General features: G+C 41.7%; 5 protein-coding genes across 7 annotated transcripts in view; 3 read left to right on the plus strand and 2 right to left on the minus strand.

Annotated features, from left to right (window-relative positions):
* Nucleotides 1-1606: 1606 nt before the first annotated feature.
* Nucleotides 1607-16704, minus strand: ARV1 (ARV1 homolog, fatty acid homeostasis modulator). Its single transcript, XM_030945234.1, is given in 5 exon segments — nucleotides 1607-3427; nucleotides 3913-4137; nucleotides 5329-5482; nucleotides 7156-7275; nucleotides 16366-16704. Coding segments are annotated over 5 exon segments (945 nt in total). The 3' UTR covers nucleotides 1607-3320.
* On the plus strand, nucleotides 16703-56202 carry TTC13 (tetratricopeptide repeat domain 13). Of its 2 annotated transcripts, none has more exons than XM_030945231.1 (23): nucleotides 16703-16901; nucleotides 20588-20682; nucleotides 23417-23492; nucleotides 26274-26344; nucleotides 28615-28680; nucleotides 30179-30271; nucleotides 31334-31450; nucleotides 32259-32369; nucleotides 34756-34838; nucleotides 35944-36085; nucleotides 37326-37500; nucleotides 37922-38078; nucleotides 38348-38478; nucleotides 38810-38942; nucleotides 39436-39528; nucleotides 43683-43766; nucleotides 45202-45286; nucleotides 47538-47647; nucleotides 49005-49140; nucleotides 49804-49883; nucleotides 51012-51090; nucleotides 52602-52681; nucleotides 56058-56202. In XM_030945231.1, the coding sequence occupies exons 1-23, from the start codon at nucleotides 16703-16705 to the stop codon at nucleotides 56179-56181; spliced, it is 2520 nt and encodes an 839-aa protein (XP_030801091.1). In that variant the 3' UTR covers nucleotides 56182-56202. The 2 variants fall into 2 exon arrangements, with proteins under 2 accessions (XP_030801091.1, XP_030801092.1); XM_030945232.1 differs by having other exon boundaries at nucleotides 16704-16901; nucleotides 47541-47647.
* A 2724-nt stretch (nucleotides 56203-58926) lies between these two features.
* On the plus strand, nucleotides 58927-80496 carry C3H1orf198 (chromosome 3 C1orf198 homolog). The gene is made up of 4 exons (XM_030945500.1): nucleotides 58927-59370; nucleotides 66841-66891; nucleotides 75610-76161; nucleotides 78059-80496. Exons 1-4 carry the CDS (start codon nucleotides 59023-59025, stop codon nucleotides 78113-78115), a joined length of 1008 nt encoding a protein of 335 aa, XP_030801360.1. The 5' UTR covers nucleotides 58927-59022; the 3' UTR covers nucleotides 78116-80496.
* An 18224-nt stretch (nucleotides 80497-98720) lies between these two features.
* On the minus strand, nucleotides 98721-122220 carry CAPN9 (calpain 9). Its single transcript, XM_030945143.1, has 20 exons — nucleotides 122008-122220; nucleotides 117095-117164; nucleotides 116558-116676; nucleotides 115852-115985; nucleotides 115332-115500; nucleotides 114745-114828; nucleotides 114414-114499; nucleotides 112597-112674; nucleotides 110094-110254; nucleotides 109133-109290; nucleotides 108293-108501; nucleotides 107603-107639; nucleotides 106419-106499; nucleotides 105865-105922; nucleotides 105223-105287; nucleotides 102821-102889; nucleotides 101361-101439; nucleotides 100630-100746; nucleotides 99544-99602; nucleotides 98721-98747 (listed from the first exon to the last, which is right to left on the minus strand). Exons 1-20 carry the CDS (start codon nucleotides 122218-122220, stop codon nucleotides 98721-98723), a joined length of 2073 nt encoding a protein of 690 aa, XP_030801003.1.
* Nucleotides 122221-132945: 10725 nt separating this feature from the next.
* AGT (angiotensinogen) overlaps nucleotides 132946-143178 on the plus strand; it is an 11559-nt gene continuing 1326 nt past the window's right edge. Inside the window, exons 1-5 of one of the 2 annotated variants that reach the window (XM_030945164.1) lie at nucleotides 132946-132992; nucleotides 138581-139397; nucleotides 141676-141940; nucleotides 142377-142521; nucleotides 142975-143178. The exon at nucleotides 142975-143178 is cut by the window's right edge and continues 1326 nt beyond it. In XM_030945164.1, coding sequence (XP_030801024.1) covers nucleotides 138608-139397; nucleotides 141676-141940; nucleotides 142377-142521; nucleotides 142975-143166 — 1392 coding nt within the window. In that variant the 5' untranslated portion in view covers nucleotides 132946-132992; nucleotides 138581-138607 and the 3' untranslated portion in view covers nucleotides 143167-143178. Of the gene's footprint in view, nucleotides 132993-133639; nucleotides 133764-138580; nucleotides 139398-141675; nucleotides 141941-142376; nucleotides 142522-142974 lie in introns of those variants that run through there. The other variant, XM_030945166.1, reaches the window with a different exon arrangement.

A 143178-nucleotide genomic window follows, 5' to 3' on the forward strand; every position in this document is an offset into this window, starting at 1 on the left:
ACTCCAGATTGGCACTGCAGTGCTTAACACCACTCGGCTGGGGAGTGCTCAAGGAATGCAAAAGCAGGCAAGCCCCTGAGAAACAAGGGCCTCCTTGTTTTATGAGAAATCAGCTAATAGTTTTCCAGTACAGATGTCCCGCTTTACTTTCAGTTTGGTGAAGACTGGGGTAACAAATGGCAGCTTATATGCCTCTGAGATAGGGCTTGTGTGGAAGAAAGGGCTCCCTTGTCTGTATGTGCAGGAAGGCACAAGGGTGGTAGCCCTTGCACCAGCAAAGCCTAATGCAGCACGCACTAATGCAGAATGGAGGGAGAAGCTCTGCTGTTGCACAGCTCTTCCTGTTCACTGACTAATTCTAGCACTGTACAATTGCTAATTCTGCCTTATAAAAGTGTATTTTCAAGGCTGTAGTGCAAACCATTGAAATAATGAGGTTACTGGTATATTTTCTAGGGAAACCCACAGACTTTACTGCTTGGAAAACATCTTTTGCTATGTCATGTTGTCACTCAGACTATTACAAAAATGTCTGCAATTAATACTACTCTTCTTTCATGTTCATAATTTTTAAACTCGGTAGTAGGATGTTTTTATATTTGCTTCATGATACCCATAAACATCTATACCGCATATTTTCTTACATATTTTTCTTGAGATGCTATCTCCTTAGTTTCTACTGCCATCTTAATTTTGTATAAGTCTGCTACCTTCTCTTTTAACCCTCCTTAGCTTTTACTCTAATTCTCCAATTTTGCATATGCTAATTTCTAAATACTTGCTACATGGCCTGTGGACCTACAGGAGTTCCCAGCTCCCACTGCGCAATCACTGAGCCATTGCTCAACCCAAGTCTCAGTAACAGCCCTGGTTTTTCTGTGCATTTCATGCAACACAGTTCTGAATTTGCTCCATAGGCCACAATACCCCTTCTCATTCCAAGCAAAACTCAAAAGAGTTTCTATAGGTTCACTTCCAGGCTGCTGTTTTTTTAACTCAAATAAATCCTCTCCTATAACTTAATGAAACAGATTATGATACATAGAAAGAGCTATTTGCCATCCATATTCCAGCACAAATAACTGTTTCATTACAAAAAGTTGACAAAAAAGAGTAAAAGCAAGAGAGACGTGACAGTTTTAAACAGGCAGAAACTTAAAGTAGTCTTGCTTCTCTCTGAAGCACTCTATGCTTTCAAAAGCATAAAAAATGCACTCATCTGCCTCCCCCTCCCCCCCCCTCAGTGGGTGTCCTTAAGCTCCCCCTAGATTTATGAAATATTAGTGTATTTGTCATGTTAGTTTTGGTAAAGGAGTAACTTTAACACCAAATAATGCTGAATGCCCTACATTACTAATGATGCCTCTGAAGACTGAGAACCTGTACCACACCTGCTTTTGTTCCACAGCTCTGTAGCTTTTAATTGCCCTCTCTTGCTTCGAAGTTGTGTAAGGGCAATGGTGGCTCCTGGCAGCATTACAGAGTGCATAACTGATACATTATCAGTGTATGTGACAAAATAAGTAAACACTGTTTCTTTCAGAATGTGTTCATGTCCATTCTAGGTGTTCTGGAAAAAACCTCAGAAAATACCTGAAATCAGTTTTTAAAAATTCGAAATCAAGTTTAATTTAAGAAGACTGTTCTCAAACAAAATTTATTTACATTGTATTTACAATTTTTCTGCTGACAGCATCATGTTTACATATAACAACCCGCATTAGTTACACTGAAATGGGCTCCACTCAGCCTCTAGACTGAATCCAGTGCCAGTCTGGATGTCAGATGCTCACCAAAGCTGCTCTGTCACTCCCCAGCTAGGCACTGGAGAGAAAACAAAAGGAAGGGCTCATGGGCTGAGATCAGGATGGGGAGAGTTTAGTCACCAGTTACTGTCATGGACAAAACAGACTCAATTTGGGGAAATTAATTCATTACCAATTGAGTCAAGAGTCTCCCCTATTTAAAAATGTTGCAATTGGGGTTTCTTGCTTTCTCTGACATGCTCAGGAAGTTGTGAAGTGTAACACAAACAACAAAAGTGCTATCAGCCTTTGATTTAATAAAAGAGAATCAGCAACCATTTGCTTTTCTGATCAAATAACTTGCATAGCATGGGAAGTTCCATCAGACAAACATGTTTGATGTCTTTTGTGGTCATAATCTAGACTTACTCTAAACCTGTTGGGAATTAACTTGAAGATGTTGCAAAATGTTTTTTGATTCATTCTGGAAAACACAGACATGAGACAGCATCTGAGGAAAACAAAGAATGGAAGTAATCCCTATAGACAGTACAGCCTTCCAGAACTCAAGCAGGAGAGTCAAATATTGGATGGGATGAATAGAAACTGGCCTGCACAAAAGTGGGTTTGTGCCCTTTTTACTCTCTTGTGGAAACTGATTCTGTCAGTTCCTTTGTGGGCCACTTAGTTCTCCTTTTCTCTTGCTGAGGAAGAAGGTGCAGAACTACTATAAATGTTTCTTCATTAATTTAGGCCTAAACATTTTTGTTTGTTTATTTTTAAACTACTACTCTATTGCTGAATGGCCTCATGTTTCAATTTTTGCTTCCACTAAAAGTGCAGCCAGACGAGGACTGGGTGTGGGGGATGTGACTTAAATGCAGAAGAAGCAGTACCCTGAACATCCCTGCATGTTGGGGGTCAGTCCTTTCACTCTCTCTTCAGCTTTCAGAAGAAAGCAGCATTTATGAGATCACACAACATTTCAAGTATTTATGAGATCACCTAAAATGTCAAGCGAGTTTAATACTGTCATTCCTAGAGACTACTCTAGAACTAGATATTTTTTTAGATTGTTAACACAAACATTCCAGAGAATGCAGCTTGGCTTTCCCACTGTAGTTTCACTCTGGAATACTTGCCTTTTCTCTAATAAACTATTTGCAAATGTTCACTTTTCTCTTTAAAAATCTGGTTTTGCGGAAATATAAATTTTGGCTTTTACATTTTTCCACTGACTCCCTTCCTCTTAAGGGAACAATTCATCCTCCTCTGTCTGCCAAAATGCACTGATTGGTAGCAGGGCTGGGTTTTTTTAGTGTACCTTTCTTCTTAGAGCCACAGCTATGGAGCCAGATTTATAAAACTGTCAGGATAGTGAGACATTCATATTTTTAATGGGAAAATAAACAACTTAAGGCTGAAGTTTTATGGCTCAGCACAGAAAATAGCCAATTTTTGTTATCTATTACCTTCTTTATCCCTATGAAAACAGTGCTTTTGGAGCCTGCTGGCAGAGATCATTCTTAGAAAATTATCATCATGTTGTTGGTATTTCTTCACTGGGCTGACACTTCAAACATCCCATCCCATTTTCTGGAACAAGCAGACCACACCATTTTCCAAAATTAATCCAAAGAAGATGGCAAACCAAGGGAGTATTCGGTTCAAGTTCAATGTAACTGCAAAAAAACCCAGAACAAATTTATCATGTACCATTTAAGGAGATCACAGAAATCATATGAGAATTCATGTTCATTTGTGTGTATTAGAAATCACACAAATTTGTTAAAAGTCTGCATTCCAAAAACATGAAAAAAATTAATATGAAATTTTCATTTTTAAGAAACTCAAAAAAAATCTATTTTATGTTTCAATGATCCATGAGTTGCCTCAAATTGTGACAGATGGATCTGGTGCATATAATACCATATATACAAAGAGATGATGGTGAGATAAGAGATACTTTTTTTCTTCCTTTTAAATTTTTTTTTTGTTTCAATCACTTTCTATTAAAGTTTAAGGAACACAGCTTTAAACTAGAGCTATTTCAGTCATGTATCTGGTATAGATTAAAATGATAACAATAATAGTGACTTCTGTAACATCAGCAGTCTCTCACATGTATTCTGTACAGATAATGCAGTATAAAAATGCAAAAATGTACCTCTAATTGCCTGAGAGTTTGATATCAAGACAAACACTTTTATAAATGCAAGGCACAAAGGTGTGTAGTCGTGCTCCCAAATAACAGCTGGAATTAGCAGAAGCTTTCCATAGGTGGACAACAGCAGTGCTTTGAGAAGTAAGATGAAGTCAGACTTTCTTTTCAGCATGTCAGGTGTCATCCACCACAAGGTAATGAAAATACCAATGAAAAATGAAGTTTGTTCTGAAAGGAAATAAGAGGCGTTGGAAAGAGAGAACAAAGTGCCAAAAATCAAGTCCAGATCTGAATGAATTTCAGTAAAATGACATGTCCCAAATGCAGTAGAATCACTTCTTAAAAGCCACAGGCAAATACAAATGTTCTTTATCTCCTGCATTCATTTTAATAGCCAAATATTCCTTAAACCAATTCAGTATCATGACATTCAGAATAATTCTATCACAGGATTCCATCTGTAGGATTATCATATTTGTAATTTCTGACTCCATATAGGGCAGGAAGTTAAGAACAAGAACCTCTTCACTTTCACTTTTTAGCAATGAGAGGTTTTTTTTTCAACTGTCTGTTAGGCTGTAAAACAAAATCAATCCTTTGCCAAGGTCACCAGCGATGAACCCTTCTCATACAGCATGAGAAAGAACACCAAGGTGAAAATACCTTTGAGCTACCAGACTTTTTTTGACACCACTCCTGTGATATGCTGGCATTAATGCAGATGTCAAAGAAACTCTCACAATAATTGTAATAGATGAGTCACTACTGAAAAATCAGTTCAATATTTTTACTGACATATTATAAAAACCTACTTAAAACAACATTAGACAATAGAGGATTTAAATTAAGCTCTGAATGTGTAAGAAAAATACTAGTTTTAGTATGCAAGTTTGACTTAAACACTATAATCTGAAAAAGTATGAGAAAAAATGTTTTAACCAGCATAGAACAAAACCACTTCCTTGCCTTCAAGTGCAGTCTTAGAATACACTGGTCTTAGAATACACTGCTCTGTATTTTAGTTTATTTGTTTAAAAAAACAACCCCAAACAGATACAACTTTTCCCAATTTTTTACTTTAGTAATGTTGTATCACCTTAATGAATAATAAACCTTGAAATCAACATGAAACGTGGAATAAGGCTGAGCTTTACACTGATCTTCAAACTATGTCAAAAGATATCAGGCAAAGATTTCTAAATATTGCCACTTTTCAGTCTCTTCATATCTAATGCTGACCATATCAGTCTGAACTGTAATCAGGACAGCTTTTTCCATTAAATGCAGGCAAATTAGAGAGTATGTGTATAATTGTGTAACCATACTCGGTTGGACATCACATCCATTCTCTATTTTTGCAGTATGGGCTTGAAGTTCTTCAATGCTTAAAGAGTACATAATACAAATCACCAATCTTACCTAAAGAAGCTATGCCAAACATTCTATAAAAATCCCATTCTTTGGCATATCTGATTAAGTCATCAGGATCTGTATTTTGGCTTGAATCCTGTAGTTGCAACCACCTGATATAAGCTTCACAGAGCAAACAAAATACGCAGAGCTTCCCATGAATCTGGTAAAGGCAAGAATAATAAAAGGAGTACTATTAAATCAGCATAAATTAAATAATTAGTAAGAAATTAGCATTTAAAAAACATTTAAACACCTCCACACAAACTCTGTGGGTGTATTACTTTTCTTTAGCATATAAGCAAAATTACTTCTGCTGAGCCACTAATTTATCACATCATCCTTTTAACATCTGCTAACATGACAGTCAAATTACAACATGCACAAAACTGCATCAACAGTTCTGTACAGAAGAAGATATGTAACTGTGGTTAAGGCCTGATCCATACTATTTAAAATTGGGAAGGTATTCAGCTAGGAATGAAAAACCAAAATTGTGCCATTGCTAGCATGGAACTATACTATCTAAAATTTCTGTTTAAGGGTAACTACTCCATTCAGCAAACTGATTTAAGTAGCCTTGTTTCTCTTTTTCCCTGGTACAATCTCCATTAGAAGAAACTAGCAGTGTAGTTATACCAAAATATTTCTTAGCTCATATAAGGGTGAGGCACCAAATATAAAGAGAGCAATATAACCAAACAAAACTATTTAAAATATCTTCTGAAGTTACATCAAAAATTATGTTGTGAGGGCCAACAGTTAGCATGTTTCCACATTACACAGTCTATAAGCCAGCGCATATATGAGGTGATTTCTGGTTTTATACAGATTTAAACATAACAATTTCTGTGCTGGATTCTACTTTTTCTGTTGGAGGCAAGTTATGCCAACTGCACATACATGAACCGGCTTTGCCAGTTTAAAATTCAACTAAATTAATTTCAATAGATGAACTTTTCACAGACAGTCCTTGCAGAAGCCGCACAGGAAACATCATTACCAGTCTCCAGAAGCACCGAATTAATTAAAAATATTTAGATAGATTTATGTTTGAAAGATGAAGTGAGTGTATTTATCTACACTGCTTAAACTGAACCTGCTAAGAGGTACCAACATGAACACAGCACATACTTATGCTTAGAGATTTCGCTCTAGATTAGCTTCCCTCTCCAGGGAAATCAGTCCTTACAGTAAAAATATGCAAAACTAAAACACTACACCTCTACACTCCAGACTGGACAGCCTAACTATGTAATTCCGCACCAACCACAATTCAAGTGAAAGCCACCATCTTTTGCTCTGGCTTTGAGGGCATGGTTAATTACACAGGGAGACACTTGTCAGAAATTAGTACAGTAGGTTTAACTGGCACAGTATTGTTAATTTGGTATGTTATACTCCTATTGCTCATTTGAAAAAGAATTGTTTCCAACAGAAATTCAATTTGAAAATTAATCTGCAATTAGGTCTTTCTCTTACAGTGGCATTTAGCACAACATCCTTTTAGCATCAATTAACATGATAGGCAGGTTAGAGGTTAGGTAGAAAACTGCATGAACAGTTCTTTGCAGTTCCTCTCTTTAACATGTAAGATGACTTTGTATTTGCTGGTACTGCAGCATCACTGCTGTGAAGACAGAAGCTGTCCTAGTAACAGTGAGAGTATGAGATTCCATGTGTTCTATTCATCATATAACTGGTTCAGCTTGCTGAAATCTGTGGAGGGGCAGGAGATGAACAGTCTTTAAAGTTTTATAACTAATACAACAGATTTACCAAACCTAAATATATTTTTAACAAAAAAAGCCACAAGGCAGGGGCATAGCAACTTACATTTATCTTTGTATTGAAAAGAATGTGCCTGTATGCTTGTGCTTTGCATAAAACAGCATTAATCAAGATGATAACAGGATCATACTCAATGTATTTATCCACAGGTTTCTGGCAGGATTTCTGAAAATCACAAAATAAGAAGAATTAGGGGGAAAAAAGGAAAGGAACAGTTTATAAAATTTTCCTCTGATCTTAGTACAACTGGATAAACACAAATTAGCAATTCAATTATAAGTAGTTTTTCCCTAATGTCATCTTCATTTTCAATACAGTTTTAATCCATCCAGAAAAATTGCTTCTTCTCCCTTGACACAACACTTGACATGCAGAGTTTCCTTATAAAATAGAAAGATTTATTACTGATTTTTACAGGCTTTGGATTAAGATCAATAATGAAATATGCAGGAATAGACTTAGTTATCATTTTGTGCTGCACAGATGCAAAAAACTAAACTACTTTCCTAAGACTCAAGAAATGCACCACTATCATGCTAAAGGTTAGCTGATCATGGCTCATCTGCAGATTTGGTGTTATTTTGGGTATTTTTTAGAAAGAAAAATAATTTCTTCTATCACTTCTTTATTTTCAGAGATGCTTTATCCTCCTATCCTACCCTTTTCTTCCTTTCAAGGAGACAGTAAATGTTTTTTGCTGTTGCATTGCTCTTCCATACTGTTAAATTGTCTTGATGTTTCAACCCATTTTCCATCATTAAGCAAACACCAACACATTCAGAATACTGATAATGTAGTTTTCACACAGATCCACAGCCAAAGAGTCAGTTGCCACTAAACAGTGGTAGGACACTAAACCATCACTTCTCCAACACATCTGCTGTTCTGCTGGAGAGGTTATTTCACCCAGACCACTGGGAACTGCTTGTCATCAATCCCCTCCAGCTTTATTGACTTACCTGCCTGGCTGATCACTCCTTGATTTGAGCTAGGACTACTAAAAGGCTGTTATACTGTGAGCAAGGGGGTTAAATAATCTCACAAAAGGCCCATCTAGCAGACCTAAGGGGCAAGTAACTTCTAGCAGAGAGCTGAGGAGCAGCATAGGAGCAGCAGCCATCACTTCAGTTCAAACAATTGCACTTGCAGCAGAGTGCTCTCCTGCAGGCCAGCTTTCTCCTGCTGCTAATCCTCCAGTCTGGTTCCTCCAAGCTGTCCTCAGCTAATCTTGGTCTCCCAGGCCTTCACGTTAGCTGCCATGCTGAGAACACAACAGTCACAGAAATTATCTTTATTTCCATTTTAATGAGTGCATGGTGGTGCACTGCCAGAAGAGAAATGTCGGCACACCACTTTCTGAAATGCTGGAACAGTTAAAAATGCAGCATCACACAACACACACCTACAGACAAACTCCCAGGAGAGAACATACAGGTTTTTCAATTTTCATTTTTCTGTCATACAAAGACCAACTAAGTACCACACTGCTGCTCACTCACCCTGCAATAGGATGAGGAGGAGACTCAGAAGAAGGTAAAAACCATGGGCGGTTAAAAGAATAGTTGAAATAAAGCAACATATAATAATAACAATATCAATAACAACAACAACAACAACAATAATAATAATGAAATGGAAGATAATAAGAGGGAGATAACGCCCAGGAGAAACAAGAGCTGCACAACATGATTTCTCACCAGCCACTGACCAATGTCTATTCCATCCCTGAGCAGTGATCAGCCCCTCCTGGCCAACTCTCCCAGTTCATTTACTGGGCAGGACACTCTGTGGGCTATGGAGTATCCCAGTTTGGGTCAGCTGTCCTGTGCTTCCTCCCAGCTCCTTGTGCACCTGCTGCCTGGCAGAGCATGGGAAACTGAAAAGTCCTTGGCTTGGGGTGAGCACTAATAGCCACAACTAAAACATCAGTATGTTATCAACATTATTCTCATTCTGAATCCAAAACACCGCACTCTACCAGCTACTAGGCATAAAACAAAACCAGCCAAAACTAGGAAGGTGTCCAAAGTTAACACTGCCTTGCTATTTAACAGAATTACTTTTGTAGAATCTGAGAATGCAGAATTTCACCAGCAAATTGACTCAGAAGTCCAACATCAATGTCAAGGAAAGCATCTGAACAAATGCATAAATTGAATAGAGTGTCTAGGCAACCTCCAATCAGTGTTTCTTTGTCCAGCTTAAGGAAAAAACTCATTTCAATAAGACAACACTGTGTATGACAGTACACAGGTTAGATGTAATGAATTAAAAAACTCCCTCAACTAACCAAGAGTTTGAGAAATCTAAAAATAAAGTTAATTAGATGGAAAAAGGACATAACACAAGACCACAGTTATAAGATTTAATAGAGTGAAAAAGAAATTGCTACTTTAATTAGAGGCAGTGTCTTGCTTCATTTCTTTCTACTGGGAAATCATAAACAGATATTCTTATAGGTGGTGATTTGCATATGTCAAATCTCTGGGTTGATGTAGCATCGGACAAGTGCAATTTTTTTAATAGGTTTATTAACACAAGCACAGGACAAGTCCACTCAAAGTAAGATTATTCAACACAATGGGCGTCATAAAGGTTAGATGAAGGGTATCCTACGCACACCCAGTTTTATTATGCTCTCAAATTCTCCTACAACAGAACATTTTCTGACCAGGACCAAAAATCTTTCTGAGTAAAGAATGGTATTTTCAACTGGAAGATCCAAATCAAACATTGATCAAAAAATTTTCAGTTAAGAGGTATTGAAAAATTTTCACTGACAGCTGACATGAATTTTAGACAATGAAAATTTATCAGACCAACCATCCAGGCAAAACCAACAATTCAGAAATTTACTGCAGATATATACGGAGACTGCTACAAATGAATACACAAATAGCGGTGTCTTCTGCCCCACAGCTTCTGGCAGCCAAATACCAAACCTTCTCTGCAGCTGTGAAAATTAGGTTAAATTTAGTATTTCTGTCTTCTAGAGTTAGATGAGAGCCCCATTCTTAATATATATTATATTCCTAAGATACTTTATTTCTATCTGAGTCTCTGCTGCAAGAAGGAAAAGTCCTCTGTGCTTACCCAGCCAGTGACCTAGACAGTGTGAGTTCACCCAGGGATTTGTGAGACCTACAAACCACCTTTACTGCAAAACACTTGTGTGTGCACTGCTACAGACTAACTGGATGATGGCTGACGTACCATCAGTACACTACAGAACTAATATTCCCTGTAGGAAGAATTTTTTCCATACCCAGCTATTTCATTATTTTTTCCAGCTACACAACTAAAACATCTGACACCAACCTCAAATAACTAGGAAGGAAACCTGTGAGTAAAGCCTGACTTCAGCAAAATCAGTGCAAGCAAGGACTGATGCAGTTTAAGTACACATATGTTTCACTGGATAGCTTCAGCTAGTAACTTTGGGGACACTGATAATCACTAACACTTTGAGAGAAGATTGGTACAAGCAGCTCAGCTATGGAGAACTGCTTGCACACTTACTTTTAAGATTCTAGTCAGGCAGTATAACTCCAATCCTGGTGCTCATGTCTTGGTCCCCACTGCTGTTCTGCAGTGGCCTGGGCAGCATGAGTGAAGAAGGCACATCTTTAACTTACTGAACTTTTTCATGTTCTTTGGACTTTCTCATAGATGTGCCTCAGTTATCACAAAAGCAGTAAAAAGAGGTAACTGGATTTCTCTGCGCTTTTAGCTATTTTTCAACTTCTACCTTAAATATGTAATTGGCATCAGAAACAAGTAACTGGCATTTTTTTCTTGAAAAAATAGACACTACTTTGATTAAAAGGTACTTTCAAATTACGTGTCAGAAGAAAAGTAAAGCTTCACACCATAAATTCTATTTACACACCTTCTGATTTGTTACATTTAAGGAACATTATGAGTATTTGATACTGACATACAAAAGTCCACAGATACTGTGCTCCCCTAAAAAAGGATGTTAAAAGTATAGCAATATTCTAGCAAATTTAAATGGCTATTACTTTAAGAACTGTTTGACTAGTCAAATATTTAGGAAGATTATGGATAAATATTTAGGAAGACTATGCTTGTTTGTTGTTTAAAAAAAATCTTCCATTTTCATAACTTAGAAGTTTGCTTAGTTATCTTAAAAAAAATTAAAACCAATTAGCAAAGGCAAATTAAAGAAAAAACAAAACTTCAAAAGCGAGTACAACCATCTTCTTCATAGTGTAGTATATGAGATTCTTTTTGATCAAAGCAATCCAAAACATTTAAGGAAAGCGACATATATTTTAAAGTCTCAGTTGTATTAAATATGACCAAAAAAAAAGTACTGATATGTTAATTCAAACTTCATGTTTATCAGCCTTTTATAAATCACTACTCAAAAGACAAAACTCTTGCTTTGTTCATCAAAGATACTCAGCTTGGAAACAGTGTTCACAAATGTGTGCCCAATACAATACAGTATACAAATATTTGAGAAAATAACTTCTGTCTCTGAAGGATGAAGTTTCTAAAGTATATGAACATGACTTTTTTTGATTCATCTCTCTAATTTTAAAACATTACTTATTTTTAAATAAAAATATTTTGGGATGGGGTTTGTGGAAAGTAAAAAAATTCTTGAAGAGGAAGCCATAGGACATGATATAAAGTAAAAATATACACTGAAGAACAAAGCTTCATCCTGATCTAAAGCTACCATGAAAACCACACCAGGAATGCATTTGCAAATCTCTGGGCATTAGAAATATCAATGAAACAGTCTTATTATAGTATTCCTTTCTCCAGGGTTTGGACTTTGGCAAAATTAAGCTACAATTTTTTGCTGGACTACACATACAGCAAATTGTAACAACATTTACATAGCTTCCACATGAACAGGGGTCCATTTGCATAGGTTCATAGGCAAATTAAAGACTCTTGTGAGAGTGCCCTTAATCCCAATTGCACCCTTAAATAATAAAACACATTAGCTGTGCTGCTTTCAGGAATGGATTCTTTATTAGGGACGCAGCCAAATGTCACAGTAGACTGAAAAACAAAACAGCCCGGTTTCAGATGCACTCTCTTTCAGAAAACCAATTAAAAATATTGTTTTTCCAGTAGTGAGCTGGTCTGTAAACAGAGTTATGTACAATTAGCATATGTTATTTTCCAGGATGATCTTTGTACTCTTGACAGATTCTTTACCATGCCACATAAAGGCTTTGCATTCAAGGCAAGGTCTCTCTGCCTTGCAAAAAAAAAAAAAAAAGAAAAGAGCTTTTCAATTATTTTTTAATTGCAGAAAAGCTACATGAAGTGTGCACTGCTCAGGCAATTTGGCTTTCTTATTACAAAACACAAGGGGGATCCTGACTGTGCTCTATATATTGCAATAAGTAATTTATTTTCCTTTGTTATGGTCTGGAACATTTTTGACATTTTATTTTTAAACATAACAACATATATGAAATTGAAAACCAAATTTTAAAAACGTTTGCATGCTTCTCCTTCCATTTCTGAATAAGTGAAGTTTGCTAATTTCTTTCTGTATTCATTGCACTTCAGAGTTTATTTCAGGTTAGCCAATCATGTTCCCACCCCACACCCCAGAATTATTACTGTAGTAGCAGTGTTATTTGAACAGTATTTTTTCCTTACTGTTCTTAATGGCTGGTTTGTAACACATTCAGTGAAGATTTGCTGTATTATTTACAGATCAATTAAATTTTAAGGATCTCAGTATAATTACCAAAATCCTTCTCTAGAAGGAGCCACCTAAGCTTACCTTCACCATAGCCTCTGGCTGAGAATAAGGAACACATCTGTAATTCACAGAGTAGGACTAAACCCAGACCCAGGAGATGCAAAGTGAGTGCCAAACCTCACCTCCACTGGAGGCAATCCTAACATGCCCACATCCTCTCCTGTCAGTCCTCAGTTATCACACTGAACAAAAACCACATTGAAGAGGTCCATCTGTCTCTTGTAATGCTACTTCCACAGCGAAGTACATGCAGGATGACAAAATGGTTCATCCACTAAATGTGCAATCCCAGAGGTCTGGGCTAGGCTTCAGCTGAAAATGGTCTTAATTAAACAAAACAGACTTAAAAAGAAGTTACAGAACTTGAGGAATTTGTGGCAGTTACCCACCTTGCAGAGTTATTAAGAAAAGACACGACCTTTCCAACCCAAGTGCACTGTGTGGACTTCTGTGTTTTATAGAAGAAAGTTTCTTTAGTTCCTCCAGCATCTATTACAAATTTATTCCCAGAGTGGATAATAACACTTGTGAGGTCTTTAATGCTTGCCCACATTAAAATTACAATATGGAGTTCAAAGAAACTTTTAATTATATTAAGAGCAGTAACTAAACTAAAACAACATTAGGCTGAATTTCCAAAATTGTACTCTAATATTGTGGGCTGGAAACACATGTTCCTTAATGGAAGCTTTTATTATTTGCCTCTGGAAAAAATTCATTCTTCTCTTCAACAAATTAATAACAGAATACAAAATCATGGTATTTTGCTTAGGCATTCAAATTTAAATCTTCCACCTCAAAGTCACATCCAGATTAGGTTAAACACATCCTGAAATAAATGTAGGGCTAGATAGAAGTTGCTGTTGGGAGAACTTAGCGCCTTCAACCTTGAGATAATGTTCCAAAAAGTGCTGAAAGACAGGGTTGTCCTGAGAATGGCAAAGACCTTTAGATGCAGATTTCTTAATGTATCAAGGATGACTTTAAAATAGCATGGGGGAAAGTCTGTAGGTCAGTATGAAACATGATGATCTTGACAATGTTCTGCTTGTTCCCAATTTTCTGGGGCCCTCTATTTTATTTACCATATAGAACAAATGTTGGGTTGTTGTCTGGCTTTTTCCTTAAGGTGTCAGTATTTCCAGGTACTACTTGAAAATGGGAATGAAACACAAGCGCTTTTAACAAAAAAAATTATCTAGATGATGCCCATTAGCCTCACTTTGAGTATCAACATACAATCTTTCTATGAATTTTTCACTTCTCCCTTAATGCTACAGTGGAGTAGCAGTACTCAATGCTCTCTCTCTATGAAAATAGATGAAAAATGTTCTCAGGTTGAGTGATCATGCCTTCTATTCTCACCTCAGAACTTCAAATTTTCTTAAATACCTTCGCCTTTTCTTAAGTTTTGAGAGGCCTACACTCTGAGTTTTATATGTAACTGATATAAATGATGTTTCCCACTGAAAAGTGGGGTCTTCATATATCTTTAAGTGAAGACTTCTAAGCTATCATTATTTTCAGGTTTGATCATCAATAAGATTCATAACATTGACACACTCCTATCGCTACTCATGAAAGTCTGTGAAGGGTATCAAAGGACATTCAGTGCTTGACTATTTTTCATTGTCAAGCAGCAAGATGATGAACAACTTCCCAGGTCTCTGGCCAGAGCACAGCCTTGCCTGCATGGAACAGAATGCCTGCAGAGAGTTGGTACAGTGACAAAACTATCCTTGCAGATTAAAAAGAAAAAGTAAACCAAGCACTGCTCTATTGAAAACCATGGGGCCTTGGTAGCTGGGGGGCTTTCCTGCCTGAAGTCACATCAGTTCAACTGAAAGAATCTTTTGATCTTGGCAATCTTTCAACATTCTCATCTCCACGTTATGTGCCATGAGCTAACATGTCTCCTGCTCTCAGCACTGCCTGGGTGGCCAGAAATTGAGAAATTGAGGGAAAGCTTTGTGATGATATGACATGTGCCACATAAGAGCAACTAGAACTGAACCTGAACCATGATGACTCACAACATGGCCAGAGGAAACAGACTGGTACGAGTCAGTGAAAAATGGTACAGATCTGGGGCTGCATGGAAAAGTAGGACAGAATTCCAAATTGCTTTGCTCTTTCCTTTGCTCAGTTCTTTACTCTTTTTATGAGTTTAGCATTTGTAATGCATATAGCAACTGGGACTTAAGTCTTTGATTCTATGCGGCATGCCAAGAGACCAAGATCTTTGGTCCACAAATGGTTAAATGCCAAGCGGAATGAGTGCCATCTACTGGCTCCCAGGCTGCCTTAAATCTGTTTATCAGCACCAGATTAATAAGCAAGAGGAAGTTGTAGATTTCAATGAGGTATCCCCTCAGCCTCCTCTTCTCCAGGCTGGATACACCAAGCAACCTCAGCTGCTCCTCATATAGCTTCCCCTCTACATCCTCCATCAGCTTTACAGTCCTCCTTTAGATGCTCTGCAACAGCTTTAAATCGTTCTTACTCTGCTTTGCCCAGAACTGCCCCCAGCACTCGAGGTGAGGCTGTCCCAGTGCAGAGCAGAGCAGGACAATTCCCTCCCTTGCCTGGCTGCTGATGCTGTGCCTGACGCCCCCCAGGACAGGGTTGGCCCTGCTGGCTCATGTTCACCTTGTAACTGACCAGGACCCCCAGGTCCCTTTAAATAATCATCACTCAGACCCTGACATTCAGGTCCAGTGGCACGGGAGCTGTGTTCAGCCATGGAGCCACACTCAGATCTGCCCTCCTGCAAGAGCCAGGCCGGGCACACAGCAGCAGATGCACTGCAGTGCCAGTCGGGACAGCTCCGGCACACAGGTGCACTCAAGGAACAGGAGGAAATGACATTGGGAAGCAAAGCAGACAGAAAAGCTGCAGAATCACAGAATGGGTCAGGTTGAAAAGGACCACATGGGGTCACCTGGTCCAACCTCCCTGCTCAAGCAGGGCCATCCATCCAACAGCACACGGCATAGGATTGTGTCCAGATGGTTCTTGAACACTTCCAGTGAGGGAGACTCCACAACCTCTCAGAACAATCTGTTCCAGTGCTCAGTCACCTGGACAGTGAAGAAGTTCTTCCTTATATCCAGATGGAACTTCCTGTGCATCAGTATCTGCCCATTGCCTCTTGTCTATTGCTTGGCACCACTGAGAAGAGCCTGGCTCCATCCTCATGACACCCTCCCTTTAGATATTTATACACATGGATGATCCCCCTCTCAGCCGTCTCTCCTCGAGGCTGAACAGGCCCAGCTCTCTCAGCCTTTCCTCACAAGACACCAGGATCCAGGGAAAGCGGCCGCAACGCGCGGGCACGGCTTCAGCCCGGCAGCAGGGGGCGCTCCAAGGGGCTTAGCCTCCCGCGTGCCACCGGGCCCACTACCACGTGCCGCGCGCCACCGCCTGCTGACGTCAGAGCTTCCCACGTGCATTCCTGGCCTCTCCCACCCACTACTCGCCGCCTCGTTACTCACGCAGATGGAGATACGGAGCACCCCACGCTGATAGTCCCGGTATAGCTCCGTCGCCTCCCCGTTGCACTCGATACAGCGGTAGGCGCCGAGCGCCGCCATGGCGCGCGGAAGCACGCCCAGCCCTGTCAGCGCTTCCACACCGCCTCCTCGTTTCCGCGTTCGGGAGCGCGGCCGAGCCAGACCGCGCCGCGCTGCATCCCGGGAGCTGTGGTTTTCCTGCCGCTGCCACACGCCCGACTACGCCTGGGAAGAACTCCATGTCCCAGGGGGCAGTGCGACAGCGGCCCCGTGGGAGGGGCGGTGGGGACACCCCGTGTTCCCGGCCGAGGCGGCGCACATGCGCGCCGTGAAGATGGCACCTGCCGGCGGGCTGGCGCGGGGTCCGTGGGTGCCGCTGGCCCTGCTGGCCCTGCTGGCCCCGGCCGCGCTCGCTCTCACCGAGCGCTACCCGGCGCTGTCCCTGTTCCAGCAAGAGCGGCATCGGCAGCGCCACGGCCCGGCGGGGGAGTGGGCGGAGCAGTACTCGGCCGAGTGCGGTGAGTCAGGGGCGTCGCCGCGGTGACCGCCCGCAGCCCGGGGCGGCCGTGCCGAGGCCGCGGCGGTGCCGGTGGGGGCTCGGGGCGGTGCGGGGTGCCGGCGGCCCCCCGGCCGCGCCACCGCTACTCTCGGGTGGCTCACAGCGAGGCTGCCCGAGGGTGAGCGGCAGCGCCGAGCCCGCCGCGCCGGTGTGTGCCGCCGAGCCACAGGGGCTGTGGCAGCGAGCCCAGGAAAACCTCTCACCCTTGGGCGGGCAAGCCTTAGGTACCACACGGCAGGATCCCTGCTGCCCATTCTCCTCCCGAGCCCAGCAGCTGGACTGCTGCTTTTTCATTCGTGCGCTCAGTAATATGGGGATATGCCTGTACTCCGTGCTTGTATTACTGAGTTTCTCAATACAAGGAGCTGCCGGAGAGGGTCCAGGGGTCTGGAGCGTTTCTCACGAAGAGAGACTGTCGGAGCTGGGTCTGTTTAGTCTAAAGGAAGGAAGACTGAGAGGGAATCTCATTAAGGTGTCAAGAGTATGGTGCCAGACTTTTTAGTGATGCCCAGAGACAGGATGAGGAGCAGTGACCACAAACTAAAATACGACAAGTTCCAGTTCAGCTTGGGGAAGAACCACTTTGTATGAAGGTGTCAGAGCACTTGGAACAGGCTGCCCAAGGAACTTGTAGATTTTCCCTATCTGGAGACATTCAAAACCCACCTGGGTGTGTTCTTGTGTCACCTGCTCCAGGTGATGCTGCAGGCGGGTTGGCCTAGATGGTCTCCGTAGGTCTCTTCCAATCATATCAGTTCCGTGTTTCAGTGAGTGAGATGTGGCTCGATTTCATTTCAGCTACAGTCATGTCTATTTACTGGTGACCTGGATGCTTCTCTTATGAGTGCCAAGTTTGGGTAGCAGATCTTCTGCTATTTTTGAAGTTAATTGATGTCTTGTAATACAGGCATAGTTAAAACTATTTCTATCTGCTTGAGTATCTTTTGTATCTGGATCATGTGGTTTAATGTGTTACAATTATTCATCTTGAGCATGGTGTGAATGAGCCATACAAAGATGCCAGTCTGAATCGCAGTATGCATGCAATATAGATGAAGAAAAAGATCTGTCAATTGCTTGGAATGTGATGCTAAATTATGTATAAGGGAATAACCAGTGATGTGTCATGACATCCTAATGTCAGCATGGTGTTGTGATTTTTTTTCCTGCCCTTTATTTCATAAAGCCTGTACTCATATCAGCAATTCCCGTGGTCCCTAACAACTAATATAAAACTAATGTAATCCACTTGAATAACAGACTTTGTGGAAATAACTTCTTATGAGTTTCCTGCACCTGGGTTTTTGCTTTCTCCCCTCCCTTCTGTATGTGCTTTTGTCTTCGCATTATAAAGTTCTTTGGTTAGTTTTTATCACCTTTTTGTGTGTGTGTGTGTGTGTGTGGCTACAGTGGCTGAGAGCCGTAGAACCTAAAGGTGAAACCAGATCTTGAAAGTTATCTCAGGTAACCGTTGCTACAAATTATTCAAGCTTAAGCATAAAACAAGAAGACTTTCACCCAGTGTTGAGATAAAAATCTGTATACCCTACAAGTTAATAAATGGCAAAGCACTTGATTACGTCTGTTACTAGACCTGACATGAATGATTGACTCAAGGCACTCCTTCAGAGGTGGAATTGGAAGATTAGATTTTGATTTAACAGCGGATGTTGTTTTAAAGAAAACGGTGTAACTAGGATTGGTACAAAGAGTTCTACTCGAATCATCAGGTATCTCAGGTACCTTGCATGCACTGGGAGTAAGATAGGCCTTACTTACAGAACAACTTACTTACCTTCAAATAGCTCTATGCCAATTCACTCCTTGTTGTTTAAGTGCTAGGACTAAATGAATTGCCAATTGAAAAATTCCCTTAAGCTCTCGATCTTTGTTTTAGTGCAACTTGCACAGAAGCTGAGATTTTTTTGGTCTCAAATAGTTTTACCTATAGCCTGCTACAAGGTCCAAAGTACTTTCTCTGGTTGGTGTTTCTGAAAATGAAGAAAACTTCATTTTCATGAAGTTGTTCATGTGGTTCAGTTTTCATCGTGTCTGACTTGCAGACAAAGGCAGATCCATTTCTCCATATGAGTAAAGCAGTTTGTTGCCCCAAGAACTGCAAGATTTGAGGGAGCCTTTCCCTGCTGTAGCTTGTATCAAGCTTGTGGTTTAGCTGTCTTATTCCCTACCACCCTACAAAAAATTATTTCAGTAAATCTTTGCTGTTGTGAAGAAAATTATTCCAGAGGTAGGCCATGCCTGCACCTCTTTGTTTTGATGTCTGAAGCAAAAGTTTCTTGTTGAGTCTGCAGCCAAAACTCTAAAGTTACTGAATCACAAGGACCAACAGGAACAAGTAGCGTGTTAATAATGCTGGCGTAGCACACAAGTGTTTGACCAATGTGAAGAACAAAGGGCGGTGATGAAAACTCATGCTGGCGGCGCTCTTTTTGGAAACTATGAGTGGTTTGCCACTGTTCTCACAGGACTGACTTTAAACTTTGAACTTCTGCTTTTTACCACCCTTGCTTTGGTTGTAAAACTTCTCCCACTGGTTATCATTTATGGCTCAATGTAGATCCAAGTTCCTATTTACAGGGAATGATTTTAGATGCTTCCTTTATTTCTCTTTACAAGAAGACTGTTTCTTTTTCTTTTTTAGCTCCGTGCTTATGAGAGCTAGAGAATTAATTAACTGCAATCCTTAAGTCAAAATATAAGAGCACACCCTGCCCCCCAGCCTTTCAAACTTAGCATCAAGTTTAGATTTACAAAGATCAAGGGAGATGATAAAATTAGATATTTGTGACATGGTTTCAAGGAGATAATGCTGTATATTTGCTTTTTCTTGTTTATTCTTGAAATATTTAAAGATGATAGAAGCTCTAGGTTCCAAAGATTTGAAAGTTAACAATTCTATTGGAATAGCAATTAAAAGCATCATGTAGAGGAAGTAGTGGTTTCTGTAGTCAATCTGAGGGAGTTGTTGATTATTATTGTTACTTCTTTATTTGTTTGATGTCTTAAACTTTTTCTCTGCTATGCCAACAAGCTGTGTTTGACTTTTCGGAGAAATGAATCAGCCTTACGCTTTTTGAAATTATATTCTTAGTAGCTTACCTTTCTATATGTTCGGTCAATTACAGTTCATTATTCTGACTGCTTTTTACAGTCTTTGTACCTCTGTTTTCTGCAGCTTTTCCCCTACGTCTTTGTGGTCCATTCCATTTATTTCCCTCGCTGGGATTGGAATGAATTTTATATGCTACTTTTTGGATGAGAGAATGGAATCATAATGCTGAAAGAAGACATGCCTACCCCAAGCCCTTGTTATTTGCTTCCAGCTTCCTCCTTTTTCACCTCTGCCTCATTTTTTTCGCACCTCTTTTTATTAATCTATTTATAACCAGAAGCATAAACATAAGTAGGGATAAAACTAATTAGATGAAGCTTTCATGTCAGCTATTGCTTCCCTGGCTGTGCGGGTGTAGTGCTATGGGCAGAGAGCACTTCATGAAAGTTCTGCCCTGTGGGATGCCCTGTGGGGAAGCTGTTCAGCCAAACATGAGGAAATGTGAGATGTGATAATAGAACATATACGTAACTCTATGAGTTCCTAAAAGTATTTTCTCTCTCTTCTCCCAGATTCATCATTTTTGCACTTCCATGAATCGGATTGTGACATAGGAGGATCGTCGTCCTGTGAATCTATACTTTCCTTGAATACAGAAAAAATTCTGGTATGTTATCAAGAATATAGCGTTCAAAATAATTTTACTAGATTGTTGAAGGGGCAGATCACTTCAGCTGCATAACCAGTTAGAATGAAGTTCAGGTAAATAAATGCAAATAGATCTGTTAATCAGTAGGCATTGCTGCCCAAAAGGCTTAAGTATGAATAAACTCAAGTTGCTCATAAAAGTATTACTTTGTAGTAATCTGTCATGAGTCTTTAGGGCTGTCAACTAATTGAAGCAGATGTTGGCACTGAGAGCTAACCTTCACCTCAATTAATCAACCAATTAATTTTTTGGTTTTGGGGGTGCAGGGACTATGCCTGAAAAAGGGGGAGGTGCATTAGCTTTTACCCAGATTAGCTTCCTGAGGTTTACTACAAAACACGTGTAAAAGTAAGAGTAATGACTTTAGTCTCTACAGAAGTAACATTGTGCAAAGACGAGAGTTAGAGGCTTCAGACTGTGTTTCACTAAATGTGATACTGACCTGGCATGTGAAGAATATTCTGACAAAAGAAGAGTATTTTTTGGTAGAGAGACCTCAAGAGGACTAGTTTGGAATTTGGGTTTTCTTGCAACACCACTCTTAGCCTTTTGAGAACAAAGGTTTGATGTTACATCTTCAGTCCAGTAGAATACAGGTGTTGAAAATCTTCAAATTATTTCTATGTGAATAAACAAAGTAGCTTTGGCAAATTTTTAGAAATTATTGGCTGAGAGAGTGTGTAAGCAATATTTTAACTGGAAGCAACTTCTCCAAAGGTGGCACTTGGAATTAAAACTACTATACAGCAAATCCACTAAGCCAATTGTTTAGCTTGAATATTCTCCTTAGACTTCATCATATATTGGTCAGATCTTTCCAATCTAGTCCAACAGTACCAGCAATTCTTTCTAACAGTGAAATGTGTATTTGTTAGAAAGAAATTTCCCTGTTAAAAAACCCCAAAAGAGTTGTTTTAAAGAGAGTGAGAATTAAACCTGTTGGGATATGGTGCTATGATGAAAATTCTCCTGTTTCTTGAAGACAGAATGACTGACTTTTTTTTGCGTGTAGCGTTGCAGGATGTTTAACCTGTACCTGAATTCAGAGTTTGTTGAGGAAGTGTGAAACCACTTTCTCTGCCACTACAACAGTTCTGTTACTCTGTAATGTCAAAACAGATGAGGTAGTGGTACTTCTCTTGCTGCCACATGCAGCTCAGCAATCCATAGGAAATTATTCTAATGTATTTTGAGATTCTTCTGCTTGGGGCTTATTTTCCAATACCAGTGTGGAATCTGGCTATATCTTTGTCTGCAGACAAAGACGTGTAGATCTGTTTTTGTAAATCCTCCAAAGAAGAGATTGTCCTTCAGTAAAAATGTTGTGCTGTTTTTCCGAATATTAAGATGATTATAGAAGAATAATGTTTTGTAGAGTTAAGTGTTAAGGGTCATTTTCTGAACATTGCATGAAGGCCATTGGTTATATGAAAGTGTTGTGTTTGTGAATGCATATGGATTGCAATGTAGATTTAGTTTTCTTGTTGTTGTATCTGTTGAACCCTGCTCATTTTTGTGCTGTTTTATTAATGTTTTTTCTCTATAAGGGAAATAACTGCCACACACTGTTAGTGTAGAGGTGCGGATATAGGCAGAGTAACAATTTGCAGTGTTACAGTGTAATGTAGAGCTCATACATCGCCTTTAATTGCAACAGAAAATAAAAAAATTGTAAAATCCATTTGCTAATCATTCTTGCCTTCCAAAACACTCAAGTTCTTAGAGCAGACCAAACATTCTCCTCATCATTAGACACACAGGGCAAAAACTCTGCAATGGAATTTGGCCATTTAGCTTTTGCAGTTTTTCGATAAATGAAATGTCTGTGTTGTGGACACAGTTAATGTGACTACTTTTGATTGGACAGGCAAAACAACGTTAAAGGAGGGCAGTAGTGGGAATGAGCTGTTGAGTTGAATTGAAAGAAGATAACTGAATGGAGAGAGATGTTATTTCCCCCTTCTCGTTTCCTAAAGCAGTTTGAAAGACCTATTGATTTAAATGAGTATTATGTATTTTTCTAACATAAACTACTCTGGTAGGCTTACAGCTGTCTGTAAAAAGTACTTGTGGAAATAAACAGAGCTGAATATTTCTGTATTTCTGAGGGGCTTGTCTTTGACACTATTGGTTTCTATAGGTGCATTATTTAGGGAACAGACATCCTAGATAAGACTACAGTTTGAACAAAGTGTAGAACTGATAGAATGTCATTGTTGAAAGGACAGCCTCTTTAGTATTGTGAAGTTTAGCTTTTCTATATTGATGGAGTGATGTTCTTTTCAGTGTTTATTTTCAGTGTTTTGCTCTTCTGCAGTACTCTTCCCTTGCAGGAGACAAAGGAATAGGGCAAACAGTACAAACTTTCATAAGAAGTAAGGTGTCTTAAAAAGGCCGGAAAACTTGAGCTTAAGCAAATGCAATTCAGAAACATCAGTCCCAGGTAGAATGCTGACAATGTTCTTTCTGAGGTTTGGTTAGCCTTATGTTAGAGCAGAAAACAGCAGCATCTGACTGAAGAGAAACTTTTCTCCCTGTGGAAGACTAGGAATGAACTTGATTTCAGTTACCTTAGTGAAATCACATTAGTTTTAACTTTGTTTTAAGGCATTCTCTTAAGGATTTAAGACATGGATTTGCTGTTAAATTGTGTTGTTGTTTGCTGAACATTTGAAAATATGATGTTTTACAGAGTCAAGCGAAGTTGCTTGCCGAGCAGAAACGATTTCCATTTGCTACTGATAATGACAACACAAATGAAGAACTGGGTAAGATGTTTTATATAAAGTTTGTGTGGGTGAAGGATGTGCTAAATATTAGCACTAAATGTTTTGAAAATTGATGATTGAAGTGATGCATTAACTTCAAATTGATCTTAATAAGTCTGGAAATACAGCAAGTTTTCTCTGGTCATATAAAGCAAATACTTATCTCTGTTGCTAAAAACCTTTCCTGCTTTCTTCACTAGAATTTTCTACCATATCTGCTTAAGCAGATGTTCAAAAAGAATTCTGATTAAGTCCTTTTTAATATGCTCAGCTACTTCCTGTTTCCATTTTTCTGTGATCATTGATGACTAAAACTGTTCAAACATGCAGAAAATGCTACCAATGCAATATGCTTTCTATGAAGCACAGATCTTGGATCTGTTTCCTGTCTCCACACTCCTCCCATCAAAACTTCTATGGAGCAGGAAGACTTTCTGAATTCTGTCCTAGACTGCTACTTGAAGTTTTTTCAAAGCACACTTGGCACAAGAAAATGGAGCATTTCTAATAAATGAACAGGAAGTATTTTCCTCAAGGGACTCAAAAACGGAGTTGCACTGCTTCTTCAAATAGAGGTATTACGAGACAGCAAAGAGATTTTTGAGGGTGTGTGTCAAGGAAGACCGCAGACCATCTTTTGTATAAGAGCAAAGAGATTTTAATCCCCTCTAATGAACTTAAAACAATTAAGAAATTTTTTGTGGACATAGTTTCTACCTTCATGAATTTACCCAGGAAAATTTGGGCCCTTAATCTTTTTTTATATTCTTAGACTAGCTAGCTGTGTTCATAGGATCCTGCAAAGAATACCAAACTCCTATTCAGATGAAAAGATCTGATACTTCTAGTATCTGTTCTGTAGACTTGGAATACTATGCTAGAAGGTCTCTTTCCTCATGTTTGGCATGTAGGCTGGCACCTATCTACCCACTTTAGTCTAAGGATGTTGTGGTGTGAGGAGCCTGGTTTGGTCTCTTTTTTTGTGCATGTTACTTTTAACTGCTCTGAGGAGAAGTAACACAGAGTGTATGGGGCCTTCTGAAGGAATGTTGGGACTGAAATGCTTTGGCTAATGGCCCATTGTTAACCATTAGATTTTTTCATAATGAAGTACTTGTAGTTTTGTAATATTAAAGATTAAAAAATCAAAAACATACTGTTTAAAAAGAAGTTGGTACTGTATCAGGTCCTAGCTGTCAGCCACTTGCCAGAGTTTTGCAGACAGTTCACAGTTCAGTTTGGCATTTTGCCAGGTGTCTTGTATAAACTAAATCCAGTTGTTATCAGTAAGACAAATGAGTGGCAATATAAGTCTTGGTTATCTTGCATCCTCCAAATTTTTTCTTAACACTGGAATGGTTGACTTGACTTTATTTTATGTTCCACTTTTTCTTTGTTCTGGGATTGGAAGCCTAAAGATGGTAGGAATAACTGTATAGTCTTGAAGAATAATGGAATGAGGAAAATTCAAGAGCTCTTCATCCCATCCTTCCCCCTGGCCATTTTTTCCCCTTTTTTGGTAATACTATGTATTTGTGCCAAGTGAAGCTTTTTATGTATTGAGGAGAAAGCTTATATTGCACACAAATATTTCCTTCTTTATAATATAAGTGCTCTGAGTATGAAACAAGCTCTGGATTAAATACACTTCTTATTTCTTTTTCATTTAACTGTTTTCCTTTTTTAATGGACTGTGCTTAGCAGCACTGCCAAAACAATGTGGCCTGCCTGAAAGATAAGTGTCTGTGTCCTATTAATAATGCCTTTGCTTTAAATGACTTACTTGTCTCTTCTCATGTTTGAATAAATAATTTAGCTAAGAGGTGCCTCTTCTGTTGCTAAATTCAATGGAAGTGGGGAAAGGTGAAATCTGCTTGTAGTTCCACTCCAGGTGTTTGAACAAACCGCCTGGGGAAAAGTTCTCTCTAATTTTCATAGCTATGGTCTTCAAGGTTTTGTTGGCAGTGTAGACAGAGCTTAGTTCAGAATTAAGAATTGTGAGAGATTAAAACATGCAAAATGAAACACTCTTGAGATATTCTGCTATCAGAACTGAACTTCAATCATGCAAGCAAAACTACTGCTTTCCAGTCTTGTGATTTGAATGTATTTTTATATCTTGTGGAGATTACGGGAATGTATTTCTAATGGCCTGTTTCTTTTTCGAACACTTGGCTTCTACTTCAAAATGGGGCATGCACAAGAACTTGAAACCTTTTTATAATTATAACATAGCTGAAGATTCAGTTGTTTTTCAGTTTCAGTTTTACAAATGATGAAATCAGTTTACTTGAGGTATTTCTAGGTAATTCAAATGAAGGAAAACTTTATTGTGAACTAATGAAGTTTATCAATATGTGTACAAACAAGTAGAAGTTCCCTAATCAACTTGTCAAAAAAAGTTAGCCAAGTGGCACTTATAACTGAGAAAGCATCCAGGACTATTGTATTGGGATCACAGGACCTTTTCTGATCCTAAGTATTTGAGAAGCAGACATGGGCCCTTTCCTAAATGACTTGTAAAAAGGAGAGAAAAAGCCTACAAGCAGATCACAAAACCCCAGAGGAGCTCTGAAGAGCACAGTATGAATGGAGTAATTAATGAATACTAGGTAATGGCTGAGGGAAGTCTTGTCATTTTGGTGGTCATTCAGGAATCCTCTGATTAAAATAATCGTCACTGCAATGTAGAAACTTAAGCATTTTATAATTTGGTAGTATTCAATAGCTTTAAAAAGTCAGATTTTTTCTGTTTTATTGACATTGTTAATGTTTTCATAGCAATTGCTTACGTGTTGATTGGCAACGGCTTGTATGATGAAGCTATACGACATTTTTCAACAATGCTGCAGGTAAGTTTTCTGCTTGGACCCCCAAAAATAACTTAAAGAAAATATCCATTACCACATGTGGCTTTTAATAAAGCAAATATTAAATTAAGGATTTTTAAATGAGAGTAATTATTCTACTGTTTGTTCACTTTCTTTTCCATCCAAACATAAGCATACTGTTAGAAGTGGGTGATCAGTATCTTGGTTATTTGGTGAGTATTTTTCTCATCTGTAGGCATAAAGTTTTTATGGCACTTTGACCAAAAAAGCACGTGTTTTAAGTAGGCCTGACCTCTGCAGAGCTGCAGTTTCTTAGATTGTCTGCTTGTTGTGTAGGATGAGATATTTTAAAGTAGACTTTTTTGGGTGACAGCATGGTGCCAATAACATCAGAAAAAAAGCCCTGACAGAGATAATATATTGCTAGTGGCAAGTAACACACTGCTTTCACAGTGATAAATGATTTTGTATGCTGCCTTTGTCCTTTTTCAATAGTAAGAATTTAATTAGTTTAATATATAAATAAAACATAACTAATACTTATATTATGAGTATTTTTCCTGACCAAAATAAAGAATTCAGAATCTTCTGCAGTTAAGTAGGAGGTAGTCACATTTGAAACAAAATCAACCCCAACAATTTATATGCTTCAACTAAAGATGATTTAAAAATACTGCATTTTTATGGCTAAAAATCTGGAACATCCAGAAGCATGGACATACTTTTTATTTTAAACTCTTTAAAGTACACAAATGCAAGCTGAAAGCAATACTGCAAATAATGGCATGTATTTCTTTTAAGTGTCATATGGCTTGTTCTTAAATTGAGTGGAAGTGTGGCAATTTAATGGAATTATTCCAGGGAATTTATCTGAGGACAAGAACGTTTGGGGTTTTTGTGTGCTTTTATTTTTATTTGGTTGATACAGGTTTTTAGTGATGTCTGTCTTTGATTTGTTTTAATGTGAGGATTTTTTTACCCTAATGAGAAATCCTGCTTTCAAAACCACTGGATTTACATATTGTTTCCTGGCTTTATTTAGAAGGAAACTTAATACAGGTGAAGATAAGCAAGATACACCAACTGTAGAAAGATACTGGGAGAGGCGTTTATGTGCTAGAGTACTTCTGCAGTGCCCACATCTCAGTTTAAAGTATACTTTAATATCATGCTTATGGTATGCCTGAAAGGCTGTGAAGTAATCATGATTGTTCACTCAGTTTTCCATAAGGCAATTTTAAATACATATAAAGTGAGCATGAAAACATTTAACTGCATAAAACAGCCTTGCTTAGCCATAGTATTAAGAGTAGGAAGCTACCTACTGTTGATGTAGCCAAGCGTAAACTTGGAATCAGCTGGAGTATGGCAAGCTGCCAGCACTGATATGCCACTTATTCTGTTGTTTTATCCACAGCAGAGTTTGTTTCTTAGGAGACAGTTTGTTTCTTGGCAGATGTCCTAATTATAAAAGACCAGGCCTGTGCTACAAACTTTTGTAGGACAGCCGTGTTCCTTGCAGGTGTGAAGATGGTGATTCCTGACTGGTTTTCAGGGAAACTTCGCTGTATAGGCATTGTTGTGTTGACAAAACAGTTTTGCTGTATAGTTATTGACATTTGTATGGGAAACTGTGGTTGGAGTAAATGACATCAAGCAAGAAGTAGATTTACTATGTAGGGTGCATCCTGTCTAAGTGCCTAAGTGTCTAAGTAGGAAAGTCACAAAATTAAATCTAACTCAAGGAAAGTTGGTTTGAATTTTACAGAACTATTTCAGTAGAATACCTCTGGTTTTGGTTGCTGTCTGAATATAAATTTCATCAGGATGTCGTAATATCTTGCTCCCAAATTTTAAATCTCAAATTTAAATTGCATGCAAAATAAGCTTTGAGTGGCCAATTGTATGCTTCTTACCAGTTCAGTAACATGAGACAGAAGAAGTTACATAATTACCAATAAGGTTACAACTAATGCATTGGGTAACAGAGTATTCTAATGAATACTGTGTATTGTAATCTAGTCTAATGTACGCAGGATAATAGCTTCTGGTAGGTGGCACAGTAACTGCTTTCTGTTTGGCTTTTTTATCAGACAAATACTCCAGAACAATTCCATTAAATTGAATTGGAAGCTGTGAGCATATGAAAGTATGGACTGTAATACAATAAATTTCTTTGCCTGGCAGCTGTGATTGTTCATTGCTTACTACTTTAGATCAGCTAAAATTAAATACATATTGAAGAAACCAAAAACCCCACACCACAAATTAATATTTTATTTGTTTAACAGGAAGAACCAGAGCTGGTTAGTGCAATTTATGGACGAGGGATAGCATACGGAAAAAAAGGACTGCATGTGAGTAGATAATTTTTTAAATTAATACCTAACTGAATTATTCGAGTCTGAACTATAAGAAAGCCTGTAACAGGAATAACTAGATTGGTTAGAACGTGTTAAGTACACCCTAAAGTCTTTGTGCTGCTCTACTTCCATGAGGAGTCTGTCCCTCGGCTAGTGCACTGTGTAACATAGAGGGATCTAGCAGATCATACTGCTCAAGCCATGGGTACGTTTGCTTTGTGAGACTGTGGAAGTAAAGCTGCACAACGTAAGTGTGCCAAAGGAGAAGATTAGGCGCTGTTGTGAGTGGTAGATAGTAAGGCTGCAAGCCACAGCTTCTTGAAAGAGTTGCCTATTAAGATAACAGGCAGTGTTTTGCCTCTGAGAGACAGGTTTATGAAGTCCCGCTGAAATTAATCTCCATATCTCAGCTGTATTTGGAAATGAAAAAGTCTTTTGCAGCCTGGGAACATTGTCAGCTCTTCAAATGCAGTGGACTTTACACTGCTTTTTGATTGTTTATGCCTCTTGATTAGTATACCACTTTGAATTTGTTAAAAAAAAAATCAAAGTTAAATTACTTGCTTGCAATACTTACTGCTTGAATAACTTGAGCAGAGAGAAATTTATGAGTAGACTGTGGTCCTTGTAGGACTTTGTGGCCAGTTGAATCATGGTTGAATAGTTGCCAGAGTTCTAGAAGAATGAATAATTTAGTAACTCCTTGAGATTTTTCTTTATACAGAGTGTTTAATTATATGGGGTCCTGACAAGTCCTGACAAGGTCCCTCATATTTGCTTGTTTTTAACATCAGCGTGAGTTTGTTTTCCGAGATTAGCTAGGTGTTGATACTGCTTCACTTTGCGAAAGTTTTTGAGTGACACCTTCAAGACACAAAGATGATATTAAGCACAAAATTTCTTTGCTTTGAGAAAGAAGGAAAAGATCGATGATTTCAAATACAGAATGTGCTGTATAATTACTTCAAATTTTTTTTCTAATGAAGTAACTATTTCCATCCTATTAACTACTTAATTGAGGACAATTTAAAATTTTAGGTAGGCAGGATGCTGTTGGCATCACCTCATTTATCAGTACTACTTGGCTTAAGTTGCAGACAGTGCTGATGACAACACTGGTGGGTGTGAGTGTTCATGTGTGCTGGAGTTCATGTGGGAGCTTGAACCAGCTTTGCTGCCAGGCAAAGTACCTCTGGAGCTATAAATCTAATATTTATTCATAGAGTTATATTAATAAATTATTAGAGGTACAACACAAAGATGATATGTACAAAGTTTAGTTTTGTTGTTTGTAGCACACGTGTTTTTTCCAGCTGTTTGCAGAAGAATGCATCTTGATGTTTTTAGCAAAGGTGTGAAGAGCTTTTAGTGTAAACTTTCAGACTTAATATACACTTTCAGACGCTTAGCCAATCTAGTTGTCCTTCATCGTGAGAGTATATTAGTCTAAGTATGCACAGTTGTTCACCTTGTTTATTTTTCTCCTTTTTAGGATATGAAAAATGCTGAACTTGCTCTGTTTGAGCTCAGTAGGGTGATTAGTCTGGAACCAGATCATCCTGAAGTATTTGAGCAGCGAGCAGAAGTGAGCATCTTTTGTGTCATTTCAGACTTTTGGAGAAGTTGCAATTATACCATGTTTCCAGTTATACCTTAACTGATTTAATGGCTAAAGCTTGGTGTTCTGTTCTCCTTTCTTTTAAAATATACGCATTTCCTCTCAGACAGTGTAATTTGTGGAATATTTACTTTTAAAATAAGACTTAGACCATATAGAGTTACTCTAGCCAATGGAATGGCATGTATTATGTGTAAGTGTTCAGTTTTTGACATACTATATAACAAGATCATTTGTGTTTAAGGTTTTTTTATAAAAATAATCAAAATATCACTTGAACCTTACTGTTTGCGCCTTTTGTCACCTTACTAAAGCTACTGTGAACACTAGTTGTTAAAATACCAAATTTTTAAAAAATATGAAATGTTTTGGGTTTATATTTGTGTGTGTAATTTAAAAATCATTCCAACCCACATATATTTTTTATTTTAAAAATCAAGTTTTATTTTTCTAACTGCATTACAGAAAATGTTAAGATGTTAAGAAGCAGCGTTGTAGACAAACCAAAAGTATAAATATTAAAGTCAGCATACTGTATAATGATAGCTGCCATAATATTCAGAGTTTTCATGTTTTTAGTGATCTCTTAGCACATTTGTGAACCTTGATCTAGGAATGTGAAGGGCATTCGAATAATTGGAAATGGACCGTTTTCCATTGGGGGAATGTATTTTTCAGATTAGGCTTAGGAGGATACTTTAATCACATTTTCATGTGAATATGTTGAAATGGCTTGAAATTGAGTATTTTGCTTTGATCGACTTGTTTTTAGTTTGGAATACAGAGTTTCTGTGAATGTGGTGATGTTCACATACACTGATAGTTTTGAGAAAAAATCTTTCAGATTTACTCTTTCATAGGGATTTAAAAGCCATAATTACTGAAATTTATAGTGGAACTTTCCAGCCTATTCTAGCAAACACAATTACTCTGTTAGAGCTGAACATGGAAAAGAATAATCTTCATATTTCTAAAACAAATCCATTCACTCTGTTTGCTCTAAACTGTGTTTTGGTTTTGTACTCTTAGATATTGTCCCCACTAGGACGAATCAGTGAAGCATTATCAGATCTCACCAAAGCTATTCAGCTACAACCATCAGCAAGGCTCTACAGGCACAGAGGTACCCTTTACTTCATATCTGAGGTTAGTGGAGTTTGGGGATTCTCTTTGGCTTTGGTTGTTTGGGATGTTGTTCATGATTTTGTTGACTTCTGTGCTAGCTGTTACTTTTGTTCTAGAACTTCTTTCCTATTTAGTTAAAAAAACCAAACCAATAGAATAACAAAAGCCCTGATTGTCCTGTAGCTGCCTTTCTGAGAGTTCAGAGGTATTCTTTAAGTATTTCATTTGTAAATCTATTTAATGCTGAGAATCAGAGGACAAGTACCTTGCATGCACACCTCGGTTTCTTTTGTGTTTGAGAGGTAGGAAGTAGATAAAGACTGACTTGATTTATAACCTGCAATTAATTAGTATTGATAAACACCAGTCTAAAAATGAAAAAACTTACGGCCAAGGCAGCAAGTCTTATATATACTTCAGAAAAAACACTTCTCACAATAAACAAAAAACCCCTACAAAAATGCTAACATCCCATTTTGCTATGTGATCTATATGTGGTGTTCTTAAAGCTTTAATGTAGAACAAGTAACTTTATCTTCAAAGATTGTGTGAATACTAGATAGCTGATTTCCTACTTGGTTCTTCCGATTTCACTGTTTGCTTCCAGCTATTTTTCCATTTGCTTTAGCATGTTTTATATAGCACTTCCTGTAAAAGTTGGAAGTGTATTGTGCAGTCTTTGATGGTAGTTGATAATGGTTGCTGCTTAGCCCTGAGACTGACTTCATATGTTAAACAAAACTTTCAAGCTTATTTTTGTGGAAATAAAAGAACGTATTCTTTATTTGTATGGTGTTTTCTGTGTCATCTGAAATCTTCTTTATCATAGGATTATGCAACAGCCCATGAAGATTTTCAGCGCTCACTGGAACTGAACAAAAATCAGCCTATAGCTATGCTTTATAAAGGCTTAACCTTCTTTCACAGAGGACTTCTGAAGGTAAAGCTATATTAAACAATAGTTCATGTAGAACAATACCCTTTATTTGAAGTTATTCCCATAAAACAGTAGAAATATCATTGGTGTTGATGTATGTATTTTCTCTCACATGAGGAAGATTTTTAAGGTAAAAAGAGTGCAAGCAAAACAAAAAGATTCCATGATATGATATGTAAATACTGCAGGTCTTGTTGAATCTCATTAGGTCAGTGATGACAGACATGTTTAAGGATAATGCTTTGAAAGATATTTGTATTTAGCACCTCTGCTAGTATTTGTATGATTATGTTCAAAAATTTCAAAATGAAGTAGAGATTTCCTAAGTTTTAGGAAGGGAAGAGGGATGAAGAAGAAATTAATTTTAAACTCTTCCTTGAATGAGCTAGGGAGTAATAAAGGAAAGTGCTGGTAGAGCCTTGCATTTATGCATGTTTATTTCAATTCTATGTTGTTTCTGGAAGGCTGATATCTAACTTGAGGGAACATACTTGTTCCTTCAGTTTCTGAAATCAGCAGGGAAGTAAGTTCATCCCATGTCTTTTTTAAGTTTTCACCATTTTTTAACTCAAAACTTCTCTCTGTTTTAGGTGAAGTAATATTGCCCCTGTTTCTTGTTTGTAGAGTATTTACAGGTACTGCTGCCATTTTCCAGAGGAGAGAGTAATCAGACAAGTTATCTGAAATCCTCAGTTTGAAAAATTAAGATGCAATGGTGTGATTCCTGAATTCAACAGTAGAAGCTGTCTTTTTTTTTAACCTGTGATAACAGCTTGGGGTTCATTAAGGGTTGTATGCAGAATCTGGAGGCAAGCCAGAACTCCTGAGTTTCAGCCCACTATCATGGGCAAGCACTATTTTTATCTCTATTTTGTTTTGCAGTCCACTTCCTCACTTTTTTAGTACCCAAGCAGGTATTTTTTCCACAGTCTCACTGTATGCTGTGGGAACATCAGACTGTCACTGAACTTTTATTGTCTGTGTCTTCTTGCAGGAAGAAGAGATACTTGCAAATAATAGTCTAGATTTCTGATTTTTGTTGTAGGCAACAGAGACCCCAAAAACTGGTGGTGAAAATAAAAGGCTGACTGGAAAGTTGACAAAAATAAGTGCTGTCTCAGTTAGCAGAATAGAAGCAAAGTTTTCTCCCTTCTGATACACAGGTCAACACATTTCTGTACTACCACATCCTTCCCCCCCTGTTTTTCTCAAAGGAAGCATTTTCCCTCTCTGATATTCATGTTCAGAGACATTGTCACTGAGTGGTTTTTCATCCCCAGGTACACCTTAGCTTCCAGTCAGATTCAGGCTGCCTTTTAAAGGAAAGCTATGCCATCTGTTAGGTTTTTTAAGGCTTGCTGAAAATGGAAGATTTGGGTTGAGGGTGAATGTGTTCATTTTTGAGTGAAAAGAGATTTGTTTGAATCACTGCTTTTGGGGATAATAATCTTGATTTTAAAACTTATCCATAGCCTATGAGCCTATCCATAGTTGTAGGTGATTGTCCTACATTTTTGTTCAGTGGGTATTTTTGTGCATATTGTAGTGCTCAGAATATATTTGATAGTGTTTCTAAATAAAACTTTCTAAATTGACTAAAGATACCAGTAATTCTTTACTTACAGCATCTAATTTATTGCGTCAAAGACTTCAGGCATTCCTTAGTAATATAAAGTAGTTGATTATTCCATCCTTAATTCTAAGTCTCAGTATTGAATATTCCAGTTTGTGTAGCCGCTCTAGTTTGAAAGGCTGAGTTCTTAATCAGATTCTTTGAAGAGGAGTATTTCTTTAACCACGTGCTTATTTTGTTAGCTTTTGTTTGTATTACATTGTATTCCTTACAACATCAATAGCAGTGATAGCAGCAGTACACGCTGTTGTGTGAAGATGATCACTTACTCTGTAATCCCTAAAGAGAATGTTTCCAACTGAGACAGTAACAAAGGATGCAATGAGACAATTAAAGGCACAGTGCAGATTTGAAGGAGTCTTTTGGCCTCCAAAACTTAAGAGGTGTATTATGAATGAAGAAGGAAGACTGTAAAAGACTGCTTTGCCTTTGGGAGCAGACTGTGCTTTGAAAGCAAACTCTGAAGGGATTTCATCTCTGAACACTATTAAAATACTAAAAGAATTGCTCATTCCCACTGCATATTAGACAAAGGAACTCCAGCTAAATCTGTCAGTACTGTAAAGGATATTTTGGTATTTCATTTATTATGTAATAATTTTTACTCTATAGATTTTGTAATAAATTTGTGCCTCGTTTGTTCCTTCCAAAGCTTTTGATATATAACCATAAATTCCATAGCTAATAACTACTGAGGATGCTGAAATTTAATGAATGTAGTAAGTTACAGATTTTTCTGTTGTTTGCTTTCTGTAGGAAGCCATTGAATCCTTCAAAGAAGCTCTGAAACAGAAAGGAGACTTCATAGATGCATATAAAAGCCTGGGACAAGCCTACAGGTACTCATATTCAGAAGTAGTTTTTTAAAGTCATTTTTTCATCTGGTTGTGTTCTTTAGAATGCACTCTAAGTTTTACACATTTGTTACAAAATTGTGCAGAACCAAATGTGATATTTGGTAGCTCCAGCAGCTGATATGGCTATGTCAGGATATGGTCAATATAAATAATTTCTGTGTTTGCTTTGTATTTTTAATTTAGTCTCTGGTATCTCTTTGAGTCTCCCAGACTCAGTGGTTAGTTAAGTGGCAGTTTTCAGTAAGATGTGTTTTAGGTATGCTAAATGATTTTAAATTGATAGAAGGGGTTAATACAGCAAAAGCTCTAGCTGATTAAATCCTTAATGTAGTGGCTTCAGTGTTCATGCTTTCATTTGAAACTAAAGAGCTGTGGTTAATCACTATTCTGCTAAAAATTCTTTTTGGCAAATGTATTTAAAACTAGTAAATCTTGTTTGTTTTTCTTGAGTTGCTCTTGTTTGAATTACTGAACTAAAAACCTATGATAAATTAAATTGTATACTATTTCTATTTTAATTTTCTCATTACAGTTTCCCTGTGACTGTTTTTACTGTCTGCTTACATGTACAGCTGTCCTGCACATGGAGTAATTCCAGTCAATAAATTTTTAGTTAGTTTCAGTTTTCAAACATCATATGCTTTCTTTTTACTCAGCATTTAAGTAGTTGGTAAAATTTTAAGAACGTGTTTTGTTCTTAAAAGTTAAAAAATCCCCTCAAAGATAATTTTTTCCAAAAATGCTTTGTGTGGAAGTTTTATTTACTTTAGTTTCTGAAGAAATACCTAAGGTATGTGTTTTTGTAGTTTTAATGTCTGCTGAGGATTGTGAAGATCTGTGCCCTTGCGGGGTTGTATTTCAGAGTACATATTTCTGGAAGTAACAAACTCAGTGCAGCTGTTCTTTTACTACCACAGGAGAATGGTTGCAAAATTACTGCTTTTGTTATAGAAATTTTCCTTTAGTACTTTGTTTCTCTTCAATGATATCCCCTTTGGACACCTTAAAATCACCTTTAACAATTTTTTTTTTTTTTGTCACCGTTGTCTTCTGTATTTTTCACTTTCCTTCATCTGGAATCACCTAGAGAGCTTGGCAACTTTGATGCTGCTACAGAGAGCTTCCAGAAGGCTTTGCTGCTGAATCAAAATCATGTTCAGACATTACAGCTCAAGGGAATGATGCTTTATCATCATGGTAGCTTAGATGAAGCACTAAAGAATTTTAAGGTAAGCAGGCCCTAAGTAAACACAAAATTTAAATGTTTAACAAGGTCTTGTGTTCAACAAGTGCAATAAAATGGACAAATTTCAAAGTTTTTTTATTCTGAGTGTGTGCGCTTTTGAACTAGAAATATTCTGTTCTGTAGTCTGTCTTAAAAGGTAAAACTTAACAGTTTGTAATTAAAAATGTAATCTTGCTAAAACTAAGGTGGCTTCTTTGACTGTTTTATGTGTTTGTAAAGCCAGACACTAACTGAAATATTTTATTTTTCTTTTCTTTTTAAACTGGTAATTGTGTTCTTGCTGATACTTTGACTTGAAACTTAAAGTTTTTTCATATTGGGTGAAAAGTAAAATGTACTAGTCTGTAATTTTCAGCTGAAAATAAGTTACAATGTTTATCTAATTTTTCTAGAGTATTTTCTTCTGAAAAATTCAGCGTATGTTGTGATTCATTGTGCTTGCAAAAATTTTCATGTTGCCAAAATCTTGCCTATCTCTGCTGGCATTAAATAATTGCCTTATTTTGGAGATGGAGTGAAAAAAGGCAGATGTTATTTGTATGCCCATATTCTTAAACCAAGGAATTAAATAAGATCCCTTTCCAAATGAGTCTGTGCTTATCCCAAGGAGAACATTTTATGTGCATTATTACATATTCACCTTCCATAACCCAGTTTGTAGATACTGATGTAATTGAACAGGTACTTCAACTTCTGAGATGGAGATGTTCTTCTAAAGACATGTAATTACTGGAAGAATTGGAGCATTCATTTCTGAATCATAAACAGGAATTTGCTGTGTGTTTAACAGTAAATAGCTGACTAACATAAAAGTGTACTAATGCATGAAGTAGTGAAGAGATTAATAGGGGAAATGACAGAAAATATATATATCTACATTCTTAACCCAAAATGATTTGCAATATTGTCAGGAGTATATTTTGCGTAATTTCATGCAGCTAACATTGAACTAATATTGTTAGAGCAAAGTATGCAAAAGCATATTTGCATTGGCAAGGTTTGGGTTTTCAGGTTTTTTTCCCCTTAAATAAAGTGGAAAATATTTTTTTCTTACATTTGCTAGCAGTTTAAGTGCTCAGCAGCATTTGAAAGAAAATTATGATGGAGGTGGGTCTTAATCATCAATAAATCTTTTCACGTCTTCTGGCCAGACAGGTTGGATTATTTGAAGATATTCTTTCTGTCTCTTGATTTATGGGTGCTTTGTTCCTTTAATCTCCTAGAGATGTCTTCAGCTAGAACCATACAATGAAGTGTGCCAGTACATGAAGGGTCTCAGTCATGTTGCAATGGGACAGTTTTATGAAGGCATAAAAGCTCAGACCAAAGTTATGTTAAATGATCCTCTACCAGGACAGAAGGCCAGTCCAGAATATCTGAAAGTGAAATACCTCCGAGGTAAGTTGGAATTATTTGGGGTTTTTAAAAACTTTCTTTAATGCTTCAAGGACCCTAAAAGTGCAAGCTTGCTTGTAGTTATGGTCATTCTAGAGAAAGCAGTGTACATTCTCATGAACACTGTTGACTATGTATGTTAAGAAGAAAAGACACTGATTCTTATTATTCATACAGTTAAAAACCAGGTCCAGAAATGGAATATACATTTCTATATAAACATAAACTGTTGTGATACTTAGTTGAAAAAGACTTATTTCTGTCTTGGAAATTGGCATATGGAAAAATGATATTATCTAAAAATAATGACTTATTTAAGTCTTGTTGTTTAACTGCCAAGCATATAACCTGGTTACTGTTTTTGTGTAATGGCATAAGTAAACTGATTATGCAAACAGTATTTAATTTTATTTTTTTCCTCCAGAGTATTCTAGATATTTGCATGCACATTTGGATACCCCTCTTACAGAGTATAATACTGATACAGATCTTCCTGGAAATTTCAAGGATCACTGGGCCAAAAATCTTCCTTTTCTTATAGAAAATTATGAAGAACAGCCAGGGTTACAGCCACATATAAAGTGAGAATTTTTATTTTTAAAGCCTATTTTAAATGGTTGGGGGCAGGTCTGCCATTGAATTCAGTAAGACTGAATTAATTTGATATATTGATGTAACTGCAACATACTATGTATGTTCAGTGGACTGGAGGAGGAATTAGTGTTCTTTATCTTTTAAATGTTTCTCACACAAATGGTATTGATTTATAAAACACAGATTTGTTTGCCAAATGCTTTCAGGATTTTTTATAGCCAAGCTATGTCTGATGCATGTTTTTCTCCTCTATAAGAGATGTGTTATTTCAGAATTTTGAAAGCTATAAGCCTGATGTGCAAGAGCTCATATGTGTAGCTGATCATCTGGGTTCCATGATGCAGTATGAGACACCAGGATTTCTTCCAAATAAAAGGATACATAGAGGTATACTGAAAATGTTCTGTAAATTTGAGAGGGGGCAGGGGAATCAATGTGATAACTGAATGCTGTATCTTTTCTATCTGCAAATTGGGTTTATGCTCTGTTTCTTTCAAATCAGATAGAAAGTTTAAAATAATCATTATGTCAGCATTTTCTTGACCTAGCTGAGCATTGGAAATCAGGATCTCCCAGATTTTTCGATGTTGTCTGTTCTATTCCTGTAAATGCATTGCTTTCCCACTTCAGTTTTCCTGTCTGTGCAACACTGAGTATTTGGCTCTAATTGGTTTTCTGTTTCTGTTGTTGGTACCTCTGTCCTTGGGCCTCACCTCAGCAATGGGATTGGCTACTCTAGAAGTAATGCAAGCTGTGCAGCGGACTTGGGCAAACTCCAAAGTTCGGATGAATGGGAAGACCAGGCTGATGCAGTGGAGAGATATGTTTGATATTGCTGTGAAGTGGCGAAGGTAATGGTCACAGAAGGCAAGCCTGGATTGGTTGTCATAATGATGAGTGCTCCAGATAACCAAAGGGCTGCAGTCATGGACGAGAAAATGAACACTAGCTGCCATTCTGTAACTAGAAAAGTTCTGATAAAAGAAAAGGATGTTGTAGTTCTGATAAAAGAAAAGGAGTGCACTTCTGAAAATACTCCATTTTTCTTCTGTAAAGGAGGGAAAAATCGGAATAGCATTTTCCAATTGAAGCAAAGCTGTGAGAGACCATAGTATCCATTGCAGCTAAGGCAAATAAAAACTAACAGTTTCAACTCCAGAAACATCAAATGTTTGAGTTGTATGGTTTTTATAAGAAAAAAACCTGAGTTTCAGGAAAAGTTCTTTCCTGTAATCTCTGAATTCTAATTTTTGCCTAAAATTGTTTTGTCTGTGAGTAAAGCTCCATTAGAAGTATTACATGGATTGAAATGTGTGCCAATGTTGATGTCCTTTGTCTTTGTAGGATAGCTGACCCTGACCAGCCTGTGCTTTGGTTGGACCAAATGCCTGCCCGGAGCCTTAGCAGAGGTTTCAATAATCACATTAACTTAATCAGGTATGAGAGTTTTACCAAACAGTATTCCCATGCACGCTAAGGGGTTGCACCAGAATTACCAGCTCTTTGTGAAACAGCATTTTACAACATTGAATGTATATGTGCTTATTGTTTTACTTTAATATTTATTTTATGATTTCTGATGGAACATTTGGGATTTGTGCACAGTCTTCCCTTATGGCATTTCCTCTTTTTCCTGAATTTCAGTTGTATTACTGAGTTGTAGCAGTATCTAAAAAGGATCCAGAATATACATATTTTCACATGCTGCTTTTATTTCCCAAGTAACCTTAAGTATAAAAATTTTATTAAGTTTATGATAGTTGTAATTTTTGTCAATGCTGCCTCTCAAAGGCAGTGGTACTGAAACAATGCTGTTCTATTAGTTTTAATACTGATTTACAGTGAAGAGGAAAAACAGTTCTCATACTTGTTTTCAAGGCAGGCCAAAGTAAAGCAAAAATGACAAAATAAGTAACCTGTGAAATGTAACAGTTGTACTTCCAAATAAAGGTAAAATTTAAAAGATTTAACCACTGTTGTACGTTCCATCTTCTCCCATGCTGCAAAACTTTGTATTTGTAGTCATGACAGTGCTACCCCCTTGAAGTGGTACAAGTGTGATAGACTCGATGTGGCAACATCACTGTCAATCACAGGAGCAGAGTGTGTTTGTGTAAGTAAATATCTAGCCAGGTTTCATCTTAATCCACCCCCTCCTAGGGAATACTGAATCTTTGGTCTGTCATTCTGCTTTTATGTGTGTGTATCTCTTTGTTCTTTGAGAAGCTGTACTGAAAAAGGAGAATAAGGGAAACAAAGCCTTCTCAAGAATTATTTCAGGCAGAGAAAAATAGCGATGCTCTGATGTTCATGTGCAGAGGCTATTGAGGATTTGTTGTCACTCTTCCTTCCAGACTGTGGAATGGACCCTAGCAAGCTCTCCTTTACTTGGAGTGGTTAATGAAGCATTCAATTCCAGTGCAGGTCATTTAGTTTGCAAGATGTGCTGCACAGTCTTGTGCTCAGGCTTCTCTCTTCACTCAAGCCAAGGGTTACATTTAGGCTCCAAGCTGTGTCCATCTTTGCTGCATTTCTCTCTTGTGGTATGTACAATGCAGCAGCAACTGCAGCCATCTGTACTTGGAGACAGAGATGCATTCCATACTTCACCTGTTTCTTCATGGATTTATTTTTAAATGGGCGAGTAAAAGCCTAACTTCTAGGTGATCTGTGTTGGCAGAAAGGCATTCATGTAACAACACTTAATAACGTCCTGAAACTAATACTGAACATTTAATCTGCAGAAATATGTCCTTGTACAGAATCTCTGTGTCAGGAGCTCTGGTTTTGCAGTGGCCAGGGTACTTGTTGTCCTTTCATCAGAGAATGCTGGCAAAACTGAAGGTGTACTGTTACAGCTGTTTTGGTCATTTTATACAAGTCTGAAGTAGCTTCATGAACATTCAGAATTGTAAGCCCACTGTGAACCTAATTCTAACATTTTTGGTTTGGCTCAGCCTTGGCTTTTGGGGATTTCATCAGCATTTTGGTTGTGCTTGTTTGATAGCTAAGTAGTGGTTCTCTGGAAAGTGCTGGTTGGCTGCCTTTTTTGAAGAAACAGTAGATTTGAAGCAGCCTAAATACCACTGTCTTAGGAATTGCTTGTGCTTTAGTACTGGATGGTAATTGCATTCTTTTTGACTCTAGAAACCTGTTCTGGTTTGGTCATTCTCCAGCCTTAACTAATAACCACTTTCTTTGATCAGCTTTCTATTATTTGTTTCTGCTTTTGGCTCCATCCTGATGATTTCACATGATATGAGGGATAAAATAAGTGAACATATTAAGTGGTAATAGGTTTTTTTACAGTTTTGAAGCATCTTCTAGTTCACAGATTTCTAAATGACAATTTCTTCTTAAAGACTTATGCAGATTTGTATAATTTCCTTTTTACATTACTCAGTGTGTAAAATGGCTGCTGATTGAAGAGATTGATAGGACACAGAGCTAATACCCTTTTCTTGATAACTGAGATGGATTTATGGTCTTTTGACTGTCTTCCAGGAAGATAGACTTTGTTTTATAGTTAGGTTATGGTTTGAAAGTTATTCTCATACCCATATGACTAAGGCTGAATTCTTTCTAAAACAGCAAGGCTACCTGACAGCCAGGTGTGACAGTAGATTTAGGCTGACAAATAGCAGTTTGCATGGTTATTATGTATATTAAGATAAAAGCTGTTCAGTCAAACAAGAAATGTAGCAACAGCAGTTGGGTGTTCTTCTAGCATTTGTAAAAGATCTAGTCATGCTGAGCTCAAGCTATCTCTAGGTTTTATTTCATCTGAATTGTACACCAGGAATTTATGTGGGGAGAAATACTTAGATTACTTGTCTTTTTCTTTACTCCAATTCTTTCCATTGGAAGTCCAGTATTGTTCAGTGATTCCTGTCAAATGAGTCTTGTCATGGAGGCATTAGCATTCAGTGTCTGCTGAATTAATTTTTTTTCTTTTCCAGAATGGCAAAATGTTTGGAGTGTGTCAGAAAATAAAAACCTTTTTTGTTTGTTTTGTGTCAATTTGGGGACCTTTTTAAAAAGATATATAAGAAACATCTTGCATTTCACAATTTTTGATAGGATTTCAGATCTTAATGTTCTCAAGATACACGTGTGTCAGCTGTCTCTTTGTTGGTCCATAGACAAGGGTGAATTTGGCTTATCTCATTTCTGGCTTAAATGATCAAAGCTAGTAAGTTTGATTTAAAGTAGCAAAAATGTTTTGGAAAGCTTTAGCTGTTTTCATAGACAAAGCAAGGATTTGTGATCAGCTAAACATTAATGATATGCTTAATGTTCTTATGGGAAAAAGAGATGCTCTGGAACACTGCAACTTTTGAATTCTTGGTGGTAGTGTTTACTGAACAAGAAGAAAGAGTGAGAATAAATCACACAAATCACTTCTGACCACCCACCAAAATTCTTTCTTGGTACAACAGCTTCTTGATGGCCTTACAGAGGATAGGTCTGCTTTGGATGTATTTTCCAAGATGACACTAAAGGAGAACCCACTTCCTTATATTGACACACTACTGCCTGTTGTACAGATATTTTTTAATACAGATGGAAAAGGATGGGACGTACAACAAGGGCAAATTCTATATATTAGTTTTGTCTTCATCCTTCTGCTTTCCCTGCCTCCCTTCCCTATGTGCAGATATGTGTATGTGTTCTAATTCTGTTCAGTTTTTGAGGACTGATTCTGCTGGTTTTCTGAGACTAGGCCTCCTAAGGTGAGAGACTGTCAAGTGAGACATTAGACAGGGACTTTAGCTGACACAAATCCCTTAAAGTGGAAAGAAAAAGCTAGGTGTACACGGCTTCCTGTGATTGACAGTGGCTTTGCTTCCTCAGAGAGCGATAATGCTTGCTTTATAAAATCTTGTTTTGTAGACTGGGAGAAGAGGAAGGACACCTACAAATGCAGTAATGGTATGTAATTTTTCCTCTCAGAGTGGTTATAATCCCAACAGGTTTCTACCACATCTTAATATTGATTTTTATTTTTTTTACTTAGTAGTCCAAGGGAAAAAGCAACACCTTTTAATGTTTTTGTTTTTCAGTTACTACTTGTAATTCTTGGGATTAAAAGCAAAATAGTTCAATATAGAGGAACATAGGTGAATAAAGAAAAATATATGTGGACGGTCAGAGCAGATCAACATGTATATTGCCAAATATGTGAACTGGAGCATATTGTTATCTAGATGTGCAAATTGAGAATTCTTTTCTAGTTATGTTGTATCTATGAGTCTAGGGAAGATTATATCTTGTACAAATTGATAATTATTATATATAGATAAGATTTCCTGGAGTCAGGCACGCTAAAAATGGAGAAATATGCATGGAATTTAGTTTATCAGAGAGCACCAATTTTAATGATACATGAGTTTGAGCAAGTTCACTATGTAATCTATATTTAAAATGGGAGATTGGCAATTCACCGTGTAGATAAATCCTATGTGGTTCATTCCTTTAATTTACAGAGCAACTGTGAATAAAATTTTGGCAAATATTAATGAGTAATATTTGTGTCCTGGAATGTTGGGCTGAGAAACAAGACTTCAAAAAACCCTTTCTTTTCTTTGTAGGGGACAGGTCATTAACATGCGGTACCTGGAATACTTTGAGAAAATTCTTCATTTTATCAAAGACAGGATCCTTGTTTATCATGGGTAAATTACAACTTTTTTACCCCCTGCTTTGATACCCTGGTAATAGTGATCTGAATTTTACAAAATATTCATTTCACAAAGTCTGAAAGATTTTTTTCTCAGTTTAGTAAGTTCTAGTTTCCTTGGCATATGTAATTGTTTTAATTTCTGCTGGAAATAGAAAATTGTATTCATTGCCACATAAAGAAACTTAAATTAATAGGAAAAACCTCCTGTGAATTATAGTATACCTAGAAACTAATAACTGTTTTAAATTTGTAGCCATGGTTCTGTCATGATAGGATCTCTATACTTTCTAAAGATGATTTATTAAAGATGATGGGTTTTCCTCCTGGTAGAATCAAGTACAGTTACTCTGACTATTGAGATGAATTTATTAAGAAGTGAGGAAAAATAGATAAATGAAGATAGGGAAGATAATTTTCATTGAAACAGGTGTTTGACAAGGAGTTTTAAATGAGCAGGGAATCTTCACTATGTGTGACATAGATGGGTTGGTAGATGAAGAGAGTTGTAGACTCTTGAATTAGACAATACAGCTAAAGGTGATATGAAAATTGATGCTGGCATCTGTACTGAATACTGTACAGTATTCTGATAACATAAAAAACTAAATACTCTTTTAGCTTTAAAAAACTCTTTTAGCTTTTTTATTTGGCCTGGTAACTTTTATTAAATACTGAATTCTGTTTTTCAATCTCATTGTGCTACTTAAATATAAAAAAATGAAAGGTCAGAAAATCCTTGTAACAGTTGAAAATGTTCGAGTTTTAGAAATTTATGATAGTTGCTGAAAATATGTAAGTTCTGTAGTAGCTGGCAGTCTGTCCTCTGTTGCCAGGAAGTTTGTTCAGAGTAAGCCCAGTAGCATTTGACCTTAAACCAGAACAATTTGTGGTGTGATTTCTAAAAGAATTCTGTTCTAAAAATCTCATATAGTGCAATTAATAATGATTAGAGCAGTAATTCAACAATTTTCTTCATGATCCCACTGTGCCTGCATCTGAAGTATTCACTTGCCTTTGAGGCTACCCAGATGAGTATTTTTTGTGAAGAATACTTGTAATTTTAACTCTCTTCTACTTACATTTTTCCTTACCTGGAACCCCCTGCCCACACATACTCATGCAAACACTGATGTTTTAGAGTGGTCAATAGCAAGAGTAAGACAGAGTAGTTGATTAGAGTAAGATAAATCTGAATACTGAAATTGAGGTTTGAAGCTGAAAAAAATAAGCTCAGCTGATATAGGAGAAAATTGAATTTTGAAATATAGGAGAGCATGTAGACAAGTATAAGGGAACTTATTTTCAGAAAATAAATAATTAACTTTCAATAACTTACTTAACTATGGCTGGTTAGGCTAAAGGTGTGTGAATTTCCAGAAATGCTATATGTGTTCAACTGTTGTATTTCATATTTAATTTTTTTCCAGTGCTAATAATCCAAAAGGACTGCTAGAGGTTCGAGAAGCTTTGGAAAAGGTACATAAAGTAGAAGATCTTCTTCCCATAATGAAGGTAAATTACAGAAAAACTTTAATATATGGTAAAAAACATGAAATGTGTTCTGGGAGATACTCAGTTCCTCAAAATAAAACCATTGTATATAAACTTAAAATGAGTAACTGGAAATTCTAGCTCAGGTTACTCCAAATCTGGATATATAGGGTTGGACCTTCCCTTTGATATGTGTGAATGGGTGATGTATATTTGAAATCCTCGGCCTAACTGGGAACTGGTAACAAAATAATGGGAAACCAAAATGTTAAATGTAATTCTTTGAAGCCAACCTCCTCAACCCAAGAGGGTCAGATCTGCCATAGTGGGCTCACTCTGTGCCTGTATAATAGGAAGGAAAAATTGACTGTTGTGCATGTAAGATTAGGAATATGGAAGCTCTTTTTACTTTTAGGTTCATTGGTGCAGCTCAGTATGTGGTGGGGCTGGCATGGGGAAGTGGGGGAATAGTTGTTCTTTGTGACTGACAGCTAAAATGAAATCCTGGATAACATTTTTGAGCTTAGGAAGACTTGCCAAAAAAGGAGTAGCAAACCTGCAGGTTTTATTCCTCTTGCTGGTGGTCTTTGTAGAAAGGCTTTGGATATATGACCTGCAAAATGATTTATATTCTTATCTTGAGTAGTAAGGCTTGAGCTGGGTTTAAGTGAAAGTTGTTCCCGGTTTCCCCCCATTCCTCCACATTAATCTGTGGTGAGCAGTGTGTAAGTATTTAGGTTTGGGGAAACAAAGTTCCAATGTCTTTTTAAAGGATTGTACAGGATTTTAATCAGAGCAGAATAAAATTTGGGAAGAAACCATTATGCTAAATAGAAACAAATTCTTTACTTTCTTATCTTGTATGTCCACATTGGAATTTTGTATCTAAGCAAAGCAGCTGGGTTGCCATAGAGCAGAAATCTCTGAAGCTGCCTTGCTGCTACTCCTGACAGATTGTCTGGGTTTGGATGTGTTCTTGATACTAGTGCTCACTCATGCACTGCAATTATCTTTGCAGGAGCTGCGTGGTTTAAGCACTACATTTTTCTCCGGGTTTTAAAATATGTTGTGAATATATGTTCTTTGAAGACACCTCAATTTAAGACATCCTTTTTATATTACTGTCTTGTTCTTGGCTTTGAAAGATGAAGCCAAATGGATACAAACTGAACCTTAACAAAAGATGCTGGGGTGGATGGGCAGCTAAGTGTTCCCTCCTGACACACAAATGTGCAATCTGGTTACTTTTTAATTGTAGGCCAGAAAAAAATGCTACCAGTGGATTTTAAAAATAGCAGTTACTCCAAGAAAATGATGAAAATATATAAGCATAGTGGACTGTACATTATTGTTTCAACGTAAATGTCTCAACTGGCAGCAAATATTCTTCCCAGTTTCCATGTCTGTACATTTTGGTCTGGTTTGAGTCTCATGCATCCCATTCCAGACTGTATCAAAGTGGAATGCTTTCTCATTAGAGACTTTTTGTTCCTTTGAAATAAATGCAGATTCTCTTGAAACAAAACACAGATTACAGATTTTGGGTTAATATAAATGACTGTGTGAGTAAACACTACTGCATACTAGTCTTTATTAGTGCCTATATAAAATGAATGTCTTTCTGATAGTGATGTAATTTGGTTATTTGGGTAGCTGGCAAATGCTGTATATGGAAAGCTGGGCTTTTGGCTTTACTTAAATGCAGTTCTGCCTGGTTTATACAACTCTGTGGCTACAATGTTACTCTTAGATAATGTAGCTTTGTAAAATTCTAAAACCTAGAGATATTTTCCTTCTGATGAGAATAAACATCAGTTGAAACTGGATCACAGTTAAGAAACTGTTGCTTTGAGTTGTATTCTGGAATTCACACTTGGATTAATGCAGCCAATTCTTAGTGTAAACATAAAATGGGGTCTCAAATTCCTGTTTTTCCATTTACGTTGTTGCACCAAAAGGTTACCAAAAACATGCGACCCGGGGACAATCTGTACAACTTGAACTGCTTTGTACAGTGGCTTTTCATAAACAGCTCATTTTATTCACTATGTAGTTATAAAGTTGAATGCCACTGTGCCTCATTCAGAATTTATGGTTTCCATTCAGAAGGAAATAAAGGATGAATGAAATAATGTCATGACAGTAACTTTGTTCTCTTCTGTAAGTTTGTCCACATTCATTTCTATTCCATGTATTTTATATGCTTCAAAGCAATAGGTAGGCAACCTCTGCCTCTTCTACCTCTAATATTACTTTTTTTTTCTTTTGAAAGCAGTTTAACAGTAAAACCAGAGATGGGTTCACTGTGAACACAAAAGTCCCCAGCCTGAAGGATCAAGGGAAAGAATATGATGGATTCACAATTACAATAACAGGAGATAAGTATGTTCACTGTTTTCAAGGGTTAGGGTACATTAAGCAGTGATGAACTATTAGCAATTAATTGTCTGAAATGCCATTTCTGTTCACATAAAGTGGGTTTTGTTTTTCACTAGTGGCATTTTTGTAAATAATTAAAGTTTATTCATTTGAGGACTTGATTCCTGTTGTGTTTTCAACAAGAAGGGAATTTGGATAACACTGATGGAACTCAGCTGATTCTCAAACATATAGCACAAAAGTGAAAAGAGACCTTGTTTTTCAGCTTAGACTATAAAATGCCTAAAGGGGAAAAATATCAATACCTCAGTCTTTATGCATATCAAAATGCATTTCTTCTTGTGAGCCCTTGTCTTTCGTGTTGACTGGGGAGTCCTGAATGGAATGGAAATTTCTGTGATCTAAGAATAGAAGACACTGTCTTCTATTTGAGATTTTTACTTGATGTTTGAGATGCTTGCAGACCTTCTATATGCAAGTGAAAATTTAAATAGTACCTGAATGTGTGAGAATACAATCAGGAGGCTTTGGGTCACTCTCTGGGTGAGATAGTAAATGTCTCACTTTATGGATTCTGATTCCTTGTCTTTCTGAAAACTCAGCAAGTCTGAAGCTCAGAAGTACTGTCAAACTATTAAATAAAAACTTTAAATTTAAAAAAGTTAAAATTCTATGCATTGAGATTGTTCCCAAAATTTGTATGCTTTCAATGAGTGGCATGGAATCCAAACTTCCCTGCTAAAATATTAATGTATCTCTTGGTTTTTTATTTTACATTCTAAATCACAGGTTTATATATGGCGAAAGGGCATTAAATAAATGGGCTCACTATTTTGAGGAAAACATTTTGGTGTCAGTAAATAGCCTTTGTTCTGGACAAACTTTGTTCAGTGCCATTCAATCTGTTTTGATCCATAGTTTGTAACTGCTTTATACCAAAACAATCCCATTTTGGTAGTTTAGAAATGAAGAAAACTACACTCTACATGCTATACAAAATTGCTAAGTCTGTGAAGATATTTTAAAATTTCATTTTAAATTTAATTTCTTATTTTTTTCCTGCAATTTGAGTGAAACACTAATGCTTGTCAGGTATTCTTCAATGGTAATACTTTGTCTGTGATTAGTTGGCAGCCTTTATATATTCTTTCAAACTTAGGATTTGATGTAGCATTTTTAATTCAGTGATTTTCGGGGATTTTTAATTAAATGGGAAGTAATGCACATAATCTCCTGCTTAAGGAAGATGATAGGAAAATGGTGATGTGTAACTGTAGTAGGTTTGTAATTTACCCTGGATATGCATCAAGTTCAGTTCAAAAAATGTCTTACCTCCATTTCTTTTTCATTTGCTTAACAGAGTGGGGAACATACTGTTTTCAGTAGAAACTCAGACGACAGAAGAGAGAACACAGCTGTATCATGCAGAAATAGATGCACTATATAAGGATCTAACAGCTAAAGGAAAAATTCTAATTCTGTCTGCAGAGCTGGGGGTAAGGCTGTTCAAGCAATTATTAATTCCTTAAAAAAGCCTTTTATGTTTTTATACTCTCTGTTTAATAGTCCCAGTTCTAACACTTTTTGACAGAGTTCATGGGTGATGAAGTTACTTAAACCCAGTTATGACAAGTACCATAAGAAGTTGCTATAATTCTGTCTGTTACTTTAAAATTTGTTGGGCTTTGCCTGCAGTACTAGAGAGTGTCCAGGCAAGGTCTCAGTATTGCAGTGTGTTCTGGTTTTATCTTATTTTTCTCATGGGTCTTTGTTCACCTTTGTCATCATCCCTATAAGTACTGTTCAGGGTTTGGCTCATGGTGGTTACATGAGATGAGTAACAGGAATTTGTAAGAAGCACTAGACTTGTGTTTGTGTTGATTTGATGTGCTAGGACAGTCTGACTACATTTGAGCTTTCTTTTTCATCTTTTAATAGGTTTATAGATGAGCTGTGTTTCACCTAAGTGTTAAAGATACAACAAAGTAGTTTGTTCAAACTTCTGTTAATCAGACGTCAATTTCATAATTTGACATTTTCACATTTGAAATGGTTCTTAAAAAATACTTGTGGTAATGTAAGACTTTGCAATGTGTACCTTTGTAAGGTATTACCTGGCTATTAAATTATCTTTAATTCATGCTTTTTTCTTCTCTTAGGAAGTAGATGCTGTTTGCAACTTGATCCTGTCACTAGTTTATTACTTCTATAATTTAATGCCACTTTCAAGAGGATCTAGGTTAGTGTTGGTATTCATCATCTCGGTTACCTTTGTTACCTGCTGTACGATGTCCATGCCTTGCAGTATCTTAATGTATTTTTAATATTAATATTATTTTTAATAGATCTGTGTGCCCTGCACAGCTTTTCCTTTTGTGCTGCTGTGACAATGAGAACTGACTTGGTACTGTTTTAAATGCTAGTTTGTAATTGCTAATGGTAGCTATTCATAGCTGCATGTATATTTAAAATGATAAGTAGTCTCAGCTCACACATTGAGAAGTGTTATTTTTAAATTTTAATGCTTGGTTTTCTAATCCATATTGTGTTACACCACTGTAATTTCACTTAGGAAGTTTTTCTGAAATGTGTATTTAAGATGAAATATACTTTGGCATAACTTACTTTAATGAAGTAGACTAAAATATTATTTTAGTAAATTGTTGCAACTGTTAAGGTCACCAGATGAAACTGTAGGATAGAGTTGCATATATCACAGAACTCTTCAACTGGAATTCTAGTTTAATGCAAACCTGCTTACATGTAAGATTATTCTGAATCTCTGTTCCACAAAGCACTTAAGCACTTAACATCTTTAATCTTACTTCTAGATACAGTTCAGTATGAAAAAAACCCTGAGATTTTGGGATTTTATAATCAGATTTTGCATTTATCTTACAGAATGTAAAAATTAGGAGACATTCTGTCTCAGATTCACAGTTCAAAAAAAAAATTAAGTTAAAAATGAAATAACTGAATAGCTTTACAATGCCTCTAGCTCTATTGGAGTAGAGTTAATAAACTCTTCTGGGCTACAGCTGATCTACTTGGGAACAGGAGTCCGCTTTGTTTTCAGCCCTGTAGAGTCTTAAGAGCTCCAAAGTCTGAAAATATAGTTCTGACTAATATAGAGACAGTAGTAAACCTCCATAGGTTCCTAACTTTCATTCTAGTGATGTTGGATAGTTATAGGGGTTTCACTTTTTAAGTGTTGTGTGCTTGGTTTTTTTTCCTTCTAAAATAACTGGCACAGTAATCTTTACTAGCCTTCTATGAAACAATACTATGTTCCATTTCTTTTGTAGTCTGAAATAGCATTATGGAAAGACTTCTACTCCATTTGTTGCTTTTAATTTTATTTTTTTAGTGTGATAGCCTATTCAGTGATCATGGGAGCACTAATGGCAAGTGGAAAAGAAGTATCAGGAAAAATCCCTAAAGGAAAGGCAAGTATCAAAATATCAAAGCGCATTAGCTCAGTCTTGATGGAGGAGGTAATACTTGTAAATGTAGAGAAAGAGCTGGAAGAATGAACAGAGTTGCGTGCTTATTTGCTGGAGATGGGTCAACTGCATGCCATGATGTCTTGCAGCCTGAGAGAGTATTGAAAATTCCATTGCTGTTCTGACAGCTGGTGAATTTGGAGATGGCATGTGCAGTAATGTGGATTAGTCAAATTGTAGCAGTTTGGTCCAACGGGAATTACAAATCTGTTACTGAAGCATTTCCAGTGTGCTGAACTGCTCTTTTCAGCTTGGTTTGAGAAGGGTTCTGAGAATACTGGAGCAGAATTAGTGATTCTTCTGGTGCACAGCAGAAATTTTATGTCTGTACTCTCAGTGTATTGTAGAGTTTTAGGTCTTGGTTAGTAGGAATGGATTTGCAACTTCTCTTGATTTCTTCTCCCCTTCTGTATTCCTCTGAAGTCAAACGAAGTCCTAGTTTTTCAGTGACTCCATTTGAGTATTATACCACCTTGTTTAATAAAGGATTTCCTTTTCTTTGACAGTTGGGGGTTGTTAACTGTATTACCTTTTCAGCATGAAAGGGGTGAGAACACCTCTGTCTCCTTAATGTATTGTCAAAAGAATCAGTAAAATTCCAGTAAGAATCCAAGTTGTTGAAGAAAATACCCTGCATGGATAACTGAAGAACGGGTGATTTTCTCTTTTGTTCTAGAAAGCTCTGAAAACAATGTACTCCTTTGAGTGCAATGAACTCTAGTAGCTTTTAAGAGCAAACAGCATTTGCTTAGCAGCAAGAAAGCTTCTTTTCAGTACATCATTAAGCTGGTATCTTCCCTATTCTGTGGGAGTTCAAGCTAAGGTAAAACACTTCTGTGGGGTTTCTTAAGTATTTTCTTAGGACTTGATAGAGTAGTATTTTGCTGACTGATTTTATGCAGGCAAACAGTTTCAGGATTACTACTAAGCAGGATTTCTGACTTACAGGATCACTGGGGACATCTTTACATTTGAGGGTTTTTCCTCAAACAGTGTGCCTGAATACAAATAAATTTGTTTTTTAGAAAAGCTTTCATGACATGGAAGAAATTGTGGAATGAAACTGGAGTTTGTTTTTTGTTTGAGTTGTTAGAAGGGCTAAGCTGGTCCCAGACTCATGATAACATGCATTTTCAGGCTGCTCTGAAGTCAAAGGTGCACAGTAGCCAAGAGTCCTGTTGGTGCCTGGCAAGTCATTCAGTAGCCATGGCCAGTGTAGCTCCCAGTATTGGTTGTGTTGGGGTGTGCAAACTCCACAGAGAATTTTAGTGTCTGTCTTGAATGTTTCAAACGGATGGTGAGGGACAAAGTAGTGAGGGCACAGACTGGTTTGTAAGCATGCTCCTGTCTTGCCAAGAATATAGGTAGCAGAGCCCTCAAAGCCCTTCCTGAAGTTAGAGAACTTTAAAATTCTGTAATTTCTTAATATTTCTTTTGTTTTCTTGAATTTTCAGCTGGTTGATTTTGAAGCCATGACAGCACCAGGGTCTGAAGCATTTACCAAAATAGCAAGGAGCTGGATGAATCTAAAAAGGTAAATCCTTTTGTTCAGATGAGGAATGGGGAAATAAAATATGAAAGACGATATGTAAAATTCAAGCCTATACTAAGAAATGTTACTTAGAAATTACGAGTTTAGTAAAGGATTCGGTGTATATTTTAATACTGTTTAGGAATTGATGAGCAAATTTGCATTTACAGACACAGTAGTGTATTTCTCGTCTAAAGGAGTAGTTAGTAGTCTAGACATCCAGTTATGTGAGTAAACTCTCTGAGGAAGTTGTTTAGGTTAATATTTTCTTCTTTTATCTAGTGGGTTATATTTGTCTTTTTATATTACGGTTTATCACTGGCAATGAGTGAACAAAGCAAGGGGAAATTTTTGACCCTTTTTTAAAATTCCTACGGGTCTCTTCAAATTATATATCCAAAGTAATTTGCTTATCCTTTAGTTCTGTTTTGATTTGGAGATTGTGTTTTCAAATCAGGTAGACATTTTAAATATGGAGAATTACATTACTTAGTATAGGCGCATGACTTTTGTGCAATGCTTCAAATTTTTGATTTTCATATGAATTTATTATTTAATACTGCATACATTGACAAGGGATTAATATTATGAATTGGGTGTATTTGATTGGTCCCCTAGTTGTTATTCCCCATACAAAATCTAAAAATCAGGCCAGACACAACACCAGTTCTAGTATGCTTCAAGTCAGGGTCAAGACACTTAAAGGGTTCTGAGAGAATTGGCCAAGGTCCTTACAGGGCCATCTGTAATCTTGGAAACATGGTGCACATCAGGGACATTCTTGGTTACTGCAGGAAAGGAAATCTTGAGTTCCTCTTCAGGAAGGTCAAAAGGAAACCCAGAGAAACTGTAGGCTGGTCAGCCTCAGTTTGATCCCTGGGGAAGTCATGAAGTGAGTCCTCTAGGAAAGCATTTCAGTTGATATGAAGGAAAAAGTCACAGAAAATAATCAACGTGAGCTTACCAAACATGCTGTGACCCAATGATGGTTCTCTGTGGTAATAACTGACTTTTGGGGATGATGAGAACAATCAACATTGTTTATTTTTACTTCAGCAAGGGTCCCACAGTACTCTCATATCAAGATAGCACATCATAGTCTAGACAAAAGGACAGCTAGATGGATTAAGATGATGATTGGATAACCAGATTTAGGTGGTGTTAAAATACTGCATTCAGCTGCAGTAAAGACCATAATAAACCAGAACAAATTTGGTGTAGAGCCACCAATATAGCCAGTAGTCCGGAGCACATGCTGTAACCAGGAGAGAGTTGGGCTTGTTCAGCCTGGAGAAGATCAGGCTTTGATCTAAGAGCAGCTCTGCAGGACCTGTGTTTGGTGAGAAGACAAAAGGCCATGTGCATGAGTTGAAACAACATTTAGACTTGGCCTAATCTTTTCATCAGCAGACTGCCCAAAGAGGCTGTGCAGTCTCCACCCTTGGAGATTTTCTAGACTTGGCAGGATAAAGCCCTGACACCCTGATTTGACTTCTCAGTTGACCTTGCTTTGAACAGGATCTTAGATCCCATACCTCCTGAGGTCTGGTCCAACTTCCTAGAGTCTGTGGAACTCTGCAGCTGCTCTTAGTGCCAGACATCTCACATTGATGTGTGTTACTTAACTTTATTATCAGGGGTTCTGAGCCTGGTAAATTTCACTAGACTATCCCTTTTCACTAGAAAATCCCTTCCTAAAGGAAGAAGGCTAATAAGATTCAAGGACATCTTTGTCAAACTCAGGCTAAAAATCTACTTGTAAATGAGTAAAATTCAGTATTCATTAAGGGGTGACATTTCTAAACTACAGGTGTAGCAAGTTGTGAATTTTATTAGAAGTAGTCTGCACAAATATTGAGACATGCTTGTCTTGGAAGTACAAAATTATTTATGGTTCCCACAAATTTTTTCAGTAATTCTCTCAGTTATATACTCTTCTTTATTAATCCTCTGTTCATGCTGGTTTTGATTTTGTGGGTTTGGTTTGGTTTTTTTTAAAGACTTCCTTCTTGGGAGTAAAGTCAGCTTAAGACATTTCAGTGCTACCCACGTGGTTCTGACTCCCTCAGCTGTACTGTTGAAACTTATGGGAATCCATGTCAAACCAGATCAGGGAAGTCATTTGTGTTAAAAATAACCTTGCCAAAACAATTTCTTTTTAACCAATACCATTTTGTAGTATAGTACAACCTAGGAAGTTGCTGGGTCAAATTAGAGATGTATAATAGGTGAGGAAATGAGCCAGAGTGGAGAAAATGCTAAAGTTGCCTTTGCTGAGGAAAAAAAAAAAAGAAATCTGAAGAACTACAGCCCAAAGGACTTGATGTAATAACATGAAGGTAATTAGCCTGAGTGGCTTATTTGTCTGTGGTAGACAAATAATAGTGGATGTGGTAAGTATGGCTGGAAGACTTAAAGCAATACATTTTTCCTTTAAATTCTGCTGCTTTGCAAAGCTCTTCTATGTAGACATTGTTTTCATTCTGTATGGTGATGGAGTAGTCATGAAAAGCAAGAGCTGTTTGTGAACTGCAGATTCTGAGAATCATTGAATCATTAAGGTTGGGAAACAACTTTAAGATCATTGAGTCCAACTGCTCATCCACCACTGTGTTCACCACTAAACCATGTCCTCAATGTGCTGCATCCACACACTTTTGATGACTTCCAGGAGTGGTGGTTGCACCATTTCCCCAGGCAGCTTATTCCAATGTCTTCATCCTTCCCATGAAGAAATATTTCCTAATATCCAATCGAAACGTTCTCTGGCACAACTTGAGTCAATTTCCTCTGGTCTTGTCCCTTGTTAACCTAAGAGAGGAGACCAACCCCCATGTGGCTACACCCTCCTTGGTGAGTGGTTGCAGAGAATAATAAGGTCATCCCTGAGCCTCCTTTTCTTCGGGCTAAACAACTCCAGCTCCTTCAGCTGCTTCTCCTTAGACTTGTGCTCCAGACCCTTCACCAGCTCCAGTGCCCTTCTCTGGACTCACTCCAGCACCTCAGTGTCCTTTTTGCAAAGATGAGGTGTCTAAAACTGGGCACAGGACTTGAGGTGTGGCCTCACCAGTGCCAAGTACAGGGGGACAATCACTGCCCTTGTCCTGCTGGCCACACTATTGCTGACAGAGGCCAGGATGCCACTGGCCCCATTGCTGGCTCATGTTCAGCTGCTGTCAGCCAGCACCCACAGGTCCTTCTCTGCCCAGCAGCTTTCAAAGCCACTCTGCCCCAAGTCTGCATGGAGTTAATTCTTGACACAGGTCCCACATTTGTTGGAGAAGGTGATGAGGAAAAGCCTAAGTTTACTAAGTTAATGTGCTAACTTGCAGATAAATTATAAAACTCATTAAAAAATAACTTTTTTTTTCTCTTTCAGTATTTCACCTTCTTACAAGAGCCTACCATCAGTATCAGAGACTTTTCCAACCCTGAGAACGATGATTGAAGTACTAAATACAGACTCATCTCATTGTCTAAAAAAAACTATAGTTGTTGTATAATTTATACAAATAAAAGGCCAAGAGGTACTGCTTTGTGAATTATTTTGAATGACAAATTATGGTGAAAATGGTTTGATTTTATTTTTGTTTTTTTAATAGAACAAACTTAATTGACTATTTATCACCAGTAAAAGAAATGTTCCTGTGACCAATAATATTAAAGAGGAAAAAAGAAGTAGAACAACTACTTTTTCATATTAAGACACACTCTAACAGAAACAGTTATTCAGGGGCCAAACTGAAGAGCAGTAAGAAACTCAATCAGTTACAAACTGAACAGACTGCAGGTGAAAATTTATTTAATGAAAAAAAGAAAAATAATCTTTATTAGAAATAACGCTATACTACTTCTCATTGTTTTTTTCCAAAGCCTCTGCACAGAAAACTTAGAGCTCTACCACGAGTGAGTAACTGGATTATACACAGGCATTTCATGTAGTGCAGCCCAGTGAAGGAACAGATGTCAGCTTAAAAGAATGGGGTTCAGGGATACATCATTAGGAAACAAAACCAAACCAATTACTTATTTGGAGTTAGGCTCTTGGTGAGCAATTGTCAGAAACACAACAATCTCCCTTTCCAAGTACCCATTGATGGTGGTGGTTGGCAGAAATTATTACCAGATTGACAGGATTGAAGTATATTGGGAGCGCTAGCTAATGTTCCTTGAGTTGTTTTTTGTTGGACAGACTTGGCAGCATTCTGGAAAGGCAGGTTTCCTTAACCAAATCATAAAAAAGGTAAATTTGACCACCTGTCTGTTTAGAACTAATGAATATGAATTCTAAACTTTATTGATCAGAATTTCTGTAAAGGGCAAAAGTAGGTATTTTTTTGCAAGTAAGGATAAGGAAGGCATGGAAGTTTTCATTAAAGGAATTGGGGTGCTGTCCATTTGTGACACAGGTATTCCCAACATTCTGTTCCTAAGTACCTTCTTCTGTCCCACTAGAAATAAGCTCTGTTTGCTTCTTCTGTTTAAAAGTCTAGAAGTTTAAGAAGCCTCTATTACATTTCATTAAGGAGGAAAGGAATTGTTATTTTCCTGGAAAAACAGCAGCCTGGAAAATATGCCTAACTTTTTGCCTTGATTGTGTTCTAATGTGATCTTCTAAGCCTCTTCTAAGTTTTGTTATGCTCTATATTATTCATTGAGAAAGGGGAATTATATTGGCATGTGACCAGACAGTCTTGGGAACTAAAAAAAGGAGGGGTTTTGTTTCGGGGTTTAGACCAGAGGGAGTGGAGAAGGGGTGGTGGGGAAGGAAAAAAACTACCTGGACAAACAAACCATGTACAATTGTCTGGGTTTCCTTGTCCTCATTTCTTACTCCTGTGACTGACTTCGTCCCCACCCGCTGGTGGCAGACAAAAGAGATTAATGGGAGATCGCGGGAGGGTTGGGGTAATGTCTGTTACACCTCTTAGGAGTGTGTGTGTGTGCCTGCAAACGTGTTTCAAAGGCTTCTTTCTCTGGGCGTGAGGCAGATGACTAAGAAAGAAAGCGAGCTGAAGTCAAGTGCTCTCAAACAAGTTTAACAAACAAAACAGGATTATATAACTGGGCTGGTATGTGATGACTTGGGGAACTGTAATTACCTCCAAAGAACCAAGTATGTGGAGAAATCTAATTATCATTTTCCATCCTCTTCTGTGTCATCTTACACAGCTGGTCTAGCGATACCATTTGAACTCTTAAATGGAACATTAATGTATTGCAGCCCCAGTCATTTATCTATTAAGAATGATACTAAAGAAAGCAGACTGAGGAAAAAAAATAGGCTAAGCAATGAAAAACCATTAATCTGAACCTCAATATTTGTGCTACTTTGAAATATATTTTGAAGATAATAAAAATTCCTTGTAACTACCTAGGCCAAAAGTCAAAATAGATTTAGTCTCACATAAATCTTCTGACATAGTTGCCTATGTTAGGTAAGCTTGGGTTGTTTTTTGTTGTTGTTGTTTGTTTGTTTTGAGGAAAGGAACTATGCTTCCTCCACCCCACCCCAGGAGACTGGTCATCTTTTGGGAATTTGTGTGTGGGACCTCAGTGAATCTTTTGCCAAAATAAGGACTTGTTACCGGAAAGGAGCATTTGTACAGCAAATGAAGAGACCAGAAAGCCTAATTATTTCAGCCTTTAGAAATGTTTTACTAATGTAACTAATGCCTACTGCACAGATTTGTTACACTTAGGCTGCAGCTGTACTATCAAATAAATACGGAGGCTTCAGACAATCTTGCTCCCTAGTCCGTGGAGTTGTACAGAAGCGCCTGTGCCAGGCATCCTCTCTCTTCTGACAGCAGCTGCTGGACCTTCTATCGTGTTAAGAAACACGTAGGACTTATTTAGGGAGTGAGAAAAGGCAGGTTCTTGGGCACGGTGCTCCACTGCCAGCTGAGGCAAGTCCCTTCCTGGTGCTCCTGGCCCCGGCAGCGTGGGAATACTACAGTTTACCTCCTCGGCCAAAGGGGAAGGGCTGTGGGAGACGAGCGCTACGGGCAGGAGCGCTTGAGGACGCCGGGCCGCGCTCAGCCCCACGCTATCGACGGTACCGAGACCGAAGCAAGCCCGGGAGGCGGCGTCCCCGCTTCCCTCCCTGTCGCCGGCCCGAGGCGGCGGGAGAAAGGCCGGCTCCGTGCAGCGGGAGCGGGCGGCGCCGCGGGGGAGGCGGGCAGGGCGTGCGGGGGGCGGGCAGCGCGGGGCGGTGGCCGCCCGGCTTTATAGGGAGCGAGGGAGGCGGCGTCTGCCGGAGGGGAGCGGAGGAGGCGGTTCTCTTGCCGGTGCCATCCCCAATCCCGCCGTGCGAGTGCGGGGCTGGCGGCGGCGGGGTGGCCATGGCCTCCATGGCGGCGGCTATCGCCGCTTCCCGCACGGCGGTGATGAACGGGAACCGGCCGCTGGACGAGCGGGAGCGCAAGCGGTTTAGCTACTTCTCCTCGCTGAGCCCCATGGCGCGCAAGATCATGGCGGAGAAGGAGCGGATCCGCGAGCGCTACGGGCCCGAGTGGGAGCGGCTGCCGCCCCGGCAGCAGGACGAGATCATCGACAAGTGCCTGGTGGAGCCGCACGTCCAGGCCCGCTACGCCGCGCACCGCGGCACCACCCGCCCGCCCGCGCCGCCCGCCTCCTACCCCAGCCTGCGCCTCAACACCGGGCAGAAGGTGGTGCGCTTCGGAGACGAGGTACCGGCCGCGGGGGAAGGGAAAGGGGAAGGGGCGCCGGGGGTCCGGGCGGGAGCGGCGCTGCCCAGCCCCGGCACGGGCGGGGCGCGGCGGCCGCCACCTCCCCGGGCTGCGGTGCGGCCGCGCTGGGCTGGCCGGGGTCGCGGGCGCTCCGCACCGTCGGCAGCCGGGCGAGTTGCCCCGGTGATGAGCTCGGTTCCTTTCCCCGCTGCCTGGCTGTGCGGGAGGGCGGGATGTTCACCGCCCGTAAAGGCAGGGAAGGCGCCGGCAACGATAGCGCTGAAGAGGATTTTGCAAGAAAGACTTGGACGGTCCCAGTTCCCCCGACGGCGGGGCATGGCGCTGGACGTAGTCTCTTGCTGAAAATGGGCTGTAGGGAATGTTTACACTGAATTAAATCTCTTCCTTTTCGTTTCTAGTTTTAGACACGGTTAAAAATACAACGCTGAAAACATTCCAGCTCTTGGCATGTTTGACACCTTAAAAAAAATACAGCCTGTTCCATGTCACATGCCAGGAAAAACAAGGGTGTGGAAAGATAGATGGCAAAAAGTATGGATTTTGAACCTTCTGAGAGGCATCTATCCAGTGGTGAAGCGTGGCAACCCCTCTGGAAATCCACAGTAAAAGAGTACCCGGTCTGGAGCAGTGGGTCGTGTTACCGAGTGTGAGCCCTTGAAGAGGAAGGTCTAACAATGCTTGAAGCAACCTGACAGTACTCTTCGGATACTGTGTCTCTTATTCAGTGTATTGATTCCCTTTGTTTTCTATTCTTTTACATTTCTATTATATTCTTTTATTCTGGTTACAGAGCCGGTTTCTTTCACTATGTCTGTATAATAACTTTAAGCAACCTATTGCTAGTTATGTGGCTTCTACCAGAAAAAGAAAAAAATCTGCTTCTCTGTTTGTAATCATCAATCCAATTTAAAGAGAGCAGGGCTACTTTTAGGCTCCTCTCCAATATCCCTTGCAATGGGATTTCTAAGAAGCATGTGGGGCACACTGATACTGGGCATCCTGGTTCCCAACCAGCTTTGTGCCAGGGGACTGCTGCCTGTGTTTCCCCTGTCAGAAAGGTGTAATGCTGTGCTGCACACACATCATATCTAAAGCTAGAGAGCACAGGATGTAGCTCAGGTTTGTCTAGGTCATGATACCCAAAATTCTAGATAAATATTTGATAGTAATGGCCAAAAAGAGATGTAGAAGAAGGACACAAGACAATACATTTGGTTGTGCAAACAACCTTTGAAAAGAAACTTAAATCTGAAGTTAGTAGTGAAAGAATTTAAAGAGTGTGGAAAATAATTATGTTCAGTTTTCCCAGCCTTGGAGAGCTCTGCTGTGCTTTCTGCTTTGAATTATGTGGATCTGGAAGGAAAGCAAGCATGTTTGTAAGCGTAGTGCTGCACTGTATGGAAATAATAATTTCCTAAACATCTAGAGAGTCCATCTGAAACTGGGCAAATAGTTTTCTTTCCCCTCTTCTCCCCAAATACAGTTACAATATGCATAATGTTAATGTTTCTGTAGCCATTAACCAAAGAAGGCAAGGTTCGTCCAAATACTTGATACAAAGTGTTTAATTTTGGAAGCATCTGCCTCAATTGACTTCCTCTTTGACTTCTAAGCAGAAGTTAATATAAATTGTTTCTCTGAAGAAAAGAGATTCCACTCATTTTGGCATTTGCCATTTCCATTTTAGTTCTTCCAACTGTACCACTGAGCCTTGGAGCCTTTCCTGGCTCTTCATCTGATAGCTTCCTCTCCCCTGGCTCCCTTGCTGGCATTCGACCTGATTGCTGGACGTTTGCCCTGGCTGACAAATTGTCCCTCCTTGTCCTGCTGTGGCAGAGCCAGCGCCGTGCCCGTCCCTTGCCGGTTCGGTTCTGCTTCCCGGGCTGGCCAACGCTTGGCCTGCAGAGCTGTGCTGTCTGTGTGTCCTGCTCAGACTGCTCAGGAGCCCCTGAGCCTGTGTGACACTCAGCTGCTGCACTCACCGTGGGCACCCAGCCCTCGCTCAGGACAATTGGATTGGTCCTGGCTGCTCTCCCTGGCTATTGTGTATGGTTTCCTAAGGCAAGGAAACGGAGGGTAGCCCGCGTGCCTCAGAATCACTTGTGGATGCTGCAGCGCTTTCAGTGAGAGTGTTTTGGCCTGATGATGTTCTTGCTGATACACCTGGTCCAAAAGTTTCATGTTTCCAGCGACAGCTCATCTTCCCTGTTAACTGATGTTGAAATCTGTAGTGATCTACCTGGGCTTGCTTAAGCACAGAAATTTGATCTCTCTGACCTCATGTTCTCTGGAAGACGTGGCAGAAAGCAAACCAAGGATGAATACTGAAGATACTGATTTGCTGGTCCGGGCCTCTCACTGTTTCAGTCCCATTTTCATGCATATGACCATTATGATAAGGTGGTCCAGAGGACATATGTAGTGGTCTTGTATTTCTGGACAGTTGCTTCCCTCTTTCTCGCCCCTAGCACTTCCTGTATATTTCTTCTAATACCAAATTTATCTCCTGAACTTGTAGCCCAGGACTGTAAGTTCTCAAACTATAAACATCTCTTACGTTTTCAAAACACCTTTGACTATGTTGGCTGTGTGGGAAGGGTGTTACAGAAAATAGACGTGCAGTAACAGGACTGTGGTATCCTGTAGCCATGATCCAGTCATTTTATAATGCTAGAGCACTGCAGCACCATGTGTGACTCTTAGCAAATGCCTGGAGTCACTGCTCCTTCCCTTCCATCTTATCCTCATTGCGGCATCACCAGTCATGGAGCTGGTAGCAGAAGCCCTGCAGGCACTGTGAACACAGTTTCAAAAGAGAATTAGGCTAACAGGGGCATTTCACACCCCAGTGAAATAAGTTTTGTCCTGTTTGCTGAAGATTGGCTTGCTATCATGGCACATGAGCCCAGCACAGGAGGCTATTTGTTGCTTCACCATAATTTTCTGTGTCTAGACAGCCCAGGCCTCCTGACCAAGGGCTTTTGGATGCTGCAACAGAGCTTCCTCTTTCCAACAAGCCTCCAATTGCTGGCATTTCTCCATTTATAATTTCTTCATTCTAATGCCCATAGTGGTAGAAATGGAGATTAACTGAGCAGGGAGAAATCTGGAAATACAAGCTGAGATTGAGCATGAATGTAATATAGATTGATTATTTTTGAAATATGCTGTAAACCATGAAGGGAATAGGTGGAAAACCAGCAGTATTGAGAGGCTACCACCCTTTGCATGCTGTAGTGGTCAGCCTTTGATAGTGCAGCTGTTTTGGTGTCAGTTGATGCCACTGTTTTCTCTCTGGTTCAGTAAAAGATAATGTAGATATTCAGTTTACAGCAAGTTCTCACTGTTCTCTTAATACCATCCCTCTTTATCCATAAGCATGTGACGTAGACATGGAATTAAGGTCTGATTTTCCCTTTGTTTTTTAGTTGTTTTTTTTTTAATGGATATCAAGTATTTGAGCAGTAAAAGAGTTGGATGTGAAAGAATTAACTTTTCATTGGAAAAAATGCCATATGCTTTAGGAAGTGATAAACATTTTATGTGGAGGAAAGACAGGTAAGAGAGTTTGGTTAGCGTCATTCATTGTTTTAAGAGGGAAGCTTGACTTACCCACCTTCAGGCAGAGATGCTGTTTGTTTTTCTTAGCATTAAGAACTTTGGCACCAAACAGAGGATCAACCCTTTTACCTCCCTACTTAAAATTGCTTTAAAGCAACAAATAATCAATATAGCAAAAACTTTGAAGTTTGGCCTTTTAGAGATTTGTGCTTTTTAAACACCCAAAAATGAAAGGCAGCGTTTGAGTGCAGTAAAACCTCAGAACCAGCAAGTCCTGTTCTGATAACACTTCTGAGAAGCATTTATTGGTGGGTTTGTGTCTTGCCCAGCTACTGTCAGCTGTGCTGAACAATGCTCATGTCAGACACACAGGCACACTTCTACCAGTGCCTTCCATTTTGAAATTCAGATGTTGTTTTGCAGCAAGCTGCCTACATATAGCAAATGTAATTTGTGGTTATTTTTTATGTATTTTGCAGCTGGTTGTTGAAGTCAAGTGTATAGCCACATCTTTGCTTCTTTCTCACTAGTCTTTTTCAGCTTTGAAATATGTTGCATGAGGCCCCATTTCTTACAAATAGGTTCTTTTTTTAACCCTGGTGAACAAAAGTTTATTTATTTGCCTTCTTGCTGGAAGAAGGCATTGTTGTGTGCTGAAAACAAAAGCTGATCAGATATGGATTTTTTCTAATCTATGTTGATGATAAATGGCCTTGAATCCTTTTCCCCTAGAATTTCCAGTCATAATTCTCTTTTGTTATTATTGAAACAGTTGATTCTTTTGCTCCCAGTTTCTTCAAGCATGTAAGAACTTGTTTATTCTACAAAAAACCTAAGTTCCTTCTCATATTTGGTTGGTGATAAACATGATTCAGGCAGTTTAGATAGTACAACACGATTCAACAGTATCCTGTCTTTTCACTTGGTCCTCTGCATGTTCTCTGTGTGAAGACACATGAGGTGGAGGCCACAAACTTCCCTTCCCTTCCCTCCCCTTCCCTTCCCTTCCCTTCCCCTTCCCTTCTTCCCTTCCTTCCCTTCCCTTCCCTTCCCTTCCCTTCCCTTCCCTTCCCTTCCCTTCCCTTCCCTTCCCTTCCCTTCCCTTCCCTTCCCTTCCCTTCCCTTCCCTTCCCTTCCCACAGGCAGAACTTGTCAACTGTCTCCTTCATCCTAGCCCCAAGTACACTTCAAATAACCACAGACATCAATTGCTTGAAGGTTTGTATCCTCCAGCCATGTCTCATCCTATTTTATTCTTTGCTATATCCCACAGAACATCTTTTGAATGTGGACATGGCTCCTCAGAGTTACTGGCTCTGAGGAGGGCTGGGCTGTGCAGCCCAAGAAACAATGAGCCATCATTTAAGTAAAAAAACCAAGTATATGATCCTTTTCTTTTAGAGAGCTGCTGCCTAACAAGGGTCTACTACTTCCATCTTATATAATCTGTGAAACTCTTAGATTCTATCTCTGACCAGAACTTCTGACAGCTGTTACCAAAGTAAGTCATTCCAGGAACTTTTTGCTTGCCCATGCTGGAGGTTGAGGTTACGAGTTGCGGTGCCAACAAGGACAGCAATGCTTGAGGAGACATCAGCTTCCATGAAGTGGGAGGCTGACTTGCTCTGTCCTGCAGGGAATGATGTATCCTGCTGCATGACAGCCTCATACCTTCACTCTGCCTTGCCCATGCTGCTTTTTCATCCCTCTGTGGTTTTTTGTCCTCAGGGCTCGCTCACAGCAGTGTGTCACGGCTGAGCTGAGGGTGTGCAGGGAGTGTTGGGTGAAGAGCTGTCCCTGCCAGTGCTGTCTTCTCTTGCCTCAAATACAGCGAAATGAAGAACTGGATGTCTTGGATCCAGCACGAGGATGAACTTGGCTTACTGCCAAGTTTAAAACTGGTCCCTGGCTGGTTTGCTTGTCCTGTAAATAGCAAGAAGACAGAGCTTCCTTTCAACTCTTTAGATAAAACCCAGTGGCACCTAGGCCTACACATCTGGAGCTTTAAGGTGCTGTGACTACATGTAGCAGTGTTACAGTGTTCTCTGGACTTCAGTTCTGTCCTTTACTGCTGTGGTTGAAGTCAAGCCCTGATTTATTCAGACCCCAGGCAGACAGAAGTGTTATAGTCCTGCCTTGGGTGTGATGCTCAATCCAATAGTTAGGGTCTCCCATATCTCTTCCCTTCTGGGCCGTGATTCCTCTCTCATGCATGCTTCAGAAATTATGAACTCCAGTTGTTCAGAAATGAATAACTCCATTTCAGAGGCAAAGGACATTGTCCTAGAAGGAGTTTGAAATAATTAGACGCACCTGCTGTGAGGTATCAGACGTTGAGTGGTGTGGCATTCCCATGCAGACAGCAGCACACCACAGTGCAAATGCTGATAGATACTAAAAAGCAGACTTCTGCTCCTTTTTTCCTTTAAATGTTAAAACATCTGATAATCTGTTTCCTGGATTGAGAGAACCTGAATTACATTTGTGTTCTTGGCAAAAATGTCCTACACCAAACTTCCTTTTGGCCACAATATGTGATTGAGAAGAGCCCAGGTCTTTTCTCTTAGATGAGCTCTACCAGGCCAGTTCTTTTAAAGAGTGTGAGATCACCCTCATATATACCACAAATACCTTGCTGCTAGAAACTCTGTATTTCACAGATGAGTAATAGTTGGAGTATGCCATGTTTTTGTGTTTAGGAGATGGTTTTAGACACTTCTAATCATAATCTCATAGCTCTAGGCCAAAAAAAATCTGCCTACGGTGAAATAAGAGAGGGCAGATCAGGAGAATGTTATCAGATGTCTGAGAAATACATTCCTAGAAAGGCAAAGACCAGGAATAAGAAGAAAAAAGCAGCCACAGTGAAGTGTGGGGTTCCTGTGTTGTGTTAAAACATGGTTGAATTCTGCTAGTCTCTGAACAGCAGGAGTGTGAAAATCCTGCATGGTTACTCCTGGCCTGTCCCTTTCCATACGGTGCTCCCACTCCTGTTCCTTCCCTGGTGTGCTGCCGTGTCCACAGGCAGTGACCTGCTCACCACCTCTACCTGTGGGACCATCCCATGTACCAGTGAGTCCCAGCCATGACTAGGAATAGAAATGCAATCATGTTGTTTTAATTCTTCAACAAATATGAACAACAATCATTTTTCAAATTATTTTCCACCCTTTCTTTTTTCAGTGTGGGCTGCATGTATTTCTGGAGGGCATGGCATGTGTGAAGAGACTGTTTAAATTTCTCCCTTAGGCATCATTTTCAGAAATGCAGCCTCTTCAAATAATGGATTTGAGCTTTTGTGCTGTGGGTGCTGTGTGGCTCCTTCACCACCTCTGAACATTTATTTCAGAGCGCCGTCACTGCCGTGGTGCAATGATGTGTCCTGTTGGGGCTGGATCCAGCTGTGCCTTGGCCACACATCTGTTTCACTGCCCCACGACTGCCTGGCTGTGCTTGTGCTCTTTGGTCTGCCAAAGGGGGTAAATGGGACTTGATTTCCCTGAATCCCCTTCTCCTTTTGTTGTTTCTGTCCCTGGGTGTTGCTAGTGGCTACCAAAGAAACTCCTAGTAGAAGACTGGAAATATAATGCATTTTAAAGCTGTTTGTGGAGAAACCATTTCAGGAGATTTAGACCAGGCTAAACCTTCACATACTTTGTAGATTAAAGTGGTATAGAATTGATAACCTTCCCTTTAGAGGACCTGCTTTAAGTCAGTCTTAAAATGTAATCAGTGCCATCTTTAAGGAGTGCTTTCACTTTTTAGTCAGTTCTGTAGTAGCAGTGGTTGTTATAGTTCCAGAAGTGTAACATAATGTCATCTGTGTGATGCTTCTGAGAAGATGAAGCTACTCTTCTGATTTTTAGTCATTCTTCAATTTTATTTCAGGACATAACTTGGCAAGATGAACACTCAGCTCCGTTCTCCTGGGAAACAAAGGTAATTAAACAGCTTTTTTTTTTTTTTTATGTTGCTTCGTCATTTTATACTGCTCCTACTGCATTTATTGTCTTCATTTTGTTAACTTGATAGATTAATGTCACCTTATTCTATGCAGCAGCATAAAGTGACCATGCTGCAAATCAAACAGAAATGATACGCTTTGATTTACATCAGGAGATACTCAAAAATATACTTCATGAACTAATGTTCTGGCTTTGAGTGCAGATGTAAAACCAATTCATTATAATTTTATTTTTTCTTGCAATCTTTGTAATCAACCTTCCACGTTTAGTAAGACCCTTGTCTCAGATACTGTATAAACATAGCTGCATTTCACTTTTAGGTCAGGAGTAAAGTAGTAGAAGATGGTGTGACAAATGTGCAGATATCTCATAACTTCACTGGATTCTTTCTGAAAGCCTATCAAGTACTTCATCTTTTTATTAGGAACTAGAATGTTGTCTTAGGACAAATGTAGTTAAACTCGTTAACCTGGGGCCATGCTAGAAGCTCTATGTTATTTTTTATCCAAAAGGCTCCTTAAAAAAAACCCATATTTTTCTGTGGTGAGTTGGTTTGGGGCTTCTTTTACACCTCACTTTATCTCTGGTATTTTGTTAAAGCATTATTTATGGTGGGATTCTCATGTGGCTAACGCAGAGCCAGAGTTCTCCGTTTGTCTGAGCCTGCAGCGTGAGGAAACACAGTTGTGCCATATGTGGTGGTGGGAAATCAAGTATAGTTCTTGTTGGAAAAATTCTGGGAGCAAAACCACAGCTCATTGTCTTTCTCAACTGGGTATGGCAGGCATGTTAATTTAATCACACATTTCAGACTTTGTGTTTTCTGCCCTTATCTGCCAGAGAAAGCTGCTACTGCCCTGTTCCCTGTTTCTTTTTTTTTTTTTTGCCCTTGAACTATGTAGATAATCATGTACAACCTTATGAATATAATCTTAACCTAATGCAGAGTAATTATTTGGAAATGCCAGTGAATACTAAATTAATCCAGTTGACCTGAGACTTAGCCCTCCCTGCTCAAGGTCAGTGCCTGTAGCTGCACCCCATCTGTGCTTTGCAGAAGCTGATTAACCTATAACTTGATGTGACTCCTGGGTCCTGGCAGCCTGCAGTGCTGCAGTTTAGGAGAAACCAATGCCAGTCTTCACTTGCCTTAAAACTCCCTTAAAAGCTGTGATGGTTCAGGAACCAGTGGAGGATTTTCTGTGTTTCCCTCTTTCCCCTCTCCCTCCTTGCTGACCAGAAATAAAAGCTGTGCCACAGCTGTGGGCTGAAAAGTTGCATGGTCTTTTTCTTCAGCAAAAGTCTCAAAAAAGAGAATCCATTTTGTCTGGATTTATGGGGTATGGTTTGGTTGGTTCCTGTGGATTCTTCCTTTTGGTTTTTCCCCAGTGTATCAGTCTTTCAACCAAATCCTTCCACCACTGAGTCTTCCTTTTCAAAAGTGGAGATCTTGCTTTGTGCTTACTCTTTGATCTTCCCTAACTTTTATGAGGTAGTACTGGAAGGCAATTTTTAATGAGGTACCAGCTGAGGAAAAAGTAGCCTTACACAAGTGGTGCCATGTGAGGAAACCTGAATGAGCTGTTCATGAAGGTTGGTGTGTTGTAATGCATTGTTCAATGTCCTGTGAGCCAGACCTGTTCCCACTGTTATTTGAGGCTCTTTCCATTCCATGAGCTCTCCCCAGGATGGGTTGTTCTTTCCACAATACTCTTCTCCCTGATCTACCTTTAATGCAGAGCTTTTTGTTTGGTTTGGGTTTTTGGCATGTTATTGCCTGAATGTGCACGAATGTGCTCTGGCTCACCCAAGGAAGGGAATGTGGCTTTTGCAGAGCAGAAGAAAGTAGAGATGTAAATCAGTTAAACCAATAGTGCCCTTTTTTTGTTGTTTTTTTTTTTTTTTTTTTTTTTTTTTAACACTGAGAAAGGAAAATAAAGCAGTAAAATGAGTATTTTCTGTAACTACCATGAGGCAAACTGTGAGGGGGTAGTGAGAAGTGTAGAGAAGAGTGGAGGGCATGAATTCTCCCAGGCTGAAGGCTCTCAGCTGTAACAGTGATGCCAGTGGGCATTCGAGTTGATAAGGTATGGACAAGTTTTTCTCACTGTAGCTAGTGCCATGGATTCCCTACTTCCATGGCAGTCAAACTTATCCAGAGAACAGTGTACTGAATTGCTGTCATTTTGTTCAGAACCTTGTTGAAGGGCTTAGTGACTTCACTTGTGTCACAAGTAAACTTTCTGTATTCTCATTTTAATCACAAATGTGAGATAGGGCTGCAGTCGTTCATATCACAACAAACACTTGCATGAATATCTCCACTATTTTTAGATGAGTATTTCTTGTCTCACCTTTTTATTTTTAAATCCTCAGACAAGGCAAACAAAGTAGAACTGCAGTGTAAATTGCCGAGTTTGCTGTTAGACAGCATTTAAAATAATATTTTTAGTAGATAACAATAACACTTCTCAGAAGAAAAACTTGGGAAGCAGTGAGTTCTCTTGGCACTGCAAAAGGGCTGACATTTTAAAACTAAAGATTGAATTGGAGGGAGTGATTTGGTTCATGGGTGGAGCCCTCATGGACATAACATGTCTTGAAATGTGGGTTACATTTTTAACTGGAGCTCTACCCAGGTTTATGAATTCGGGGCATTCTATTTATGGCTTCAGGTTTACCTGAGATGAAAGATGACATTTTGGCTGAGTTTAGCTTTGAGGTTTCTTGGTTTGTTTGAAGTAAAAATTCAGTGAAACTCAGCACGGACCTCAGGATATAAATGGAAAACAAGAGTCATGCCTGAACTTGGAAGTAAGATTTCTCTGCAACTCTTCCTGAACTCAGAACTTTATGGGTTTTGTGATTTTAGATTTGGGCAGGGGCAGGGGGGGACTTAATTAATTTAGTAATGGGCAGAAATTATTTCAGTTTGCCACCTCAGTTAACACACGGAATGCACTGAGCAGCATGGGAATAAATTGCAATTTACTTCTAATTCATGGTATTAATGAAAATAGGTTTTATTCCAAATGCTTTAAATTGACACATATATATCTAAAGATTTCTTTTTCTTGATACAGGTAGAATAGTTGCTGATTCTCTTCTGTTTTCAACAGGGCCTGAGGTATTTGTTGAAAAGAGAAGCCTCTGAGATGTGATTAAAATAAACAAACAAACAAAAAAAAAAAAGCAAAATTAAGAAGTGACAGGCTTCAATCCCTTCAATAATCTGGTTGCTGTCTCCTTGTCTGAGTTCCCTAATTATATTGCTACAGAAGTGATCTAATCCCAGCAATGATTTGGGGAGAAAACAGCTATGTTCCACTTGTAATAAACATGCTTTACCAACTGTTTCCTTTGTCTAAAATTGAGGCAGTCTTCAGTATCCTTCTTTGTACAAGCCCTAGTTGGTGCTTTGTTTTAAATAGGAACACAGTGGCAGAAGAGAATTTTTCCTTCCTTCCTTAGCAGCATGATATCATAATTGTTTGTTACAAGCTATAATTTGGTGTGATTATTTTTACCAAGCTGGTGTAAATGGCAGCACTTCCTTGGAAGGAGAGTGATCCCTGAGCTCTTGAGATTAGCCTTCCATTTTGATTTAGACTACGTGTGCTTAAAACACAGTGCTGTAAAACTTCTGTTGACTACTAGTTCTTGAGCAAAGAAAACCCCACCAACCCCAACCTGTGGTCATAGAAGCTGTGTTGAAGGTTTATCTTAGTCTGTATGGCCAAGTGTAGGGATTCAGTTACCTGCATCAATCTTTGTTGGTTTTGAGCATAAAACCAGGCACTGTCAGTACAAGCTTGCTCAAGCTAGCCAGAAACAGTGGCTGGCTGGATTCCGTTCATATCAGCAGAGTATAGAATGGAATTTCCTCCAAAGGTCCATACTATATAACATTGGCATTGACTTCTGTATGGACTAAAATTACTTAGGTTGGTTTTGAGTGCTTTGCTCTATTTTTTGCCCTTGCAATTTGCCTCTGCTGACCTAAGGATTTCTTTCTGACTCTTGAAAAGATCCTGAAAACACCCACGGTGTGCGCAGGAAACAAAGCAAAAACTGCAGCTGCTTTGAGCCCTATATTTATTTTGGTTTTGTCCATTCAGCAAAGCAAAGTCATCTTCTAAATCTTTTAAAATTGGCTTTCTTACTTCTGCATTTATCAGGCTGTGCTTAAAACAAGTTGCTTTGACAGTGTTTCTGTAGTCTTTGTCTCAACAATTTGGAATTTTCAGCCTGCCAAGCAAAACAATTTGTTTTGGCTGCATTTGCGTGACTGCTTAGTAAAATAGCACACATTCCTGATGAGTGAATAAGAAGCTTTAAAAGTTCGTGGATTCTTTGTGGTCATCTTGTTTTTAATATGTACTTATGAACTGAGACCTGATTTCATACAGTGTAATTAAATCATTACATTCTCAGTGCCCCTGGTGCCTCTCTTTCAGCATACATTGTTTCCCAGGAGTATATACAGCCACTATTGCAATTTAGTGGATTATTGCTGCCTTGAGACTGAAGTTTGGTCTAAATTCTTTAATCCAGTAAAAAAAATCCTAAATACCTTAATATGGTCTTTTTATGGAAAGATGGACATACAGCCTCCTAAAACCTGCAATTTATAATATTATTTATATTTATGATACAGAAAAATGATCAAGACAGGACATCCTTTATTTAAACCCTTGCAGTGGTTTGGGACCAGAGGGATAAGACTGAAAAGAACACAGGCTTCTAGGTTTGCTCTACCTCAAAATACTTCTTTGTGCATGCTTTCACATGCACTCTCTACCCCCTCTCTCTTAATGTGTTGAGAAAGACTTGCCCATGCAATATCTTGAAAATACTACTGCTGTTAATAGCTTTTATTTGAATTCCAGTAATTTCTAGAAATTACAGTTGGGACTGTGCTAGTCTGTCTTTAAACTCTTGAGACTTTCTGGGCAGAACAATTCCCAGAAATACCATTTGGACTGATGGTAGGAAAAAGAAAATATTTTTATTTTATTCCTCAGATGGGGATTTATATGTACAGAAACTGCAGCTCATGTAAAGTAATACAAAATCAATGAAAGCAGCGGGGAACTGAAACCCTCTCTCTAGAATCCCAAACTGTGCCTGGAAGACAATTCACTTCTGACCATGAAATCACACCCCACTGTTCAGTGTTTGCCTCCCCAGGGTGGCAGCTGGTGGAGTGCCCCAAGTGCAGTTCTGCTTCTGAGCCCTGCATGGGCAGGTGCAGCTCGCAGCAACTGTGCCCAGCCTGGGGAAGGCAAACCTTAACAGGTGAGCTGCTACCCTGAGTTTGGCTGGGGCCAGGAGAGATGTACATCAAGGTATTCTCATGGCTGGCAAACCCAAAGGAAAAGGCATTTTTTGGGAGGGAGGGGGAGGTTGCTGTCTTTTAAATATAGGTTCCTTCCTTCTCCTGCTGACGCAACCAGTTGCCAATTTGCAATCTGATGTAAGAAATTGAGAGCAGAACTCTAATTAAAATCACATTTGTAGGGTCTAGTGACTCATTAGAGTGTACAGTACTACTCATTACTTAGATATCAGCACAGGGTGTTTCACACATGGGCCTTTTCTATCTCTGTGAAATTATCTTCCTACTTAGGCTGCTGCTCTGTTGTTTGTTTTTTCCTTGCAGGGGAGGGTGTTTTATTGCCAATTTTTTGACTGGAAAGATATTGCCTATTAATCATTTTCTTTCGTCAGCTACATTTCTTAGGGGCTTAGATGTGTTAAATAACCTCAGAAGTCAAATAGAAGCATTATATATTTCAGGGAAAACAGAATATCTTGTGACTGGTCCCCAGAAGTTCTTGGCCTCTGGAATTAAAGGCTAGAAGCAGAATTCTCCCTGTGACCTCTCAGAGCTGTATTTACATCATGCTGAGACACAGTGCTTTCAGAACCTGTCGGGGTAGTCTTGTCTTCTTTGCCTTCCTTGTGGGAGAAGGAAAACTCCTGAGGAAGTATTTTCATTTGGACTATTCTGTGTGAGGCTGTGAGCTGTTTGATCTCCAGCGCATTCTGTGAGACAGATATGCAATCTCAAGTGTCAGGTGGTCCTGTCTTCTGAAATGGGTGCACCCTGTGGTCCCTGCACAAAAGGGCAGAGAGGACATCCTCTCCAGAGCATGCATCCATGAGCAGGTTGGAAAGGGAAGGCACTGAAGTTGGAAAGGCACTGCCTGAGGTGCTGCTGCAGTGCCACGCTCTTCTCTACGCTAGGAGCGAGATGCCGCTTCCAAACCACATCTCTGAGCTGGATGTTTTGCCCCATAAAAAGAACATTAAATATTACCACAGTCAGTGGCTTTAGCTCCATACCTGAGAACTTCTCAGAAGGCCTGGCTCAGCTTGTCTGGCTATCCGCTCTTGAAATGCAGAGCCAGCTTGTGGGTTTACTTTTTTTTCTAATTTTTATTTTAAAAGACCCATACTTCCCTTCCATGGGTGTTTTTTCTGGATTTTATTTCCAACGCTGCCCTGGTGGACCTGGGGGCTGTGATGGCTGCTCTGCACTCTGGGCACTGATCTTGCCTCTCCCTTGGGCTGGGGGGTGAAGGAATCATTCTGCTGAAAGTGACTGCTGCTGTGATGGCCTTTAGCTACTGTCATCCCCAGTGTGAGCCCCAGGACAGGCTATTCAGAAGACAGCAGACTGCTGCAGGACAAAAAGTAGCACTGTTTTAATTTCTACATGACTTAAATCTTCCAAGATGGATTTTTCTTTTTAACCTGTCTTTGATTTTTGGAATCTGCCTTTTGTTTTTTTCTCTTGGCTACTGGGGAATTGCAGGTCTATTTGATATTGTGTTGTGTGTTTTTTTAAGCTGGGATTTTATCAGTTCTAAAGTCTTAAAGCATCTTAACTTCAGGGTGGTAAATCACTATTCAGTAGTACTGCCAAATGAGCTTAGGGAAATAAATCCCTATATTTTAATATAGAGAATGGCAGTCACTGTAAATAATCCTCAATACCATTGCATCCATGGTTTGTTTATGCAAAATTTTTCTGTGAGTAAATATCCTGCTCTTAATTTTACGTCGTGACTTGTTTAAAAAAAATAAATCAGAGCACTAAGATTTTTCCTCATAGGTTTTTGCAGCCAGGGTGGGGTGTTGAGTTGTTTGGTAAGACTTGTGTGTATCCTTGCCCTCACCTTATTCTAGCTGAGCTATAATTACTTGCAGCTTGTTTATGTTCTGCATCTTTTGATAGCACAGTATATTCTTCATGAGAACACAGAGCTTGGTGCTCTCTTGCCTACATCCTTGGAAAAACCATGCATCTAATTCTTTAGAAAGGTCAGATCTAAGTCCATGAATCAAATTATGTGTAGTCAGCTACTGACTGTTTTAAAAAAAATTGTTTTATAAATAACCAGTTGCTGGGTTAACAGTTGTTCTTTGATGAGAAGTTTCTGAATATTAACTACTAGGCTTGTGAGTCCTGCTAGATCTAGAGCCCCTTTGAACTTCACATGCACAATAATGTAGGACTTGAGATCAAACACTTCAGTGAAAATGATATGCAACTAGGACTTGTTTTAGACTGAAGCCCATAGATGCTATTGCAGTTTTATTCAGGAAAGGCTGGGCAGTGAAGTAGAATGGTGAAAAAACATTACAAATTTGTAATGAACTTCAACTTGTAGCAAAAGCTACAAGTCCTCTTGAGTTTTTTTCAAACCCAATCAGGCCCATGATGACAACAACACAGGTTTCAAAGGAAAGGCATTTTTTTTCCCTTGCATTATTTGTCCCTTTTTGCAAACACAAGTCTGTGTATTAGGTTGTTCTTTCCTGGCACATATGCTACATGTTTCTCAGAGGGTAATAAGGCTTAACTTTTATTAGCCTGAAGAGTGTCTAGCTAGTTGAGAATCATTTTACTGAGGTGGTGGTAAGTAAAGCAAACATTTTGAAGTACTGTTCACTTTTCTGTGACTTGTAAGATTTTTTTCATGCATTTTCATGCATACTGTGGTCACTTGCTTCCTTGGGCCAGTGTTACCTCTCAAAAGTGGGTACAGCTATCTCAGCACGGCAAGTGAAAGCAAACCAGGGCTCAAGAATAGGCGAAGAATGGTCCTGCTGGAATTATTTCTCTTCCTTCAGAGGGGCATTAGAATTATAAAATGATTCACCTATGTCATGCATACCCATTACATCTAATCCTTTATTTTGGAAGCAGATGGACCTGGAGCCAGCTATTTCAAAGACTGTAATGGAAAATTGCCTTTTTGAGCTACACTCTGAAGCTTTTTTTGCTTAAAATTTTCATGTAAAGCATCTCTGACTTTCAAAATGCATCTGCAGCTGTTGTAATGTTTTAGTGCTGCTATTCTAATGTTTCAGTGCTGTGCATGCTGTGCACTGCTGCCTTAGATGGCACTGAGTAACTCCAATACAATTCCTTTCTCTGTCTCTCCTGCAGCAGGTCTGTGACTTTATGTTTGCTTGCAGATCAGACTTTTAAAAATCATTATTTTTATGAAACTACAAAGATAAACATTTATGGAGGAATTAAGTTAGCTTTGCTGTGGTATCTGTTGTCTGAGAGCTGTCTCGCAGTGGGCTGAGGCGTTATCTGTGTGCACCAGGGTCAGAAAGTCAAAACTGTCTCAGTGTGAAGCTCTTTGAAATGCTGTTTTCTGTCCCTGAACAGAGCCAGATGGAGTTCAGCGTTGCATCTCTCTCCATACAAGAGCAAGGTGGTGCCCAGCTGCAGAACGAGCAGAGGCAGCCTGCTAAAGCAGCACCTGGTGTCCAGGTCCCTAAATCTTCTCAGGCCAATAAGCCCCCTGGCTCTGAGGGGTTGATAGCACCCAGGAAGGAAGAGGAGTCATCCTTCTGGAAGATAAATGCAGAGCGCTCCAAGTTTGAAGGAGACAAATCTGAGTTCCAGTCCCTGACCCCCAGCCAGATCAAGTCCATGGAGAAAGGAGAGAAGCCGCTTCCCTCTTTTTACAGACAAGAGTCTGCTTCAAAGGAGATGACCAAAGCTGAGAAGCCCAGCATAACAAAAGCAGAGAAGTCTGCTGCCCCCAGCACCCCGTCTGTGTCTCTGGAGTGGGAGAAACCTCGACCTACTCAGCTCCCTACTAGTTCTCTAGATGACTTCTTTCTTCCTGATCCACCACAGGATCTGGCATCTTCTAGGACAAACAAGGAAGATACTGATGGTACTATTCTTACAGACCCACAAATGCCTGGACAGGTGAGTACTGCTATACCCACGGTCCTTATATTTAAGAACTGTACAGCACATTAAAATCTGGCAAGGCCACTGGAAGATTAGGGACTCCAAAAATCACTAAGCCATAGCTCAGCTTGCTGGATTGTTGTCTTTCAAATGTGAAGAAGTCTATTTAATCTGTTATTTGACAGTCTGCTTGACGTGTTAACTTCAATTAAGTGCTTTTTAACACATAGGATAAAGGCACAATTTAAATCTAACACCAGAAATGCTGACAAGGCACCAAGTAGCTCATTGACAGCAACCTAGCAAGTTGCTGTATCACACAGAAGAGGTTGTGGGGTTTTATTTGCAAAAGCAAAACACTTCATGGAAAGAATAAGCTTTTTAACTTGAAAAGTAGGTGAACCAGGGTCTAGCATACTTTTTTGGTACACACAGCATAGTGGTGAATGGTGAACTGGTTCTCAGCTGTTCCTAGCAGTAGCCTGACAGCCACTTCCCAGTGCCTTGTCCCAGGCAGCTGTGCTGCTTTCAAATGTGTTTTCTCTTAAAGTCCAAAACAGAAATAGAATGAGTTTCCAGAATTAGCCTTCTCCATGTTTTTTTAAATGAAAAAACCCAAACAACCCAACAACAAAAAATAACCTTAAGCAGCTCAATAGCCAATTGAAGCTATTTTAAAAAGCAGATGCTGATCTGTGAGAAAAGAAAGGAAACAGCAGGATATGATACAGAGAGGGGAAAAAAAAGAAAGAGATCAAAAGCTTGAAAACTGTGAAGTAGAGAAGAGGAGTGGTACTTCAAGCAGAGCTGTGCAGTTCTGTTTGGAATCTGTGTCATCGCTCTGGCAGTAGCCTGACATGTTACTGTACACCTTCAGCACTTCACACAGCTTTGCCTTTTTTCTATTTTCCCAGCTGTGATTGTTCAAATTCCAAATGAGATGATGTAAAGTCAGAAAGATGCAGGGTGAGGTAACTGGCTGCAAGAGAAGTAAGTGGCAGCACTTAGGAGAGAACAATACTTAAGCCACTCCGGTATTTGAAGCCCTTTCTTTAGTTACCATTTTCTGAAGCTGAGGGATAATGCTTCCTGAGCTGCCTGGCTACAATTTGTGAACACGGTAGTCGTTTATTTTGAGTTAAAGGCTTTAACATGTTTTCTTGCAAATTAACAGTTTCAGTTCCTTTGTGAATGTTTTCAAGATAACTGAAATTGTTTGAAAAGCCTGTTTTTTCTCTCTGTGGAGAAACAACCCTCCCATGTGAAAATGGGAACAAAGGAGCAGACAACTTCATGTATTACAAGAATTTCTTCCTTTCTTCTTTTCTGGATTATCTTCCCTGTTCTGGGAAGCCATGCTCTAGGAAGAGAATCCAGAGACTCAGCTGTGCCTCTTGAATACTCTTCCTAAACATTAGAATCACCTTAAATGTCATGGCTAACCCTGCAGGAGTGAGTATGTTCTGGATAGAGTAGTAAATAACTTGTCATCAAAGTTTAATCTGTGTAGTTTTCTGCAAACAACTGACTCTAATTGCAACAGACAATCTGTTGAATTAATGATGCTTGCCTTCTGTGTCTGTTTCATTCTCTGTAATTCCCAATGTAGTCTGAAAAATTGATCTTCATGAATTTTTCCATGAGGAAAAAACCAAAACATTTTGCCTGCAGACCACAAGAATAATTTTATTTTTATCTGGAATTGCCTTTTTGGGCACTGTGAGTATTTTTCCATGTCATGTTTAGCATTTTATGGTGTAGGTACTTAGGTATCCTAGAGCATGGTAAAGATCTTGAAATATTGTCAGACAACATTTTAGACTTCAGTTTTTAGATAGGCAGTCAAATATTGAGTTTGTAATACAATAATTAACAACTACATCTTAATTTCCCTTTTTTTTTTACTTTGCAGACTAGTACAAGCAATGTTATCTTGAAGACTGGCTTTGATTTTCTAGACAACTGGTAAAAGATACTTCAAAACAGATCAAACCAATTTTGGGGAAGGAGTGGAACACCTTTCTCCTTGTATGTTAATTTACTAGCATTTGTGTCTTTTTCTAGAAGTAACTTTCAAACTCTTAAATGTTGCCTTTGTATAAACTTTTGTAATACCGTATGCGTTTTTGTTTTTTAAACAGTGATAGAAGTGTGGTTTCATTTGGATATTTTTTTAATATCTGTTAAAATTTTTAGTAGCTACTGTATTGAGAGGATGGGAGAAGTTACTGTACACATGTCAAAGAAACACAAATGAGAATCTCTGTATCCTAGAAATGGAACCTACAGGACCAGATTGCAGTTTTCAGTGGAAACCTTGCTAGCATGGCTTGTAAGAAATAGTGTTGCACGTGCAGTGGTTCCAACCATGCTTCAGATAACTAGCAAAAAACAGTATGAAAGGCAAGCATCCAGAATTGCATTGATTTCTAGATTTGGTTTCCTTTGAAAGTATCTTTTGTACCACTTACTGAAGACAGTTTTTCTTCTGAAGAAGGCAAAGGTGTTGCCAAAATGATGGATCCAAAAAAGCACTGTGTTTGTACCCTACAAATCTGCTAAAATAACTTTAGAGTTTTAGAAAAATGACCTGGGGAAATGGTGTTTCTGGTGTTTGGATTGAAGATTGGGGGTGGGTAGAAGGAAGTGGGACAACAGCTAATAAATTGGAGAAATTCTTCAGGGAATACAATTTCACTGCCTCCTTACTAGAGCATAATTCTTTATAATACTAGTGCTGGAACTACAGCACTGAGAGTTTCTGGAGTGTAGATTACCTTGTGTCAGTAAACCACTATGTTTATGGGAGGTCACAGCAGTGTGAGGCTTTTTTGTTTTTTAAGCAGCTTGTCGTCTCAAGAACTCATCAACTTTGGTGCTTTTTCCTCCTTGTGGGTTCATCCTCTTTAGTGTTCAACATCTGGCTTACATTTATTCCTAAGGTGCAGAGAGGCATCTCAAGGTGGCCCTTGGCAGTGTTGCCTCCAGTTCTGCTTTTGAATGATCTTTGGTGTTTAAAATGTAGAGAGCAAGAGTAGCTGTCGTTTGGATCTGTTGTCTCTGAAATGCAGCATGATTTACACCCTGATTCTCACTGTGTTTACCTCACCTTGAAGCCTTAATTCCCCCACGCACAGCCAGTGACTGGTCTGCTCCAATGCCAAAGGTTTGACTTTTCCCTTTACCTCAGCAATAGTCCCATAGCATTTGTTTGGGGTAGAAGGCAAAACACAGGGCTCTCATGGGTCCCAGCCAAGGCTGTAAGAAGGTCACCATCTCCTAAGCCATAGTCGTGCTAGGCTTCTCATGGATTAGCACTTGACATTTGGTTCAGTGCCAGGGGCAGTTAAATGCAGAATTGGATGCAGCAGGATTTTTTCTGCTTGTTACAGGAAGAGTTTGCAATGTCCTGGAAGAATCCTAATTGGTGTGCTGCTTGCTCTGAACAAGCAGAGTGTGCTGATAGAGCATTAAAATTTACTTGTTGGGCAAGCAAAATGCTGTAAGCATATCCCCCTTTTCTTGCCCCCACAATCCACCAGAAAAAACCCACAAAAAACCAAAACACCAAGGCCAAAACCTCCACCTTTTCTAGTGTTTTCTTAAAAGGTTCCTTAGCTAAATGGCAAGATCACCACTGAGTAAAAGTCATTGTATAGCATACTCTTATTTATTGGCTTCTGAAAGCTTTTGTCCATTCTTCCTGAGATGTACAAACTCCTGTAGTTCGTGGATGTTATCTCTGCATTCAGCAGTTCAGAAGATATTTGTTGTTACCATCCTGGACTTTTCCGCTGTTTTTTCTTTTGTAGCATTTGCTACAAGCATCCAGAGTTAATACAGCTTAGAAGAACTTTAATACAAATTCTTTAGGTCTAATATTGATATTGACTTGCACCTTCCTTTTAAACCTAACAAGTGTTAATCTTGGGGTTTCCAGTTACCAGTGAATCTGATTTTCTGTACATTCAGCTGCTGAAAAGTAGTAAATCCAAAATGAAGATGCACATTCTAATCTTATTCTGATTTGGGGAGAGCTGAAAACAAAAGTCTCCTACTGTCAAGGAGGGTTACTTTAAATCTCTGGTAATACCTTAAAGCTTCTTAGGGAAGAACCGGGGCTGCCTGTCTCTTCCATCGGCTAACTCGACCCTAATACACATTGGGACCAGCTGGTAGAACATGCTGCAGAACTTTTTACTTATCCTGGTAGGTTTTTCCTGTGCTTTGACAAGAGTTGATGCTCCTTCTTTCTTGAATATGTTTTTATTAAACATTCTTACAAAAATGAAATTGTATTTGGTCACATTTTATATTAACAATGTTTTAATAAAGTCACTTTAAATAGAACTGTCAAGGTTTTTGTGCTGCTTTGTCTGCTGTCCTTGATACTCAGCTTTTCTTGGTGCCATTGGAGTTGTTTGGGGCATCTTGAATCTGCCTGAGAGACAGCCAGGAATGATTTGATTCAGAATTTAGAAAGCAAATTTTTTATATTGGGGGGAAAAAAAATCGACACACTTCAGCTGTTTTTTCAAGCCATTAAGCTAATCTATATGGGGAGATATCCTTGCTTCATCATGTAATTTGACAACTGGGGGCAGGATGAGATTTGGAAAGACTAAAATCTATTTGTACTTCACTGTAATAGACTTAAACCTAACACACACACTCTCCCACCAGTATGTCCAGGTAATCCAAAGCAGTATCTGGATCATTATTGCAGAAGCAATTTGAAAACTGCATGTTGTGGTTTAGCCCCAGCTGTCAGTGAAACACCACACAGCTGTTCCTTCACCCAAGAAGGATGGGGGAGAGAATGGGTCATGTGTAGGCTTTAAAAGCATCTCAAAAAAGGAAGGTGCTAGCAGAGGCCACTGGGTAGTCTCACTGCCTGCCTTTTGTGATGTGCAGCAAGTTCCCAAAGTGTAAGAGAATCAAATGTGCAGCCACAAGGATAGTTTTTCTTCTGTATGCTCACATCTATCATCTTCCAGAAATGTACTTCGAAAAACAATTTGGTTTGTACTCGAGCTGGATTTCCAGCAGCTAAAAAGGCATTTGAAGAAGAATTTGGTTTGGAAAGACTCCACAGCCAACTAAGGGTGGTATTCCAACTATATTTAGGATCTGCCCTACACATAATTTGGTTTAATCTTGTCTAAGCTTCTTCTCAACTTTTAAAAGTTCTCTACTAAAGGCAAATCCACAGCATCTGGGCACTGTCTCAGCACAAGGAGCCAGCAGTCTGATGTATGAGTGAAGACTTGAAAGGGCAGAGTAGAAAAGATGCTGTGACTGAAGAATGGTGACTGACTGACTGACTGATTGATTGATTGACTGATTTAGCAGTGACTTTGGTGGTATTTGCTGAGCTTGGGACAACCTTTGAGGTCATGGTTGTGGGTGCTGGTGCAGCACCCAGCAGGCAGAGTCCTGCTGATCACTCAACAACTGCATCCCCCAAAGAGGTTGCAAATCACGTCCCTGGGAGACAAACCCAGCTTTATGGGCATTATTTACAGACAGACCCTTGGGCTTTGCTGTCCAAGTTTGCCCATCACCCACTTGAATCCTTATGTTACTGTATATTACTGTGAGATCAAAACCGTAATGTGGTGACCAGTGACAGGGCCTGAGGGAATGGCCTGAAGTTGTGTCAGGGGAAGTTTAGGTTGGATATTAGGAAAAAGTTCTAAAAAGTTCAAAGGGTAGCTGGGCACATGGCTGTGAAACTTGGACCTTATGCGGGATCAAGACATAGGGCTAAATGCCCTTGGCAAGTCAGGATTCGACTGGGATGCCAAAAAATCAAAAAATGTTTAGCTGCCCTGAAATAGCTTACTGAAGTTTTCCTATAATGCTTGTCTCCAAAACGAACAAGGGAATGAAAAAGAAAATAAAATGGATGGGGGAAAGAAAGAGTCTTCTGTGCTTTTTGGATGGTTTGACTTCAGTGACCAAACAGAGGTTTACACAAGGGCCTGACCCGAGCCCTGGCTTCTCTTCTTACCAAAAGTGTTGAGTGCCAGTGACTCTGAAGTTCAATGGGTCATTTGTCTCCTGAGTTTGTTCTCTGAAGTCCAATAACCAGAGTTGAAGGCAGTGTTTGAAAATCTCCCACTTGCAGTAGGTGCAAATTATCTCAGGAGAAATGTTTTTGTTGCTGTCAAGTGCTGGCTGCTATGAAAAGATGCAGTGGCATCCCGATGGAGATGGGAGAAGAAGAAAAGGTAATGGAAGAAAAACCAGAGTTCAGCTGGGAGGAGAAAATTCACCACATGGGTCCTCTCCACCCTGACATTTCCAAGCTATGTGAGCTGGAGCACTGGCTCCACTTAGCTTGGTGGCAAAATTTATTTTGACTTGTAGGAAGCCCAGGCTTTATTACAGCTGTTTGTTATTAAAGTTCTAACTGAATATCCTGCTTTCCTTGACACATTTTTCAGATCTTACATCTGCCAAGAAAGAAACTTCTGGTGTGTGCCTATAAGCTTATGTTTAAGAAATCCTGCTCTGGCCTGAGTGTTGCACTGATCCCTTTGGGTTCCACCCGTTTGGCTGCAGCTCAGTTGCTCCAGGGCAAGAATACTGCAGATGTTTGTGGCCAGTAATTAAAGCTTTTCTTCATAACTTCTCTGTCCTGGAGAAACTGAGCTGCTGCCAGTGATTCAGGGCACGTAGGAGGGCACCTCTGAGCTCCCACCAGGCTGGCAGCAGAGCAGGCAGTGGCTGCTGCAGGGACTGAGGTGCTGGAGCTGCTGCCCGGGGCTGTGCCACTGCCTCTGAGCCCTCAGCACACCCCATGGCCTGAGTCTGAGACACACTGAGCTCCAGAAACTCAGTCTGGCCAAAGTCACTGCTAAAGGACCGACAGATGAGAGCTTCTTGGCCCACTGTCCCGCCAACAAGAGTACTGCTTCATGCTTGCCCTCTGCTTCATCCTGTCTCCCATCTCGCCAGGAGAGTGGTTTAGCAGTCACTAAGAGCCATGCAGTGCCTTATGAGTGAGAAAATGTAAAGTTGTAAGTAAAATGTTGCAAAACACTTTAATAACGTAGTGAAGCATCAGGGACCTGCTTTCACTGGGGCACACCTGGCATGTTAAATTTCATGTTAAAGATCATGCAGATCTTAACTGCTTTTCTTCCAGAAACCACTAAAAGAAGTTGAGAAAGAGAACAAAATCCCAGATAAAATAATTTTGAACGCCCAGTCTTAGGACAAATTGTACCATGTCTCTACCACTAGCCTTGACCCAAGCTCGAGTCAACCAGCTAACTTTGGCATCAAATCATCTGACCGTGGAAATCTCACAAAAATCCCAGGGAAGCTTCTCATCACTGAGGTCTCACAAGTAACATTTCAGGAGCACTGGTGACTAGGAACAAGCTTAGCAAAAAGCAAAGTACCCTCCTGGATGGTCTTTTCACCAGTTGTTTCCAAACCAGCCCTGGCTGGGAACAAGCAATACTTGCTTATGGCTTTAAACGCGCTTCTCCCCTCCAGCCTTGTGCAGTTCCTTGTCACTGATGTGTCCAGCACCTCTCCACCAGGAATGACACTCTCTCCTCTCCTTCCCAGCATGGCATGAACGTGCCAAGGCATGGAGCCAGGTCCCTCAGGCCTGCAGCCAGTGATGGAGCCCTGTCCCTGCCCTGTCCCTGGCCTAGGTCACTGTTGGCAGCCAGCTGTCCCTTCTGGGCTGTCGGGCTCTCCAGGGCTCAGTGGGTGGGTTCCTGTTGAGGGATGGAACAAGAACCAGGAGTTGGCAAGGTGGGCACTTGCTGATGAGCCTGTTAGCCTCCAGTCCAGCCTGCTCCAGCCCTGGGCTTGCCCTTTTAAAGGGACCTTTCCCCCCCAGGCTTGCTCCACAGCAGCAGGGATTGTTGTTGCAGCAGCAGCTTAGCAAAGGGCCCCGTGCCAGGATGGGAACATTTCCCTTGGAGGCGTTTGACCGCCAGTAGCTCATAAGCCTGGCACCAGACCCCACTGCATCCCATAGGTCCTCATGACCCTCAGCACAGAAAAACCTTTCACCTTGAGCTGTTATTCACTCTCCAGTCTTCTGCCATCCTGCCAAAGCCCCAGCCCTGCAAGCATCTCAGTGGAGAGGCCACAGGAAGGCTTCACCAGCTACAGCAAAGTCTCCTTAAAGCACTGTTGAAGATTGCATGCAAGATGTTTTCCATTACCATCTGTATGGCTGATTACCTTGTCAAGTGAGCAGTTTGCCTTATCTCTCTCTTTGAATGACCACATTCACACCTTCCTCGGAGGGGACCTCTGCTGATAACAGACTATTGAATATCGGTGCATGACCCATAAGAACTATAACATCCCATTGTGAGATGCTCTGCCCAGAGGGAAGAGCCAAGCACTGCTACCCCATATACTCTGAGATTCTGAAACTACAGCACAGCTTTTCTCCACGGGATTCCCCAGAGGAACAGCAGCTGCCTCTTCCTCTACTGGATCTTCAGAGGAAAGAATACATCCTTCTCTACAGGACCCCCTTGCTCCAACAGAACCACACCTGACACTTCAGAGGACTGCAGCCACATTTCCAATTGGACTGCCACCAACACCCTGACCAACAGGGTGTCAGGTTGGGTTCTGACTCTGTCAGTGTTGTTCTAGTGGACTGCATTGTTTATTTTATTCTTTTTATTTCTTCCCTATTAAAGAACTGTTATTTCCTGCTCCCATATTTTTCCCTGAGAGCCCCTTAATTTAAAATTATAGCAATTCAGAGGGGTGGGGAGAGTTTACATTCTCCATTTCAGGGGAGGCTCCTGCCTTCCTTAGCAGACTCCTGTCTTTCCAAATCAAGACAAGCACTTTGTTTAAAAAACCCTGAGCCAGCATCTCACCATGCCTGGAAAATCAGGCGCAGAAGTATTTGCAAAGCATGACCATTAAGAGACCACTGGATTTTTGTGGGCATTCTTCAAATATGTTATTTTTTTCTCTATCAACTTCTTTTTTTCTTTCTGCACTAAAGGGTGCAGAGCTCTGTGATGTACAGAGCCAGCCTTGGTCCCTCTGCTGGCATCAGAGCCAGGTCTGCAGCCTCGCCCCTGCTCTTTCCTCACACTGGAGCCCAGCTCTTTTGTCTCTCCAACACCACTCTCTGAAGCCAAATTACTTTCATCAGTGTAAAGCCAGAGAGCAGATGGAAAAACTGGGTTGTAATGGTAATGTCCTGGTAAGGGAAGTTACATGACAATAAAAAAACAGAATCAGGGGTGGATTCTGAATCTGGTCTCACAGGTTTTACTCAGCACTCAGTGACCCCAGTTATAAGGATTTCAACTGACATGAAAAAAAATCCAACTACTGATTCCTTTTAACTGTACAGTTTCAGTTAAAATCCATAGAAGGAATATCACTGTGTTCTTCTTAGTTAATTTGCAATGAGTCCCCCAGGGTATTACTTTTGCTAGAAATGCCATTAGCATTTACAATTAAGTTCACTGTGAGGCACTTCTGGTTTTAATTATATAGCTTTTATAATGCTTCTTCTGGCACTCTCTTAGCATAGAAAAAATGAACCTAGGATGTAGAAAGATAAAAAAGCTATTAATTTCAGAGCTAGAAATGCCAGATCAGTACAGTTACCAACAGATTGCTGTCTGTAACCCTGCCCAAACAGCTGGCTCTCAGTGCTAGGATAGGAATGCACCAAATATGACAAAAATGTCTTTATCTGGGGAAGCTAATTTTAGACACTTTTGCTTTGGCCAGGCAGTAGAAATACTTAGAGAAGAAATCATTAAAGTTCCAGTGAAAAAGCTCTTTTTGCAGGATGCATTGCACGCAGTGTTTCCGCAGCAGCTTCCCCATGTGTCCATCTCAGGGAGACTCTGGAGCGGCTGCTCAGCCCAACCTGACCAACTCCTAGCTGAAACACACAGGCTCCAGGGAAGCTGCATTTGCCAGTGGCTCCAACAGGGCTGTGAGAGGAGATTGCCAGCACCTGTGGAGTCTCAGCTTCCAGACCAGCAGACATCCCACATCCTCATTCACCCTGGAGAGGCAAAGGTTAGGCACTGCAACCAGTCGGGGAGCAAAACAGCTTCCTGCTCCATGAAAGGGGAAAATTCAGCATTTCAGAGCTTCCCACTGCCTCAAGATAGGCTGAGGTTCCTCACAGTTTAAATTAAAAAAAAAGGATCAAAATCTCCAACATCCTCCTGGCACACAGGTGATGTGGCTCAGTCTCTTCTCTGCTCTTGCAGCTGTTCAGGGCTGAGAGACGCCAAACCCACCTTGGTGAGGCAATGACCCTGCTGAGATGAGAGGACCAAATGCCAGCTGTCAGACTGGCTTAAAAAGAGCAGGCAAGCCCAACAAGTGCATGCACCACATAGAGCTTTGTAAAGAGAGTGATTATAACCCAGTTACAGAGAGAGGGAAAGCACATGGCACACAAACAAGTTGTTACTGGAGAGGTGCACTGAAAGATTTTTAATTGATCCAGAGCTTGGCTGTTTAAAAATTCATAGGCTTCAAGTTACTCTTGCCACGTTTAAAATGAGTTTAGCTTTTGAGTTTAGCAGCCTCAGCACTTGCAACCAGCTACCTACAAGATGTGGTCAGTTCATGACCTCTTGCAAACAGTGGTCCAGTTTTGCCCAGCACATGTTCTCTTTCCATGCCCAGTCATTGCAGGAGACTCAAAACCAGTGGTGGTTGTAGGGAAGGGGCATTCACAGTCCTGAAGGACATTGAATGTCAACAGGATACAAACAAGGATATACATATATTTTTAAACTCAATAAACTGGGGCTTAGAAATGCTCACTCTTTGTAACAGCAACTGAAACACTGAAAATCTGCCAGCGGTTCTGCTCTCAGCAAAACTCCAAGGATCAGACTCAGCTCCATCTGTCATGCTGTTTCCAGAGCAGATTGTGGCACAGCCCAGCTCTTTGCTGTCCCTTTTGGCAGCAGAGCTGGCCCTCCACCCCAAAGCGCCTCCTCCTGCTCCGGTGCCGAAGGGATGACCTGGGATTTAAGCCATGGACAGCCAGGCTGCAGTGATGGGGGCATTGCTGCAGGACACCTCCACTGAAGTCTTTGCCTGCAAACTTGGCGTGCCCTCAGATCCTCACTTCACCTAGAGATGCCCTTACAGGCTGTCCTGCAGGGATGCTGCTCATGTGTGTGTGTAAGGCACAACCAAGCCCCCCAAGGACAGCAACACTGACATTTGCTATCATCTTCTGAGGACCGGCGAGATGAAGGCCGTGGGGCACCTGTGGATTAGGTTTTAGGTCCCGAGAGTGAGAGAAAACTGTGCTTTTTTTGGAACTGGTCAAAGCACCCTTAAAAGGATAACCCTTGAAGCAGCTCTGTTCCTTGTCCAGTGGTGAGAGCGCTGGGCATGCAAGGAAGAGGTCACCATGGCCCCAAGAAGGACTCCTCTCCTCTTGATGGACTGAAATTGAGTATTTACAGGGTGATGGATGGAGAGTTGAAATTTGGAAGATGTATTGGAAATGTGGTGGGGGGAGGAAGAAATGCTTTTTGTGGAGTTTTCATTTTCCAGGTGTGTGTGTGTGTGTGTGTGTGTGTGTTTTTTTTTTCCTTTTGTAGTTTAGTTAATAAACTTTTTTTCTAAGGTAGAGGCCTGCTTTGCTTATTTCCTGGTCACATCTCACAGCAAACACCAGGGAAGTATATTTTCATGGGGCACTGGCATTGTGCCAGTGTCAAACCATGACAACATATAAAATAGGAAATGGAAATAGAATGTGAAAACCTCCTGGCTGGAGCAGTTGCTAATAACCATGGTAAGGACGAGGTGCTCATGGCCCTCCTGGCCTGTCTCAGCCTCAGTGAAGCCAGTGATGGATGGCAGTGTTCCCCTTCCCAAATTACTCACAGCCCACAGTTCTTCTCTGTGGAGAGCCAAGAGGACACCCCTGCCTCAGCTGACTGCAATGAGTGAACATGCCAATTCTGTTATTACAGGACATCATTTTTTCCAGGGTTGAAGTTATTCCAAAGAACTTTTCTGCACTGAAATCCCTTGGGTATTCTCTTGACCATGCAAAGTACATCAAGACTCCTGTTCAGAGACTTCCAGTAAAGCAGTGGGCTCTGATCCTGGCATCACCACTGGCTGAATGCCAGAACACAGCTCAAAGCATCATTTTAAACTCCTGAAAAGCTGCAAAAAGCATCACCTGAAGTCATTTGGAAGCAGCCTCATGGTGGGAAGGACAAGAAATAGACCTTTGTCAGTCACTTGAGATGGTGGCAAAGATGCCTTTCTGCATGCTAGCTGAGACACAGGCTGCTGGAGTGAATGTCCCCATACTGTGACAGGCTCCATGCTGGGACCTGCACAGGAATGCTGCTGTGGGATGAAATTGTGGCTGGCCAGTCTACCACCAGCAGCCCCAAATCATTTCCCACACTGAGGTGTCCTGCAGAGGTGGCACCCACGGGTATGCAACAAAGACAAGCCTTTGCTGAAGCAGTAGAGTTTATTTAGAGCTTACATTCAAAATTTAAGTTTTGAAACTTAAATTCAAAATACACTTACAAACAGAAAAGGCTGCCACATGTGCCTGAGAAAGAACTTGCTATAGCCCATGGATATTTCAGTGCACTCACACAAAGTAGGACAGGAACTGGCACATCCCAGCTATGTGGAGTTGGTGGCCCTTTCTTAGGGAGGTCCCTGTTCTCAGCAAGGGTGCTCACCTCACATCTCTGTGTGCTGTGCTTCTGGCAGGCAGTTGTTGCCCTGAAATGGAAAAGTTTTCCTGCTTGGGAAACAGGGCCTTATTGTGCTTCCAGGGGAAGGCAGACCTGGCATTTCACCGGTGCTCATGCTGACAGAATGAGAGACAGCACCTCCCCAACGCCTGCCACAGTGCACATTGGGGCCAGCTTTGGAGCTGCTGCTGGTTGCACTTTCTACTCGTGGATCCAGAGCTTTTTGTTTCTTTTCAACCTGCTTTGCAAACACAGCTAGACATCCTGCCCTTCACCTAGAGGCAGTAACGAGGTTTCCCCACTAAGGATGTCTCACTGAAGGCCACTTTTGCAGCTTTCACAGCCCCCCTTGGGTCAGGGGGACACTGCTCAGCTTTGGTGGTCACCCCACTGTGGAGCATCGCACCCCAGTGTGACAGCCAGCGGGGCCAGCTGGAGCAGGAGAGGGCATCGTGTGCTGCCAATGCCAGGATGGAGCTGCCATGTCTAATTTTAGCCCCTGCAGCCCTGAAAGCCCTCTTGAGCTGCCACATACCTTGGTAAATCATTTAAGTCAGTGCTGCCTTCAGATGGGAAAGGCCAAGTGCTGAGTGTCAAACATCATTTTGACTGGAGTGGAAGGTGTCTGCCTTCAGGAGTCACCCAGGGCTTCTGAGGCCTGTAGGGACTGTGAACTAAGCGAGCCATGAAGAAGAGGCAAAAATACCTGGCATATTTTTGTTTTGCTTTCTCATGCAAACTTAACTGAGAAGAAATCTGTGTGTGCAATGTATATGCAGGGTGAAAGCTAGAGGCATGGGAAGGAGGAGAAAATACCTGCAGGGTGCAGAACATCCTTCAGGTCTGTGGCTGGACACCAGGGACAGCTGATTCCTTGTTTCAAGGAGACCAATCACATTGTAGAGGCTTCCACAACCAACACAGCAAAGAGACCAGCTGGGAAAAAAAAGGCATTTTACAGTGAGTTCTGCATTCTGTTGCCTGCTTGGCCCTGCCACTTGGACAATATTTAGAGTTTTGAAGTCTGGCTCCTGTTTAGAGGCAAAACAAGTGGTGCAAGATTGATTGACAGGCCTTTGTCATGACAAGGTTTGTTGCACTGGCCACAGGTGGCTCCTCCTTACAGCACCACAGCCTGGTTCCCACATGGATACACATGCATGCTCCTGTGTCCTTCCCTTCAGAGGTCCATGAACCATAAAGGAGATTTTTTGGATTCCACATTAGTAAGTAACTGGAGAAACTGAATTTTGCCCCTGGGACAGAGGTGAGTCCATGATTACAGGCAATTTTCTGTGCAGGGCTTTGGTACTCTTTCCCAGTTAATTGTGAAATTGGATAATCCATGGATGGTGGACCCAAAGTTGGCTATCAGTATTTTCAGGGGACCAGCTGCCTCACTACTGGCTGTTGTGACTGAAGCCTCATACACAAGCTGTGCCACATGTACCTAAAACACATGTATATCTCTATATAAAAATAATAATTTATATAACATATTTTATATTAAGTATATAAGCCTACCTTAACATACATATTAATATGCTTCTGGAGCAGTAGATCTCCATATCTCCCTTCCATATCTGCCCATCTGAGAGACGCCTGAGAGCAAAGAGACTCTGGAGAGAAAAGGAACACTCCTCAGACAGTGCAGCATTAGAAAACTGATGTTAGGGCTTCATAGGTCTAAACCACAGATTTCCACTCTTGGGGTAGTTTGGTGTTAATGCTTTACAAGAACAGGTTGTTAGTGATCAGGAAACTACTAAATTAAAGACTCTGGAGAGTTAATTGACTGAACACTTTCAATCATTTATTAGGGAAGGAAATCCTTGCCTGTAAACAAAGCCAGTGTAGGGTTATTTCATGTCAGGAGCAGTAACAACATGTCAAGAAATATCCAAACCATGAGTTAGGGCCACTGAAATCATCAACAGGGTTTAGACTTCACAAATAATAAATTTGGATTAATCTTTATTTGTATTCAGTTTTCTGAAGCTTTAAGACTTGCTCTAATGCCATTTTATAAATATTCTCGGTAATCATAAAAGCTGAAACTTCCAGTAAAAATCCTGACAATTCTCACTTTCTCAGAGGCTTCTGGAGTAAATGAAATTCTATGGCACTGACAGCACAGCTGCAAAGGCTGCCAGTAAGGAAGGCGCCTTTGTAATCCAGACTGAAATTGTGAGCAGATTTCCACCCCACATGAGGCAAAGAGCATCTTTTAGCTCTTTGCTAAAGACGACACGACAAACCATGGGTCATGTCTTTCTGCCATAAGCAGGGCAGAGGAACCATGTCTGGTGTCTCTTGGGCCATCTCAGGTCCAGGTGTGGTGTGGTAATGGAGAAATTTGCTGTGGTGTGTGGAGGGACATAAGGACAGGGCTGTGTTTGCCTTGAGCAGGTGAATTGTCCCCGTGCTTTGGGTGTTGTGGGAACATCCCTGCACCCGGCCACAGCAGTGGGCTCCAGCTGCTGCCTGCCCACCCCTCACACCATCCTCATCAGGGTGTCTGGAGTGCAAAGCTGCTCTGTGTGCACAGCTCTTCAAATGGGCTTTGGCATTGTGGGAGATTCTCACAGTCAAAAATTGGCACCGGTTTTTAGGAAATGCAGAAGTTAGGCAGCTGTCCTCGAGGATGTGCCTTGAGGAGCATGAGGACAGTTTAAATGCAAAATCTGTACACAGCTGGGAAAGTTTCTTTGCAGTGCCATAGGTGTTTGATTAATCAGATTAAAGGGTTTTACTGGAAATCTCTGTAGGCTAAAACAATGAAAAAAGTGTCCTGTCCCCAAAAACTGCATTCAGGCAGCCTCTTCACCAAGAAGGACTTGCCCCATACATCTTTCCCCAACATCAGTGACCTCTGTTAGACACTCAGCCCCCTGACACATGGGTCTTGTCTCCTCAGAACTTTCAGGGTGGTAATGGAACCTTTGCTTCTGGTTCCCAAGACTTTAACCCATGATAATTGTGGCTGTTTATGTCTTACACTCTCTCATGATCCTGGAAGAAGGGAGCAGCACATTTGCTCCCTAGTGGGCCTGGCAAGCTGTAATGCCCCCCAGTTAAGCCAGACTTGCTGTAAAATGTTTGCAGACTGCGGTGTGAGCTGCTGAGGGAGCAGTACCTCTCCAGCTCCTTGCAGATTCCCCATCCCACACTCAGCCCAGAGCTCATTTTCCTCTCCTCACACTGAGTTACATATCTTTTCCCCTGGGGTTGTGCAAACTGCACAGTGACTCTTTTTCAGCCTCCCAGCCAGCCTGTGCACCTGTTTTTGATCAAAATTTTTCTACTGTAGCTCTTGTTGGCTCAGAAAAGTGCTTTGACAAGCTTGAAATTTCCTGCCTCAGGAAGGACTAACATCTCTCTAAAAGACCTCAGTGGGTTCTGTTGGAAAGATATTACCCATGAGCTGCAGAGAAAGCTGGACTTATTACAAGGATCAGAAACTGAAACAGCCTCTGTCACGGCAGGACTAAAGATGTCTCAGAGCTCCTGGCTCCAACAACGTAACCCACAACTTGGCCTGCTGCCCTCGTGACATGGCACATTTATTAAGACACTTCTCGATCCTGTTTCTTGTGCTCAAAATATTCCTACCTCAGTTCAAGAAAATACATCATATATGATGTCCCTGTAAGGAATAAAGTCAGTCAGTCTCCAGCTGAACCTGGTAGGACAGAAAATTAAGCTGATGCTGCAGCTGATTGTGACTCATTCAGTCCCCTTTCCCAAGGGACATGAAGAAACCCTCCCTGAAATGGCAGAAATATTTATGCAAGTTTCAATGCTGGAGAAGAAATCTATGAGGATGTCAGTGTCTGTACAACAGCCCCCTTGAGTTTTGTCTCCACTCTCCTTGACCTGTGTCCTGATAGAACTTTCATAAGCTATTTATCAGGTAAATAGATAAACCAGCCATCATCATATCAACATGTGGTGGCAGTGGCTGAGAGCTACCCTATTAATTGCTGACCCCATTTCTATTTCTGTCACTTGGCATGTCCTCTAGGAAATGAATGGGATCAGTCATGACAAATCCATTTTCTCTGGCACCAGATAATCTGCTTTCAAGCTGGAGCAGATGCTGAGGTGCCCATACTGGCAGCCTGCTGCTGGATGACCAAGGGGGCTGTGGTGCAATGGGATTGCATCCCTGAAGACTTGTGTTGGCTCCCCTTTGTACAATAAATGGTTCTGCTACACAGTATTGTGTCCTAAAATGGCCTGCTGACACATCAGAGAATGGGTCAGGTTGGAAGGGACCAGAGGAGGTCATCTTGTCCAGCCTCCCTGCTCAAGCAGGGCCATCCTAGAGCACCTGGCACAGGATTGTGTCCAGGCAGTTCTTAGACTTCTCCAGCGAGGGAGACTCCACAATTTCTTTGAGAAATAAGGTCCCACAGATTATTTCCTGAATGAATGACAGCTTTGAATTTGGGTGTGAAACCGATGCAGAAAGGCTGAGTGGCTAACAACCAGAGGAGACTGGAGAGAGGTAAGTGCTATTTGAATTACTCAGGGGTTTTGAGCCCAGATCTTCTATTGCAGCCCCCATCACTGGGATATGAGACACCAGACTGTGGTGGTTGGGATCTTCTCAGCTCCCTGTACTGGAACTACTCTGCTTTGCAGTGAAATGGGGCAGTTCTTTGAGAGGTCAGGGATGGAGGGAGCGTGCAAGCAATGAAAAGTATGATTTGCTGGTCAGACAAGGAGAATGCTTGCCATAAGACACTTAGCTGTCTAGGGGCACAGAAACTGCACCCCAGCAGTGGTGGCCTGAGTGCTGGGCTGAAGAGCTGGACACAGACTCTCTCCCTGTCCCCAGCAGTGCTCAGTGCCCTGCACAGGCACAGCTGGAGCTGGGGCTGGGAGAGCCAGCTGTGTGCCCTCAGCCAGCCTTCTGCAGGCAGCTGTGGCCTCCCAAACCACTGAGAAGAGAAGCCAGCCCAGCTTGGAGCCTGGCTGCCAGAGCCCCTTCCCAAAGCCCTGCACTGCCCATGCCCCCACTCAGGCCCTGGTGCAGCCCCACAGAGCTGGGGCAGGAGGGCACAGGAAGCCATGGCTCTGAGTGCCCTCCCGGAGCAACGCGCCTGCTCTCCCTCGGGACATTTTGTTTTCACTTTATTTGTGTCCCTGGGACCCAGCTGCTTAGCAACTGGATAAAATTGTCACAAAATGCTGGCATTGCCCCCTCACCAGGGCAGTGCCTGGGCTGTGTCCTTGGGGGGGCTGTCTGCCAGGCAAGGTGGCCACACAACACTCATGAGGGACCCCCCATGCTTGTCCTTGTTTTCCTGGGTGGCCACTCCCAAGGTGTGAGGGAATTTGGCCCTCATGCATGGCAAACACTGCAGTGCAGGTAAGGCATGTAGGCAGCTCCATCTGCCCCTGGGGGCAAATGAAACATGGACACTTTTTGGATCTGGGATAAATGCTTTTTCTTCTCTGAAGGACCAGGAAAAAAAGCACACTTCAAGTAGTCCAGTGAAGTACCTGAAAAGGAAATTATTCACTGTTTCTGCTGGATACTTGGGGGAGATGAATACACCATCGTACTTTGTTTCAAGCTTTTTATCTAAAAAAAAAAAAAATTAAAATGGCAATTAAGAGTGATAGCTATATATTCCTTGGGCCAGAAGAAGAACAGGCATGTATCTAATGCCTGCTGCTATCTTTGCTCTGTTTGAGTCCTCTGCCTCTGTGGATAATACTCAAAGAGGTATCCAGGCTGCCCAGGAGGCCAAATCCTGCTCAGTGGAGCTCACTTCCTTTGAAGAGTCATGCAAAGGACAAAGGATGAAAATAAGAGATTTTAGGAGAGCAATTTATAACACACTTGCCCTTATAAGTGCCTGTCGTGCAGAAGATAGTTGCTGGCAATTGCTGACATCTTGTGTGTTTACCTCAATCAGCAAGTATTTATAATTAATTTTTAAAACGCTGAAGTTCCAGCCTTGCTGGGAACATTGCAAACTGCCCTCAGCACTCTGATGTTCTTCCAAAACACATGCTGCCACAAGTCAAAAAGCACAAAGGCTCACATATTTCAGGGGGAAGGTGGGGGACTTGTGGAGAGATAATGCAGTTCAAATGAAAATTATTTAGATAACCCATCTCTATCCACAAGTATTTAATTTTCATGACTGGAAGCAACCACAACTGTTATAAATGGGGTGAACAGCCACATCACTTCTAGCATTTCTACTACCTGACACCACAGCACCACAATATGGAGGATTTGCCAGCAGTGGCATGGCCAGATTTCACTTTTTTTCTTTCCCCTCACTCCCCCGCAATGTCTCATGCACCACCTGTGCTGACACACGAGTTTGTAGGCTCCCAAAAGACCTAGTGGGACTTAAAATAGGTCTGTAACAAAACCAAAAGAAAACACAAACAAAGAAACCCAAAACACCTACAAAAAACCCCCAAACAAACAAACCACCAAAAAACAAAAACAAAACAAAAAACCAAACAAAAACACCCAAAACAAAACAAACATGCAGCATTGCTGAGCCACTCCTTGGGAGCTTTCTGAAGAAGCATGGGATGCTTCTGACCACCCTTGTGCCCACAATGTTTACTGATGGTTTCTGTCTCTGTTTGTATGGAGAAAAGGCAGAGCACAATTTCACAGTTTTTCAGATTTTTTATTTTTTTAAGGCAGTTTTTTCATGGTAGCTTTCACTATCTCTGTCCCTTCTTGCCTCAGCAACAGGCTGAGAAGAAAACCTACTGCAAGGCAGGTTCATGCCGTTGTCAAATCTAGCATCATGGTGGTTAGAATGGTGGAGGTGGTGGAGATTGGGGCAAACCACAAGTGAATACCCTCACCAAAGGTTTGTGCCTTGAGCTGATGCTGTTCCTTTAAACTCAGAAATGTGCCACGTCTCGGAGCACTGCCCAACATCTTGGGGTGCCAAGGTGGCTGAGAGGGCACAGGGGAGCAGAGCAGAGACAATCAGCTCCAGGGCAGCAGCCAGCCCCTGCTAACATCTAACCTAAGGCTTTAGCAGCAGGTTTAGGGAGAGATTTCCATTTTGTTGGCTAGTGGGAAAGCACGCTCAGATTGCAACCCTGTAGCTAAGTGATTCTTAGTTTTTTCCACTCACATAATTATGAAAAATGACTCTCATGTTCCCCATTAATGTTGCTATTAGCAGACAAGGCAGGGCTTCCCAGCATGAGCCATTCTTGCTAACAAGGTCTGTGCGCACCACATTAGGGAGTGGCCCACTCCCAGCTTTCAGAGCACTAGAAGGGATTTGCCATAGCTCCTGTAATGGTACAGAGCCCAGTACATCTGCATCTCATCTCATCTCATGCCAGAGAAGGCAGCAAGATCTAGCTTCAAGGTCCTTGATTAAAAGAAAAGAAGATCAGCAAGGCCAAACTCCTGCTTCTGGGCAAAGTCGCCCTCCTGCTCTAACATCAGGTGGATGCAGTGCTGAGAAGGATGATTGTGTTCATGTGGGGCCGTGCAATCAAACATCTCACTCTCCCACTCAGTCACACAAACAGTCTAATAGCACACAAAACCCCCACCTCACCAGGGATTCCATCTTCATGCTGCAAAAGTTGCTGCCAGAGTTACTCTTCCCTTTTTAAGGTGGGCCTTGCTCCAGTGCAGAAAGGAAAAGGTCTAGCACATAGGACAAGCAATTAGTGTTCTTCACCTTGATATTGGCAAGGCTTTCAGCACAGGCATCTGTAATATAACAGCCAAAGTGGTGAGACGGGAGCTGTGCTGCTAGAGAGTCTGAGTGGCCATGGACCAGCCCAGCTGTACCTACAAGCTCTCTTGTGCTTAACTCCCTCTGCTGTGGCTGTGGGGGTTGTGCAAGCCCCAAGGCAGGACTGGGACTGGGCTCTCTGCAGAGCTGGCTACCCAAGAACGAGGCTGATTCCCAAAGAACTCAGATGTTACTTCCCAAGTTCCTTGTGGTACAGTCAGCAGGCAACTGCTCTGAGTGGGCAGAAAACTCCTCAGGGGGTGTTTTTGTTAATGCATGAATTTTGTTTTTAAAGCCAAAAAGATTTTTGCCTGTACCTCATTGCTCCCATCTTGACTTATAATTTTTGTATAGCAATCCTGATTTCTCTAGACAACATCAGCTCTGTGGAGAGCAACAGAAAGCTACACTGGTAATGCCAGGTATTGAGATATCTTTTTTCTTCTGCATGGCATGTGAACAATGGTATATTACAACAAATTTGTATCCACATCTAAGCTTGTACAGCGAACCAGTTAAAGATCTGTGGATTGGGGTTTTTTGTTTTGAGTGTGTGGGTGAATGTTTATAGGACAGTCTAGATTTTAATCCAAACTTTCCCAAATTTAGTCAGCTGTCTCTGGTGCTGTAAAAGACCATACAATCAGCACATCTGAAAATCAATACACCTCATGGGGCTGAGTACCTCAGTTAATCAAATACTGCAACCATCAGCTTTTGCTTGGCTTCCAGCTAGCTCCAGAGTATTTTCTGCATAGTTACAAGTTTGTAACTGCTAGAAAAAAGGAAAGTTGGTATTTTAAACACCATGATCTGTACATTTTTTTATTGTTTGAGCTTCACCTTTACTGCAGCTTGATTTTCTTTCCTGAATTGTTCACTAGGTCTAAATCTAGAGAAAACAAAACCCTGTCTGTCTCAGTGATCCCAGACAGCAGGGAATGCAAGGCTAGCCTAAGGCCATCTGTTACACTGCAAGGAAGGTTTTAGGAAACAAAGCCAGCCAGTTGATTCATTACAAAATAGACACAAGTTATGAAGATTATCATGGAAACAAATCCTGTGAAGACCTCTTAAGTCCCTGGCTGCTATTACTGTTACTTTTTAAGTCAGCACTGGCTACCCACATCACATGAGTAATACTGTGTAAGTCACTGATGCAAAATAGCATCTGCAGAGATCAGGACCTTAGCAATGGGTACATTTAGTTAATCTAAATTATTATAGTTGCTCTTCTGGAGCATGGCTGGTGTGGGACACAATCTCAGACTGCCTGGAGGAAAATGGCCCCATGCAAGTTCTCACTGTCTCAGAGGTGACGTGTTTCTTTGAAGATGATGACAAACTGTGTGCAACTCTGCAGAGATGAGCCTGTGGGACACTCTCTGGCTACACAGCAAAATGTGAAGCAGAGGAACTTTGCTGATAGCAGAGGAAGGACTAAGAAAATGTGAGGTTCAATAATTCTTCCCTAAAGTATACCTGTGATGAATGTCAAACCTCAGCTTAACCATCCTTCTAAGGAACCCTGGACCTGGGACCACAACTATTAAGAAGCGAATTTTCATCCATTCAGTCCCTAGTGTTTCTTTGTCCACAGCTCACCAGACTGCAATTCATGTGGCTACAATGGGGTACTTGTCATGTAGCCACATATTATGCCCAGAAATAAATTTCAAACTGAACAAGTTTTATGCAACCTTGTATTTTCAAAAGCACCTTACAGTAATCAGGAGCCAAGCATCACTAAAGACTTTTAATCACCGTAGTCTGTGCCATACTGAAACTAAACACAATCTTATTTCATAAAAACCTGTGGTCATTCAGGAACAACAGTTTCAGCCTGCTTGAGAGGCATGTGTTCCCCCTCCAAATGCTCAGTGCCAAATCCAGTATTAGGCTCTACCAAAACCACATGGTCTGACACTTGAACTCATCCACAGGGCTGGAGAACAGAAAGTGAGGGTAGCATGCATGTTTCTCTGCAGGAAATCTCCTGGTGAAGTTTGCATGTGAAGGAGACCTCAGCTCTTCGGACTAAAGTCTCAGCAGCAAAGTTGCAAGAAACTCCTGGCATCCAAATCAGATTTCTTCAGATGCTCATTCCCAGGCTGATAAACTAGTACCAGAAAAAGGTCAACTTTACAATTAAGTATTTCAGGCCCTTCTCCCTCCCCATGTCTTTCCCCAAATGAGAGCCATTCCAAAGCAGTGCTTTGCTCTCTTGTTGATCCCAGGCAGGGAAAGGACCTTTGCTCGCTTGGCTTTTACATCCTGTCATTAAGGAGAGACCTCAGCCAGCAGGAAGGAATAGGGCAAAGCACTAGATGCTGGAAACAGCACTTACTTTATTTGCATCCCAGCCGTCTACGTTCGTTCCCACATTTCTTCTCCCTGGGAATTCATTGTGTCTCACCCCAGGAAGCTTTGGCTTAGTGTGAAATGAGAGACAGCTCACAGCAACAGTGAGACAAGGAGAGCACAAGAAAATAAGAAACCTGTGCTGAGGATTGTGAGAAGCAAATGATAGACATGCAGAGGCGAGGCTGATCTGAATTCCTGGGGGACTCAGGGGAGTGAAAGACTGCCCCATCCCCATCTGCTGCTTCCTCTTTCCCCCACTGAAACCTGGCACTCAAGGATGGAATAAAAGTAGAGAAACTAGAAAGGGGCATGGGAAGCTGTCAATATGCCACAGGGCAAGGAAGGAAAGAAACAGTGTGGAGGAGATTTAATCAGTGCATGGGCTGTAGTGGGCTGTAAAATTCCAGCTGTGGTGAAACCTATAGCAGATACCCTCCTGCACTCTCATGGACACCTGAAGGGTCATGCAGAAATACCCCAGCTCTTAGAAGAGGACAAAGCTCTAGAGAAACCTCATCATTTTGTCAGTGTTTATGAATCTGTGCTCATACCTCGCCTATATTCAGGTTAATGAACTCCTTGTTTTTCACACTCAGTGCTTGGAATACTCCTGCAATGAGAAAGGGATAGCAGGGCTATAAATACACCTCATTCATATTCATACACGAGCTCTCCCACCCACAACCACGGAGGGACAAGTGGCCATGCCAGAAGAGGGAAGGCCTGGTGCAAAGGCAGATTGCTTAGGATTGCTTGGTGGTGGTAGCTCCTCTGACAAAGCAAAGTCCTTGCAAGAGGAAATGTCTTGCTGACTTAAGGCCTTTAGGCAAGGTTCACTTCAGGACTTGTCTGGAAGAGGTGTCCTGAATCTGCTAAACAGTCAGATTTGGAGTATACTCTGAAATCAAGCCAAGAAATTTGCATTCCTTTATAAATCTTATTTAACTTCTATCTCTCAGAAATTTAATAATTCTATTGCTACAGTCGAGCCAGAAAGTAAAGAGAAGAACAAAACAAAAAAACCCTGTAGAGAAAGCTGATTTTTCTTCTCATAGATTGAACTGGGTTTTATTTGAATTCTCAGCCACACTAATGATCACTTTATCCAGACATTTATCCAGCCTTTTCACCTATCTCTACTACTGCTGCTTCGTGACCCTCTGCCAGAAGTGAACTGAGACCTTGGGTGCCTTGATGTACAGGGAACCACATCTGAAGCCAAAAGGGAACATGTTGTGTAAAAGGTACAGGAGATACCTGCCCAAGCACATGCCAATTTTCTCCTTCCATGAGGCACAAGTAATATTTGAACCTGGAACTTGTGTAATCCCAAATAAAGCTCCTGGGTGAGCCACAAGAAGGGTTACAACATGGACTTTACCAGCATTCTTCACATGCCTTCAACATTGCTGCAGAGTTTATGTAGCAAGCTCTATTCACATGGGGAAATTTTCCATTGGCAGCAGAACATTTTTCACGTTATAGGAGAAAAGCCACCCTAAATGCAAATACTAAACACAGCTCCTTTCTGTTAGCCTTGTACTCCATCTCAGATATTGTGCAACATGTTCAACAGCCAAAAGCAGAACAATTTCTTTCTCAAAGGGGATGAAATTCCAGAGGAAGAAGATACTCACGACTCGCATTCTCCAGCCGTATTAGGCAGTTCAGAAAATCATCAAATTCAATCTGGAACTGCTCATCAGAGTACCGGAGGACAATCAGTTGCAGCAGGTAATTGTTGAGCTGGTATCCTTCCCAAAGACACACACAAAGTAAGCAACCTCACAGATCTCTGTTAACTAATTTTGAAAGCCACTTAATGGGAGGATACTCCGTGGCACACATCCGTCCAGAAAGAGATCTAACCACAAAGTTCCTTAAGTCTGCAATGAATAACAAACTCTGAACAAGAAATTTTTCAGGCACTGCAGTTTCTAGTCCATGCACACTATGATGTATGAGAGACCATTCTGTCTTCCTGAATTTGGAGGGATTTCTGCAAAATTATCTGCTTTGATAAAAATAAGTTGTGATGAAGTACTAATGCAGTGATTTCTCTTCATAGCAGCTTACTTGCTATTCCTTCAACCCTTGAATGCAGATGGACTCTGAAGTGGTCTGTTTCAAGGTCTAACCCTACACATGTTCAGCCCTGTTGAGTTTAACAGAGCTCAAGAAAACATAGAGATTGCTCTGACTGCCTGCCCTTCAGAACTAAGGGTAACTGGGGCAAAATTCCCCTATTCAGTGTGCTCAGGTTCTCCTCCTTCCTGTTCAGGAACACCTGGCCTGTGATCGATTGTCCTCTTCACTCATGCTGATTGGCCCAACAGGTTTGCCAGATAAAGTGCAGTGCTTGTCTTACCTGCAGCTTTAAGAGCACCACGAAGCTCATAAGAGGACATGGAGCCAGATTTATCAAAGTCAAATTGAAGGAAGATACTCTGTTATGAAAGGAGAACACAGAAAGCTCAGTTCTGGCATATGAAAGGGATAAGAAGGCAAGGTGCTTATCTCCAACTGCACAGCATAAGCATTTAAGAAAGCTGACAAGACTTCTGATCTAGATCTAGTCTGATTTTATAATGGAGGAGCAAATCTTGGTCCCAATTCTCTTCGTCATATGAACAGATTGTTGTGACTTAAACAAGTACTGTCAAATCCAAGCATTAAAAAATAATGAGTTGCTCTTCATTAAAAATGTTGTGATTTTTAAAAAATTATTTTAACTGGAAAGATGTATTGTTCTCTGTCTTCTAACTCTTAACTGACACATTCTCTTAATCTTCTTTTATGTTTTTCTCTGTAGTTCTGAACACTAGAGACAAATTTTAACATGATGTTAATATTGTCACTTACTCATTTGCTTCTAAGTATAAAAGATCTGAATAGCCACATTCATGGTACAACCAAGGGAACTAGTCAAACAGTTTGAGGTTTGACCTATATATTAAGCAGTTTTCAAGCTGGAGTTAAATTCCATCCTTTTATTGAGACTACAAATACGACTCTCCTTTGGAATATGAGTTATTTGGAACTGTCATCACATTCAGTTTAAAATTTTCCAGCAAATATATGTGCAAATCTTCCTACAGGACACAAGGATTTCTCAAGCCCCTTGCTGAAACCATGTGTCCTTTGTTAAAAAGAGATGTGGCATTAGTACCCAGAAAAAGGGTTGGCCATTTCTGATGGGCTAAACAAGAAGCAAGGAACTGCATATTTTGAATCCTTTGGTGAAGCACAAATTCAGAAAAACCTATTAATGGCCATAAGGAAACAATTATAATGTCTTTTATTTGAATATTCAGTCTGTGATTGATTCTGCAAGCCTACTTATTCTTACTGCCATATACAGTGGCAGGAAAATATGTTTAAAATTAGAATCAGCACTTTCCCAGACTTCAGTACAGTTGACTCCTGAGAGATCAGTAATGAAAATGCAGGGACACAGGAAATGATTGTTTCCTACTAGTCATGAATCATCACTTTCTTCTGTACAACAGCAGTTATGGAAACTCCTTAAGTTTCCTTTTGAATGACTTGCTTTTTAGTGTCCACTGCATTCTTTATCCCAAACATAGTTGATTAGCTTACAAAAATCTCAGTTATTTCCAGAAAACCATTATGGTTTATCATCATGGAAAGGTAAGAATGTCTCTGACTATCCAAAACAAATCCCATGCTTTTAAAACATTTGTTTTGTGTTAAAATTCATGGCTTGAACACACTCCTGTCTCCGTTTTTGTCTGCTTTTACCTAATAAACTGTTCGGGAAGTAGCTAATGAAATGGAGGAAAAATTACAGTGGATAATGTCACCTACTATCCATTTCTTCAGTTTTTCCCAGAAAACTTTGAACTCACTGAATTCCAGTTTCCCGTAGCCATTGGTCTGGTAATACGAACTAAGGAAAAGGACTTGTTATGTCAAAGTCCAAATTCAGTCTGAACTTATCAGAGTAGTTCCCTTAAGAAGAAAATGTTGACTGGAAAGCCTACGGTGCTGCTGAAACTGGCTTTGGAATTTCTCAAAAGGTAGAGCTCCAGCAGTTACAGTCATGCCTGTGGCTGTGATACTGGAGGAACATTATGTGATATAAAAACACAGCTGAGCAATTCAGGCACTACATGAGGAAGAAAGATTATTCCAAGGCAAGAACAGTTTTGGATGTAAATGGGATATAAATGACTCAGAGAATTAAATTACCTGATTAAAACAAATTGCTACTGCACCCAAAGGAGTTAGTCAACCAATGTGCTCTTCAGTATTTTTATCCAGAGACCAGGCTCTGTTACAATGGCTCAATGAAAAATTCATGGGACTAGTGGGGTGAGACTAGCAAAATCTGGTCCTTGTGGTCTGAAATAAATGCCTGTATAGCAGTTCTAGGAGGCAATGATTAGATTTGCCTGGCCTTCCCTCTGCCTGAAGTGAGGGACTTATTTCACTGAGTTACTGATGAACTGAGCACAGTTCATTTCCAGGATGAGGCAACCGCTCTGAAATGCTAAATAAGCAATGGTCTCACTCCCCTTCCTTTTTCCATCTTGCCAGGACAAAGCCCTTGCTCAGATGGACACTGGCTCAGTGAACATTCACAAAGGTCAAAACTTGCCAAGTGGGGTCTGGCTATCACCTGCTCTTATTTGAGCTGGTGACACTATTTAGGGCACTCATAGATCCCAAGGACATTCTCACTTCTGCAAAGGGTTTTTTTACCCAGCCAGGTTCTCCTTCCCAGGGTCATGTAGAACTCCGTCCCTGCTCCTCACCACCCCATGGTGACAGTTGCCAGGGAATTCAGTAGCATGTGACACAGAGGAGACTGTGCCAGCATTGACTTGGATTTTCGTTTTTATGGTTTTGCTCCTCCATTGTGCTCCAAATAGCATGGCTAGAGTGGGATGATTGTGTCTGCATTCCTTGTGCTTCCAAAGCAGAGGAAGAGATGTCTCCCCATTTATTCAAAACTATGCAGAGATTTGCTTGGAAGCATTGCAAATCATGGAAACTATTCAGTTGCATCCTAAATAGTAAACCTCGAACTGCTGCCTGCTCCAGGGTCAGGCACAGGCCCTGGCTCTGTGCCAATACCATGTAAGGATGAGATGTGAACATGGACCAGCTCCCTACTGAGGCTTGGTTTTTAAGCAAGGAAATTTAGGACCGGTCCCACTTCTCATTGCATGTGCAGGGTGACTAATCTGCATTGAGTTTTAATATTATAAACTAGCTTTAACAGGATAAAATTCTGTCTGCTTTTGTTTTCGCTAAATGTTTGAATGGATATTACCTCTGTCATGGACTGGAGCAACAAAAGCAAAAAATAAGAACATCTCAGCTGAACAAGCAAGACACAAACCAAATATTAGATACTTGCCTTGGTAGGACTGTTTTGTCTCATGTGTAACAAAACTTTTTATTGGGAAAGCGTACTGCAAAAGCAGCTCTACCTGAGGAGAAGCCATGCTCAGCAAACTCAGCAGGAATCAGAACTCTACAAAGGACAAATCTGGTGGGGAAGCACCAGGGCTGTGATTCACCTCACCTGATGCCTGAGCAGTCATTTAGTACCCCTTACTTAGGTACATCCAGAAAAATTAATTACACAAGCCCTTTTGCTATCTACAAAGGAAGTCAAGAAAGCTGGCTTAGATGTAGACACCTACACCACAAATGCCTAAATTTGGACAGACAACTCTCACCCACATGTCTGTTTCCTGGAGTCCCAGCAGCTAGCTGAAAGACCAGATTTTCCAGTTTTTAAACTGACTGTCAAAAAAGAGCGTTGATATCAGCTATTTTCACCACTGCTGATCCTTAATTTCTGACCCATAACTTGCATGTACAACTCTGCCTGGCGAATTTAGCCTTCCAGACAACAGACTTCTCTTGAGTTAAGTTTTCTAGGTCTCTTTAAAATAAACAACAGCTTGAAAAATGCACTGTTCTATTCAGAAGTAGTTTAAGATTTACTTCTAAAGGTGGTCAGCATTAAAGCATCTGCCTCTAAGTCTGCAATATAAAACAATTTGTGCTGAAACTCTTAACCCTAAATTTCTAAAATAAAAATCAGGATAAAACAGTCACATATTTTTGTTTTCTTTGGGTAGTGATGTGCTATGACATTACCAAATCCATTTCTGACATCCACGACATATAATGTTATGGACAATTATATTCATTCTTCATTTAGCCTCACAGGCACTTATTTGAAAGGATACATCCATAAGAGAAATGATATTTCGGCATGAAATGAGACTTAAGTTCTTGAATTTTATATTCTTTGCTGAAAAAGAACAATAATAAGAAAGAAATCATGGCCAAAGCTGTCTTTTATAAGCAGAAAGGAGAAAATAGGACTCATGAACAGAGATAGCTGACTCTTAGTCGTCATTGTGGGAGGGCTGTGAACTGGAAGATGAAGGCAACTCTCACCACAGAGAAGTCTCAGTCCAGACAGAAAATGCATTTACTGGAGACATGACAGGAAATTCTGTCCTTGATTTGTAAATCAGGAGATGAGGTTCAGGGAGTGACATGTTCCCCACTGTACAAAGGGCCTGTAGCAGGATCATGAGCTACATCCAGGTCTTAAAAATCCCATTCTAGTGCTTGTCCTTCCACAGCAGAGTGGCAGTGCAATAGACAGCTGGCCTCACTGAGCTGACATGGATCATGCCAGAGGTGGGGCAAGCTCCTGGTTAGATCACGGACCAAATGCTTTCCTGGTTCTGCCCTCGCTGGCTCAAGAACACCAGGTTGGGGTCATAGGACAGCCTTGAATTTTCTATATGTAAATGAATTAAATGTCAGACTTTATAAAGTTATATACAACCCTTAACTTAGAAGTTATTAGCACTTACTTTTCTTTAATACAGCATTCAGAACATATTCAAGCTCTTCTGCAGATATCGCCAGGTCCTGCAGAGAAAAAAAAAAAGTGAAGCATGTGTTACTTGAATGTTTCTGTAATCAGACCTATCAAAAACCCCAGGAAACATAAACACCATTCATCTGTACTTTATTGCAACTCAGCAAAAGAGAACCATACAAAACCCAGAAAAAGCTAAAAAATTTTAGGGCTGGGCAAATACAGGAGTGCTGCTGTGCATAAATCTGCCTGAAGGAGATCTCAAGTGGGAGCTGTTGATTCAAAGAAAATTCAGCTGCAACTGAACATTAAACCAGGCAGGCTCCTTCAGAGCTTGAGGTCTAGCTTTGGTTCTGCTTGCTCACCAAGGACTGCACCCTTACCCACCGAGCCATAAGGCATGGTGACATCTGGTGCCCAAACAACACACTACAACTAAGCATACTCCCAAAATATTTTGTTTCATGTATCCCTGGCCCTATATAGGAGCAGAAGTGTTTCCCCTCTTTTTACATCTTGCTCTGACCCAAAGTGTTTTGCACTCACCTTTCCTGAAATCTGCTCAAACAGTGCCCGGAACTGCTTTTCTTCTTCAGTTTCTTGTGGGCTTGGGGTTGGATGTAGAGGCTACAACACCAATCACACAAGTCCTTATAAGAATTGTAAAACATGACATTTCTCCTGCAAATGTGCACCCTGGACCAAGTTACATCTTAAAATAAGGGTACACATGCTTCTGAACTCTGCCAGATCTGAGGCCTCCCAGCCACCTCTCTGCCCAAGGGGAGTCCCACCCTTTCATTTCCTTCACCTGGACAAGTATGTAGTGTGCCATTGCCTTGGCAAAACCAAGAGCACCCATCCTGGAAAACACCGCTCTCTGCTCTCATCCCACCCAACACCATTCTGTTTCCCTGGACCTCCAACAACCACAGCGCTACTGAGCTCTCTCTCGTGACATCATCCTGGGACCTTCTTGAGAGCAGCAGCCAGAGGTGGCTGCACTTCAGCATGCTACCCAGCACAGATTTATTTTGCTACAGAACATGGCCCTAAGATCGCGGAAATGAAGACATCATTGTTCACTGGGTCCCCGGAGAAGAGTTTTAATAAAAAGGGACAAATTAGATCTTGGCTTTGCTTGTTTCCATGGAAAGGCACACCACAATTAATGGCTTATTTGCAGGGATACATTTAAACAGGAGCTGACTCAGACCTAGCTGCAATTAGTGCTCAGCAGGCAGACCAAGCCATCCAAAAGCAAAAAGAATTCAATCACTTCAGTAGGCATGTGCATGTGTAAGCATTCCCTCTCAAGTCCTGCGGATACTGAGAAGCAAAATAAAGATATTTGTGTGCAAAATTAATGCAGGTCTATTAGACACTCTCTTGCTTCTTATTTTTCACAATAAATAAAATTTTAAAAGATGTGAACAGCTGTGTGGCTCCCCAGTGCTAATGGGTGGTGCTTTCACTGCACGTGTGGTGGCTGACATCATCTCTCGAGCTGGCTGGCACTGACTGCCTTCAAGGGGATGGGAGGCATTACAATTATGATTTGGATTGTTACAGCTCTTTAAAGCAGAGCTTAACATTTCAGTGACATACACAAAGCTGGCAATAGTGTAACATTCCTGTGAAATGTACATGGTTTAGCCAAAGACAGCAAAAGCAATGTGCGCCAGCTTCTGCTGAGCTATTCCCTTGCTACTTTAACTCTGTAGACTTACCTCAGGAAGATCAATGGCAACGTTTTCATCTAGATCCCTGGAGAAAACAAAACCTTATTTGGTATCTGAAGTTATTCAACATCTGCTTGGGGTGGAAGCTTGATTATTACCTTTTCCCCAGGTGAATGATAAAATGGGTTTTTTAACGTAACAGGTTATGTTTAGCTAAAATTCATCAAACAAGCAGACTTTTGCACTGTTTAAATTTTGGTATAAGCCCTTAGAACAGACATTAGGCAGGACTCAGGGAGGACACAGCTGTGCATGTCATCTGCAAAAGAATTCATCTCATTCTTTGTTCATTATTCACTGTGAACACATTTTTTCCTCAGTATGCTTTTTTTAACATAAAATTGTCTTTTGGACAAACTTAGGGAGGAAACAAACAGGAAGAAAACACTGCTATATTCACAGAGACCCAGACAGTGCCAGCTAGCAACTCTTCCCTGTCAAACATCCAGCAGATTCATCATGGCACACCCTATTTTCCCACCTTCTCAATTCCTCTCAAAAAAAGGTTAGGTTTAGCAAAAATGGGCAAGTACAAACAAAAAACTCCAAACGATCAAGAGCTTGCCATGCTGGGTCTCTGCTGTAGGGCTGGGTGCCTGGCAGCCACACTCTCCCCAGCAGCCAACAACCCCACGCGCAGGGGAGCACTGGAAGGCCCAAAGCTTGCTGCTGACTTACTCAGTGATGGCCTTCTTCTCAGAGAAGATCCTCAGGCAGAAATCTGCCTCCTGGTGCGGCTCAAATGTGGTTGGAATAAGAATGTAATCACCCGGTGGCAGCTTGAATCGGTGGGATACTTCCCTTAAATTGATGTAGGTTTTGCTCCTGGCCTTGGAGGCGTGGTACCTGAAGAAGTCTTTGCCCAAGTGTCCGTCTGTGCCAGGGCTCTAGGAGGGGAAAAACAGGCAGTGCTGCATGGCCAGGGTGTGCTGAAAGCCAAACTCACTCCTTTCCTAATCACAGAGACAAATTCTGCCTGGCACAAGTGTCACCCCAGGCTGTGATCCTGACTCTCATTTCCTCTCCCAGGTACTTACAGTAATTTAGCTCCCACCTTATGGCAAGGACCCACTACCACTGTCCTTTCCCACCCAGAAGGCAGTCCCAGAGTACTCTGGGATATTGTCTTCCTACTTAAACATGCCCTGCCATTAAATATCACCATTCCAGATAGGGTGTCACAGAGCAGTGACAACAGATTCACCAACCTCAACCTCACTCAAGGACAGGCATCCGTGTGTGATGTGCCCCAGGATGCTCAGAAGAAGCAATATTGCCTCTCCCTGAGACAGGCAGGGGTAACAAAATCATGAGGCTGAGGGGTCTGTCCTAGGAAGCCATGGCCCCGTGGGGACTCCTAAATTCTCCTTTGAGAGGACTCCATTCTCCACAGGCCGTGATGTAACTGTTAAGTCACTCACTGAAAGTTATTTTAGGTGCAAGGGCCCCAAAAATGGGGCAGGGGAAAGTTCCAAACAGCAATAGTGCAACTCCTGTGCTGTAGCAGCAAAAGAGTACCTCATAAATAGAGTAGCCAATGGTCAGCATTTCAGCTCCAAGCTTCTTGAGCTTACGGCGACCCTTTTGCATCAGTGCTGCTATGAATGTGCATCCATCTTGTCCATCATCCTTCTCTGTCAAATGCAGCTTGATTTGTGGATTTGTCCAGAAAGTCTCTGCCAATGTAAAGAACACCAGAGAGTTTCTTGACTCAGAATAATAAATCTCCACTAGTACTACAAAAATACCCCCACCAAACCAAAAAAGACAATAAAGATGAGGTTTCACTCAAACTTAGTTTTTCCATTAATTGTTATACTTCCTTCCACTAAGCTTTGCAAAAAAATAAGCCAAATCCCAAAGTCCTTCATGGAACCAGGTGTAGGAAAGATTTTAGGCCTGGGGCCTTATTAAGTTACTATAGTTCAAATGAAGTTGTGAGATGAAATTTTGTAAAAATTACATAGCTACAATGATCCCAAAGTGCTGGTGCCATTCTGCACTAATACAGTTTGGACCCATGACACAGCTTCAGAGGCACATAAACATGTTGGCTGATCTGGGCTTTTTGTCTCATTTTACACTTGCTGCTGCAGTTTAACTGGCTAATTTGAACTTAGTGCTGCTCATGCAAATGTCATTAAGAGGTGAATCAGATCCAATGAACCTGAGAGCAAAACAAGCAAAGTTTTTCACCACAAATTCTCAAGTCAGACCATATGAACATTTATCACTTTGTTCATTGCTGGTTTGTTCATTCGAAAAAGCCAATCACAGAAAGGTCTTATCATTAAAGTACAGTACTCTTAAACCACACAGTGGTTTGAGTTTCCTCATTTGTCCTTTTAGCTGGTTCCTGTCAGCTGCACTGCCTCGCACCCACAGCTCTGGCTACACAGCTCCTCTCTGAAGAGCTACAGCTGAGGGCAGGTAAAGATTTCAGTGCCTGCTTCTCATTTTCAAACTGGCATTTACTCACCTAGGAAATTTCTACATCCTCCTGCAGTGGCTCCCCGGACCCAGCTTCCTTGGTGAATGGCCACTTCCCATTTGTGGGCAGTGCTGTCTTCCAGGGCATCTGGAGTCAGGTTGCAGATCTCAACTTTGTCAAAATGCACTTTGAAGTCTTCAAACTTCATCCTGAGCAAAAGAAGTGGTAACGAGCAGGCAGCCACTCATCTTTGTGAAGGATGCCCAGCAGAAGAATTTATTCCCCCCAGGGCCAGACCACCAGTTCATGCAGAGTAGTTTTGGTGACCATGGATATATGCCAGCAGGAGAGCAACTAGCTTTCACTCACTTATACTCTAAGCCTGAGGGTAGCCTTGGTAGTCTGAACTTCCCTCTGTAAAGGAGCTGATGCATTAGGCCTTCATGAGGGCAATTTGACATCTAGATATGTTCTCTGCTCTGAATTGCTCTCTGGAAGAGCCCCCCTCTCTCCCTGGACCATAGAAATAACACACAGAAATGGATCTCCTCCCTAACAAGCTTCTGTAACTATCCTTTTCCTCCTGTGGCAGATGCCTAACAACAAAATGGAGTAGCAGGAGAGCAAAAGCCCTCCAAGATGCAAGTTTACCTGTGGCAGAGGCAGATAGGATCCAGCAAGCCCCCAGTGTGCCTCGTCCAACACAGCTAGTTCCATTTTTCTGCCTCATAACAAATAGATGTCTGTGGTGGTATTAATTTACACTTGCCGTGGGCCATTTTACAACTTGGTTTTGGTGTGAAAAGAAACAGCAGGGTTTGCTTTGCTGAGTTCTGCCCCTTCTTGTCGGCTATTCCCACATATTGCTAGCCCTAGGCACTGCTTATTCTCACTCTGATGCTCAGGACACTAAAGTGGGGTTAGCATAGCAAAATCTGTCTCTAAATGGCTTGGTTTCCTGGCCACATGATGCAATTTTGGACCCTTTGGAAATGTGCCTCAAAGCAGAGGAAGGGGTTGCCCTTTATAGATTAGATTTGAATTCTAGGAGGTAAAACACCTGTTCTGATTTCCCTAGAGCTGTTCTGGGTTTGTACTTATGAAGGAAAAGGAAGATTCTGACCCTCTGATCTTAGGAGGGAAGGGACTAGGACTGAGAAGCTGATTTCTTAGCCAACCACAAGATGCCCCTTTGCATCTATTAGAAGCACCTGGACAAGACTAATCTGAAATGCTAATATGTAGCCAAAACATCTTTGAGGTAGTTAATGAGGTCAAAATATCCTCAGCATGTCACCATGAAGATTTTCTTCAGTTCTCACAAGTCCAAAGAACAAAAGGGTTTAAAAAGGGAATTTTTTTCATTAATTTCACTGTTCATTTGATGCCTACTTGCACACTTTTACCTCTATCACATGGTCAGGCCTTAAGTTCTGCCCTGTATTGAGATACTTGCTGGAGTTCCTTGGGTACCATGTAAAGTCTTTGTCTCCTTTAAATTCATCACATAAGCTACAACTGTAACCAGGTCAAAAACAGACAAAAAAATCCCACCAAACCCAAAGCCCAAACAAACACAAAAGCTTTTTGAAGAAGCTGCAAATGCCCAAATGCATTTGCTATGTCAATAGAAAATAACTCAAAATACCTTATGTAAAAATACAGTAACAGAACAGCCACTGGACCTACTTCCCTCCCGTTATCAAAATTTGCGATAAATCATTTCGTGTGACTTAATGTGCTACACTGTCCATCTCAAATAACTTCTCAGGCCTGAAGTTGAACTTTTGTTTAACTTGCAGACAAAATCTGGAATAGCTCCATTGCACACCTCTCTAGATTTACCTATGTGTAAAACAATTGAGCATCTGGCCCCAGAAAATGTGACCCAACACACTGTCACAGCACGATTGATACAGGGCAGGGGGATCATGTGCAAGTCAGCTGTCTGCTCTGTCTGAGATCATGAATTTGGCATGAAGAACATTTCACACTTCTAAAGCAATTTCCACCATGTTGGTTTTTTTTTTTTTTTTTCATCATTTCATTTCATTTCATTTCATTTCATTTCATTTCATTTCATTTCATTTCATTTCATCTCTTCTTCAATTTTCCCCCAATTTCACATGTATCTTGGTGCTGTTTACTATATGCAACTAGTAGTATTGCTTCTCAGGACTCATTCTCTTCCAGTACATGCCCAAAATTAATCTTCAAGGCATTTCATAGCTAATACAGTACAATACAATCCTCCCTTTTGTATATCCTTCCTTTGTTCATAGGAAGGATTTAAAGGGTGTTTCATTCATGGGAGACACACAGTATTTGAATTACCAATGCCATTAACTAAACTGATTTTTGAGGGCTTTTGTTATTAAAACAGATATAGGCACACATGAAACACAGAAAACAAAGGGAGCGTTCTACCTGTCCTCTCCTAGGCAGAAACTGAGAATTTCATCATGCAAAGGCTTCTCCCTTGTTGGTTGTTTTGGCCACTTGCAGCTTGATTTCTGATTAGAGTCCCACACTTCAGGAACCTGTGTCTTACCAGAACTCTCCATCATCCCGTGCTGCCTGAGACAGGCGTCTCTGATCCGATGGGCTGACTGAGCGCCACTCTGCAGAGCTGCAGGAGAACAAAACCAAGCTTTACTACAGGCATGTGGCAATCCATTTTCCCTGGCTCAGAATGACTGGCAGGACATAACAGCAGGCTGCTCTTCTCTCACGTGTATTTTATTTGTGCAGCTTACACAAACACAGTTGCATTTAAGAGGTTTCCTGATCCTGCTGGCACTCATGGTCGCAGAGACCCACTTAATGCAGCCAAAAGCAGCACCAGGCCAAAAATCCCAAAGCTGCTCCAGAGTGGTCTTAATGTGAGTTACTGACATTGGGACTGGGCTCAGGTGTTTGGGTTGGAGACAGTAGGGCTATTGGTAAACCTCAAGATGTTGTTAAGTAAACATTCTCCTTAAATCTGTATTCCATGTGTAGCACCATCATCTTTCTCACTCTTGTTGCTAATTTAGGGCCAGATGTTTTTTCAAAATTGAGTCAGTGGGAACTGACTGCACAGAGAGATTCAGTGGAGTAACTGGGGCCCCAGGTTAAGCCTTTGCCTCCTTTTCATGCACTCCTTCGACTTCAGCTGTGGCATATCAAAACCAAACAAAAACCTGATAAAGCTTTTCAGGAAACGTGGAAGTGCACTACTGTATTTCCAATTTGACATAATAAAGTAGAAGGCACCCTGTGTTGTGGTTTTTAATTCCAGCAACCACTGCAAAATGTTAATAGAGGCTCCTGTATTGACCTGCAAGCCCCTCTGCATCCTGAGTTCCAGAAAGCCTCCCAAGTGCAGAGTCAGAGCTCTGCTTTGCAGAGACAGACTTTTTGATGAACAGCATAAACTGCCAGATCCCTCTCCTGATCATAACCTCTCCATCTTTTTCAGATTTAAGAACTCATTATACACGTCAATTATCCATGTTTTTCTTCAAGATAAAGGATCTGAACTGATGCGGACATATTTAATTTACTTCTGAGCCATGATAAGGACAGGGAAATTTGAAGTAGTCCTACAAATGGTTACATATCTTAGCAATATTAAAGGGCCAGGCAGGTTATGGTTCCTCTCCTCTGCATCTATGTGAATTAAAAAAACCTCAGTAGAAAAAGTGACCCAAAAATGAAACAATGCATATGTGCAAAAATATAGTGAAAAGTGTGTGTTGGAGAGGAATGTAGTGTTGATTTTTTTGCCAGATATTTTTTTCATTTTGCATTGTTTGCACTTTGTTTACTGTTAGTGGTAATACCTGACTGATTTTCAGGCCAACTCTGCTATGTTTTGGGGTCCCTCCACAACTTTAATGGCCATTTATTATTATTCAGGTATTACTCCTCATGTGCTTAAGAAACCCCAAAAAATAAACAGAGAGACGCAAGCTATTAAGAGGGGGTAGTACATTATCAGTTTCAGCTTATCTGTAGTAGGACACACTATGGATGCTGTGTTACAGGTGCTACAGCAACAGGCTTGTAAATACTTAACCAAAAATATCACTCCAAATGTGTAACTTTTACAATTGAGAGTGTATTAATATTAACTTATCTCATTTATATTCATGCATGATTTCTGCTGATGCTAGAATTTGGGGGCTTAACAACCTTGACCGTGTCTGTGCATTGCTCTGCTTTGAATATGCTGAGGGGGAGATGCTGTAGGGCAGAAATACTGTTAGGCGCATGCAGACTCTTGGTTTAATTTCCGGAGCAGCTGGGGCTTCAGGAAGCCAGTTATGGAGCAGAAGCTGGGATTTGGCCTTTGCAAGGCCAGTGTGTAAGGGACGGTGCACCCACTTGTCACTCCAAGGGCCGTTCCACTCCACCTGCCCCCACGGGTTCCTTATCCTGATGAGCTGCACTTGCCGGCCCCTGTAGCTCACCTGGGGAAGAAGGAAATACAGAAAATATCAAGTGCCAGGATCTAGGGAGCAAGGCTTCTCCATTGTGCAGAGGCCGGTGTTAACAACTGGGCAAAAGGTGCAGAGTGCCACAGGAGATGTGGGAGGGAGAGTTGGATGGGAATTTGGATAATTTCCCCAGATAACTTCCCCCATCACCGGAGGCTGAGGGGACACTCCCTTATCTTTTTCCCAGGTGTCTCCTTGCCCCCTGCTGCTGGACATACCTCCTCAATGCCAGTCACAGAGTATGCATGGCCCTTCACAAGGCCAAACGGGGTTCGAGCTTCTGACTCAGCTGCACTGCTGGTCTGGAACAGGGGAAAAAAATGTGAATTAACCTCTCTTTTCAGAGTGGGATTGCAAATGGTGCCACCTGGTCCCTTCCAAGCACCAGGCTAACCAGTGGCTAACCAATACTACAAACAGGGAACTTATCTTTCTGCTCAACCATGGTGCAGTGGTCCCCTTTTGGGAAAAAATATGGAAGGTTTTAAACATTGTTTAAAATGAGGTGATTCCAGGGTGTAATTCCTCCTCTGCCACTTTGATTTTGTTTCAACACCATCTACATTTCCAGACTGAGATCAGGTGTTCACATGGTCTCATTTCTTGTAAAAAGGCTTTGATGGACAGTGATGGTGGTGAAGGGTCCCATCAGCCAGCTGAGTATCACACTGCCTAGTTCAATAAAATTTTAACTAGTCTTTGCAAGCAGCAAACTTCATCAGGAGGAAAAGTGAAACTCAAACCAGGAAACACTGAACCCCAAAGCTGAGGGCACCGAGAAATTGAGACCCCATTTCTTACTTACATCAATAGAACAGCCCACCATTGAGCATCTTTTCAGGGCTTTTCCTAGGATTTCATAGAAATTGTCAGGAGCCTCCTTAACATCATACGTTTCTCCTATACCCCCAGTGAAATCCTCCATGGCCTCTATTGTACTGCCACCCTTCAGAGACTCGTAGCTGCCATTCAACCTGGAAAACACACACTGACCGTGAGAATTGCTTTCAAGATATCCATGTCTGAGAGCTTTCTCACATGTGTGTAGAATTGTAGCAATAGCACTGAAGTCAAAATAAGCACCCCAGAGTGTACCCATGCAGTAGTATTGGGTTATTCTGCTTTCCTTTTTAGTTGCATTTTTAATTCATCCATTTCTCTGTATCTCTATGGCCTGGGGGTGTTCTTTCTTTAGTGCCAGTTTTCAGGCTGGCAAGGGCAGCAGCAAATGCTAGAAGCTGCTCACTAGAATTGTGAATACCATATGAACAAACTGTGAATAATTATGTACAAGTAGCAAATTATGTATGTGCAGTGGGACTTACTTGGCATAGGCTTTCTCTAGTAAGGCACTCCAAAATTCATTGAGTTCAGCTGAGTGCAGGAAAACCAGCCGGCCCTTGAAGGTGGGCAATCGGTCATCAATCACAACATCCAGCCACTCGTTGTGCTGCCAAAACTGTGTAGAAAGGATGGTGCATGAGTTTGCTGACAGCACAGCATTTCCTGAGAGCAGGATTCTGGTGTCCCAGCATTTCTAATTGTAACGCTTGATTAGAAGACATGTAAATCATCTGTTCCTGCTCTGTCCTGCAAGGCTGCTCTCTAGGAAGGGTGATCTATCTTAGGAAAACACTAAGACTAAATGTGTAGACCTGTACTGTAGCTCCTTGCCTGGATTATGTTAATCACACCAGTGTTCACCACATAATTCAAAACTTTAGGACACACATGTGTTACAGGTACCAGTTCAAGTCCTATAAGGACTTACATCCGAAGTGTGTGCCCAGGAAAATGTGAAATTATTTTTAAAGCCATGTATCTGTTCACATAAAGGAATGCCTATGTTTGTGCCTGTATGAGGCTGTTGTAGCCCTCTAGTTTGTTACTCAAAACATGAACAACACTGTAAGCTCAGAAATCCTGCTTTTTTCAGTGTCTCCTCTGCAGTACCTGTCAGCCTCACTGCAAAATAGACCATGAAATGTAATGACAGAGATGGGTTCATTCTATGACAGATGTTCACCTTACCTGAAAGTGAAATATTCCAGCGTAATCTGGCCCAAAATTTTGATCCAGTGGCACCACTCTTGCTAGTGTTTTTTCATTCAGTGTGAGAGAAGCTATGGCTGCTAAAAGCCAGCAGTCACCTGTGGATTGAGAAGGGGGAAAGAGGAGAAAAAGGGGTCAGAGGAGATGTTATGACAGCTAGCTGCCACTTTCCCTGAAATCCAAAAGACAGCCTGCATGTCCCCAGAGAGGGTGTCCCTGCCTGGCCAGGGCAGACTGTGCTTCAGTCTGCAGGAGCTGGTAGACAAAAGACTCCCTTGGGCTCACAGTACCTCTGAGTGAAGATCCTTCCCTGACCCTGAATCCCATTGCACCAAGATGGCCCCTGGCATGGATGGGTGGGATCTATCCAAGAAGCAGCTATGGGCCAGGTGAGCCTGGTCAGGACCTCCAGCTCCACTGCTGCCACCAGCTCAGGAGGGACAACATCCCCTTCTCTGTGAGGACACTGCTGCTGCTGCTCCACACAAACACATCCACCCAGGGGGAGTCACTCACCAAGATCCCCTTGACAAATGTCAGTTCTGGTGGCTCCTCCAACAATAAACTTGGGGTCTTTGACAATGTCCTGCAACAGCAAGACAGAGAAATTACTTAGAATTTTAAAGGAAAAACAGGAAAATATCACCATCACTCTTAACTAGACTTGCAGCAGCACTGACAAACTCTATGTGCCACACGAGCTGTATTATCCTGCAGCAGTGTTGCCACCACAAAGAACAAGATGGGGAATCCTTGCTAATTAATTACAGTGTAGAGCAATTAAAGAATCAACTATCCTCATTTTTTTCATAATTAGTTGGCTGCTAATGAAAGGCTGGCATTCTTTATTCATCTGTAGGCAATTGTTAAAATATCATAGCACAAACTCATCCAGAAGATTGATGTCAGGCTGCAGCCCTGGTTAACAAGGCTTTTTGTTAGCTTGCTTTCCTCCAATGGCTGAAAAAAATAAAATTGACAATTTACTTTTAACTGAACTAGTAAGCCTTTTATTTACTTGCATGTAATACCCGGAACATACAGTGTCTGATAACCATGAGACAATTTCCTCCTCAAAAAAGCAAACAACAAAGATAGCTTCAGTTCTGCTAATTTTTAGGAGGAGCTACCACTACCCACGCCGTGTGGTCAGAGGTCAGAGGGAATGGTGCTTATGGTGGCATTACAGCAGTTCTCAAGCATTCATTAGACTGGTTTAGTTCAATTACTAGTACCATGGTTGGATAGAAAAATTACAGTGATAAACCAATTAATGTGGCAGGAATTCTTCTCCATTTTCCCATGAACTGTATATTGAATGTAATTGATTGAACTGAATGGAAAAGGGGAGAGGAGAATATCTAATACATTACTGGAGAAATATGCCTGTAGTTAATCAGCTTGCCCTAATACATTATTGCAGACCCTGTGGCATGAAGCAGATCCTTCTGCCTAAGTGGCAAATGAAATTAATGGGGAGGGCGGGGAAAATAGAAGAGCACATTCACTCATTTAGTCCCTGCATTTGCCTAGATTAAATTGAGTTGCTTTGCGTTCATATCACTGAGTATCAGACCATAGGGCAGAATACCGACAGTTTTGTTCAGCTTCCTGCACTTATTGCTGAAGCACCTGCTGCTGGAGCCAGGGCACTCCCCTCAGTGAAACAGCGCTGCTGCTGCGGAGCTCCCCCTGCAGAGACAGCATCCAGGAGGAAGCTGGTTTGCATAATTTTTGTTTGCCTTTGCTGGGGAGGAGGTGGTGGCCAGGTTGTGCCTCAGGCACAGGTGCCCTGGGGAGGAGGTACCACAGCACACCATGTCCCCAGAGTGTGGAGCAAAGGGAAGCAAACAGCAGCTCCTCCTTAGCTGGCCCGCCTGCTAGTTAAATACACTCAGTCTCGTTGGGACTGGGCATGGACAATAAAACCACAGCTCATTGCCTTGAGACATTGATATAGCAATGGCTGATAAAGCAGCTGATGTTCAACAACACACTTTGTTTTATCACCATTGCTCTCAGGAGACTGCACTGCATTGCAACTAAGGCATTTAGCTGTTACCAAGAAGGCCTGCGTGTTAGCAAGGGACAAGATAAAAAACCTTTCTTTCCACTGACATCGGTTTGATTCATGACTCATTGTTTATTACACATCTCTGTAACTCATACATGGAAAAATGTTTTCAATCTCCTATGTCTAGAGCAATCAAAAATAATTTTTAAAAAATCAATAAAAAGGAATTGAAAGGATGTTGACTGGACTTGTGCCACATTCTCTGCTGAACAAAAGAAAACACACTCTACAGTTTTGGAGCGGGTGTTGCAAAAATAATGCTAATTTTAAAAGGACTTTCAGATGGTATAATAATGTACCAGGACTTTCAGCACGTTAAAGGACAAAACCCAGCATTCACACACAGCATGCAGTAATTTAAGGATTCACCTGCACAAAGACATTGCCTGGAAGTAGGAACATGCAGTCTTCAGAGAGATGAAACATAGTGACCTGTGACTGTCCTGATGCTGCATTAAAGCTATGTTTCTTTAAACACAAAAGAAAACAAATTGCCTCCCAGTGCCTGTCTTGCACTGGTAGAGGGGGTGCATAGAGACCTAAAGCACACTGGGAGCGAGATTGTTTAGGTGATTTCTGTGATTACATTTCTCTGCCTGGTCCCAACCTGTAATACTGGTTGTCAGTAGCTGTTCATACTAGGAATATTTCTTTCTTACTTCCTCCTGTAGACCATAGACTCATCTGAAATTGATAAAACCCATTTGTCTTTCCTTTTTTGGGTTGGGCTTTTTCATTCTTCAATTTATATGTCTACCTTTCCCAGACACTGAACTGTTGAATTAAGGAAAGGAGAGGAAATATAATGAGAAAAGAGTCTTATGTCCTTCAGATTGTTCTAAAATTTTGATAAAGGACAGCTTGAATTTGAATTTAAAAAGGATTTTAAAGGATCGCTAAACAAAATCACTAAATGTCTGAATCTCGGAGCACTTCACTTATGTAGAAAGTCAGATATTCATCTGATGTAGATCCAGGTAGCTCACTGATTGCAGTGGGAGATTTACAGATTAGTGCTAGTTGAAGGTCTTGCTCATGCTGCTACAAACATGCATATATGCAGATATATGCATGTCAAAGTAATGAGAAAGCCTTCTCTACTCTCATTACTAAAGATTAAACTCTAACAGATTGTAAATCAGAAGATTTAGATTATTTATCCCGGCAATCAACCTCATGTACTGTGCTACACTTGAACCAAGCTACTGTAAAATACTGGTGGGAGATGCAGTAAAAATCAGTCACCATGAAAGAAGTTGGAATACAGATACCCTGCACAGAGGCCATGATTTTGTGCTCAGCCTCTCCAGCTGCGGCAACTCACCTGGCACATGCTCCAGGCCAATGTTCCCTTTGCAAAGTAAAACGTGTTAAATTGAAATTGTTACACCACCTCTATTTTGCTGCTGCTCCTGATGGACAATAGAGATGAAACTGATTTAGTTTAAATGCTGAGGAACCAGAGCAGAGCATAACTAATACCCTGTCCTTACACATCCTCTCAGCCTCCCCTGAGTTTTATTTCTCGCTGTGCAGCTCACAAAAGTGCGTGGGGGGAACTGGAGTAAAGGCAGATGCCATTTGAGGTAACTTACTCATCCTGGAAATGTTTCCAGTTCAGCATACAAAGATCCTGAAGAAAACAGAGCATTCTCCACTGCCTCTGCGTACCATACAGAAGGGCACACAAGCTCTCAACCACTCCTGGCCACATTTTACACCAAATTTTAACTATTCCGAGCCCTAAAAAGACAAACTAGCACCTATGAGCTGGGCAAAGGAAAACCATTCTTTAAGATTTGGTGTCCATTTTTGATGCCTCTCAGCACTCTAGAGTCATCACACCCGAAGCATCTCAGCCTCACAACCTCTCCTGTGCTGGGAGGCAGCCCCACAGGCCACCTGGCTTTCTGGAGCACAGACAGGCAGCAGTGCCTGTGGGGGCTGCACTTAGCATGTGCTGGGATCTCCAATTTTTTTCCACAACTGAAACTTGTCCAGGAGTAACAGCTTTAATTCTGCTCTGTATCAGCACTATGTTAACTACCAGATGCTGAGGCACTGAATGCTTATCATCGGGAATTAAGACAATTTAAACCCTTCTTTAAGCTTACTTTGTTCTTTCTCTCCCTTGGTATCACTATCACCAAAGAAAAGTTTTTTATAAAGGAAGCAGCTTCCAGACTATGAAGAAAACCCAGAATAAACATCAGTCCTTAGCAAAGAAATGAAATGTTGCCACATTTTTTCTGTGGTTATTAGTTACAGGGTGAAGTGAGAAGAAGGAACCTGGAGTGATGCTGGGTTTATGATCTGAGAGCATATGACTGGTGCAGCTTCAGGCTCCCACTGTTATTAATGACTGTTATGCAAGATGCATTAAGAGATACTCACTGAGCCCTTGGCTACTGCTGAATGGCTCAGTAACCACGGCATGCAATTGTAATCTCTCAGTGCTCCCTGATGGAAGTGAGCAGGTAAGTGTAAGACTCTAGTGCTGCAAAAGTTAAAAGGTTTGAATTTTTGAAGTTGATCTCATTTATGAATTTCCTACATTAACAACACTCAATTTCTCACAGTTAGACCATTATCATAATGTATTTTACCCTTAATTCCCTGCGTGCCCTCTTACTTTCATCTTTTGTCTGGCAATAATGCAAGAGAGAAGCTGATTACGAGTCCTTTATGCATGCACATAAATACACATGCATAAGTGTGACTGTACAACGAGCTACACCTGAAACATGGGGTGAAGCCTTCCAGCCCTTTCATCCTGCAGCTTGAGCTCTTTGTGGGGGGCATATCCCAATCCTGAGCCACTGCTCCTGAGGTGGGAAGGTTTTCATCCATGTCACTGTTAAGTTGGATGTGATATACACACATGTGATCAGGGTCTATGAAGAAAAAAGTTTTTATTCTGCGTGTTCTCTAGCTTATATACTCTTGACAAAGTGTGATCTTAAGTCATTAACTACATTACAATAACTTATTATATTCATTGGTGTAAAGCAATTAACGTCAATATAATTGGCAAAAGTTTTACAGAAATTAATAAAGTACATATAAACATCTACTTAAGCACATAGTCTAGCTTACAAAAATTTTCATGTATCTTTTCTAATCAGTTTTCATGCTGACACCTTCTTCTTCTTCTTTGCTATAGATACACTCGAAAATCATCAACTGTTATTTATTCTATTAACTCAGCTTTGCTTGCAGGCTAGCTGTCAAGCCCCTCCATACTCCCACACTTCATCTCCACATCTCCTCGAACAGGGGGTTCTTGGTGGCCCCCCGAAGCCCAGCTGCCTGACCTTGGGCGGGACGGGAGGCACAAACACAAGGGCATACTCACCCCAGGCCTCTTCCAGACGAAGGGAATGGCTGGGTTTTCACTGAAGAAGAGAGAGGAATTGCAGGCAGGGAAGTCGGGGTCCTCGAAGAGGACACCCCTGCGCAGGCACTCCCGCTTCAGCTGCTCGTAGCCCTTTCCCGAGCTGTGCGTGCCTCGGGCACCGCCGGGATGCGCAGCCGGCCGCGGCTTCGAGTCCTGGGGCAGGTAGGGCATGTCTGCCGCCCACCTGCCCGGAGAGACAAGGCTTACCCGGTGGTGGGGACAGAACAGGTGGGAAAAGAGAGGGGAGCGAGGATACAAGAATACCTCAAGTGCTTTTTGAAGGACGAGGGGCTGGGAAGGACTCTGTGGTGGGGGAGCCGGCAGTGTCCTCCAGCCTTCCTCCGTGTCACCTCCTTGAGCTGCTGAGCGGGACTGACCTGCACAGCACCAGAGACAAACACCCTGAAAGCAAACAGGGAGGGAAGGCGGCCGGTCCCGGACACCCAGGGAGCGGCCCGGGCTGCCCTGTCCTTCCTTCCCGCGGCTGCCGGGCCAGGAGGGGTGTGAGGGGTGTGCGCGGCCCTGGCACCGCTCCCGGCCCGGCACGGCCCCGCGGGAGGCTGCCACGGCCCGGGGGTGGCTCCGAGGTATGCAGGACTCGGCCAGGGCCATTGGGCTGGGCTTGGGAGGGAAACCGGAGCCCACGGCGGGCTGCGGCCGCGCTGCCAGCTTGCCTGGCTCTCTCTCCCGGGCGGGAGAGCGGCCTGGGCTGCCTGCGGCCCGGCTGCCTTGGAGGGCAGGTGTTGATCCTGTGGGACGTCATGCAGGAGGGACGGCAGGGACAAGAGATGCCCTGGCCATGGCTGCTCTGCTGGCAGGGTGCAGAGCACGGGCTGGGTGTGCATGAGAGGGGTGTGCAAAGCTAGTGGGGAGGACTTGGAGCAGGATACATCCTGGGCAAACACAGCAAGAGCATTAGAAAATCCCTGAGGAGGGATTCTGATGGGCTGCACACTGTAGGAGTTCTGTGTGCACTGTATGGTGTGATTTTAAAACAAATACCTATTGTCACTGATTTCCAGGTTTCATGACCTTGTTCATCTGAAGGGTTTGGAGCACAAGTCATATGAGGAGCAGCTGAGGGAGCTCGGGTTGTTCAGCCTGGACAAGAGGAAGCTCAGAAGGAGCCTTATTGCTCTCTACAACCACCTGAAATGAGGGTGTAGCCAGGTGAGGGGTTGGGCTCCTGTCTCAGGTAACAAGCAGTAGAGCAAGAGGAAATGGCCTCAAGCTGCATCAGGGGTGGTTTATATTAGATACTGGGTAAAAATTTCTTCATGGAAAGTGTTGTCAAGCATTGGAACAGGCTGCCCATGGAAGCGGTGGCATCACCATCTTCTGGGATATTTAAAAGATGTGAAGATGTGTGCTCAGGGGTGTGGTTTAGTGGTGGACTTGGCAATGCTTGGTTGGTGGTTGGACTCAATGATCTTATTAGTCCTTTCAAACCTAAATGATTCTGTGATTTTTCTGCTTACCAGCATTCACCTGCACCATTGGACAGTAAAACACTGGCTGGAGAGAATGCCAGGCAATGCACCATGAAGAAATAACAATGCACTGAAGAAATAACACTCTGAGCCAGACATAGACATTCCTCTCTGCTTGGAAAGGGAGGAGATGCCACCCTCTTGGAACAAATTACAGTTCCTGTAGTATAAAACACACCCCTGAGTACAAACAGTGTTCAGCCTCCCTTTGCTTTAATTGGCCCTTTGGTGGACCAGTTTAGCCTGCTGCCAAGAGATGATTTATGGAGAGCAATTAGGTGAAACAGAATTAGTTCCTCTCTGTTCTGCTATTTTTCACAGCAGTGCTGGGAGGAAAGCTTTCTTTTTCAGAACATATATTCCCATGTTTATTCCCCATAATTGCATCCATTGTTGATATCTGCAGGCTCCCTGCAGAGACCAAGTTCCCATTGTGCAAATATATGGATGCTGTCCAAATTTGTGAGAAGAGGCAGGCCTGGCACTCCAAACGTGGCTGTCATTTGACCAAACTTTAGGTTTGCAGAATAGAGTCCAAGTTACTCATGTCAGCTTTTTCCACAGCCGTTGAGAAGACCGAAACCTCGAGAAAGTGTCTCACTGTGTACTCATCCTTGAGATCCCTCCGGAGATGACTGTGTCCTTCATTTGCCTCTAGACAGACCCTCATGGACTAGCTCAGGGTAGATGCCCAGATCGAATGCATAGAGTCAAGTGAGAGGAATACCAGACAAGGGGTTAAGGCAGGTAAAAGGCATTTTAGTGCCAACACAAGCCCAGGGATGTGAAGTACCCAAAATCTCATATTTAACCATCAGCAAAACCAGGAACTTTATCCACAACACCTCTGTGGTGGGGCAAGGCACATTCTCACACACCAGAATAACATGTTTAATGGGGAAGGAGACCTTCAGTGCCCCAGACACATAGACTGCACACCTGCTGTGTCCCAAGGAGAGTAACCATGTATCACTTCAGGAAATTCCTTCTTTTCAGAGTTCAGTTGCAGATGAAAATATGTGGGCTGAGCTCTACGGGGGCTTGTCCTGCTGCAGGGGAATGCATACAGATTCTCTCCTATGGGAACATTCTGGTGTGCAATAAGAAATTTTTTCATGCTGTAGCCTTTCTCCCAGAGGGCAGGGACAGCCTTTCCCTCTCCTCGCCCTGCTGCTTCATGTCATGGCACTGCAGGAAAATTCGTCTCTGAGATTTCAGCCTTGGTGTCAAGGCACTAAAAATGCACAGGAGAGATGGTGTCTGGGGAGTGTGGGTGAGAAAAGGAGGAAGGAGCAGAAAACACTTATAAAATGTCTCAGCTTTTATGAAAATACAATACCTTGCCTGACATACATTAAGAATCACAAACTCATCTCTTGAAGGGCAGAAACAAACAAATCTGTGTATCACCTACATGCTTACCCCGCTCCAGAGTTTTACAAGGACTGAACACTTTTGCTCTTTTACCATGAAATCTCCTTTTGAAAGCAGTGAAAGAACATTTTTCCCCCTTAGATGACTTGTTATTGCTGCCACTTGGTGCTCTCTGCAGATATTTAGGCTGGGAGGAAAATACAACGCGTCCTGTGATGGTCTCTTATGGACAGACACCAGGAACACAATCCTACTTGCTCAGGAGAGTGGCGAGCAGGATTTGAGCCACTGACCTAGAACACCTTTGCTCCTGGAGTGTCCTGGCTCAGTGGGTAAAAGCAGGGTGTATTTTAACACTCCGTGGAGCAGCAGGTGAACACAGACAACGAGAGGCTGTGACACCAGCCTGTGAACGTTTCCATTTGGCACGCAGTCCCACCAGACATATTGTGACATTTAAGCAATACAAGACAGTACTAACACGAAAGTCTTGTCACACTGAGTAATAAAGTCCTTCCTCTAGGATTCCACTGCCTCAGGAACTGTGGGTCTGCAGCCCACCAGGCTGTCCCAGCAGGGGGATGGAGCAGGTCTGTCCTTGGGCTGTGCAGGCAGTGAGTGAGAGCCTGCCAGCGTGTGAAAGCACTGCTGGCAGACAGGGAGCTGTCAGATTGAATGCAATTAATTCCTAGTGGGACTGCTCTGGACACCATTAGGCTCTTGCAGACTGCAGAGATCTCTCTACAAGCCACATGACCAGGCAAGATTTCAAGGTGACAGCATGACAGCATGAGTGATGCACAGGCTGGCAACATATGTTGAAGCTGAACACCATTTTCTTCTGGGTACCATCATTAAATGCCTGTTCCTGAGACGTAAGGAGTTTTATCCATTACCTTCAGCAATGGGAGCAAAGCACTCAGGGAGTATGGACACCAGTGCTATTGCAGCTGCCCACAGGCTCTGCCCGCCTGCCAAGACACTGCTCATCCCATGATACCAAGAGAGGGAGCCAGATGGGCATTGTGCAGAAGAAGCAGTGGCTCTGGCAGAGGGTGAGCATCCTCTGCCAAGAGCAGAGGCTCTGGCACACTTACTGCTAACAGGAACAGAGTAATTTTTTCTAGAATAATTTTTTACTCTAGAAGAGACCCTTATACAGTTTCCAGCATAATTCATGGGATAGAAGGTGATACAAAGGCTTGATGTAGGAAAATATGGTTTCCATTTCTTGGCCTCTTTGCTTAGCATCATGCTATAGCTCTGGCTTTCATCCTCTGCTGTTCAGCATTTGGCATGTGCTTTTTCTGAGTCACACTTATGTAATTCCTTCCCCATTAACATCAGGTAGACTCTGGTCATTCAGGATATAAAGTTAGTTATTCAAGTGACAGCAACTTAAAGTCTTTCATAACTCTGTTGTCATTACACCTCCTGCCCTGTCAACGGTTTAACATTGGAGGGTTTATCCATACCCTTTGGCCTGACTGACCCTATGTTCTCCAGTGCTTGCTGCCTGCTGGCTAAGCCCCTTCAGTGTCATCTGACCTTCTCTAAGGGACTAGTTTAGGCTAGAATATTTCATTTTTGTACTCTTTCTCCAAGTGTTTGAGAGATATGACTGGTTTTCTCTAGGTCTCTTTATCGTTCTCCTTATATTTGCAAAGACTTAAGGGGAGATGTTATATGGACTGAGGTATCACCTGTGAAACTCAGCAGCTCTCTGTCCTTCCTCCTCCAGATCTGGATGAAATAACATAAAACATCTTTGTTCTGTCTCTGAGATTAGTCTCATTTCATACTGCTCTGATCCTGGCCTTGATTTGAATCCAAATGCCACAGTCACAGTCACATGAAACCACGCTGTTTCTGATACTTTCCATTACTTTGGCTCAATGCAGTGCATGGACTTTTGCCCAGTAGCCTGGCAGGCTTCACATATGCTCCTGCACACATCTTTGCTAACTGGGGACATCTTCTATTGCTCCAAGAACAGTAGAGACCAGATAAAATTAAGCCCAGCTTAGGGCTGTTTTTTTTAAGGAAATTTGTGTTGTCTTCTGGAAGTAAAGTAATACTTTCTCTGGAGAAGACTTGCTACAGAGGGGCTGGAATATCCTCCTCTCCCTCATTTCCAGGCAGAAGTGAAGCAGAGGGAAGGAAGGTGAGAAAGGACAGCTTTAGGGGTTCTGCAAGACAACCTGAGGACTGGACAGCCCTACAAAATGTTTTGGACAGCCTAGTGAAAAAGGCTAGAGAGCAATGAGAAAAAGGGTACAGAAAATCAAAGGGAGGGTTTTTAAGAAGTGTCTTTTAAAAATCTTGCAGATTTAGGGGGAAAAAATACCTTTGAGGAATTGTAGGATATCAAAATCTCATAGAAGGGAGGATCCTAAATAATGGTGAATGTAAGAAGTCTGGTTGCTTTCACTGTGCTGTGCAAAAACAATAGGTTCTTCTAAAGAGGCATCAGTCTCAGGTGTGGTTTTAGGATTCATGTGTGCTCACACCACCTGAGCTTTGCTGTCACTGCCCACTGCTGTGGCTGGCTGTGAAATGCTGGTGTGACCCAGCCACGCTGCAGGGCTGAGGGCAGGGGGTGCTGAGCTGTCACCATGGGGTGGCTCCCCCACCACAGCCCACCTTGCCCAGCCTGCCCTGACGCTGACAGCGCTGCAGTGCCAGGAGGCAGCTCTGCTCTGCCTGTTCCCTTTTTGCTCAGTCTCTCTGATGGGCTGCCTCCCCTTACACACCCAGAAATGTGAAACATCTTTTTGTATGCTTGGGTAAGTAAGGACAACATTATCTATGCTGGCAGCTGAAATATCATCATTAGCCATCTAAGTGCTTTACCCAGCCAAACAGCACAGCTTTCTGAGCTGTTGTTCCAGGCTTTTGTCAGAGCTAAGCACACAATGCTGCATTAATTCATCACTTTGGGGGAGCGGCAGCTTTACAAACAAAAGAGGGCTTTTAAGATTATTTTTATTCTTTTTCTTAAGACTGTGAAACACCAAGTGGCAGTATGGGAGAGGAGCCAAGTTGCAATATGTCTTCAGCTCCCTGAGTCAGAGGCAGTCCCTAAGGGAGCTCAGCTTTTCCTGGGACTAACAGAATAGCTGCAAGAGCACTCACTTTTTTTTTTTTTTTTTTAATGACAGGAGTTATGGTTTTCAAAGGCTTTCATCAGGGTATGTTGCCAGAAGGCAATGTTAATCCTTTTTTCATCATGAATATTCTGGGCTCAGTAATACTGTTCCTCTGATTTATCCCTCAAGCAGTAAGCTAAATTGTTATTTCACGTTTTTACAGTTAAAACAGAAAAAGTAGAAAAAGAAAGAAAAGTAAAAATAAAAATGAACCCAAAACTGCAGCATGTAAGCATTTGCTTAAGAAACATCCAGCAAAAACAAAAGAGCAGGAAGTTCTGATCTACCTGGAGATTGACTTTTGCCGCTCTATTGAAACCCCAGAAACTTTAAGTTATGAGCTCTTTCATTATTTCCTGTAGAAAAAAAAAATTACTGAATATAAATTTAACTTTCCCCTCCTCTTGCTTCCAGAATTACTGGTTTACCAAAGGGCAGTACGGTAATAGCATTTCCAAATGTTCCTGGCCGGGACAGCCCCGGCCGCGCCGGCAGCAGCGATGCGGCGGAGCCTCCGCACGGCGGCAGCTTCGGCTAAGGAGACAGGGAAGGGAAGGGAAGGGAAGGGAAGGGAAGGAAGGGAAGGGAAGGGAAAAGTCCAGCGTAGCCAAACACTCATTAGTTGTGCACCCCTCAAATTAATGCCAACCTGGCAGCCCTGCCCTCATCTCGGGTCGCAAAAGTTTCTGTAGATTGTGTTTGGAGCACTGAAAATTGCGGCTGCTGTCCCAAGAGAGTTGCAGTTTTGCCCCTGTAGCTGGCTGAGTGGGAGCTGCTGCAGCTCCAGAAGATGGAAGCATCCCATAATGCCTGCAGTGAGGAAGGAGCCAGTCTATTTCTCACTAATGAACTGCACAAACTGCACATCATTAGAAACACCCCTCGAGTGAGGCAGGAGACCACCACAGACAGTCTGCTCAGGGGAACACCACACAGTGTCCAAAATTGTGGAGTCCTGCTGGTTGCCACTATTTGCCCATCCAGGCAGAGGAGCAGGAGGAGGGGTGGAGGTATTTTGAGAGAGACTTGGCAAAAGATAAAGGGGAACCTAAGTTTGTGCAGGCAGCACGGATATCCCATCTTCTAAAGGTCTTTCTGTGGCTATGCTTTGAATTTCCAGGCTAGGAGACAACAACTATTGTTCATAGTGCCCTGTGGACAATTTGGCTGGGGTACAAAAATTACAACCAGACTTTCAAAACCTCAGTAGTGACAGAAAAGATCAACCACCAGAGATATCACTTAGGAGATCCCCAGGGAGTAAATCGCTACTGAGCTTATTGCAGCATACTTGCAATACTGAGGGCAACCAGAGGTTTGGTGGTGGAGGGTTTTGGAGCTGAATATTGTGGCATTTCCCAGACAGTGGTCACCTGGCTGCTTCCCTTGTTCAACTTGGGTAACACCTTGAAGGCTTCTGTGGCTGACCCAGCTGGCAAATACTGGCACAATGCAAAATCCCTCCCTGACACAAAGGCATCTGCCAGAGTTCTGATAACAAAGCTGGCGCCAGCTCATTCAGGCAGGCATTTTGCTGTGCTGGTCCTGCCATCCCTGCTGCTCTGCCTTATCCACAGGACTGTATGAAGATAGAGTGAGATCAAAAAGGTAAACACACTGGGCTGGGAGTAGAGAAACCTGGCTGTCTGTCCTTGAGATGATGCCAACCTGTTGCATGACTGAAGGTGATTCTTGTCATCTCTTTGTGTCCACTTTCACTCTCAGGACAGGCTGCTTCAGTCTGGGATTGCCTCTTGCTCCTCACAGGCACAGCCTGTGCTAGACGAAAGGACCCAAAATCAATTATATGTTGCTGAGGTAGCTGTTAGACTGAAAAGTATTTTAAGATCCTCAGGGAAGGAGGTTTCCTCTGCCCACACACACAGTAGGCCCACAGTCATGCCTCTGTGTGCATGTGCAGGCTGTGCACAGACCATTCTTAAAATGCTCTTAAAAACTGCATCTTCCACTGGGACAGATAAAAAAAATAGGGCTACAAAAATTCAAAGCCATCTTTACTCTCAAGGCATGCAAACACAAGCTGTGGCAAACCAAATTAAATTTTAGGCTGATTGTACTAGTGTTAATACAGGCTTCCCTGAGAAGCTGAAAGAGACGGCAAGATGGTGATGCTCTCTCCTCCAACAGGGAGGAAGGATCTGTGGCACTGCCAGGGTGAGGGCATACCAGGCAGCTGGGTCAGCCAGGACACCTCTCCTGTGGGGAGGGAGCACCATGCCACACCAGCCCTTCCACCTGAGTCAGCTCTCAGGCTGCCCACTCATCATGTGCATTTTGGCATTATCCAGGCAGACACGCTGTTTTCCTCCACCCCAGCACAGGAATGGCACACGTGATCCTTGGGGTTTATGGGAGCCAAGTTACCAAGTTTTCCATTGCTCCTTGCTGTGAGAACCCATGGCAGAAGCAGGATAATCCCTCTCTTTCATCATCTGTACTTTGAATGTTATTATTGAAAAGCATTTTTGCAATCCTCTTTACACAAAAAATTGGGCAAGCTGAGTACATCTCTCATGCTCATCAGAGGCTTTCATGGAAAAGTTGTTCCAGCCAGCATGGGCAGAGGTCAGGCATACAGAGAAAACACAGGAAAAATCACATGCAAACCTATTCCTGTTTTATTAAAACAGCTAAAAAATATTACTTTGCACTGCCTTTCCCCACTAGACACAGCAAAAATAAACAAATAAAATCAGGCCCATGGCAGCTTGCCACAATTCTCACAGAATGGGTGGAAAATTGGTTTATAAAGTATAGAAACTTGCCAGAGTGGTACTCCTTTCCTACTTATTCACTCTGGAAAAAGTCACCAAATACTCTGTCTGCAGCTGAAGTTAGAACAGAGCCCATAGGTCTGGCAGGAGACAGAGACACATTTTAGACCCCAATGCAGTAACTCTGCCACAGTTTGTGCATGTACCCTGATTAAAAGAGAAAAAAACTGAAACACAGGTAATTAATATGACGAGCCTACCACCAGTTTTTGAAAATAGTTCATATTTTCCAGGGTTTATGTTGAATTTGAAGAGATAGCAGCATGTTCCTAAATGTTCTGTGCACAGGAACAATGGTGAGGCTGAGGGTCAGGTTTGCTGAGTGTGTGATTTCTTTAGTATAGCACTACTGACAGAGTATTCTCAGTCTGTGCTGCAAAATGAGCCAGCATAAGCTGGCCTCGGCTCAGACATCTCTATTTCCACAGCAAGTTGAAGACAGTCCCTCAGAGAGAAGCATGAGAGATGCTGGAACAAGCAAAATTCATGACAGCTGTCTGTCTGGGGGTTTCCTGAGTTAGCAATCACGCCTGGACCATTATGTTCTGCAGAGGCCAATGGCCACACCCTCTGCTATTTCATTTAATTGCTTTTTTGTACCAAGACCTTTGGTTTCTGCAGCATCCTGTGGCAGTGTCCCCCACAGTTCCAGCATGCAAAAGGGTTTCTCCTTTATACTTGCAGACTGATAATTTTACTGGAAATGCACTGGTTCTGGCAATATTACAAAAGAGTTTTTCAAGACCTTCTGTTCACCTTTAGCATTTTATGTTTATACTTCCCACACCAGTGGATTCTCTTCCAAAGTGAAATATCTTGGTCTCTGTAGGCAATCTAACACTCCACAAAGCTTTTTTCCTGGCTGTCTCACAATCAATCATTCTTCCATTCCATCCCCACAACTGACTGCCACACCTGGGGTGACCACTGCTGCAGCTGATGAAGCAATAGTCCCCAGTCTTCTTTTTGTCAGATCCTCCCACACAGGCATTCTCTTTTGCCTTTCCTCCCAGTCCTTTTCTCAGTGCCTGTTTACACTCTCCATTTGGAGCCTTGTTAAGACTCCAGGCTGTGTTTCCATACCAAAACAGAGAGAGGGAACATCGTGAATGTTGATGGGATGTGGATGTTCACTATTACCAATGTCAACTCGCAGGCTGCATAAACAAACTGTTTGTGGCCTGTTTCTCACTCAAGGCTTTTAGGCTTAATAAGAGAAACCCTCAAATTTATTAATGAATTATATATGCTGTGTACATGCTATTATGTCTAAATTAGCCATACATATATTAATTCATAATCTATGTATGTCAGATGTGCCAGCTCAGGTTAGGAAGACGTCATGTGAAGGTCTATGGTCTGAGCTTGTGAGCAGAGTAATTTATTATCCCTCCTCCAGGCCTGCTGCCTCACAGGAGACAAGAGCATCATCACAGGAGTACATCTGGCCCTTTTGAGTTCAGGTCTCAGAGCAAAATTTGGGAAAGCTGGAAAACAAATGGAACTAAACAGAATAAAATATTTACTATTGTCTCCACACAAAGTGCTGAATTTTATACAGCTTTTCCCAGAACAATTCAGATCAATGAAAACACTTTTTGACAAAGTGGAGACGCAATGTTCTTCGGCAAAAGAATAGCTGCCTGGTCGATCAGTCAAAACTTTAACTTGACAAAAACATTTTCCCATTCAAGGCTGGATTACATGCTGCTGTCTGTAGGGTTAGTGTTCCTCTGCCAGGGTTGAAATTTCTGAAGCGGTTTTGGCAGTATTTGCATGAAGAAGTGCTGGAGCACCATCACCAAGAATTTTTTTGTGGGGCAGGGGAGTGCTTTCACATTAGCACTTCACAGCAGTAAGGCTGACCAGGAGATCTGATCCCTGAGATGGCTGCAAGGAAACCCATAACCACAGCACCAGTGTTTTTCCACCCCTCTTTGCTCCCTCTCAGCAGCTACCATGAATAACAAGCAGGAAAAACAGAGGCAGGTTTTGAAGAGAAATGAGGGCAGCGGTGGGGGGGAGGGGGCGGGCCCGGCTTATGCAAGAGTGGGTATAAGAGGGGGAGCCGAGTGCCCCTCCAAAATCCGAGAGTGGGGCAAAAGGAGAGCGCACACCTCACCGCTGAACAACAGGTTTGAGAGCTCCGTGGTTTTTTGTGCCTTTACTGTGGCTGCTGCAGGGAGAGGTTCATTAGGAAACATGTGTGGGCCACAGGCTTATTTTGGATAGGGGATGCTTGTAGAACAGCCTTGCTTTCACCTTCTTGGGTTCCTTGCTGCTAGAAAGATTTTTGCCCAAATTTGGCCCAGTGCAAGTTCTCTGGCACAACTGTCTTTAAGGGGCAAAGTCTTTGGATGCCAGAACTGAAGGGCAGGATAGAGACTCTGCTTTTTAAAGTTGAAGCTCTATCTTTAAGTACACTCCCATTCCTAAAACCATGGCAACCCAACAAAAAAAGCCTGACAACAGAGTCCACATATAGTAATTGGAATAATGCTCATGCACTCCTGCTTAAAAATGTCTCAGAAGTAAAATTAAAGACTAACAGTATTTAAATAGGATAAAACCTGTTGCAGGTGTGGCAGGATATGTTCTCTGTAATCTGAAACCTTCTGCTTTAGAAGAAAGTGTTAGAAGATAAAAGACAAAGATCTAAGAAGTGTGCTGGTGTGTGATGCATCTTAATGGGGGAATACTAATTGAGTGAGCAAGCATAAGTGACTGGCAAATGAGGGGGGGAGCTGTATCTGAGGTTTGCAGTAGCGCATGAACATGAGGTGAAATCTAAGGTTCTTCCTCATTACTGGGGCCAGACCAATTCCCAGTGGCCCAAAGCAAGAGGAGGACTGTGGTGAAAACAGGACATTGAACATTTCCTGGTGAAACTTCTTTTTCTGGAGAAAGTAGGTATTTTAATGTGATTACTTTATTGATGTGGGGGCAAGGGTGGGGGGCAAAAGATAGACTTCTGTGTTCCTCAGAGACACTGACCATTTTTTTGTTGACAGAAAACAATAGAACTGAGTGCACAAACACCAAAAGAAACCCAAGGATCAACTTGGCTGAAAACCCCAAGAAAATTCAACTAAACTGAACTTTCTTTATGTGGCAGAGCCCCCAGACCCACATGCTAGATTTGTTGTTCAGGTGACTCCTGCTCCTTCTCTTCTTCAGGGCAGCATCCCCTGCAGCCAGGGCTGCCTGTTTAGGGCTGGTACTTACAGCACAAGGAGGCCAACAGCTGCAGCATGGCTTGGTCATGACCTTCAGGGGAAGCAGGAGATAGCCAAACAACAACATTGTCTGGATGCTACAGAACAAAGAAAGGCATAATGATCTAAGGAAAAAAAGTACAGTGGGTGAGGGGTTTGTGATTTCACTTTTCAGTGTTTATTATCCACAGCAAACATGTCAGTCTGACAGCTGTACTGTATGTTATTAACATCACTTGTAGCTTATTAGCCAAAGTCAGTAATTATTTTTAATAAGGATACTTTTCAGAGTTTTACGGAATACAAGGTGCCCTTCCATGAGACAGCTTTCATTTGTGTGTCCTTGATACAGAGAGTACTGGGATGGGTTTTCTTTTTACCTGTGCTCAAGCCTCATCTCGAGGGATGCAGCAGACCAGCTCTAGCTCATAGGCTCAGCATGGTCTGGCCATTTGTGTATTCTACTGGTGCCTGCCTAGTGCCTCAGGGGGACCCACATGGGTGGTGGTGCAGGAGATACAGATTTGGGCTGTGCTCACGTCCCACCTACAGCTCCACTGGCCTCTAAGGGACCAGCTGTCTGCCCTGGTCTGCCTGTGGGAAAGAGTCTCCAGGGTAGAGGGGAAAGAAGGGGGAACTGAAACCTAACTTGATCTCCTAGCATTTAGCTGAGCAATATGCATTTTTCATTTTTCATCCTTCTCCCTTTGCCTGTATTCTTTACTCGGATAGAAGCATTTTAAAGCTGTCTGGAGATGGTACAAATGCCCAGGGATTGTTCTGTGGGCAGATGCTTCCTCAACTGAGATGCTCAGGAAACAAGAGGACAAAACACCTTGAATGTTTCAAGCTGTTTGTTTAAGCCTTTAGTGCATGACAGCATGTTATACAAGCCTGGGCTCAGAACCACTTTTGGACTTCATTATAGTGAAGGTAATCAGATTGTTTAAATGAAAAGCAGGACTGCAGAGACAGAAATTTCTCATCTCTTTGGCATTAGGCACCTGACATACAGCCCTTGGGCTGGCAGGACTCAGCTGTCCCTGTCTCCACCTTCATCTCCACCAGCTTCAGCCACCCAGGCACACTGAAAACATCCCACTCTCTCAGCTCTCTCCTTGAACCCAACATGTAGCTGGGCACTGCAGTACAAATCATGCCTGACTGGCCCTCTAAAATCAAAGCACAGATGATAAATCAGCCCTACTCCTGTTAGAGCCATGGGATTTTAATTACTAAGAATAAGGGGCACTGAACAAGACCCAGTCTAACCAATTGCATTTATCCCTAGCTTGATTCACTGCTTACATGCTTAAATAGGAAGAAGGGGCACACTGAAATTGAAAGATTGTTTCAAAAGCAGCATGAGGATCTGCAAATCCCAACCCCTTTTCCCAAACAAGACCTCAGAGGCTGACACTGGGAGGGATGAAGTCTTAGTGATCCAGCTCTGGCCATCTCCCGTCTGGCTTTCATCTTCTCCATTTCAACACGTCTTGTTCAAGAGGAGAAAGAACAAAGCCTTGACATTCTGAACAGTTCAAGAGGGAAAGAAGGGGTAAAAATTGAGAGCTTAATCACTTTATTCTGCAGTAGCTTACATGGTGGGTCCCCAGGCTGCAAGGTAGAGATTAAAGGCAATTTATCTGTGAAGTCAAAAATCTGATCACTGTGCAACAAATCCAAAAATTCAACTGTACAACAAATACAAGTACAAAGAAATCTGCAGTCCTTTCAGTCTGGTGCAAAATGAGGTCTTTCCTATAATCAGTTATTCTGTGTAAAAATGCCTGTGCGTGCCTTGGTAAATGTGTAACTGCAGGCTACACAGGTGTGCTGGGTCTGGCTAAAGGTTGTGTATCCATCCATCCATCCCTGGAACTTTCTATGCGGCCGGTGTTGAGCCGGGCTCAGGTCTCATTGGCCCGAGGTAACTTCTGTCAGCCCCCGGGCTGTGATGTAAAGCAGCTTTGCGCAATGCCCCGCAGCAGCAGCCGCATAGAAAGGGCAGAATTCCACCGCAGTCCCACCGCCCCGGGGGGGAGAGGTGTGTGAGGAGCTCGCCTGAGGGACAGCAGCATCGGGGGGGCAACAAAGGGGCGACACCCCCAGGACAGAGGCGAGTACGCGCTCTTACTGCATTTGCTTTGAATGCTGCTTTTCCAGCTCAGGTGTTGATGCTTTCCCAAAGAGCTTGGGGCTCTTTTCTTTAGCCAAACAAACCACGCTGACTTTCCACAGATGGGGCTTAGGGTAAGTGTTTGGCAGTGAGAGCTGGTCCTCTTGCTTCTGCTCATGGAACAAAAGCTGAACAGAGCTGGGAGCCCTGGCAAGCCAGAGAGGTGACCACTGGGTGCCAACAGTGCCTAATGGCACAGCCTGCCTGGGCGGCACAGGGTCACCCTCCCTGCTGTGCAGGAAAGATTAATGCCTCAAAAGAATTGTATGATGGAGAGAACAGTGTGGGAAGGGAATTCTTTCTAATTTGTGGCTTTTTATTTCATTTTCCTGAGCATGCCAATGTGAAAAAATGCATTGAGGAGTCCAGAAATCTACAGTTGCTAACTGTGAAAGTGAAGTTGGGAAGGCACCTTCCAAGAGAATTTTTTAGTCAGTCACAACCAATGAATATGCTCTGTCATGCATGTCACGTGCTACCAGTGGGGTTGGGGAGATGAAGAGGGGCCAGGAGCAGAGGGGCCAGCAGCACGGCTGTGCCGTCCGTACAGTAATTAAGAGGATGAGGTGGGAGTTAATGGGGAACAATCCTTGGGTGAAGACACAGGGACAGAGATCTATAGCAGATCCTCCCCTGCTTGCCTCTGTGGAACAAATAGTTTCAGGCTTGACTCACAGGCATTCAGTAGGAAGACACTTAGACATCCTGAGCGACCATCACAGAACATAAACTCCATTTGCAAACCCAGCTGTTAGAAGCCTACAGCCTGGGAATGCAGGTATCTGTGTTAGCAGGCAGACATACTTGAGAAGGTATGTCTAGTTACCGAGCACATCTCAGTTTTTGTATGTGCAATAGAGTGGTGGGGCTGCAAACTGGGATATCATTAGGCATGAAATACTTGGGGACCCCTCAGGGGAAAGAATATGGTTATACATTGTAAATTAGGCTGGGAAGGGGCCAGGTCTTGAATAGCTGGATTTAAACAGAAGTACTTCCACCCTGTGTAAAGTGTTGGTGAGACAGACATTGCTCTGTGTCCTCTCAAAAGGTTCAGCTACCAGAATTACAATACCTGGCAGACTGGTGTGACTCAAAGAGCCTTGGAGGAAGAAAGCAGAGAGTAGGATTTGGGTACTGGCAAGGCTGATAGCATTTTGCCCATCCAACGAGCTCTGCAGAACTTGAAATGGGTGAAAGAGGGTCAACAAAGCTACAATAAACAAGGAATTACTACTAGAATAAAATACAGCTCTGAATAACAGCATTTTGGCTGATGATATGTGTTACAGATGCATAATTTTCAACACATTTTAATTTGGATTTCAAATACACAGATAAACAGTCATATGTTAGAAACCCAAGAAAGGTACAGCAGAGCTATTAGTTATCAAAAAAGTTTGATATAAAAAAAGAGAGAATCCTAAAAGATATAAAATTTGTCAGTGGGTATAATTTGTATGTGTGTGTGTGTGTGTGTGTGTGTGTGCGTGTCCATGACATTCTCATTTCCATTACATCCTTTGTGCTAAAACACCAGTGACATCCACATACAGTAAAATTCTCTGTTTCTTGTCAGGAAAAACAAGAGCAGCAAGTGATCTTTTACCTCAGGAGAAGACTGCCTGCACATCTGAGTAAAACTCAGCCTACCCCTTCTAACTCTGTATTCAGACATAGAAGGTGCAATGAAAACTGGTTTCAGTGTGAGCACATTTGTATAAGGGAGCCTGGAGTGTGTTTGCCTAGAAGCTAGAATGAATGTTTGCACGGGGCTATGAAAACATAACGTGCTCAGCTAGTGCCAGGTATTTTGCTGACTGAACAGCCATTACTGACCAGACATACGTTCTGTGTTTGGGCCTTAAGAGAACCGGTTTCCAAACCTACTCCTGCATAACAGCAGGCACATTGCTTAGCCTGTCTGTGTGTCAGCAAGGCTCAGTGCAGCAGTTTGCAGAGATGGCTCTGACCAGGTCCCAGGAACAAATGTTGTTGCATTTGTTGCAAAACAAGGTTTTGCAGAAATAGCATGCTCTAGTTTGTAGGCATAACCAGCATCCACTACCGTTCCCATGATAAATCCTTAGGGTACTGCAGTGGGTAATGGAGTCACATCTGTGCTTACCATTTCCCACCTGCTGCCATTGAAACTGGTGTCTGTCTCATGCAGGGCTTTTTTGAGGCAGAGTCAGACCAAACACCACTAAATACCAAAATCCCCACCTTTGTAACTCCAATACAGCACTAGCACCTCACCCTGTGATTAAGAGAAACTGTACTTGAAATAGACTGACCATTCTCCTTTCCTCCTAATTTTTCCTTTCAGCAGACACGGTGGAGGCAATTTTCCAACATGAATCTTGTAGCAGATCTTCTCTGCTTGTTGGCTTGCCTTACTGTGGTGACTTGTGACCGGGTCTACGTCCACCCTTTCAATTTGTTTTCTTTCAATGAGAGTGACTGTGACAAGCTGGAAAAATTGGTTCAGGAGGGAAAGACTATTGTTCCCGTCTCCATTGAGTCCCAAACCACACCCGATTATGAAGGTGGCATGAATGACAACAGCAAGTTGGAAGCCCCAAGCCTCAGCACCTGGGGGGAGAAGGAGCGGAGCTACCTGAGTGACTTGGTGTACGTCCTGGGCATGCGGTTTTACAGCGCGCTGCAGAAAGCACAGAGGGGCCAAAATGTGCTCCTGTCCCCAACCAGCCTCTACAGCTCCTTGGTGTCATTCTACTTGGGTGCCTCAAACCAGACAGCACTTGATTTGCAGGGTTTGCTGGGATTTGTCCCCCCCTCTGGAAACCCTGACTGCACTTCCACGGCAGTCGGAAGCAATTTCCTTTCCAGCCTGAGGACGATCGAGAGACTTGTGAAGAGTGGGGACGAGGAGCTGCTCTTTTCCAAGACACTGAGCTTGTTCTGTGCCCCTGGCATAGGCCTCTTCCAGCTGTTCATGGAGCGCTTACTCCCCAGTGCTGATGCATTCTACGCCCGAGCTGTTGACTTTGCCAATCCAGGCGAGGCAGCGAAACAAATCAATGCCTTTGTGGAGGCCAAAGGCGAGGGCCAGAGCGAGGCCCGGCTGGCGGACATCGACCCATCTGCCCAGCTGCTGTTTGCCGTGGACGTCCGCCTGGCAGGTACGAGGCAGCACTGCTCCTCTTGGGAACAGGCCTGGGGAAGGACAGCAGGGCAGCAACCCTGCTCCTGGGAAGGAAGCAAGGTCAGGCCTGGCCAGTGGGGAAAGGGAAGGGCTCAGATGAAAGGCTGGATCTCTGCTCCCCACCACTGTGCCAGGGATCCTGCCTGCGCTCTGCCATGAGCCAGCAAGGGCAGTGGGGAGGGAGGAGGAGACAGATGGACTCCAAGAAATTTTCCTTGTCCAGGAGAGGTGTGGAAAGGTGCATAAGAAAGAATTGCACAGCATTTCTTGCTGCAAAGGAACTGAAAGTCATGAGGGGCCTCCAGCAAGATTGATCAGGGTGTAGCTTTAAGGAAAGCCAAAGGAGCTGGGGGATGCAGGGCAGAGGTACAGATACAAAAAAGGCTAAAAAATACAGTGGACATGACTCCTCTAGTGGCTATTAAACACAGGAGTCTGGAGGCAACATCTGGCTCAGGAAGCAACTGAACATCACCAGTTATGGAAGCAGGGCACTTACACAAACCTAGAATGAGGCAATCCCTTCATTGCCTAGGGTCATTCTGTGCTGCTGTCCCAGAAATCCCCCTGCACTACAACTGAGCCTTCTCTTCTGAGTGTAGCTGCTTTCCTAGATCCTCCTGACTGAATGCAATATCAAAAACTGCACAATTCAGACAGCTTGCCTACTGGAGAATGTATTTCGGAACACTTGCAGTGAGCCCCAAGCTCCTGAGTGGGGCTCTACTGCTAAAGGTGGAGTTGTGGTGCGCAGGAAACCTTTTTGTGCCTCCATCTCCCCTCCTCAAAACTGGATTTCAGGTTTTCTTTGCCTTTCATGGGTGTTGTCATTCTCTCAGTGAGCTGTGGGCATCAGCTTTCTCTTCATTGTAAGATCTAGCATAGATATGGTACTACAAAAGTAATTGTGTTACACACTTGGACATGGTGACAAAAGCAGTTTTCCTTCAGTAGAACCATTTTTTGCTCTTCTTCTGTGTTGGAAACTTGTAATTTGTATAAGCTTAGAAACACATGTTCAAGGGTTTGCCTCACTGTGTCAGCTCTACAACCTTCTCTCTCAGATGGTGCATTTTAAATGTTACAGTCCCCACACATGGGATGGACAAAATTGGCTCAAGAACAAATGAATTACACAAAAAATTACCTTCTAATAAACACAGAAGATGGCTTTAGCATTTGGTTTGCCATTTGGTTGTGAAGGGGCACCCATGACAGCTGATGCTGCCATGCTCCATGTCTGTCCCTATAGCTGCAGAAAGGAAAAGTCTATTTTTTTCTCTGAAACATGTTACAAAAGCTCTGAGATGCTATTAGCAGCCATAGCACCGATAAAGTGACAGAAATATGTACAAAACAACAGCTAAATGTTCCAGTGGGCTCAAGTGCTGTTCACTTGCACACAGTTTTCTTCACATTTGTAGACTTGCTGCCAAGCAGGGCCTGCCATTTAGAATTCAATGCAGAACATCAGGTACAAGTTTCACTGAGGGCAGTAGTTTCTTTAGTGCTGAACAGGATTATCTGCCTAGCTGGGCACAGCATTGATCTGTGGCAGTGAGAAGACAACATGTTGAAATGCAAAACTGCACAGAAGTAGTGCAAGGTGAGAGCAAGGCCTCTCATAGTTGTGAACTGGGAAAGAAATTTATTTTAAGGTCTAGTAAGTGTTCAAGTATGTCCTTTTTAACCTCCTTGGCTCAGCTAACACTTCAGTGCTGCGCTTACAACCTTCCCCATTGCTTTGGTTTGTAAGATGGTGAAGGGTAAGACCTCAGGCAGAACCTTCCCTCTCCTGAGCCCACCTGGCTGCCTGAGAGTGCTCCTGCAGCAAGGGCTGGCCCTGATGGATGTGCTTCCAAAGATGCCATCAGTGCACTTATGGACAGAGAGGAAAGCGAGCTGACCCTTTGCACAGGCCTGTGAGCCCCTGGGGACCATGTGGCAGCCTGGGAAGAAGCAGGCAACCAAGCAAGCAGAGACACTTTCCTGTCCCCAGGAAAGGCCACAAAGCCAACAGAAACACAGCAGCTTTCGTCACAGTCCTGATGGTCATGGCCCCTATGCTGTGAGCTTGACGCCATCAGAAGGCAGATTAAAAGGGGGAGACATATGATTACAGTAGCTAAATGTGATTTTATACATGCAGTCCTTCTCTAAGGCACAGTGTGTTCTTAAAAAGACCAGCTAAGTGGCAGAGGGGAGGAGGGGAGGAAGAGAAGAATCAATTTCTCTTTTCTTGGTCTGTTTTCCAGCGAATGTTAAGCAAGCCTTCCCTCTCAAAGAGCCTCAGGAGTTCTGGGTGGATTCAGACACAAAGGTCTTGGTCCCTATGCTGTCCATCATGGGGACATTCAAGTACCAAACCGATGCCAGCGGCACTTTTTCCGTGCTGGAGGTTCCCATCGGCCGGACGGCGCTGCTGGTGCTGCTGCAGCCCATCGGTGGCAGCGACCTGGAGCACCTGGAGTCCCAGCTGAGCTGGCAGTCCTCAGCCTGGCTCCAGCACCTGTCCCCAAGGTAGGGAAGGGGCTGTGCACCCTCCCATGGAAGGGATGGATGGCATGGGGTGAGCCACACGGGCCTGCTCCTCACCTGGGGTCAGGTCCTGCCAGGGAGGCTTCACTGCCCTGCACAAAGAGAAACCCCTGCACAGCCAGGGGCTCACTTCAAAGGAGCTCCACTTCGGTAGGATCAGCTTTTTATCTGGGGGTATTTCAAGGAAATGAGCATCCCACCCATGATGTGGGATGACCTGGGGTTTAGCAGCAGACCCTGGGTGAAGTCTGGGTGAGTTCACACTTGGAAACAGTAAGAGGCACCCACTGTGTTTGTGCCCACACCCCAAGCACTTGCTGTAGTTTTTTTCACATGCCCATTCCCCAGGACTGCCCAACCACGATGCTCTCACAGTGAACAAGCACTCACTTGCCTCTCTCTCTCCCTCTCTCTGCAGAGAAATTAAATTAAAGCTGCCAGCATTAACACTAGAAGACAGTTCTGATCTACAGGAGCTTCTTGCAGAGATGGAACTGCCTGCACTGCTGGGGAAGGGGGCAGACTTCAGTAAGATAAGCAATGCCAGTCTAACAGTTGGAAAGGTACAGTACATATCACTGACATTAAAAAAAAAAGTTTCCTGCACAGTTTCAGCCTCCTAAACTGAATAACTTTAACTAGAACTAAGCAGTCAGAGCCATGTAGGGGACATGCTTAGTATGGGATTGAGTATCACATAGAGTGTTATGTTTTTGATTTAGTAGGAGAATAATGCTGATAACACAAGAGTTTTAGCTGGTGGCAAGTCGTGGGAGGAATGAGTGAGCAGCTCAGCTGCTGGCTGGGGTTAAACCATGACACAAGGGCAACAGCATTACAGCCTAGCCAGTGTAAAAGCAGTTATACAGCTTTTGCACGTTATGGACAAGCACTCCAACACCTTTTTTAAACACCTATGGAGTACAATGTGCTTCATCATTTACTCAGACTCTCATTTGTCCCATCATGATTGTGCTCTGATGACTCCAGAGTTACTCATATGTTTTTCCTTACAGGTAATAAATAAAGCCTTTTTCAAACTGGGCAGTGATGGAACAGATCAGCCAGAAGACCCTGCAGCACAGAAGGAAGATGGAGTGTACCTGGATGTAACACTGAATAAGCCATTCCTTTTTGCTGTTTTTGAAAAGCAGTCAAGGGCAATGCTTTTTCTTGGCAGAGTAGTAAACCCTCTGCATGAGGATTAAATGCAAACACAG

This window comes from Camarhynchus parvulus, chromosome 3 (assembly GCF_901933205.1).
Source record: "Camarhynchus parvulus chromosome 3, STF_HiC, whole genome shotgun sequence".
Lineage (NCBI taxonomy): Eukaryota > Metazoa > Chordata > Aves > Passeriformes > Thraupidae > Camarhynchus > Camarhynchus parvulus.

What these genes read in the sequence shown, in the direction of transcription:
- TTC13 (XM_030945231.1), top strand. Translation starts at nt 16,703, where the DNA reads ATGCGCGCCGTGAAGATGGCACCTGCCGGCGGGCTGGCGCGGGGTCCG. An exon ending in ATTGCTGTGAAGTGGCGAAG is followed by an intron (nt 38,943 to 39,435) that starts GTAATGGTCACA and finishes TTGTCTTTGTAG; the next exon opens with GATAGCTGACCCTGACCAGC. An exon ending in ATTACAATAACAGGAGATAA is followed by an intron (nt 47,648 to 49,004) that starts GTATGTTCACTG and finishes TTTGCTTAACAG; the next exon opens with AGTGGGGAACATACTGTTTT.
- C3H1orf198 (XM_030945500.1), top strand. Translation starts at nt 59,023, where the DNA reads ATGGCCTCCATGGCGGCGGCTATCGCCGCTTCCCGCACGGCGGTGATG. An exon ending in TGGTGCGCTTCGGAGACGAG is followed by an intron (nt 59,371 to 66,840) that starts GTACCGGCCGCG and finishes ATTTTATTTCAG; the next exon opens with GACATAACTTGGCAAGATGA. An exon ending in ACCCACAAATGCCTGGACAG is followed by an intron (nt 76,162 to 78,058) that starts GTGAGTACTGCT and finishes TTTACTTTGCAG; the next exon opens with ACTAGTACAAGCAATGTTAT.
- CAPN9 (XM_030945143.1), bottom strand. Translation starts at nt 122,220, where the DNA reads ATGCCCTACCTGCCCCAGGACTCGAAGCCGCGGCCGGCTGCGCATCCC. An exon ending in TGGTGGGCTGTTCTATTGAT is followed by an intron (nt 114,829 to 115,331) that starts GTAAGTAAGAAA and finishes CCCCTGTTCCAG; the next exon opens with ACCAGCAGTGCAGCTGAGTC. An exon ending in ACGGCTGGAGAATGCGAGTC is followed by an intron (nt 99,603 to 100,629) that starts GTGAGTATCTTC and finishes TTCTCATTGCAG; the next exon opens with GAGTATTCCAAGCACTGAGT.